This window comes from Achroia grisella, unplaced genomic scaffold (genome assembly GCF_030625045.1).
Source record: "Achroia grisella isolate CSIRO2021 unplaced genomic scaffold, CSIRO_AGI_Agris_v1 utg1186, whole genome shotgun sequence".
NCBI classification, from domain to species: domain Eukaryota; kingdom Metazoa; phylum Arthropoda; class Insecta; order Lepidoptera; family Pyralidae; genus Achroia; species Achroia grisella.
The window spans coordinates 1,933,049-2,070,968 of NW_026712592.1; the positions used below are offsets into that span (position 1 = coordinate 1,933,049).

Sequence of the window (137,920 nt, forward strand, 5' to 3'; positions counted from 1 at the left end):
ACTAAAATTGATCAAAAATCTGAAGTTGGACGAACTTTATTGTTAATGCTTCATTACATAGTATAAATAAAGTCGCTGTCGCTGGCTGTTAATAATTACGCAACGGATTTTGATACAGTTTTTTTAATAGATAGAGTGATTCAAGAGGAAGGTTTATATATTTAACACTCATGCGAAGTCGGGGCGGGTAACTAGTATATATATATAAATCTGTAAATGTTTATACATATAAGACTTTTGTAATGGATCTAAAGTATTGTAATTGTACAATGTAAATGTAAAATTTGTAAATTTTGGGTTCCTTCGTTATTGTATTATACCCTGAGAACGCACATGTAACTCCAATAAATTACGCTCAAATATAATTACCCTTTAAAATTTAAAATAAATAGAATTTGTTTCACTTAATAGCTGCTTTGGCTGCCAATATTAGCCTATAAAGTGTACCTACCTGAAAGACTACTACCTATCTCGCTTCCACATATACATAGGTATATATTCTATCTTTAGCGTCGCCGATACTTAGTTACGTAAGGTTGATCCCGTGTTAACATTAAATATTCAAAGATGAACAGAAATCAACTGAAGAAACTTTGTTCGTCGTAATTCGTTAGGATTACAGTCTCGTTGTTTCATGGTTTCGGAACTATGCCGGGTACGTATACGGTGTTTCGAAACCATTTCGACATAGGGATGTCAGATCACAATAGATGAATATTATTGGGGTTTCTGTATACTTAATTTCCAAATTTTCTAAATCAGTTATTTTTGATTTAGAAATCAACATACCTCAATTTATATAATACACGTACTTTAAAGACAGTAGTTGTCATTTAATATGATTATGTATACAGTTAATTAACTTTGAATAAAAAGGAAATAAATAAATAAATAACCTTGGACAATTATCACAGCGCTATCTAGTCTCACGGTAAGCTGAGCTTAAGTTATTGGTATTAGATAACTGATAAAAATACTTAGATTTTTTTGTAAATACATATATATAATACATAGAAAACATCCAGACAGACACAAACAATCATACTTATGAATACAAATGTTTGCATCGTGCGAGGAATCGATCCCGCGACCATCTGAAGTCTTTACTTCAATCGTCAGTGTGCTGAACGGCTAGACCACGGAAGCCGTCATCATATTAATAAAAAAAAGTATAATAGAAAATCGTTTTCAACAAAATTTTCAACGAAATTGTTTACTATATCACCATAGAGATAGTAATGTCCTTTAGAAATGAATATTTTTTAAATTTGGTTCATTTTTAAATTTACTTGTTTATCCTACATTTGCTTTTGTACTATCGAAAGTTTTGAATTCCATAGGAAGTATACTGTTATATAATATGTAATGTACATAATATAAGTATATCTGTAGCATTTCAATATCTAATTACTCAATATGTATAATGTGCGAATAATTACTAAGGGATTACTAAAAGGTACATGAAACTTACGACGTATGGCCAATTTCTCCATAATGGATGGGTTTACTACGTAATAACATAAAATGAAATATTCACAGACTCTATCCTCCGATTCCCTAATTAATTATTTAATAATGTCCGCGAGTGACCCTTCTCGGTGGAAATGGATTCGATATCCTTAATAGTTACTGGGAAACGTGATATTAACCGCTTAGTAGGACTTTTCATTAGTATATTTAGAATTGTATATGTGAATTCTGAACAAAGTTGTGTCCAATTTAAGAAGGTTAGTCAAATATATAATGTTTAAAATTTTTTTTGGAAACTTCTTTTTAACGCTGTGAGGATCTTCTACACACTATCCACTCTCCAGAGAGAAGGCGAAGTGTGTAGTTTTACCTACTAAATACCATAAAGTGTACCTCCTAACAACCGTTATCAGACGTGGTCGCATTAGCATTCTAGCGCAACTCATCTCGCTTATGGCGATTATTTCGCCCTACTAAACATAAATTAACTCCAATAAATAATTAACTTCTTTGTTCTTTACTCATAATTACGTATGCTTACAATAACTATAATTGACAGTTTGTGAGCATCGTGTTCATAGGAATAGTAAGTATAATAAATAGTATAACAATTCCTCGTCGAATCTAGCCGGTTATGATTTTGTAATGAAAACAGCGATAACCAACTAAAGCGGCTGCAAACTTGACTATGCCACTTTGGGTTCCGCAATTACTACTCAATCTGGGGTAACAGATTTGTTTATTTTTAATAAAATGAAAAGTGAATGAATTACACAACAATGATTTACATTAACATTGTTTGTTCTTAATGTTGCGCAAACACTATATTACATTTATATGTTATCCTATAAAAAAAGGTAAATATAATATATGCACCAACTTTATCATCATGTCTTTTTGGTTAGTCCGATTAATGTACAATTTGATTATTTGAAACTGCTTATATCATAAGTTTATTTGAATAAAGAACATTTTCTTTTTAAATATTTTCATGATTGTAAGTGTTTAGTTGTAAGTTTTAGTGTTTATACTTACGATAATCTAAAAGAAAAGTAGCGTGCTAAACCACAGGGCCTATCATTTTAATGAATAAATACCATACCATATTACATTAGTCTCTATGTAGTGAAATTCACTTCCTTCTTGGAAAATTGAATTTGTTATTCGGATGGAAATTTAGCCTATTATAAGCGTAGTTTCTTGTCAGAATATAGTCAGGCGTCTTACAAACTGGGCCTTTCAACGTTTGAATTACGTGTCTATTTTGAATCACGGACCAACCTGGACACTGTTATTATCAGGCTATAGATTTAGGACTATATGGGACTTAGAACTATAGCCCTAGCATGTGCCTCAATTCTGAATAGAGAATTGTACACACAAAATCATGTCTGGATGCAATCTCAGGGCTTTGTTATTGTAAAGCATTACATAATAATTCTATATTATAATTAATTCAAATACTATATAATATATGCAATTTGATAATACATAACAGTGATCCAATAGGCAAGAAATTAAATTATGGGGAATGAATGCACGACAACTTAATCCTCCAGAATTGTAACATGATGGGCACCACGAGCATCACATGATGACGTAATATGCAGGATATTCATGTATATGTTTAGGTGATGATTACATTTATTATTAAGTCCCTTCTAAGCACCTGTTAGGTTACAAAAAAGTACGAAACGTAGGAAAATATTTCATTCCGTGAGAAGCAAGGGTGGATGCTTAGTTTAAGAATTAATTATTCACTTTAATACTCATGTCTAGTCAAAGTTGTAGCGTAGATTCACTTTACAGTCTAGCCGACGATGCGAATTTTACTTGCTACATTACTATGTCGCATAGATCATATTCCCTATTATGAGGTAGGCCCATTTATTAGGAAAGATGCGAGCAAAATGACACTTTATGATGGATGTCGATTGCAAAGAGACTTATCTGCTCTATAATGGGAATAAATTTCGGAAATAATTGCTGTCAATGGCCAATAAATCCTTCCATTTAAGTCTACCGGCAGAGAAAGAGGGACGTTCGATGTTACGAAACGTTTATATTTTAACTTGAATTTGATTACATAGAACAAAACAGCAGTTAAATGAATTTCTAAAAACTTATTAGAAATTCTGTGTCAAAACATGATCGACTTTAACTTTAATAGTAGATAACTAATATCTATGGCCATATTACAACACCACCGTCTAATTATGAAAAAACGATGTAGATTATTTTAAATACTAAACAATCTATACACACAGTAGAAACAAACAATACAGTACAATTCAGAATATTTAATTTCAGAAAAATTATCTAATGTCATAAATTTATATTTTAGAATGTATAAAATGCCTCTTGATTTCTTACAACAAAATCTGTTAATAATTGATTAATTTAGGCTAACTGACCTGATAACATGTTCATACCTTAATTGATGCTCTGCCAGAGTACCTATATAGTTAGTGTGGATGTGTGCCTCGTTCAATGTCCATTTATCAGAAATATACAAAACAATTATATTTATAAATACATATATTAGTTTGGGACTACATGAAGCTGTTTATATTGTCCAAGATAATTTATTTATTTTTAATGCCTATAAGTAGATACCCACTAACACTTGACTTACCTACGAGAAAATACAAAGTGAAGTTTCTTTTGAAGTAAGGCTTAAATATGCGAAATTGCTTTTAATGGGTCTTGTAAGCGGTTTTTCGGATTACTTACCTAAGACGTAGAAACATAAATTTTTAGTTAAGTAAAAGTGTCAACACCCTTTATGTCCATTTGTACATCTGCCATAAATATAGATGGATTATAAAAAAAGTCGTTGGATTCGTTTTTTAAAAACGGATTCGTTTTTAAAGACTTTATCTTTAAAAACGAATTCATCACTGTAAATAATAAAATAATATTTTAAGGAAGGTGTTACACACTAATGTGGATGGTTATAAGGACAGAGGAAGGCCGAAAAAGAGATGAATGGACTGTGTGAAATATGATATTGTAAGAAAGAGAGTAAATAATGAGATGACTGCGAACAGGTATCAGAACGGAAGAGAAAAACATATTACGCCCACCTCAAGTACATGGAAGGAAGAAGCAGATGATATTGAATTCATCACTGTTATGATTATATTTTCAAATTAAAATAATTTTGCTAACACAGGTAATTAATGTCGTTACTCACAAATACATCTGATGGTAAGTGGTAACCGTCCCTTACATGAACAGCAACACGGGCATCATGTCATAATGAGACTCCCGTAGCACCACTCATATATACGTTGCTATTTCATAGGACTAAGACGTCATGTCGTTGTATCCTGTAATTTCATTGCCTTATGCCATCTTTCATCTGTAACAGATCATACAAAGTAAACTGCTCCAGGGCTAAAATAAAAGTATCCACGCTGTATATCAGTTAAAAGGTTATTAAAACGTCACCCACATTTATATAAATAATATTACGTGATTATCAAAGATTTAAAGAAATATTTCTTCTGAACTTTGAATGTAATGGTCAGATTTTTCCTTGTGATTACGAAAACAACTTTTCCGAATTAGCTAAGGATTCGTTGGTCTGCATTCTCCCAGATATTTCGTTGTCTACATCAGCGGTTCTTAACTTTTGAGGTCACTGTATATTTTATAAATTCTTTTACAACAAATAATAACAATGGAAGACATTTCATGTTATGTACACAGAACCAATATTATACATTTTAATTCAGAAAAGTCGGATATGATTATCATAGTATATATCAACTACAAAGAGGAGAAATCTAAAAAAAAAGATTGACATTTTTTTATTTTTAGAAATTTTGAACCGATTTTGTGATGATGAGGTTATTTCTCAATTTGATTGTATTTCATTTATTTTTATCTTCTACGGCTTATTCTCATGTTAATACCAATAATCACCAGTTTCATCAATGCTTTTGATATTTATTAAAATGTGAATGAAGTGAGAGTGGGTGCAGACAAAAGATAATATAATATTACTGAAATATAAAAATGTAGAATATATAAAACTTAATAGTCATTATCGATGATTTATAAAATAAAAACATAAATTATATTGATTTGGAACTTTTTTCAGTTATCTATAATCCTTTGCATTGAACGTCTAGAAATGTGAAGAAAATTAAATGCTAACGATATACAAAATCCCTCTGACTTTTGCAGCCTCAAATTACATGAAATTCACTTTACGAATCGCTGAACTAGATACTTACTTTGATAAAAAAAGTTGCAATGTAAACAACCGTGTAACAATGAGGATAAAAATTTGCATAGCACCGTTATTAAAACTTAAGGGGCTAATTAAATCTTCTTAATTAACAAAGTATCTCAGGGGAAGCGTCGCTACAAACTAACTCGTAACTACGTTTTAATGAGACATTAGAATTAGTGTGTGTACAATTAAAAAAGTAATTCAAAACATTGTATACATTTGAACCAACAATTTGAAACTAACCTTTTGCTTGTAGGTATATACGAGTAAAAGCAATTTCTAAACTATTATTTCGTACAAACATACCAATTTTTCTACTGACTACTAACACAATAAGGTTCTCAAATAGAAACGATGTTTTATTTGTTAGTGTAGTTATGCTACACAATTTTAAGATTTATATTACTTTTTTGCAAGTGGTAGAGTAACAATTAATTTATTGATTAAATAATTATTTCATGTTGTTTGGTGTATAATAGTTAATATGTTCCCATATTAACTATTATACACTAAACAACAAATACATTTTGTTCCAGATACAAATAAAACAACTAGCGATACGAACAAAATTTACGTTAACAACATTGGAATATCAATTACAAAAAAACATAAAAATCAATACATTTCTGTTTTTATGTAGCTATAGGTTAACACATACACACAAAATTCCAACAAAGTGACGACCTTCTTGTCTTAGTTAAGTGACTCAAAATATCGAGTGATTATTTATTAATTGTGTATTTAAAATTTAGTCTGACTATCAAGTCGTTGAAAATGGGAGTATAAGTGAAAAATATTGAATGAATTGCTTTATCATCTTTGGAATATAATTGGTTTGCATAAACAATTTAGGGACCATTTTTATTATATACTCATTAAATCATTAAATCAAATTTACAGCAACAAAAGGGCTATCTATATCACTATCAAAATTCAGCTCGGCGAAAAAAACACCTATCGAGGAAGTAGACTAAATGAAGTGGCTCCCGGAACAGGATAAGCGAAATGACTTCCCGGTCTCTGTGGGCTCGTAAAAGTCAACGCATGCATTTAATTTTGAGACTTATATCACTACGTGCTACGTACACGGGTTTTTATTTCACATTTTTTTCGGGTGAAATGTGTAAGGGCACTTTTGTTTTTACTTTTTATATTTGTACCCGTCCGGTTATAATGTGAGGAAGCCGTGTAGTGAATACCGGATTACTTACTGTGGTGTTTTCGGAACGAAATTAGGTTCATAAACATTTCGTGTACAAGGTCCGGTATCGGTTTTTCTTTACGGAACAGAAATTGTTCCTAATATAGGATGCTATACTTTCTGTAAGATGTAATGTAATATAAAGATATTATTGGTCTGTGTATCTGTATTATAATCCCTTAGCTAAAGATATCTTTTAGATTATGTGTTAAATCTTTATATAGCGTAGTGTTACACTTGACTACTATTCTAAGTCAATCAAACTAAGTACAGTAAACAAATTCGTCTAATTATTTTAACCATCGATTAAAGTCCCACTGCTGGGAATAAATATTTGTGTTTAATAAAATAAGGATATTTGTCTTCTATTATCAGTTTGGCCAGGTGATTTGCTATATCAATTTAATTATAGTTTTTTTCGCTATATTAATTTCAGCTTTTCCTAAAATGTTTTGTGTATTTTGTTTTCTTACTACAACTAATTAACTATTCATACAAACAAATTAGTAACAGTTTTGTGTAAGTTCCTGATTCATCGATCGGTCACGTGGTGACATCGTAGACGATTCGATCGCGATTTTTTTTATGATATAACCAGGTCTAGTATCAAAATAGACTTTGTGGTTTCATAATTTCAGGACAGACTCTGTAAAAAAATCGTCTGTCTGTACCACAGTCTCACATATTTCAGCCGCTGAGTAGTTTGCTTTGTAAGCTGAGTTTTGGTCAATGTGTGATATAAGGCAGTGAAATTACAGAAGGCGTTTTATTCTTCCAATCGTGAGTTCACCTGATGACCGTGGTGCTATTAATATGTGCAGGCGTTGATTACCACTTACCAACTGGTAATAAGCTTATTAGTCTTATATTGTCAGCATTTATATCCCTGGAAATCCCTTTTGATACCACCCAAAAGTATTGTTACTCTATTATGCTTTACACAACGTTTGTCTAAAAATGCGGAGTCTATTTAGTATAAATGACATTGCGTATTACAATTTGCATAGCGCATACAGATAAAATCTTATATTTGGTGGTTTAATAAGGGCATTTAACAAAAGAGTATTAACTTAAACACAACATTTCTATTCAAGAATAGGAGCTTCAAAGTTACATGAATTATTTTTATAACAACAAAGTTACACAGGGCCTTCAGCACCTGCAACCAGCGAACATTTTAAGTCGTGAACAAACACACACGTGGTTGAGACACGGATAACATAGTGTTTGCGTTAAGCAAATATGCATTCCCGCAAAGGTTTGTATATATTTGTCCTTCGTTGGTGTTTAAAAGAGAAATGTGAATTCGGCCTTTACACATATAAAGACAATATAGGTACCTGTACTTTATATTTATACATTTCGTTATATAAGAATTAACAGATTCGGTAACGTATAGTATAGAAAAATGCATATAAAAGTATTAAGGTTTACTAAAAGACCGTTCTAAACAGAACGGTAACCTATCTGTAATTATAGACGAAATATTTAAAAAATCTATATCATATGCAATATAAGACAACTTTACACAAGATATTATTATATATTTATTTTATAAGTTATGTATTTATATATTATGTAGAATGTATATGTTTATGATATGTATTATTTTATATATTAATATTATTAATGTTTCTACTTCATCATGCGCCATCCACCACCTTCTGTCTTTTCTCCTCTACCCAAAGGTTGTCTGGAAGAGATCGCTTAAGCGATAAGACCGCCTTTTGTACCCATAATCTAAATATTGTTTTCGTTTGTATATATGTTTTTTTTTGTTATTATGGTGCAATAAAGAGTAATAAAAAAAAAAGATTAATTAGGGTAGTGAATAATTAGCTAAATTATTAATGTTGAAAGCATAGATTAAATTAATTGTAAGTTACTCCCATTAATTTATGGAAACATTAGGTAATACTTTATTTTGCAAGCATATATTTTTTTAAATAAAATATATGAAACTTATATGTTTTTGTTAGACAATCTATATTCTGCTTCCTTTTGTTATTTAAAGACATGTAAGATATTCCCTTTAATCTTGGCTCAAACATGCCATGTCTATTCGACAAAAAATCGGTCCTTCATCTCAATTTACATGTGAATAGCGGGCACAGTTCTTTTGCTCAACACGAGACAAGAGTGCCTGGAACATTTTTTGTGGGCACTCACATAGTCGTGATTAGCATAAAACGTTTGTAAAAAACTCAATATGTCCGCTATATGACTTGAAAGAACTCTTTACATATGTTGAGGGTAAAGGGGATTATACCGTATGATGCGGCGTAGACATTAAAAGGAAAGTTTTTCTGTTGTCACGTTGCCTGCATGAATAGAATTTGTTCCTTTTTATATTGTGTTTCATATAGTATTTTATTTTGGGTTCTAATAGGCGTAATCATAGTTCTTAATGTTTTCTTGATATTAATATTATTTTTTCCAGTATAGTATATACATTTTACATATATAGTTAACTAGCTGCCGCGCGCAACTTCGTCTGTATCACGCTTACTTGTCATTCATTTTATTATTTATATCGCCCAATTAATATATATATTTTTATTTTAAACTACATATGTGTAATTTTGACGTATAAGCTATATTACAGTAAAGTTTCATAAAAATCTATTCAGTAGTTTTTGCGTGAAAGAGTAACACTCATCCATCAATATTCATAAACTGTCGCTATTATAATAGCAGTAAGATATCCAGTGTCAGAGAGGTATCTATTTATTGCAACATGCTCCTTTATGTCACAGAACTGTATACCGGAGAAAGACGTAGGTATCGCTAAGCTAAATTAAAGACTCGCTACGAACGGTTATGTGTCGACTTCGTGGAATTGATTATAATCTTCAATTTCCCATTGTTAATGATTTTGTTTGTCGCGGCCTTTCTAACTGATACAATCAATTAAACAATTTAATGTGAAAATCAAGGCAATACAGTTGGTATAAAATACTCAAGTTAGGTCGAAAAGGACTTCCGACTTGCCCCTTTTTACACAAAATAGGGAATCCTCGGGAGGCTCAATGACCCTTAACGGGTCTTTGAAGTGAGAGTTAATTAAATTTCTGCTGCTTACATTACAAAGGAAATTTACATTAGGTATGGACGTGCCTGAAAAATATAAATTGATAAACAGCCGAAAAAATGTTCAGCTATTTCGTGTTTTTTTTGCAATTTTCTCCTCTGTTGATCAGTATTCAGTAGTGTTAATCATTTGGTGACTTCTAAATTTATATGACTAGATGAAGATCTCTATCAAAGACACTGAATTAATACACACTGACTGGAAAGATTTGACGGTACGTACCTAGTATATGTAAATCGAAAGTACCCATTAATCTAATCACAAATCTCGTATTAATTTTCGATTTGATATAGGTGTTTCTTTCACCGTAGTGTCAGTCGAAGTATAAATTAACACAAAATCTTTTTATTGTGTCGGCCAGATTTAAATTCCTGGCCTCTTGAATATTATGTAAACATTAATCTGGATTTTATTTCAGAGTTTTTCATGTGATATTAGCATTCATTAATAATTAAGGTTTTTGGAAATACACTCAGGAAATAAAATTACTTAGTACAATTCGGGGAGTTGTATCGGATTGTGAATTGATAGAACCCTGTTTCCTAGAATAAAATAGAAAGTTCTTTGTTAGACAAGCGACATTGGTACATATAGGTACAGTCAGCTACATATATATTACAAGTACTTTTTTAAATACACTTTAAATAATTAAATTACTAACCTTTCAAACTTGTCAAAAATAATCACATTTTAAATAAATATTAATCTTTCACCTAATAAATACATATATTGCAATAACGAAATTGAGTCCGTGCGTGAAATACAATAAGTGAGGCAGAGGTACTAATCGCACAGATGACTTTGTACAGTTCACTTTGGTTAAAAACATAAGACATACTTAATACTTTGTTGCTAAAATATGTATTACTGATCACTTTGTCACATACATCTATGAAGCTAACTGTCCTATAGCAGTTTTAGTATTTGTAGTTTTAAAAGTCGTATTGTGAAATGGAAGTAGAGCATAAGCTTGAAACATGTTGCTTTGTGCACAATAAAGCTGGTACTGGCTTTTAGCAGAAGCAATGTCAATCAAGGATTACTGTTAGATGTGTCTGCAGCTGACTGATTGTACCCGGTACGAGTAGAATGAAAAATGTTTCTATCAGAACTAAAGTCCAGATGAATAATCTTTTTATAGTTGATATATTATATTATATTTGCAATTGGGGCATTGACAAAGCCTCAGTTAAATTTTCTACAAAGTTATCTATCTTATATTTCTATATATTTCGTTATATATGTATATATTTCAGGTATGCCAATCAATTTGATTTGTAAATGACTAGAGGGTGAAACACGATAGTAAAATTACGATGCTCTAAGGAGATTCGGAATGGCAGTGCATGAGGAATACCACGGGCCTTACATGATCACGCGATGTCCTTAGTACTGTTACAGCTTACCATCAGTTTCTTTCCCAATATAAAAACCTAATAAACAATTTAGTTTCTTATTTGTTTCTTAACAGATGGTTACGAATTCGGCCTTTGTATATATACATATATTCTTATCACTTGATCATTAAAATAGATTCATTATCCGTCATACTTGTGAAAGGGAGTTGCTTGTCTGTTGGTCTTTCGGGTTATGGACACTGATTAGATTATTTCCTTTTGACAAAAATGCCATAGCATATATTGGTGAACACGATATTTTCCCTAAAAACTGAATTTATATTTCTGTAATCATGTATAAGCTGATTTAAAAATAATAAGAACTGAGTTTTTTGTTAGTTTTCGAAAACACTCTGAACTGCCGGTAGCAAATCTACCGTCAGTTCAGTGTGGTTTCTAGATAGTGGTCCATATCACAAGAATCTCTGATAGACCTACATGAATAAAGATATTTTGATTTTATAGCTTATAATTGGTCTAGATGAAATTTACTCATATATAGAACGCTTGACTGAGCACCTCTTCTGTTTTAGTGACGGATAAAATTCTATGTACGAACTGCGGATAAAATGAAAAAGTTGTTTGAAAACCTTGTTGTGGTGTTTCGGCGAAATCAATAAAACCAAGCAATTAAATTAATTAAAGCAATTATAGCACTCGGACGTAACCGGAATCTGGACATTTTATGAGGAGGATTTAATTCATTTGAGTAATTTGAGATTTCGATGATGAATAATGGTCCCACTAGATCTTTTTATTTTTATTTGTCAAGATGTTTTGATAGTACGCTATAAGAAGTATTTCTTCTTGATTGCAATTGTAAGCCTTCTTTCTAAAGTTGGTTGAAACTATTGTCTAGGTATATTACAGAAGTCTTTTAGGTTATTTTCCCAGAATAAAAGACGTCTTTGTAGTAATCTCAACTGTCTAGTGCCTAATTGTGCGCAATCTAATATCATTAATTTTATTGCTCATATAGACGTAGTCGGTATAATAGGTATAATTTTTGGTAATACGAATTTATTCTGACGATAAACCAATGACGGCTTCTCACAATGGCGTTCAATGAACCGTCGAACACCACAATAAATTTCTCACTATCATTCGCATTGATAGAGCCTTCATTTGTATAATGCCTCATATTTATTGTACGTACCCCTATGCAACCATCTACATATCGCACCATTCGTGGAAAAAGGAAGTAAGTGATTTTCACCAACTTTTCAGGAGCTTAAAAAAACTGTCCTATATTTTTTGTATGAGTTCTAGAAATAAGTTTCAAAGAGAAAATCGTAGGTCACAGTTGCCTTCAACTACATGTGTCATTTAATTTAGGAACAGCTTCATGTACTTCCAGATAATCTAAAAAAACACGGTTACTTCTGTATTCCACGAAACACAAAGAACATTAGCAGGGGTAACTACAATTATTGCTTTATTGTTATTTATTTTTACATATATGAACAAATTTAACTCTACTTACGCCTTTATACTCTCCTATATTTCATTAAAATCTAGAATTGCAAGTATAATTACGTTGTTATTTAATGAAATATCATTTTTTGTACATCGAGTTACGTATTTCTAGGGAGCCATTTATTTTAGTTTAGTTAGTGTATTTATAAAAATAGCTTTTATAATGCGGAAAGTAGCTGAATATTTAATTTGTATCATGTAATACCTACTTCTTACAGTAAATAGTCTATTATGTGCGTGCATGTAAGTCAAAAGTATAAATATAGGGGCAAATTAATTTAGAGAATATGAAAACAAACAGGGTTATTATTAATTTATTATTATTAAAGAAATGTTTATTGCCTCCATAATCAACTTAATCAAAAAATGTTCAAAATAGTGATATTTTTATTAACGTTCATTATCCTCAACTTTTGAATCAGACTCTGTGGTTTAGTTTAGTTTAGTCTTAGATGTAGTACTTAAGTTCTTATAAAACGTCTGATAGTGTGGTGGTATGTTTTTATCTTTATATAGATTCATCAAGTCTTTGTATATATTTTAGGTATCGGTAACGGTGCATCATACTAATGCTTGATTTCAGAAGGCTCGCTGTGTGCAGCTCTTTTTTTCTCATAACTCTTCCCCTTCTATTTGTCTATTATTTGGTGTCTCATCAGCGAATGCGTATTTTATTTGGATTTTCCCCGGACATTGAAAATCTGCCGAAATCTCTTTAATTTTACTCCAACTCGTGTAGTAAATATATTAGGTCCTAACATATGAAATTTGTAAGGGAGTAACCTAATTACTCCCTTACAAAACGCCAATTTCAGTTGATTTTACAAAATATAATATATTTATTTAATCAAAATGTAAAAATGTAGTTTTATTGATCCCTTTACTAAAAAACCATTAGGACGGGTATCGATAAATCGGATTTGAATTTTTTCCCTTGCAAGAAGTTATCCAAATTTTGAAAGAAAACAAGATCCGGGAAGTACGGTGGAAATATTGGACATTTGAAGCTCTTCTAATTTCGTAACGTTGTCCTGAAGCAGCAGTGGCCTACGGTGATTGACCAGTCTCGGTTGTTTAGCAGCTAGCTTTTCCATCATGGTTTGCAATTGCTGACAATACACATCTGCCATCATATTCTGGTCAGATTTAAGAAAGCTGAAGTGAACAACACAGGCACTAGTCCACTAAGTGCTCACAAGTAACTTTTTTTGAGTTTGAATTTTCGCTTGGGGCAGGATTTGGTTAGTTTGCTAGGATTCAGCCATTGCGATGAGTGTTTCCGATTATCGTACAAGATCCACTTTTCATAACAGGTAATAATCCGATTTAAAATCCCTTCATTATTATGCCGGTTGGCTAATAACGCAGCAGTCTACGTGCGTTTGTCGATTTGCTCCATTCAATTCATGATCTTTTCAAGCTTTTTTCACCTTCCCAATTTGCTTCAAGTGGATTAAAACAGTTTTGTTACTAACACTGCAGCCTGCACTTAACTCGGACGTGGTTATCGATGGATCCGCTTCCACATTAGCCTTTAATTCTTCATTATCAACCTTGGACTCTGGCTGCTCACGGGGCTTGTTTTGCAGATCGAAATTTCCAGAACGAAAACATTGGAACCAAAACGCACCGTGTTTTCTTTTGCAAAACCATCGCCATATACATCATTAATTCTTCGAGTCGTTTCTGCACACTGGTGCCACGACGGAATTCGTACTCTTAAAAAACGCGATATTTTATGTTTTCCATTTTGTAAACTCAGTGACGTAAAGAAAAAACCAAAGATGGAAAAAACATATAGATTACGGTTTTAGAAAAACAAATGCATGAGTAAATAACTGTACAAATTTGAACTTTGAATTCCTGGCGAAAGAGGAGATATTTGAGATCAAAGTGGCCAGTACGACAAAATGCCAATTTCATGTGTAAGGACCTAATATTATAGTACCATCTCTGAGAGGTTGGAGTAACATTTTCATAATCTGGGTTTTTCTTAATGCACTATAAGTATAAACTATGCATTTTAGCGCAATTATGCTTTTCATCTAGAATTTATCATTGTTAGATTGCGGAGATAATGCGATTCTTTATGTGGAAACATATTAATTTGATCAATGACATTTTTGGTTTACTTCTTATTTTGATTGGTCTATTAGTATGTTATCAACAACCTTATCGATTTGGACTACATTCATCGTTAACTGAATCATAAAAAAATCATAATAATACATACATCGAACTCCTACATTTCCTCCTTCTACCATCAACTCTTACATTTTAATAGCGATATTAGTTCTAATATAAGTTAAGGAGTGTCCGGCGCCTTCCTGCAAAATGAACCGACGATATCACGAAGGTGACCGGGAGTCGATGGAAACAAAAGGCGGAAGATCGCACATGGTGTAAGAAATTGCGAAATAAATAAATAATACTCAACAATTAACAGCGCCTTCTAGTCACACGGTATGAAGAGCTTGTGTTATGGGACAACATCAGTTGGCTTTATATCAATAAATACTTAGATTTTATATACATACATGAAACATATACATAGAAAACTCCCAGACCCACACAAACAATCATACTCAGGAATACAAATATCTGCACCGTCCGAGGAATCGAACCCGCGACCACTGGAAGTAAATCGGTGTGCTTAAACGCTAGACCACCAAAGCCGAATTCGGACAAGCCTATATCCAACTGTGGGTAGACACAAGTTGAAATTATGATGATTAGTACTTTAATAGTTTTCAGAAATCTTAATCTTAATATAATATTCTAAACGTGAAAGTTTGTAAATATGGATCTTTGTTGCTCTTTCACGCAAAAACTACTGAATGGATTTTTACGAAACTTTACACTAATATAGTTTATGCATCTGAATAACACAGGATATATTTTTTATTGAAATTTAACGCAGGCACAGCTAGTAATTTATAACAAAGTAACGTTTGCGGGACCAGCTAGTATTGTATGTATACCTATTATGACCGGTGGGAATTAATATTGAATATTATTGCTAGCAATATAAGGTATGTACATTTAGTTCCAAGCGGTCCATCCTGGAAACCATCGTTAGTTAATTCCTGTTAGACCTACAATAAGATTCACTGGCAATTGTATATTCGTTTATCCATATTTAAAATAGCAGTATTCTTTTTATCTATTGTTTTTATATACACTTGTATCAATTCGCTCTTCTATGGTAAATGTCTAAAAGCAGATCGATTTTTCTATCATTTATTATTACTATTCCTGGCAAATTCATCTGATCTCCTGCTCCTCCTATCATCCATCATTGGTGCGCCGTCAGCTTATACAATTAGCTAAAAATAGTTTATTTTTTACTTAATTTTAATTACATGAACATATTCTTAATTTTTTTTTCTTGTAAATACATGCTGTATTTAAAATTACTCAACATCAGGTATGAAATGTTACGTGTAATAAAGAAGTAACTACAACTACACTTTACGCATTGTGAAGTTTTGCTGGGGGAAAAGTATGTAACAATAATCACACATAAACTATCAGCTAAAAGTTTCGTAGAAGAAGTAAGTAATTAGAATTACACAATAGTCCTAGATTGTAAGATATAGGAACAAGTATTTAAGTATATTTGCGTTAAACATTTTTTTGTAAATCTTCTTTTAAAATTTACGTAAATACAATTATGACTTTATGAGCGGGATAATTGTAAAGCGAATAAATGCAAATACGCATACCTCTATTTTATGCTGGAATTTTATGTTTTCTAAAGTCGCAAAATTTTAGTATTTTTGCATTTATTCCTTCATTTTTGTCGATAGCTTCATGAGATTTTGACAGAAGGTGTAAACCGCGAAGCTCGCTTTATTTATGTAATAAAACATTTTTGACGCAAGTGTAGTTGCGGCCTTTTTACACGGGATGTGCGATATAGCTATTAACTTCAATAATACTGAAAAATGATCTACTAAATTCGTTATTCTAGAAATACCCAAAGATAAATAACACACAAATTACCAAAAAAATAATGAACAATATTTTTTTATTGTATTTTGAAAACTAAATAATCAATTTCTTGAGACGAACATTTTAGCATTCCATGGATTCACTGTGCGGGAGCTGGGTACATCGTGTGGCAGACCTTTCTGACCTGAACCTTTCAGAACTTCAAGTAGTTTCCGGTACTTATGACCCGAGTGTAGGTAGTGTATGGTACTGATACTGGTATTCTTGCGTTTCTCTACCTGCCCGGCTAAATCTGTTAGAGCTTATTGTAGTCACTATTTGTCAGGAAATATTAAATTTTTTGGAGATTATTACTGATGTTTGGTAGTCATTTTCTTTCAGTGAATTGACAAAACTTTCATACGTACATTCCTCTGGAAATTATGGTATTCTTTTTAATGGATACGAATAGAATTGTGTACATATTTCACTTCACAACTTGTATCGCTTGTTTTGAATTTTCATTTTTTTTTCTCTGTCTCGTATCAAACTGACACGTGTCCTTTTTCATAGCCAGCAACTAAATTGTGTTACACACAGGGTTTAAAAAATTCGCATGAAATGTGACTGAAACTAAACGTACCTATGTCATTTTAATAGAATTATAAATTGTTGTTACCTCTATTCAATAAGACCAGCGATCTCAACGACATAAACCGTGGGGTAACTTCTATTTTAGTAAAGTATATGTGTCTGTCTGTTACCTTTCAATTACTAAACGTCTAAATGAATCTTAATTAAGTTAATAATAATCTATCTTCACATTAGAAGATAGATTATATTATTATACATCAGAGGATGTAAGTAATTTACCTTTAGTTTAAAAAAATGCAGTAGAAATCGCTGGCTGGCAAAATAATGGCTGGTAATAGACGTAGGCAATTGTAAATTATTTTGTTTTATATTATCACAGTTAAGATAGTACATAGTAGTACTAACTATTACATAGTAGTACTAACTATTTAGTTGTGTGCTAAAATATATGAGATAAATTCTATACATATATACAAATTGAATTATCTTTTAAACAAAAAATATTTATTATATTTTTTTAAATTCTTACAAGGAAAAAATATCCATTACTATTACATTATTCCATTTATGAATTAGACTGTACTTTCAAAGAAATTTCGGTTGGGATTTTAGTTTCCATATATTTACTTTCACTTTTTTTTGTAAATAATGTGGAAAGTTTCTATTATGTGATTATAAATTAAGAGGAAATTCCCTTTAGGTGGATAATTAGCAAGCTCCGGTAATTTGCACACGTTAAGGCGATCCTTTGTGCTGGCCATTAGGAGACCCATATCACGTTTCTTTGTCTGTATAACACGACCCACTGAACACACGCGACCCGCAAAACAAATTAATTTCAACTTCAAAACAAATGTTGACTCGTTAGTCCAAAAATTGTAGCGGTCAGTGTTTAGCACTTCAGACAAAGTTACTTACGACTACGCTACCGTAGGGTTTATGTTTAAAAATGACTGTGTAATTTAGTTGTAAATTGAAGAAACTAAAATTATCCAATGCATATTGTTTTTGCGAAATCAGCTTTTGAAATAAATGGCAGAATAAAAAAAATAAGACTATTGAAAAGTGCTTATATTAAGTTTATTTGAATAAAGATTATTTCTATAGCAATCTATGTGTTATATTATGGATGATAATCGAATTGTGCCTGCTCTAACGATATACGTTGGGGATACCAGTGGAGGATAATAAGACGAGGATGACGTTAGGTCGATTAGGTATATCGGGTAACAGGATTTACCTGTTGGTTTCCAGGCCTACATGGAGATTAATCTGACATAGTATATTGCTAGCTAGTATCTCAAATTACTAATGGGGACTCCTTTACTAATAATGTCCTTCGAAATGAATGTCCACAAATTGTAAATTCGTGGTTTCGTTAAGTTTGAACTTTAATCTACTTTAATTAGAATATTTACTTTGTAACTGATTTACTATTTCAAGTTATTCGTTAATTTTACTTTACATAATGACTTTATTTTTAACAATGTTTCAGTAAATCGATTTAGTTGCATCAACTAGTGCGTGGTGTTCCCTGTTAAATGTCCCGGGTGACGCTACCCCTAGGTAAACTTAATTAAGGTACCCACATCAAGTTGCTTCGTAATTACGTGTTTAATTTCACCAGTTTTGTGTTTGCTTCAACTAATCACGAATTAATTTAAAACGTACCTATGTAGTATGGAAATTAGAACGTAGGAAATGAGAGATAATGTAAGGACTCTTACAATATAGAGAGAACTAAGACTGTATCTTACATATCTTGCGAATCTTTTTTTGGAACAAATGTGTCATTACAATCGATATAATTTACATTTAGTTTAGGTAGTTAAGAACGAATTGTCTAAAGTAACGTTAAATTTCTTTACGAGTACACCTGCATTATTATTATAGTTTGTAACTCACAAGAGTTTTGAATATATTAAATAGCCCATCATTTTGGAATGGACCGGAATTTATTTTCCTCATTTCAAAATCCGCTTTCTTCCTTCATAATACTATTGTAATAATACATTTTATTTCACGTTGATCTGAAATATAATTGATTTACAGTGTAGTATTCCTATTCGCTACTCTATGGCATCGCGATTTTAGAGTTATTTAAAAAAAAAATAATGCAAATTTATCTCTGTGATGTGGCAACCCCATGGATCACTTTTCTTTTCGCGCTTGAAACGGCATCGCCGTCAATAAAACAATTTATATAAAACAATGAAGTTTTGGCTTTTAAAAATGGCAAGTTGCAATAAATTATTGAAGAAACTTACTGAGAAACAAAAATATCACTTCCGACTTGTGCGTCGAAATAAATATGAAAGTTTCGACGGAGAATCAAAAGTTGTACAAGTCAAAATACTAAACGAAGCAGAAGCCCTATAAAGTTTAACATAAATGACCCTCAGGGTAGAATATACAAGGTAACTAATATATTTTGTACAACAATTTTCAATGATTTCCAGATTTTGTACACGGAAATTATTTTTAATTTTTTTCCTAACCTCAATCCGGACGCCGGCAACACGTGGGGTTTGTTTTTCGTTCCCGTACGAATCCGTGTCGGTACGAGATACTTAGACACGAAGATCAACGCTAGTACGAGATACTAACGTTGATAATCTACTTTGTTCACGTTTGGTACGAGATACCTATATACGGAACAAATAATCGTAAGTATCTACCACGTATTTCGTGGTTTCTATTTATAGAATCCGTGTCGGTACGAGATACTTAGACACGAAGATCATCGTTAGTACGAGATACTAACGTTGATAATCTACTTTGTTCACGTTTGGTACGAGATACCTATATACGGAACAAAAAAATCGTAAGTATCTACCACGTATTTCGTGGTTTCTATTTATAGAATCCGTGTCGGTACGAGATACTTAGACACGAAGATCATCGTGAGTACGAGATACTAACGTTGATAATCTACTTTGTTTACGTTTGGTACGAGATACCTATATACGTAACAAAAAAATCGTAAGTATCTACCACGTATTTCGTGGTGTCTATTTATAGAATCCGTGTCGGTACGAGATACTTAGACACGAAGATCATCGTTAGTACGAGATACTAACGTGGATAATCTACTTTGTTCACGTTTGGTACGAGATACCTATATACGGAACAAAGAATCGTAAGTACCTACCATGTATTTCGTAGTTTCTATTTATACTATCCGTGCCAGTACGAGATACTTAGACACGAAGATCGACGTTAGTATGAGATACAAACGTTTATAGTCTACTTTATTAATTTTTTGGTACAAGATACCTATGTACAGAACAAAGAATTGTGAGAACCTATCACATATTTTGTTGTTTCTATTTATAGAATTCGTGTACTTAAAGTCACGAGACACATGATGCACCCTTTAGTTAGTTTGTTATGCTCATTTGGTACGAGATACCAATGACAAAACTGAATATTGTAGGAGATAGGTACATGCTACATAATGGGACAAAAACATTTATATTTTTATTTATACCTTGGCCTCTTGTATTTCAGACATTACAAATGTATTACAAACTGAGACTTCTGTTAGTGAAGACCTTGGTGACAGCTCACTTATGTGCCTAAAAGTTGCTACAAAGATATTAAAAAGGGACATTATGCCAGCGATGAACCAAGTTTGGAGGACCTAGAACCATATGGAGAAGCTTTTGGCAATGATTATGACAAAGAATGAATATTTTTGGATGGAAAATATGAAGATACAGCAGAAAGATACATATTCTCACATATATCAAATAATTTTTTCACAAATATAATACAAACAAACAAGTACTTATTGAAGAAAAACAAAAATCTCTTACAACTGTAAGTATTTTTAGGCCCAATACTAAATATGTATTGAGGTGAAAGCAATTTTAAATGAGAGCTCTAAACTGAGGGACAAAACTGTAGAAGCACAGCAGCACCAACTAGGTATAGCCACAGCTATAACTGGACAAGTTCTTTCAGATCTAATTAAAAATCAGGTGCTGAGAACATTCTATTATTTAAATCATTGAGTGATGCAAGCAAACTCTTAAATGAGAGGAACCATCATCTTATTAAACAAGAAGGGTGATTCTATCACCATTGTTAAATAATTTTTTATCACAGTGATGGGAAAAAACAAAAAGGATAAACATGTATATACAGAAAACCTAGGAGTAAGAATTAAAGCTAATTATTATTCCTCAATACACATAAAGAAACTACAATGACCCATAACAACAAAGTTTACAAGCAAATCTGTAAACATAGTGGGTCCAACTTGGCAAGCTGTTCCAAACTCACAGGAAACAACAAAAGTGGACCAAGGAATTACAAGTTCACTCAGCCGCAGAGACCACCATAGATCCAGCGGCGCCCCGAGAAACTGCAATAAGGTGCCTACACCAACAGGCACTAATGGTACATACAGCCATCAGGTACATGCTGACAATTTAATAAATATATATATATATTTCTTTCATATGGGCGGTCACTAACTAGTGATCCAGTCATACTAGCAGTGAGTGCAAGGATATTGTACCCACCTTTTTTTCATATGTCAACCAATACATTTGACAACTCTAATAAATAATATGTCAGTAAGTGGAAAGAAAACTCACACTGCTATAATTTTCTCAATCTAGAGGCTGTAACACAATGTAAACATAAAGACAATGAATTAAATTCCTCAATGGAAAATTTTGGTTCAACCTAAATTTCAAGCCTCTTAACAAATTTGTTAAAGTAAAATATTTCAAGAATATTCTACTTCAATTCACAGTATTTGTAGTTGCTTACCTTCAGAGGCATGGCCACCTGTCAACAATATATCTTGATGACTATATGTGTATAGGATGTACCTATAAGAAAGGTTTAGCCAATAGACATGTCACCCTCCTTATTTTCTTATGTTTGGGTCTCATTGTTAATTCTGAAAAAGTATGTTAACTTAGAGAGAGTTACATCCTGCCAGTTTCTTGGATTTATTATTTATTTCCACACTATGAGATTTAAATTACCATTATAAAAATGTATTGATATTAAAATGTTAACAACAAAATTAAAAAATCTGAGACTATTAAATAAGAGCTTTTGTAAAGTTACTTGGTCAGCCTGTCCAGCTATATCTCTTATGATAGGACACTTAAAGAGCAATGAAAAGGGCTACATGGCCCTATTACACCGCAATGATAAGTATAATGATGAAAGTGTTAGAGGACTATGATCTTATACCGAACAGCAGTTGTAATTTACCAATTAGAATTACTAGCTGCCTAGTTTGGGCTTCAATGGTTTGCAAAATTGTAATGTATTATCAAAAATTGATAACACTACTACTATCGCATGTGTTTAACTAAATGGGCAGTGTTCAATACTCAAACTTGAACGACATCACTATAGACATGTGGAGTTGGTGTGAAAACATAAATATAAATATTTATGCATCATACATTAAGTCAAAAGAAAATGTTGTTGCTGATGAATCCTGTTACACAAATATGGACACAGAATGGGAAATTAATGACAAGGCATTCCAATGAATAACAAGTCAATTTGAAACCTCACATATTGATTTATTGTGATGGGTATGTTTCATGGAAGGAAAATCCATCTACCTTGTAATATGGATGGTTCAACACAAAATTGGATAATTTACCTGCTGTGAGACTTAACTCTGATACCTCCTGGTAACTAAACCCATCATATGCAAACTAGTAATAACCTCTTGTTATTTCCCTTTAGGACAGCTCATCCACTATATTGTCCACTTACCCTGACAACAAACCTCTTCTGTGGACAACATTCAGACACCGAGGTTTGCCAGAGAGTTCATTAAACATGAAGCTAGCATCTGTATCAACAGGTATAATGAAACAGTATTATACTACTTACAAAAGCTGTTGCCAGTTTTGTTAACACAAACATAATCAAGGATCAATACTTGGCTCCATCCCTTTCAATAATAATAATATTATTTTATTTTTATTCTGTACTGAAAACTTTGAGAGTGGAATTGGTTATAACACATGGTAGGATCAGATGGCAGAATCAAATGGTTTCTTCTCAGACATGTATATAGATTGAAATCATAATATATAATAATACATAATACATAATCACTATAACGATACAGAGGAATGTGGAACCCATCTGTGGTATTACGGTATCTGGCTAGTTTACCAAACACTTCAACTCTAAATCTTGAAGAACTCGGCAAAAATTTAACAACTCTACTAGTTCTAACCACTGTTCAATGGGCTCAAACCCTGTACATAATAAAACTTGAGTATATATTAATATCTGAAAATAAGATCGCTATTTCCATCAATTCACTGAATTGATAGACATCAAAAAACAAACAGTTTTAGAACTTCCATGTTAACATCAAGAACCAAATATATGACCAGCTAACATGCTTCAGGAGTAAATCAAGCATACATTAGTAATTAGAAATAAGGAGCAATACCTCATAATCATATCAAAAGTTTTACCATCGGACATCATAGCATACCATTAGTAGATGCATCAAATGCACTCTGGAGGATAGTGGAATTGATATTGTAAGTACACATCCCGCCACCTCGTCGGTGAATAAAGCGGGCGTATCTCTTGACATGATAAGGAAAACAGCTGATTGGTCAGGACATTGACCTTCGGAAAATTCTATAATTTGCCAACTAAAAATAGTTGTAATACACAATTTTTGGAATTCGATTAGTATTGAATAATTAATTAATATTACAATTGAAAAAGTCTGATTAGAATTATATTAACATTAGAATTTTCTTTTTTTTTTTAGTTCTTATGAACAATTAATCAATGTGCTTAATTACATTATTTTGAAAAATAATTAAAAATGCTGATTATTATAAATACTTTTATTAATAATAAGTAATAATACCCATTATGAAGCGACTCTGAACAGCTACACTGTAAATCAATTATATTTCAGATCAACGTGAAATAAAATTGAAAATTGGACTAACTTACCTAAGTGACGTCCAATTGTAATTTTGTGAACGTTGATCTGAAATATAATCACCCGCCCGACCCAACATCAGCCTACTGTTGCTGATCCCGTTCATAATGGGTAATGTACATCTGAAGATTTCAGCTCTAAATCAGTGATCCATGGGGTTGCCACATCACAGAGATAAATTTGCATTATTTTTTTTTAAATAACTCTAAAATCGCGATGCCATAGAGTAGCGAATAGGAATACTACACTGTAAATCAATTATATTTCAGATCAACGTTCACAAAATTACAATTGGACGTCACTTAGGTAAGTTAGTCCAATTTTCAATTATTGCTAAACTATAATTATTTATTGAGTTCACAATATGTAACAAATTTCACAAATGTAATTTTTATAGCTGATGTCTTAATTCTTATTAGAAAATTTCATCTGAGCTACACCATATATATATATATATGTATCTCAGATGACTCTTTTCTCTAAAATATGGATTTTGTCGTGGCAATTGTACCTACTTGTTGTAACATTATACATTATGTTCTCGATTTAAGTAAATCTATATTTAACAATTATTATCAGTTATTATATTTACTGCAGGACGAATTAAAAGTCAAAAAGTATCACAACAGTCGACCAGTTAGCTGCATTTGTCCGTCGACCAGTTGAGAGAATAGAATGTCGGTGCATTTACATAAAACGCTGCTACACTCGCCAGATTACCATAAATGCTTAATTATTTTGTTTATCTAACCACTAAACTGTTCTGACTTCATCTCAGAGACGTGAATCGAGTTTATTGCACTATTTGTAGTTATGAAGTATTAGGATAAGATTAAAGTTAAAAGTGTGCCAATAGTGAATACCTATTTGAGGGAACATCACTTAGTCAATAATGCAAGCAATATGGAAAGGAATAGAGTGGTAAAAAATGGAAAGGTAAAGAGTGATAAAAATCTACATTTTTTACCTACACATTATTTTCAAAGCCTCTTAATTCTTCTATCATACAGTTTGCACAATAGTCGTTGTCATAAATTTATTAGTATTCATTTTATTAATTATCTTTAAGTTCATTATTCCATTCCGCTTGCATTCAACCGTATACCTAAAAAAGGGTGGCCATTAGCTGCGTTATGATGATACCGCTTTAAATATTACTACATTGTCTTGAATTAATTCGATATCAATAGATATTAGCTTTGAATTCGATTGTTAAAGAAAAAAGTATATAAGACAGTTGAAGAATTCGCGATTGGCGAGTGCCTGAATGCGTTCCATACGGAGTACAGTATGAAGTTTAGTATGATTTGTGATATGAGTTGTAATAAATTTCATTAATTAATGAGTCTAGTTCATATTGATTTTAATATAGAATATTTAACAGGATGTAATTAATACGTTGCTTATACCATTTTTTCTTATGCAGTTAAAGTTTATGTTGTGATGCTCTGCTCATTGATTAGATTTATAATACTTCTTACGTTGCTTAACACATGGTATTGTGAGTACTATGTTAGAAAATACAGTATTTATACATAATACCATGTGTTTGTGGTGTTGCAATTTGAATTTAGAAGGATAAGGATAACAAGATAGTAGAAATTCAAAATAATAACATAACAATGGTTTCCACTTTATAAAGACCTGAAGTGAGGGGCGGGACCAAGGCTTTTCCCTCCGACTCTAACATTATTCATCACAAAGTTACCTACATTATGTAAATTGCCGTCTTCTCGTATGTAAACAGTTATTGTTTCGTGAAACTGTTTTCTTTAAAAACATGACGGGAACGTTGTTTACGCGAACTCAAAAGCAGCAATGTCACCGAAGACTTATGTTAATTGGAAAATCAGGTTGTCTTTGCAATATGGTGTAATATAATTTCGGTATTTATTTACTTTGTAATAATAACTTGATATGTTATGTGTAATTTAAATATTGAGAAATTATAGTTCAAAATTCAGATATGATAAATGAATGCTAACGTTGTCCTATGTACCTACTTATATTGAACACCATCACTATGCATCGAAACTAGCTTAGGTTCTCCGTACGAAATATCGTCAAATTTTGTCTCGTTGTTTAGTTCTGAAAACTTTTACAACAAATAGAAGAGTATTTAAAATAATGACCTATAATATCATTAAGGATTATCTATTTCCCGCGAATTCGCCCACACAATACTGTTGTCCTATTCTCGTAGGAATTTCCGTAAATCCATTCTTAGTGAATACCCCTGTCATAAAAGGAGCTTATTATATTCAACATTTCAAGTTATTAACCTCAGTGGTTTAGGCTGTGTGTTGATAGGCCAGTCATAATTAGGACACTACAACATTTCTATGACAATTTTCGTTTGAAATAAATAATTACATAAATATTGGCCAATGTTTTCATATTTTTTATGCTTATTTGTTATGTCATGAATTATTTTTCCTTTGAAAAAGAAAGGAATTTTTAGAGATACTAAATAATATAATATTTAACTTAAAGCTTTACGGCGATCAACATATTGATATGTAAAACAACAGATCAATTCAATTCTAATTCATTTCTAAATGTCTACATTTAGAAATGATGAATGTTGTTTTGCCATAAATTATTGAATATATTGGAAAATGTATAATATTTAGTATATAAATAAAGTTTAAAAGGCAAACAAATTCTTTAATATATAAATCCATTTCCTTCCACAACATTTGTATTTTCTATTAGTGAAATCACTAATAAATTATACTTTGTGCTGTAAGTAATGCTCGGGGAAGTGACGAAGATCGGAAGAATGATGAAGGAGTAGGCTATTAGTTGCATAGATACTGCCTTTTAAGAATAAGAGGCAGCACAGAGGGTATACGTATATTGTTCATAACATTGATTGACTGATTCTTTATGCTAAGGGATAATAAATACCGAGAGGCGACAGTGAGTTATCCCTTGTCACGTTAAATTCTTGTGGTCCAGAGAACTGTTGAGAAGTCGAATTAATGTTACCAAAGTTGACTTACGTATTTCTTATATCCGACAATTCCATCTAAGAATATGATCATATTTTATAATAATTCCGTCGTTTGTATCGGTCTGGGTATTTTCTAAATATATTATGTATGTATTTATAATAAGAAACAAAATATCTATGTATTTGTATCAGTTGTCTAGTAAGCATAAGACAAGCTTTAGCTAGCTTAATTTGGGTCTAGAGGCGCTGTGTGAATTGTCCAGAAATTATTATTATTATGTGTATAAAAAAAATCAATAATCGAATGTAGCGCACCACTTATCAACGGGTTATTAAGTTAAAACCGGTATAAAATAATAAAAAACCAAATGAGTGCATCATTTGGTTTTTTATTATTTTATACCGGTTTTAACTTAATGCAGTCCGAAAAAAATTGTTAAAATTAATCTTTTGAAACGTAATCAAAGTTAAACAAAATAAATCAATAACAATACCAATTAGTTGTTTCATTGATCACGAAATATTTAATTAATATTTTTAGACTATATTTCAAGAATATAAAAGGGGTAAAACATTTAAAGTAGACCGGCAGTTTTTTATGAAAGAACATATTTATATGTACTTACGAATAAGTCGCAAATTTAAATTAAAAATCGTAATATATTTTTTTTATATAATGTTAGATTGTCGTTTTGCTCTGCAGTTGATATTATTAAATTATAATTTTATATAACTGTAGAGGAAAGTTTGGTCAAGATAGTAATTTGTTTCAAATAAACAATACTAAAATAATAAAATAGTACTCCTTGTGGGTATTCCACTAGGGGTATATTTGAATATAAGTGGGCACAGAGATATTTTTTTCGATTGATAACGGTGCGTCGGCCAGATTTGTACTCACGCCCGTAATCTAGGGAAATAAACCACTAGACCACGACGCTCTTATGTTTTGCGTTTAGCAGTTAATTGTAACATAATCTAACAGGATCAAGTGCGCACCTATGCACGTTCCAAATGGATTTTGTTACAAAAGCAAGCGCTGTTTCAAACTCTGTGACATAAATGCTAATGGGATACTAATTAAATTGTTCACTTTGTTTTAAGGCTCAACTTTGCAATGTTTTAAAGTGGAATTGACATATTTCAACCAACTTCGGAAGAATGATCTCGATAAATACATTTGAGCATTTGTCACTTTATCGATATCAATTTACATTTGAAACCGGTATAAAACATCATATTTTATCCATTCGATAAATCATCATTACATAAAATTAAGTCTCTGTCGCTGTCTGTCCCTATATATGCTTAAATCTATAAAACTACGCAACGGTTTTTGAAGCGATTTTTTTTAATAGATAGAGTGATTCAAGAGGAATTTTTTTATATATCATACATGTACACCTGTGCGAAGCCGGGGCGAGTAGCTAGTAATCTATAAGGTAAAAAATTACGGATTAGACAATAAAACGCATTATTATTTTTGATATATTGGTCAAAAGAAACTGTAATTAACTTGACAGTTCAAAACGTCAATTTTATGACTATGAATAATGTATCTAAGTAATAATCCTTACTAATATTATAAATGCGAAAGTAACTCTGTCTGTCTGTCTGTCTGTCTGTCTGTCTGTCTCGCTTTCACGCCAAAACTACGGAACTGATTTAAATGAAATTTGGTACCCATATAGTCTAGACGCCGAGGAAGGACATAGGCTACTTTTTAATGCGAAAAAAGGGTTGTAAGGGGTTGAAAATGGTAATGCAAGGTTATCTTTATGCGGTTGAATACACACTTATTATAATAATGGCTTAACTAAAAAATTTGATATTTTGGAAAGTCTACTTTATAATTGCGTTATTAAGTCTATTTTCAAAAATTTTTAATTTCTGAATTACACCAGTATTGTACTAGATATGCGACTTATTAACACTCATATGTCATAAATAAACATATATGTCATTTGTATAAGCGCGCGCACATATATGTTGCGCGCACAACTGATTATTGTCAATCCGTTGTCTCCTTATGAATTTAAATGAATAAACGTTTGCTCTGCAATTTTATTTTATAAATACATAAATATAATCCTGGTATAGCCTATAACTGATGACCCTGCTCTTGGACAAGAGCGTAAGAACATATTATTAATATTTTTGAAGAATAAAACAACATATAATATTAAAAATGTTGTCAATACATATGAACAACATTTCCTTGGAAGAAACAACATCTACCGTTCCATCCGAGCTATTCAGGTTCGGAATATGCGTTTCTCCATTCTGGCCAGTAGAGTCAGAGATATGGTTCGCGCAAGTAGAGGGATAGTTTGCAATTTAGAATATCACATCTATTATTTTGATTTAACAAAATTTTATTATGTTATTGGCCAACTGGACCACCAATTTTCAAAAGAATTTAAAGAAATGTTTAAACTGTTTATTAAATATAAATAAATATGACATTTAAATTTGTAAATATCACATTGTCACCATCCAAGGGGTAAAATAAAATAGCAGATAAAAGTTTTTATGGAAATTCGTCATATTTGTAGCTAGAACGATGAAGCTTTTTTCTTACGCTTTTTTGGGTCAGTTTATTTAATAAATACCTTACTAATATTATGAAAGTGAAAGTGACTCTGTCTGTCTGTCTTAAAAGCCAAAACTTCTGAACTGATTTAAATGAAATTTAAAGTCTAGATCTTGAGATAGGACATAGGTTACTTTTTAATGCTAAAAAGGGTTATAAGAGACTGAAAGAGGAATTTTTTAAAAGTTTAAGCTTCAATCTTATTTTTTGCGTATTGATTAAATATAATTAACGAAAATGGGTTGTAAGGGTCAAAAGGGGAGTTAAAATGTTGTATGCATGTATTGTCATTTTTTAAAGCTAGAAACTTGAAACCCATTTTTTAGGCTGTTGAGAAAATATCAGTACCTACCGCCACAGGACTCAGCCATAAATGGTTACAGTATAGCGACATCTTATCATTGGTACATGATGACACTAATATAAGTAGCATTAAAAAAAACAAGAAAAAGGGTTATAAGGGGTTGAAAGGGGAGATGTAATGTATGTATGGTATGTATGGAAGTATCTTCATTTTAAAGATAGTAGTTTGAAACTTAGTTTTTGGCTGTTGATTGAATTGTATGGAATTATGTATGGAAATTTCATTTTTGAAGCTAGAACCATGAAACTTTTTTATTGGGTTAGATTATTAATATATATTTTTTATTATTTGCTCAAGGTCACTATTTTACGCGGACGAAGTCGCGGGTACAGCTGGTAATATATATTTCACAATGTTATTTCCACCCTATAAAGTAATGAAGAAATTCAAAACCTTATATAATGGATATAAAAATTATAATCCTATAAATATTTATATATAAATACAGTTTTCCGTTACCAATATGTCTCATAATCCCAAAATGTATTGGATGATTTCTAAAAAATAGTAATATACTATTTCATACAGATTAGTTTCTAGTTACTCAATAAATGTTCATAAAAATTATAAAATATTTTTGAAAGTTTATTTTCATTTTCAATCGACTATCAAAATTTCCTAAATTCGAGGTATAACAATGTATCTGTTCCTGTAAATATTATATCATACGTGATATACTTATTTACTAAAACTGAACGGCTTTTCATGATTTTATTTTAAACCGATGGGATTTATTTTCATCCTATCAATTATCATTAACTTAATGTTATTCCATTTATTAGTTGGTTGTTTTTGTTTCACATAAAAAACATTTATGAATTTATTGAATTTTTACAAAACACAATGCTAAAACATATATACTTTTAAAGATTTAAATATATTTTCCATTTTGGTTCATACATAAAAAGGGTTTTATATTATTTATTGTAGCTAGTGGTTAATCTAAAGTATAATTTTGTTTCATTAAAACTCTCTGCCCAAAATTATGGGTGGTTTTTAAAGCGACCAAATAGGGCGGGCGACGTAGCGCAAAACCAAAATTTGTCTGTAAAGTGACTATTCCGCACAAAATAATTGAGCAGTTATGCTAATGAGTTACAAGCTGAACTGACGCCAAAACGCTGTCCGCGGAGCTTTATGCAAATCATCCCGGGCGCGATACGCCGCGACCCGCCGCGTCCCGCTGTGTCGACTCATCGTGGTAAACGCATAATCTGATATTGGACATGACACGTCTTTTGAACACGTCCTATTATTAGGAAGTAGCATTTGCTTTCGACTTCTTCCTTCTAGAATTTATACTTCATATTATTAGGAAGTAGCTTTGAAATGCCATTTTCTCCAACTAGAATTTGTACTTTTCAATAGTAATATGAGAAATATAAAATTTACTTATCTCTGCACCATCAATTGTTACCTTGTAGAAAATGCTAAAGAACGCACAAGTTGTTAAGTCCGCTATATGTATTTTTACATTAAACTTATATAAATAAATAATATCAGTATGTAAATAAACAAATTTATTTAAAATATGATTTAGATTATATATTATCTACATTGTACTCAGATTAATAAACGATTATTATTTTTATAAAAGAAGATATCGATGATTTTTTTATGATTTCTATATTACATGTTCAATTATTTAATGATTTTTAATAACTATTAATAGAACAAATACTACTAAAACATACTATATATTTCTAATACTAATATATAAATTTGGAGCTTTATCTCTATATGAATATACTGTGAGAAGCATATTTCTTTCATTGAATATATAATATGTACACAAATGGACTATAACCTTCAAGCTTCAATACGAATTTACTTTTCTATTCATAAAGCTTACACTAATCATTTTAACGAATAGATTACCAAAACATTTCATTATTCATTCATATTAGAAAATAAATAGATTTGCTCTGAATATTGGATGTTGGTTTACATTCCTAAAAATATAAAAAAAAATTCCATGACCTCGGTTAGGTAGCGGTTACCACACTGTTATTCATACCATGGTCGCGGGTTCGATTCCTCACACGGTAAAACGTTAGAAATCATGCATATGATTGTTCTGGGCGTTTTTTATGTGTGTATTTACGAAAGAAAAGTATTTAAGTATTTCAGTTAGTTGTTAGTATCCATGACAGAAGCTTTTCTTGCTCTCTTGGCTTAGCAATAGATGGCGCTGTGAATTGCCCAGGGTTATTAATATTAATAGTACGTGCTGTAGACATGATGGTATTTGTACATAATACACAAAATAGAGACACGGAAATATACTCTTACAGTATCGCCGCATAATTGCGATAACAAATGACCTGGAAATTGATATTGGCGATCGTGACAGGATATTACTAATACTATATAATAATTACTACATTATTATAATATATTATATTATATGGTATACTTATGGGATGGGGTCTACAATGAGGCCGATAATTGAAAATAGAAAATTAGAAGATTTATTTAAATAAACTTAATTTAAGCAAATTTGAATATTCATAACAAAGATTCTTTCTTTTATCTACTGCTTGTTCGTAAAGCTGTCTCATCACAAGAAGAACGAGCAAGCCTTTTAAGTTTACATTTACAAGTCGAAACGTGTGAATACAAACTATCAACCAGCATCAATTTATTTGGTTCAAATATAAATATATAATAAGACTAAATCAGTCGTAGTGATAAGAGCAGATCAGTCCCTACAAGCAGCACTCGTTCACTAGTATGGCGAATGAGCCAGCCATCGCTGCGCTACCATACCATATTTTAGAGAGTCCAATGAATAAGCAATAACAATAATAGAAACATTGTTAATTTAATAATACGTAATGTAAAGTTGGAAATAAAATACCCAAAAAATATATGTACATACCACAGATAACATAATATTGTACATATATTCAGATTAATTTATTTAAAGTTTACTGCAATTTGGTAAAATGGGCGGGCTTAATGCTATTACCATAAATATGTAGATCAGTAGTGAATATTTTATTATATTTTATAGTATTACATTCAACTTTTTTTTATTAATGCAACCTTTAAAAATTATAAAATAGGGTTGTTACTTTCGTCTGTGTGTTATTATGTCTACTTCTTGTATACCACGTATTGGATTTTCATACGGTTTTCACTATCATTTCTAAAATTTATGAGTATTCGAAAGGTCGTATGTGATTTTTTACATACATATTTTATAACGATGTCCGTCTTATATGCTGTATATCAGTGTGAACCTCGGTAATAAAAGATAAAGCGAAGAAAGATGAACAACATTATTGTAGTACTCGAATGTACTTTATAAATTGCGTATTTCAAACACGTTTGTAACGTAATAAGGAATACATATGCGCTAGTTTAATATGATTGTGTTTTATTTTTTTCGTATTATTTGACATAAAAGGTATGTCCATGTTATATGTAATATTTATATAAAAAAAATATTATAAAATTTTAATAAATTGAACTATCTATGTACATATTCGTTAAGTAAAAATGAATATATTGTGATACATTTCCATAAGGTACAAGTATTTATTAAGAATTAAATAATTGAGTTTCCTCGGTAATTAAATTTTACAGAGGATTCATATAATATTTACATTAACATTATCTTATATTTTATATAAAATGCTTTGACAAAAAAAGGAGAAAATTACCAATTCGATTTTAATAATTCTTTTTTCTTTGATTTAGTGTTTAAGAATGGGATTGAAGCTGGCTATTTCGTGCCCTAAACACGGTATTGTGGAGCAAATATTGTAAATATATCTAAAGTATTTCAGACGCTAAGATTTGTAAGTCTTAACCTATGACAGACAGAGAGAAGGATAATCTCTACTAATAATGTCTCTAACTTCACTACCCGTTTGTTTTCGTACAGGAAAATCCAACAATTTTATCTGTATGCCGGCTATGCCAAATCCACACCTGTGACTCTTTGTTTACAAATTTCGTATGACATCCCCTCCGAGATTACACTCTGTCACTGTTCAGATGGAGCCAACGTAATGACTGTGTGTACTCGTATTATTTGCTTCAATCACAATTTCGACTTTTAGCATAATATTTTTTTATTTTTTAGGTCTTTAGGTCAACAATCAGTAACATTATAAGAAATAACTTTCGTTGTGTTTAAAAGGGTAGTAAGGGTAATTGTGGGATATTAAATACATTGTCATATAGTTTCAGGCTATTTTGTTACATTTTTCAAATGTCTCATCGCTTTAAAATAAAAATATTGAATTTATAAACTTTAATCATTAATTCCAATAATAATAAAATATTTCGATACCGAACTCATTATTTTAAATTTATCTACATTAGACACGAAACTAAAAATTCGAAACAATAATAAGATTAAAAGGACGAGATTGGCATCGATTACATTTACTTATTTACTTAATTGGAAGATTATTTCTATTATAAACTCTCATTTTTAAACTAACTAGCGCTAGTTAATTTACAAATGTTAGTCGATATAGAATTGAGATGGAATATAAGAATCATTACCATTGTGCTCTATCTACTTGTTACTTACACATTGGTTGGTAACAAGTTTCGGGAATTTACCTTTAATCCTATAGTGACAGTGTAGACAGATTAGTTTCTGTCTAAGCTTTGACCATAATATGAGGTTAGCTTATGAGTATATGCTTGTAACATTCAAGATGGAGAACGATAATATAATAATCCCTATTTCTGGAAATATGCATTATAGAAATGATAATAGTGAAAACATTATTTTAATTTACTAGATACTTAAAAAATATCTGATTATTCCAATTAAATAATTATTAATAGCATAATAAAATAATAATAATCTTCGATTTGAACTGATTTAAAAAAAAGTTATATATAAAGATTTTCGTGCTATATATTTCGTAATATAAACAATATACGGTAATGCTATAAACAGATATTTTGTTTTATGACATTTCAATTGTTCGGTTCAGTAAACAATAATTTGTGTGGCAAATGTTTTATGTAAATTTTTAATCATCTACTCTCTGTTCAGTAGTTTGGAAGACATTGGATTAACATTAAACCTTTTGCGGTTTGCTACATGTTCAGTGTTGTTGTATATTTATTATTATTTGTTAATTTTAATTAAAAAAAAGTTAACAAATAAATGAGATGATTAATAAAATAACATTAATAACTCCAAAGGTTTTATTTCATATTTCTATGCAGAGTTTATTGACTGTGCTGACGTGACTGATCAAGTCTGAGAACTAATTACATTAGATGTAAGAACAATACTTAGTATTAGACATTCAGTTGACGCTACCATATTTGTGCTGGATTATATTTCTTCGAGAGCTGTATTTTAGATTCTATGTGAAATGAATAATTAATCAAGACAACAAAAAATCATTTACGTCTCAAAGTGAGAAGCCGTAAACAGAACTGAAAGATATAAATTACGTTTTATGAAGGAAATTAGGATTGCCAAATCTGCGCTGAATATGTTGAATTCAGAGAAAAATAATAAGTATTCATATTTTTGGGCACCCACTGTAGAATAAGAAGGGAACAAGGGAATTCTGTTTACTTAGGATTGGGATGTCATACGTTTTTGATTGCTTTTATGATATGACTAATGTTTTCTATTTTGATAGTAGTATATTATTTTAAAGGTATTTTAGGTAAAATTTTAGGTCAAACGTGAATGGAACCGATATATCTTATCTGAAGATTCCGTTTAGTAAATATATGTTAATTTGAAATCGGAACATTATTTAATATCAAGTGTGTTCACCTTTATCGTATTCAATTCAAAAACATCACTATTATGTAAATATTCTGTTGCCTTTAATATCATGATAAACCGTGAACAGTATTAACAAAACTGGTTATTCTTTAATTATTTCGATACTCTTCAACCTTTTAATCTATAATAGTAATATATATTAGTTTGAACTGTTCTACTAAAATTAAATAAATTAGGCCGAGATATCACTAAATTTAAAGTAAAATTAACAAATCATATACTTATACAGTATAGTCCAATGGAAAACTGCACGATATTAAATTGGTTTGAAATTGTAAAACAAGTTATGCTCCGTGCGTCATTTATGTATGTTTCAAAATTTTGTATTATAAATGAAATACTATTTGCGAACACCGGTCCTATGACGGATTGTGCACAGCGAATGCACCTGCTATCCGTCAATGGAAACGGGGGAAAATGAAAATGTCAAAGTGCGTCTCGTTTTCTCATGTGATGGATGCAATGAAGATTTGTTTTGAGAACAGCTGGTCGCGTTTACTTTACTGTCTTTGAAGTTCCTAGCATATGTATCAGACTAGTTATGCCTGAATATTTGTTGGTAGGTATATTTGTAGACACAGATTATAAATGTATATAAGGTACATAGGTAGAATAATTGTTCTCTGCAACAACATTGTATGTTCAGTTATATATAAATAAATAACTGAACATACAATCATAAAATAATTTAAAGACACTGTGAATAAACGTTTATTATAATAAATTATTATTTAAACAATATACATCAAATACCTGAAGAATCAAAAAAATTACAAATTAGTTTTTTGTGTAATTGGTCCGGCAAATAGGTTGACGTTCAAGCGAAGGTAGATGGTAACCATCGCTTATATACATGAACAGTACCCTGGATATTACGTCATCTCTGTTAGTAGTAACACTTATTGATAACTTTTTAAGACTAACATGTGTTGCCTTCCTACTTTGTAATTTCACTATCTTATCTCACCCTTCAAATTATGAAGAAGTTTATACGAATAAGTAGTTACAATCTATATAACTGTAAGGATACTAATATAATAATATCAATACATTAGTGCACTTTGTATTTATTTAGACTTCGCTGCATTTTATAATTTATGATGATCTTCTCTACACTTAAACTATTTTTCAGTAAACTATAGATATTTACATTCAATATTCATAGTAAGTATATAATTACACATAAAAAGTGCACGAATAACTTAAAAGCATCGTCATCAGAGCCAGAGTGGGATATTAAATCCCCCATCAACTAACCTAGATATCGCATTTAAACCGCAAAATATTCCGTTGGCGCTGCATACTAAACTAATTTGAGAGTTTCAACTTTATTCATGCGTCACTTAACTTAGCTTGCCAGTGGACTTAAATCGAATGAACGTCAAATGTGGCCAACACTGGACTGCGGAATTCCGCGATAGCAGGAAACAATGAATTCCGCACACAATTTGTTTCGCCACTTGTCCACCGCAAGCATTCAGATGCAATTTGCGAATGGTATCCATTTACAATGGGTTACATAAAATTAAGTTGGGTTTTGGTAACTAAAGCTTATAATATAGTAGTTGGGTGGTATCCAATGTAGGCTGTAATTGTTAAAACTAAACGAAATTGTTGGGAAACGGTAACGTGTTTAGGCATTGCAGGCGAATTCCAGTGGTTTTGACCATGTTTTGTTTTTCAATCGAGTGTAGAAAAGATGAATTTCTAAAAGTTACTGTATTTAAAATATATAGTCTATGTAATTTTATAGGTGTATGTATACTAAAAGTCTTTATATATTTCACCGTGCTTTCTTTTTAATGTAAGAAACACTGTGTGTGGTAGCTATATTTATACTCATTTTATTTCGATATTCGTAGTTTTTCTATAAAACAAATAATTTTGTTTTTTTTTATAATAGTAACTCTGGATAGTTGTACAGATAAGCAGAGCTTGTGTTATGGGTACTCAACAGCGGATATAAATACTTAGATACTTTTTTTGTAAATACATAAGTAATATAAATTGAAGACACCCATACCGATACAAACAATCATACTTATGAATATAAATGTATACCGTGCGAGGAATCGAACATGCGACCATTGGAAGTAAAGCGGTGTGCTAATGCTAATTAGGCCGTCAAATATATGTTATTCTTTATTCTAATTATATTATTCACACTATGCTTGAAAGAAGCCAGGATTAGGATTACCAGTGGTTCATAAAATTAATTAATAGTGAATGTACAAACAATAACATGAAAATTGTTGGTTGTGGGCCAATTTTAAGAATTCCATAATTGCCAATTTTCCCGTGTCAACTGCTGAAAATTAACAGGCCACTGAATTCGTATTAAATGCTAGTTAATACAAATTAAACGTCGCTTTCTGGTTAAGTGACAGTTGATTAGATCACATTTTAATTGCTATTATAATTTATTTCAAAATTATAGTACTGAATAGACATAAACAATATATATATATATGTATTGTTTATGTCTATTCAGTACTATAATTTTGATATATATTATGTAGAATGTATATGTTTATAATATGTATTATTTTATATATTAATATTATTAATGTTTCTTCTACTCCATCATGCGCCATCCACAACCTTCTGTCTTTTCTCCTCTACCCAAAGGTTGTCTGGAAGAAATCGCATAAGCGATAAAACAGCCTTTTGTATCCATATTCTAAATATTGTTTTCTTTTGTATATATGTTTTTTTGTTATTATGGTGGAATAAAGAATAATAAATAAATAAATATTAAGTTTCACTGTTATACAGTACACCAGTAGATTATATTTCTAATGTATAATGAATGATGATTAATCTACAACTAATATTATAAATGCGAAATTGTCTGTCCGTTTCTTACTTTTTAACGACTAAAGGTAGAACGATCTGAATGAAATTTGATGTAATGATAGATCATTTAATACCACGAATATGGACTTTGCTTTTGGTTGGCACATATAATAATAATAACCCTGAACAATTCACACAACGTCTTCTAGTCCCAACCTAAGCAGAGCTTGTGTTATGAGTACTGGACAACTACTTTATTTTTTTGCAAATACATGCTTTGTATGGGTATGTATTCTTTTGTATTTGGATGCAAATCGTTAAGGTACTTAAGTAGTATTATTATCATCAAAAGGTATGAAGGTATGAAGACTTTAAAAGGTTCCATGTTCAAGATACAAGGAAAACATAGTTATGGACATAATTCATCAAGTTTGAAATTCCAACCAACAACTATTAATTTTCCATAGCGCATTGCATAGTGCAACTTTTGACGCGCACTTCGGCCTCACTTTAAACTTTTGATCTATGGACTATAATTTATTCTCTTCCCGCTACCAGTACGTAGGTATAAACTTTTTAAAATAAAATATTACACTTTAAAAGGAGTATGTAACCGGAGTTCAAGTGTATTCAATTTTTTACCGTCTCCAAAAGGAGAATATGTCCAAATTATATTATATTTTTTAGAGGTTAGATTTAGACATAATACATAGGTACTCACACAAACGATCTTATACATGACTATTTCGTTAAAAGATCTTTCTTTTAATAAAGAAACTCGTTAGTGTGAGTATCTCAGGAGTATCTATTTCTGTGCAAAAGCGTCATAACTAGATATATTTAAGTAAAAATTGCGTTAGCGCTATGGCCATTAGGTTCAAAATTCAAAATTACTTATGCCAAATAAAGATTTTTCATGTATATAGAAGACCGTTGAGTTTACTATCAAATGGGCTGTGCGCTTGTTTGCCGTTCTAATGAAATAACAAAAATCCATCTGATGTTTACAGAAAACTTCACCATCAAATTTCCCAAGTAATGAACATACACTGGTAATAGCATTTGCAGATTTTTCGCAAAATTACTGTTGATTTTCCCTTTTTAATTAAACCAATTATGTATATTGTTGAGAATTAATAATTAATTAACGTACCATATACTAATCAGTTGTAATAAGTTTTGCTATGGTTTCTCTATGTAAGAATAGTACACGTACAGTAATTAACGCAGTAATTATGGATACTGTTTCTAAGTATTTATTGTTTTGTATTGTACCTATTACCTACTATGGTAGCTTTTCCATAGAATAATTATTTCCTATTAGTGACTGTAGGTATGAATAAGTAATGGTTTATTGATTATAGTATTTATATATTGATTAATTTAAAGATTATTTGGCTATTCTATCAATATTTTAATGAGTAAAATGACTTTATAGGAATTTTTGTCTAAGTATGGGCAGTAAGTAAATATATAAGTTGGTGGAATAACCCTGATGGAATAGTGTATTCCATCAGGTTCTTGGATTGTTTACCCCGTTCTTGAGTAATAAAACATGTTTTAAATATCGCCTGTAGAACGGACTACAGTACAAATCACGTTGTACATTGACCAACAAAATTTAGACGTTCGTTATACACCTATAGTATAAATCATGTCGAATAAGCCATTAGTGTAATTTATATAGCGGGAATAGGTCGTACACAGTAAACGGTAGCCTTCCACTTTCGCACAGGGAAATCTTAATGAAAAAATATATTCACACGAGCCTCATATGGGGAATTCTCTCTTTAAGCTGAAATTAATGTGACTGCTATAAAAAAACGTATTTCATCGAATGTAACGTGTGAACGGAACGTATATTATTACAGTAATATTTCATTCCGGTAATTTGTTTTGTGGTAACCTCACTGGTTTACCAGATTGGATAAAAAGAAGGAATCAGTTTTTATTGAATGAAACGAACTCTATATATATAAGTTATTTAATGTTGTTATAACTACTATAATGCACAAAATAGTACTTCTACTATTGTTTGTATTGACGAAGAAGAATTTTTGAATGAATGAAAAATGAATAGATGAAGTATTGTCTTACTATGTATACTTATACTTATTATAACTTCTATGACAAATTAATTATTCTCTTTAGATTATATATTATAAACTCGTACCCAAAAAGAATAAAAAACTCTCAAAAAATCAATATTAAGGTATACTAACTGTACCATACCTGTAATATGTACTTATGTTATGTATGTTGTAGATCTGTGTTGGCTATATTACATATACAATAATTTGACTACATATGTTTTTTTAAACAATTGGATGCTGTGATAGTATTTTTTACAAATGTTTAAGTATGTATATTGTGCGCGGGATCGAATCCACGGCTATTGGAAGATACCTTGTTCCAAACTACTATATCACCGTGGCTGTCGTATATATGTTATAGATACAAATATCGGAACAATAAAGATATTATTCCAATTATATTTGGGTAGATATTTTTTTATCTTGCGTATATTAGCTACAAAACTAATTTCTTTTCTGTAATGAGAAAAATACATATCAGAAAAGGAAAGTTAATGTTTTTCCTCTTATTTAGTTATTTCGCACGTGCCGTCTTTGTTAGGTATATTTGTATAAATATAATATAGTAATACAGGTTTAAACAACAAAGGAAAAAATAAAGTAACACGGCTATTAGCTAATTTTATATTAAAAGCAATATATAGTGTACCTGATTATAAAAGATTTTTATATTTTCTTTTTTATTCGGTTTCAATTGTACTGTTTTTGTGGTAGTAACACCGATTACCATATTTTCAATTTTAATGTTAGTTAAATTGTAAGTATAATAACTTAATATAACTATGTACTATTATGTTATTTGTGATATAACTAACATAAATTAAAAGTAAATTAATTCTTTGATTTACTTTTTAACTATATTATTGTAAAACATGCACTGCTGCAGTATATTGACGTGGCATTGGGACCCCACTACTATGTCTCTCATTAACTTTTCATTCGATATCTGTGTTTGGTCGGTGTGTTCCTACACCGGAGAGATCTCTGGTGAAGGAAACGTTTTTTTTTTGTGGCGGTCAGATTTGTACCTACTCACGACATCTTGGGTGTAACTCAATGTAGTAAACCACTTGACCACGTGCTCAATTTTTCGTTTTTCATTTATTTTATTTATTTTTTATTTATTTCTTTGATATATCAATTGGAATACTAAGGTTTGGATAATTGTATTATTGTAGGTACTTTTCGTTATGTTTATTGTGTGTAATCTTGATTATGCAAACAAGTAAATATTTTCTTTCTGCTTCAGATTTCGATATTACTATATTTTCATTATACACTAATAAATTGTCAAACTTATTTCAACTTAATACTCTTGTTCTTTTGTTAAAATAATCATGATTTTAATAATATAGCAAATCAACTTAAGTTGGATGTTGTTAGATTTCAAATAGTATCTAATATTAAATAACTTAATACGACGTATGATGGATGCAGATAGCTGAAGCCGTGTATTACAGCTATTCATCACATTTAGAGGGCGCGAGGGGCTGCGAGCGGAACGCAAACGCGCCTCCATCCCTTTGTTTGCCTTATAATTGGTACGAAACATCGAATTAAGTTTTTATCGTTCCTATGTGGACGCAGATGTGTCTTGCCTAACCTTTTTCTTACATCGCTCAGGCAATAACCAATGTTTTTGTGATAGTTATGCTATAATTTCCGCGTCAACGGTTTTGTGGGTCTTTTATATCAAATACTGCAACTTCTTACGAATATATCTAACTTCAACAGGAGAAGTTTGACTGTTTTCATAATTCCATACACGACCCAAATTTTTTAAAATGATTTTTTTCGTAATTGGAATGGCAAACAATCTGATGACCAGCCTGATGTTACCACTAACCATCGTCTATCTGATTAAACAGCACTACGTGGGCGCGTTCTCATGGTATGCTTGTGATACCAATATTGCGATGCCATTCGGAGGTCTAAGATGTCATGCCTCTTACAGACGAGTATATCATGTAAGTTCCCATCATAATTTAGCATTAAAAACAAGCTGCTAGGCGGCTAAAATAGTTGAAACTGAGGTGGTGACTACGTTTATAATAACATGTACTTTGTGAAATACCTACAGTTTTAAATTGTATTATTGTTTATCAATATTATGTCAACTAGATAATTACTTATACTATTTACTGTACATATATATGGCGTCATGATATACAAGACGATGCTCTGGATTTAAGTCTGCCTGTAGATACAGGTAGATTAATCGAGAATTGTCACAGGTATTGTTTGAAGTATTAGAGCATAATTTTCACATAAACATAGATTGCATAATAAATACATGTCATATTTATCATTTAAATTTTCTGTGAAATGTTATTAAGAGACTTCTATAATTAATATGAGTTTTAATTATAAACGTAAGATATTATTAGAACGAGTCCTTCAGATATTTAATGAAATTGTGATCTTTCATATTTAAATATAATCTGGGTGCTTTGAATACAATATATATTTTTCATATATTATGTTGATTGTTTGAGCGTATTAAGTAAGTATATTTATCAGAGTTTATTTCAACGAGGTAAATAAAGTGAAAGAGATAATGTATCTTCAAACATAGAGTTTGTTTTACCAGTTGGAAAAAATGTTTGTAACCCTTTTACATTAAGCTATTCAGATCCGCGGCTATTTCTCCGAAAGACTGCTTTGCTCGTTAAAAAACTTAATCACAAAGAAAAAGTTTCGCATTTACTGGACTTGAAATATCTGCTTCTTTGAGCAAAAAGCAAATCAGCCAAGTTCCAACAATGTCTGGGATAGATTTAACAAGTGCAATCTGAATGCAGTAGGTATTTTATTTATTTGCTTTACACTTTATTTAATTTGTGTCTTCAAGACGTGACTTGATTTAATCTTAAGGTAATTCAATTCTATTGATAGTCCTGATTTGATTTACTCGATTTTTTTTGATAAATTCTATTAAGACTATTTTTATTAAAATTGGATTTTGTCATGATATTTGTCTTCTGTTTCGATATTATGCCTGAAATTATCACAGATGGAAATAGATTGTGATTTTTATTTTCACTTTTTTACTAAAACTAGCATACTTACAATTACATATATTTTATTATACATATAAGCGTCTAGTTATAAGATTAATTACAGCGCTTACTTATGCAATACCCACGTAACTTATAAAATAGTAATTATGATTATATAGCAATCCGCGCTGGATTCGAACGGGTGTACATGTCTTATACGGCTTAGGTTCATATTTTTGTTTTATTATGTACTGTTTATAATCTTTTACTAGTAAAAATGTTTTCTCTGCTTTTTTTTATTTACAGCCTTGTAATGCAAAGCAAGCAACCATATATGGTAACCACAGCGAGTTATAATGAAACCACAATATTCATTGTTCCTAATTTGAAATATGTTCGTATTTTAGACGTGACTCGATTGTTAGAAGTGAAACGATGCGATTAATACTTTTCATTCGATTCTCCTATGTTGTGTTTCTTTGTTCAGAGATTTAATTAAAACGGAATTTTTATTCCCTGTATTACAATATACCCAAAAAACATTCTTTTAAGTGAAATTAGAAGAATAATACAATTATTTTATTAGACCAATTTGTGTTTTTAATAATTTGATGTAAAACAGAAAAAGCAGTAGGTAAATATTATTTCAATGAACCTTAGTCTGCTGTGCCCGCAGTTTCACCGGCTTGAAATTTATAGTCTATATTATATAAGGTATATTTATATAATTTTACATCAAAATCCGTTCAGTAGTTTTTGCATGAAAGAGTAACAAACACTCATACTAACAAACTTTCGCGTCTACAATATTATATTATTAAGATAATATTCCTATATTCTTTCACTATTTCAAATGATTTCTATAAGTTGTTAATAAGTTTTGTTATTCTAGACCTAGATTGAAGATTTTTCTATTTGTATTAGTATGAGCTTGCATCACTAGGGCCTCACAACTCTAAATAAATGGGTGCCTCGCTCCACGCCTTCAATATAAGGCGAATAAATGACCTAACGTCCCTGGGTAAAATGAGAAAAGAATTTATAGGTAAGAAAATGCATGTTAGCTAAGCTCCCTATCGAGAACGCTTACGTTTCATTGCATGTTAGACTTTGTAGATGGTATTTACGACTATAGCCCGATGATCATTGCTACAATAAAATTGGTCTTTAGTATCTCGACTCTGTCTGTGTAATAGGAAAACAATAGATGTTTTAGAGACTTAAATTACATTTAATTAAATTAGATGTAGTGTAAATAAAATCAGCAAATCAAACCAGCAAGCTGTGTTTGGATTTAAGTCTGAATGGCAGTGAAATTATGGCATAAAAAAATCTTTGTCACTCGGAATTACTGAGGCGGAATCTCATGATGGGTACTCATGTCGTCGTCTAACGACGAGAGTCGAAATCGCATCTATTAGAAGTTGTCAGTGAATTAAACCATTACCCTATTACGTATATAACAGCTAGTCATTATTAGTAATTATTGGAAATTACTGTATGTATTCTAAAAGTAATGCTCCATTCTAAAAGCAAACGTAAAAAAATTGGAGCAGTTCTTTTATCTTTATCGTTACATCCTAATTACGTCGCACCAGTGTCAAACATTTTCCTCCCTTGTTCCTCCCCCCAAGTCACTATTGGTCACATTTTTAGATTATAGGTAGGTAGGTCTTAGATTTCATACTTATTTTTACACGATAAATCTGTACTTTTAATGTAATTTACAGATAGTCCCTTAATAAGAATCGTAATGGCGCTGATTTATTTAAATAAATATATTGGATAGACTATACTTGTTTTGCATTATACAATGATAAAAAATTGTAGATACATTCAATTGTCAAATAGATACAACAAGATGACATTACTGCTGAAAGCAATTTTTACCAACCTTAAGATAACAGATACAATTATAGGAAATGCAAGGTGACAGTAGTAGTTTATATTATATAACAGGAACTTTTGCATGTTATTATTATCATTACCCAAGATATAATGCTCAATTTTACCATAACGGTCGGTATATAAAATATTGAAAATGCCGCTCGCTCATACCGTCATATCTCTCTATTAGGACGGACGGGCTGTCATGCCTGCATTGATATATGTATGTAATACACACTATAATGTGTATTTATTTAGGCAAACTAACAGTACACATAGGTACAATATTTTTAAGGACATTTGTATGACTGCTTTTTTATTTAACGTAATGTGATAAGTGTGTGGCAAGTGGCAACCGTTATCTGTATACATACATACCTACATAAATAGATTGCATCATAGTGTGTTTTCCTTGGTTCCCTCCGTACTATATGATTTCACTGCAATAACTCACCCTATAAACTGGTGAAATAATATCATGTTTATTTATATCGGTCTCTAACGAAACAGTTGTCATATTTTCACGCTTAACATTATGTAGAATTGTAATACAAACCTTTGATTCTTCGGATCCATATACTTAGCTATGTATGCCTATTCATATATATGATAGGTAACTTATATAGGCTTTTATTACTTTCTCTCTTGCATTTACTCACGCACATATCGCACATTATCTTACAATTACGAAAATCATTTAGATTTACGTTTTTAATGTAATTTTTAGAGAATATAAAACTTTCATTCTATTAAATTTAGGAACATAGCGTTCAATTCTTAAGGGTCCGCAACGCGCACGTGCACACGTAACACGGTGTTTCAGGCATCTATAGGCTATGGTAACCATTTATGCCTATTCATATATATGATAGGTAACTTATATAGGCTTTTATTACTTTCTCTCTTGCATTTACTCACGCACATATCGCACATTATCTTACAATTACGAAAATCATTTAGATTTACGTTTTTAATGTAATTTTTAGAGAATATAAAACTTTCATTCTATTAAATTTAGGAACATAGCGTTCAATTCTTAAGGGTCCGCAACGCGCACGTGCACACGTAACACGGTGTTTCAGGCATCTATAGGCTATGGTAACCATTTACCATCATGGGCCGTATGTATACGTATAAAAAAACATTGAACCTCTTAAAAGTGCCTGTAGCCACCTACAGGCAATCAATTGTGGAAAGAAATTAACGAGTGCAGATAAAATCGCTGGGGTCGTTTGAAAATTTTATTAGTTTAAAGATAGGAAATCGTTTGTGGTTGGCATCGCCTACTCTTCCTATATTTTCATTGAATGGCGTCGAGATCCAGTTAAACTTTCTGGATGGGCTATTGGATTAGCATTAACTAGCTATTACAAGGTTTTTCGAGTGTTCTGCTGATAATATATGCCCAGTCTAAGAGCACAAATTAATTTTTTTTCGTAATCGACCACTCCTGTTGGAAGCCGTTGTTGGAGCCATACTTTTTAGATAATAATAAATTAGCACTGAATGCAAAACATTGTAACTTTTTTGTAAGGTATATAATATTATCTTACTAATATAATAAACCTTACTACATAATAATATTATAAACCCGAAAGTTTGTGATTATGGATGGAATTATGACTATTTTATAAATGTGACATATGATGATGAAATCATATATAGACAAATGGTCAAGTTTTTGTTTAATTTAACCACGGATCCCTAAAAATGCAAAATGAATGCATGTTCATTGCCACTGATAAGCGAAATGAGTTGAATCCGCAGGGATTGGCGTAGTGTAGCCGCTGGAAATTTATTTAATTTAATACCATCGTATATTGTTGCTGCCATGTGTTGAAATCGGGTTTTTGTATTAAAAAATATTCATTGTACTGGTAGATCAATATCTTTGCAACTTTTTAAATTAACTTTTAACATTACTTTTATAGTACAATATTTTTTTTACAATAGATTATAGTATTAAGCAATGATATGTACTGCAAATAATTTAAGTTTGATTAATTACCTAACTAGTTATTACCCCCAACGTAATCTGGTTTTTTAGCGATATAAAAAGTTAAACACACATACATAATTTCGCATTTATCATGTAATTATGTATGATCAGAACTCTGATTTGAAAAGGTAAAATGGAACCCTTATAGACTATATCTGTCCATTCGCCTATCTGTCAACAGCTACGGAGAGTAAAAAAATTTGTTCAATATCACAGCGTTATATTTTAGCAACGCCTTCATTAGATTTTAAGTTGGAGTATTTATAGATACTATTATTTCTAAGAGTTACCTACATACCCAGTAACTTTATATGTTATACAATAAGTATGCTACTAAAATAATAACAAAAGCTTTTAAAACAAATAACTTATAATACAATATCTAACTGTAAATGAGGTACCTGTTTTTTCTTCAGTAGCTAGTTATACTTTTATCAGTTTAGTTATAACCCAAATACATTATCACGCCGAAAAATCTTATCTTTCCACTCACGAACAAGAACAAATTCGGCGAATCTGTAACGTACAAATAATCCAAAAGTCCGACTATGTAATAAAAGTCACATTTTTGTGAATAACGAGATAAGTTATAAAAAAGAAGTTTAGCCCCCACTTTTGTGCTCCGTTACATTTCACTAATAATATTTTATGATAATTTTATCTTACTTATGAGAGACTAGCTATTAGCCGCTACATTCTCAGTACAACTTTTATACTCTATTTCATACCTTTCAGATTATTTTTTAAAATAAAAGATAATTTATTCTCATGTTAAATTTCATTAATATGGTTTCTGTCATTTAGTCGTGAAAAGGTTAGAAATATACAAACAAACACACTATCGCATTTATAATGTTAGTATGGATAGCGTGAAAGTATAGGTATACATATATAAGTCTTTTGGGTAACATTACATTACGATACAATTTGTATTTGTATTATAACAGCAAGTACATATAGCATAATTTCAGTTGTCTATTGTACTCTGTCCACTGTCCGGATGTTGCTACGCTGTTATCGTAACATAAACATATCAACACGATCACAATAGCTCTAAATCAAGACTGGAGGAAAGCAAACATTCAATTGTTGAATGTACAGGTTACTACAGCTGCCTATAAACACCAACCCGGGTAAACAATACCCATATACGCTATACTTGAATAGGTCCATCCTAACCGCACATATAAGATACACATCTCGAAAGAAACTGACATTGCTCTAATAATTTTGCTGGACTACAAGACGTTTTGTACTCTATGTGTGCGTATTATATACTTAGTGTATGACAATAGATCACGTTTATGACTTAAATACAGTTCAACACTAATTTAAGGAGTCCTTGGAAACATTTAACTGGAGGTGCCAGAACAGCAACTGTGAGTTACACAGTGAGTATTTTGTAAAACTCCGAGGTGCAGTAACGAAGCTTGTTAGTGTACTTTTGTAAAGAAGATTGTCTACTTTGCAGCGAAGACACCTTGTGCGAGAGCGCGGGCAAATGGAACTAATGAGTTCCTTGTTGTTATGTGTGTTAGCGCTGTTACCGCAAACGTTAGGTGAGTTGTTTCTTTTGGATTTTGCTGTTTAAATTATGTATTATTAATTAAACATATTTGTCTTATTATCAATTCGGTCGCTGCCTTGCTTTTATCCCATTATTTGGAGTTGGCACAGTATGTCCTTTTCTTCAAATGATAAATGTCAGCCGTCATATTCAACCTTATTTTTCTTTTATACAATTTATCTTTCACACAGTCCATTCATTTTTATTTATTATCACGTTCAAGTAGGTTCACTAGCTGTAGTTATTCGTAATTAAAACCCCATTAACTATATCAATTATGTATACTAAACCAAAATTTTCAAAAAGTAATTTTTTATTTCATATTTAAAGGTAAATCTGGGCCAGGAATTCCTGTAAAGACTCAAGACGTCAATTTAAATACGGCTCTTACAATCAAACAAATGCCAACGTTGCGGAAACATTTGCACCCTAATAAAGATAGATCATATATAAGTAAAAATATTAGGGATATACAGTCCGTGTTTTCTGATATTACATGTAAAACGTGCCATATGTGTATGGAGAGAGCAATTAAGACACACATGGGTAAAACTCACATAGAAAGTCAACGTACTAAAGTAGAAGATTTGCAGTACGATATGTTGACTAATGAAATTAATGGAGTCCGTAGTAAACGATCTGTTAACAGTACTGAATATTCGAAAAAATATATTAAAAATGAAAACAAAGGGAAATATAAAAAGAATAGAACACATAAATATATAACTGTTACAAAGTATGATATCAATGACGAAGTTTATGCTCTAAAAGTAAAAGAGATAAATACTCAATTGATTACAGAACGACAAAGTGACACAATGATATCGGAGACTTGTCAAATATACAGTGTAAAAAAGTCTTTCCTTTGCGACTCTCGTGAAGGTGATACGTTTTTAACTGCAGCTAAAAGAAAAGCAAATAAAAAGAAACCTAGAAAAGTAGTGGACAAAAACAAGTCGAGTACTACAACGCAAAAAGCCAAACTGGCAACGCTTGTCTTTAAAAAACGAGAAGTAGACAATTCCCAAATACCAGAGAATTTTATGCCTTCCGTGGAAGATCTATATTAATCTTTAATTTTGTAATGAAAATGAATTTAAATTATAATGAAATATATATACACAACTGATTTTTTATATAATTTTTTTATACATTAAACATATTTCGTACTAATATTTTATTTTAAGAGACCTATGCTTAAATTAAACCTTATTAGCATATTTTTTACATAGCTATATTGTATATAGTGTTATTTATAATGTGTTGGTAATGTGATTAGTAGAAGTGGAAGCTAAACCCAACAATACTAATATCTGTTTTGCAACATAAATAAAGCACCAATTAGTAATTCAACAAGTTGGTGAATTAATTGCGAAGTAAAAGCTTCTAGCTTCAGTTGGTTTCCACGATCATTCTACCCTTGTAGAATACGACAGATAACTAGACTTTGCAAAGTATGTACGTATACATATATAGTAGACATAGTAGAATATAAGTTGTATTACATAACGATAGTTACAACTATTCCCGGTGGTGTTAACTTAGGAAATATATTTTCTAATATAGTGCGACTATATTTTATATATGTATTTATGTAATAAACATACATAAATATATTAAGGTTACCCTTATCGTAAAAAAATTATACAATATTTTTATACAGACGTTAGTTGATATACATACCTGGCATACCTGGCAGATCAAATAGATTTTTTTAGTGAAATTTAGAATTATCTTCGTAACTTTTAACTGAACTTTGTTTGAGCTTTGAACAAAATTCTCGAATACTATTTTTGGAAGTATACTCAATTACAATCAATTAGTTTAAAATAAAATGTACGTAATCAATTGATAACAAATACTCAGTCAATGCGTCATAAAGGCGCTTTGAGCACTACACATTGCTATCTATGTAATACCAGTTACATATTGATAAGTGGCTAAATTAATTAGCAGCACATCTGCTAATGATCTTGACTTGTGCTAATGTTATTTGCAATGTCATAAATTTGTAATATAGAACAATATATTACCAATACATTATTTAATTTGACATATATCTTGTTAATATTTTTTTTTGCTATCGATTTTTTTCTTGAGTTTGTTCCATATACCTACTTTCTGGATTTCGGTTTGTTCTCTTTTCCAATATTATAAAAGAATTACTTGGAAATAACAGTGACAGCGTAGATTAAAAAGATTGAAGATTACGCTATGATTACATAAAGATATATCAAATATGTATTATATGTAATTTCTAAGATCTTCAAAATACTACATGAATTATTCATTTACATAGTGTGCCGATTATACACTATTACAATGAAATTAATGAATTAAATCGTTTTCAGATAGTGGGGCAAGATGCAAGTTCTCTCAAAGGATCACGTACCATCCAACTTTTTCATTATCAGCCTTTTGCCCACATTCTGTTCACAGATACTTGCCCAAAACTTTGCTTTCGATAAAGACTCGCTAACGAGTTCTGACTTCTTCTAGCGGCTAGTGCTAGAGGCTTTCGAAGTATAGCTTGGATTAACGTTCATATAACATCTGTATTGCTTCGAAATTGGACCAAGTTTGGCAGGATTAGATAAAACTGAATTGTGATAATTATAGATTATTATAGACATGTCAAAATATTTCCGTAAAAAACATTCATATATTTGCGTTCATAAATCTGCGTAATGCTGTAGATCTTAGACAATTGATTAAAGACGTCATACATTTCTCATCAATCTCAATCTTGTAAAAAGAAAAAAAAATATTTATATGTGACTTTTTCAATGACAAAATAATGTCTCTTATTTCACTTAGCTTGTTTATTTCAATGATTGTTTAATAAAATTATTTTACTTAATATTATCCGTATATTCGCTTGCTGGTATTTGTTTAAGTTATAGTTGATAACTTTCGTGTAAAATCTTTTTTTATATTATACAAAAAATAAAATATTATATAGAGCAAATGTATTAGCTTCTTATAGAATAACTATATTTTTCACAGATTTTTTTGCAAGTATGATGATATATTTCTTCGTCAGACCTAGTTAATTCTTCTACCTTCACTGTATTAATATGTCACAATACGAGAATTTCTTCGTCATCAAATATCTATTTTTTCTACTAATTAATGGTTACTGGCTGATGAAAACCAATAATTAAAACTCGATAATAAAAAAATGTTACATAGTGCTTTTTAATAAGACGTTGTCATTTTAACAAAAATGGCGTGTAACAGCTATTTGTTCACTTATACTCGAGTGTACAAGAGATAATTAGCCTCGTTGAGTCATGTGGGAAGGGAAGAAACACTGGAGACGCATTTAGCCGTAGATAAAGTCAAGGAGACATAGTGATATTTTAGGCAACCGCCCTCTTTTTTTTTCTTTATAAATTTTTAATATAATAATACTTCTTATAACCATATTTATTTATATAATTCATTGGTTCATATTCGATCGCAGCTGTAGCATGTGCATTATAAAAATCTAGGTATTTCATCATTAAGATACCCATAAAGTCTAGTATATATCTCCTCCGGTATAAAAAATATATTCACTTAGTCATGTAGCATTTTTAAATATTATCCATGTAAATAGTAACTCCAAAACTATATTTTTAAAATAAACTTAGACATACTCATTTGATATAAAATAATGTTGAGTTATATTAGCCATTACTCTTATTATTGGTGTATGTTCTATCTCAACAAAACATTAGATGTTTTGTTGAGATAACATACACCAATCTGAAAATTACTAATATATTAAGAATCTATAATAAAATAAATATAAATTAATGTGTAGAAAATTGGTTACTTATTATAACTGTCTCCGGGTGTATTAAAATGAACGGGATGGTGTGTTGTAGCACACTGTTTGGGGTTCGTAAAACAACAAACAAGAACATTCTCCTGCACGTCATTACTATTCCAGCTTCCGGAACACACGGCACCGTCATCTTTTATTGCTGTCTTTGAATTCGCGATTTACAAATTACTATAATAACAATTTATTACCCGCATCAATAAAAGTTTGTTTCTGGAAACTTTTATTTAACTTACTGAACATATTGCTCTATATTTAGTCTATGTTCTTTTATAATAATTTGCTGCAATCAAATTATATATATACGTATGTAGGTGACAGAAATAGTACCATTACATAGTATAAAACAAAGTCGCTGTTGTTGTCTGTCCGTCCCTACATATATATGCTTAAATCTTTAAAACTATGCAACGGATTTTAAAGCTTCTTTTTTAATAGAAAGAGTGATTCAAGAAGAAGGTTTATATGTATAATACATATACACCCGGGTGAAGCCGGGGCGAGTAGCTGATAAGAGATAAAACCATGCTATCGATCACGATATCATTTATCTAGTTTCATCTATTTTTAGACTTGAGATATGATTTCTATATACAATACATATATAACAATTGTTAGAAATGCTAATAATAATTGTTATAATTATTTCGTACCGGAGAAGTATGTTGTAGATACATAATATTTATAAGGACAGTATTTGAATGCTGTAGAATTACTAGGTGAGTTAGATGAGAGACTTTGTAGTGTATTCTTTAAAAAAGTAAATTGTAACACTTGTAGAGTATAATAAATATAATATTATCTGTAGAATATACAGGTAAAAAGTGTTTTATATACGAGTACAATTATTTTTCCATTGAAAAATATTACTATTACATCTTAAAGTTCTGATTGTACGGCCGAAATTTTGAATGAATTAAAAGTTTAAAAGCCGAGTTAGTTCAGAGATTTCCTACTACTTTATTTTAATTAATAAAATGACGAAACACTTGTACTATTATAAACGCTAGCTACAGATTATAGTCCAAAGATAAATAAAAGGAACATTTAATTTCACATTGAGATCTTATTAATTGAAGTCGGTTGGCTTTTACGCTGAACTTTTCTAATAAAGAAGTTTACGAAGCCTCTGTAATACTTAAAGATGTTAAATAATTGATCAAGTGAGATACCAGTTAATAATTTGAGTGTTCCTATCCTATATTTTCAGCTTATGTTTCTGGTTTGCTTTTGCAACAACTCTAAAGAAACTTTTGAATTAAGAAATAAGTACGCATGTATGTTTTGGTATAACTTATTGTTTGAATTATATATTAATTTCTCCCGAAATACTTATCCAATTCTGCTGCTAATTTCTGTTCCAGTATGAAGGGTGAGGTGTAGTACTGATAATAGAATAGAATGCCTGGGAGTTACCATGGGTTACGTAATGTAATGTAAATTCTGTAATTATAGGAGTATGTGGATATGCGTATGTGTCTATATGCATATAGGGATTATGTTATCTGTGGTGATAATTACACGTGAGATGGTTTTATATTTCGTTTAGTATTTGTACAATATACTTTCTCACTTTACAATTATTAATAATTACTGTGATCAGAGTGACATAAAGGAACTAGAATGTATTCTATCTTAATCTTAGTGTAAGCTTTTGAATTTCATAGTATCTATTATTGTCTTAGTTCTGTAGTTCGTAACAATAGTGTGACAATAACAATTGACGTCTTTAGTACTTACATAAGGCTCACTGATTTGGAACTAAATGTAAACTATACCTATTATCTGTGACTGAAAATCGTTCGTATACTGTTGTAAACGTGCATTCCAAAACGGAGGACTGAAGTTCTGGATTGTGGCAACTAGATGTTCCCAGTCTAGTTTCTCAAATACCAAATATCTTAGTTTGAGCAGATAGCAGTAGATCTAATTGTGTGGGATTTATTAAAATTAACTTTGTTTTTACTAAACTGTTTACTGCATATTAAGTTAGTTCTTATTTCTTTTTTATTTTCCTATATTCCTTGACATTAGAGCTGGAATCCTAAACTTGTTACTGGGGACACAATATGCAGTTCTTATTAAAAAATAGATTTGTCGCTTCATTCATCAAATATAAGTTTTACTTGTGTAGTCTTCTTCCATGCAAGAGTCACCTTGCTTATCTTCAAACAAAGCGACTTAGTTTATAGAATAGAATAGAATAGAAAATCATTTATTCAAATAAACTTACATTGAAGCACTTTTGAATAGTCATAACATTTTTTTTTAATCTACCGCTCAGTTGGAATGCTGTCTCATCACAAGAAGAACAAGCAAGAAACTTGTGTGTTGCTCTTTTAAATAATTTATTCTTACTTACAATTTCAGTTTAAGTATATATAATCATACAAGTTTAAGTTTCATGTATTAAGATTCGGAATTTTGAAGTGTACCTGTGCCTTCATACGTATTTATCCTCTTTCGATATTGATGCCTGTAAGCAACTAAAGAATATATATAAAAAGATTTTTGGCAGATCCTTAACCTTACACGCTTCTACTTAATTTATTACAGGTATACTAAATATTAAAAATGATAATTAAAAGAAAATAGTTCAATCTCTTGCCATTTTAAATACAATATTAATGAAATAACATTTTAATAAGTACATCGTGATAGGCCGTAGGATGAAATTTTGACATACCCACATTTAAAAACACTTATTGTCTTGGTAAAAGCCGCTTTTGTAATTTTATTTCTTCCTAAGTAACTCACATCTGAATTTATTATTATAGTAGCTAAAGAATGTACAATTTTTTCCATATTTCTGAATAATATATAATAAATATTTTGTCACAGTGACAAAATTAACTCCTCAAAATATTTATATGTATTAGTAATCTTTTTTATTATGACAAAATACAATGTTTATGTATGTACTTGCGCCCATACCTGGTGAATATAAAGGAGTAAGAAATTTACCTCTCTGTGGGACTCATAAAATTCCTGCAACAAACAAATGCAGCAAGCGCGTGAATTTGGTCAAGTGTTCAGTTTTCGGGGTCGTTAGTGGCTTTGTTGAATGTCAGTTTTACTATATAAATGGTTCCACGAGAAATACGTTCTAAAACGACAAACAGGAAGAATTGCAACGCTATTATATTTTTTTTTGTTCCATTTAATATTTGATTGTAGAATATTTTTAGAGAAAACACTATGTAGACAAAGTATATCTATAGACATTAACTACTCTAATTTATTGTTAGTATACCGTTTCGATTGACCTACATAATTCAATAAAATTAGAAAAATATAGGTAGAAAACTGCATTGAACAAAATAGGTATAGGAATCGAGCACAAACTATATATTGGTGATACAATTTCCACCAACGATCATTTCAGTTGATGGCGAGACGTTTTATATGGAAGCGTGAGTGGTCACAGCTATAGTGAACGAGTTTCTACGAAGATTGAACGCGACCGAACAGTTTAGATTAGAAAAGTTCGCGGCTCGGCGAGCGGACACCGGACAAATTGCTTTACTAATACAACAGATTTCAGAGAGTGGGTCCACCACTAGAATCGAACAAAAACTTATTCAGAAAGAGATAGAATTAACATTAGGTAAAGACGAATTACTAAACGCAAATTCAATTTGAATTAATCTAATTCTTGAAATTAATGTTTAAGTAATATATGATTATGATAGAAAATTAAATATTGTAATGGGTGAAAACTGTGATTGGTACAGTTTATGCTGTAAATAATATAAATGACGTAGTGGCGTAACTTGAAACAGTCATGCTCGCTATAAAGTTCAAACTTGTGGCGGCATGGTGGGTCGGGTCGATGTGCTCCCTCTAATATGGTTGAATGCAATGATGGCTGGCTCATCCGTCATACCCGTAAACGGGTGCTGCTTGAGGGAACTTGTTAGATTTTTTGTTTTTTTTTCAATAGCATATCCTGGTGGTCATTCTATTCTCCCAAATTTGAATTTAAATGAATTTGTATTGTTGTAAATATGTACAACATTTAAAAAAAAAATACAAAATGAGTTTCTTGTCAGTTCTTCTCATCTCGAAACTTCTCATTCCGAACTGACTGTAGTTTTGACATATCATAAGAGTCTGTAATAAACCTACATGAATAAAGATACTTTGAATTTGAATTTGAATTTTGAATTGTTTTTCAGTTCATGTGACAATAATCTATCAAGTCATCTATAAGTTTAGAAAACATCATAAAAATTGGAGTAGTCTTCACAGGAAATTAGTTTTGTTAATGTGTTATAGTCGATTATTATTACAAAAAAATAGATAAATGTCATCACATTTCTAGTATTTTCACAGATTAGAATTGAAGAAAAGTATTCAGAATTCATTAATCAAGATGTTAATTAATTGAAAGTGTCTCGTAGTTTTATAAACTTTACAGGTCATGAGATTCAGTGGTGCCCACACAGAAAACTAAGTTCAAACAAGATACATAAATATTTTTTTAAGATATGTCTAGTCAATGTTGCAGACTGTAGATTATATTGATTCTATTTTATTGCGTATTTACACATTTCGGTTTACCGAAAATCGTAATAATGAAATATTGTGGATTTTAATTTAACGTTTTGAAATTATCTTTATTTTTGCTGTAATATCAAAATAGCCATAACTTATATTTATATGGGTTACAAATATTATTGTTGATACAGTATTTTATTGTAGCCATCTACGCTGAATATAATTTAAACGATTGTAATGGATTCTACCTACAGATTACGTCGCTCTCGATAAAGAATATTCAAACAATGACATTCAACAATGACAAAATAGAAACACAAACAACATAAATTTAAAGTTGTATTCATATATATAATTTCAATGCCGTAATTAATGACAAACTTTTTAAATATCTTATTAAGATCGAAATATTTATTTGTCATACATTTTTGCTTTTGGCATATAACTGTTGTTTCTTATATTTCTTATTATTCTATCGCTTTCTACACACCTAATTTTTATTTATACATCCCATTTCTTTTATACACTTGCATTCTACTATTGTACTATATTGTTCAAGCAATTTCAATCATGACATCAGTTTGGGTGCCAACAAAGATTTTTCGTCAAAGGACACAATCTCAATCAGTTTTTCCTTTATATGAAATTACATATGATATACTAGCTGAGCCCGCGACTTCATATCTCTGCGGCGTCATGGTGTTCGGAATAAAATAGTTCATACCTAAATTTTTGTTTGAGATTCAAACAATTAGTTCTAAGTGTAAAATAACATGACATTCACTCGAATCAGTTAAGCAATTTTAAAGAAGAGCGTGCACAGACAATAAATTTGTCAGTCATAGTTTTGGGCTCCACTACGTTTATAAAGCCTTTGAATCCTAATAATAATAAAAAGCGTAAAGACCAGCAAAAGCTGAGAAAGTGAGACAATAATAATAATAATAGCAGGACAATTTACATAGTCCCAACTAAACGCAAGTTAAGCAAGCTAATGCTTGTGTTGTAGGCAATAGATAACTAATACAAAAACATAGATATATTTTTATTTTCGTAAATACATGTGTGTGTGTGTGTGTGTGTGTGTGTGTGTGTGTGTGTGTGTGTGTGTGTGTGTGTGTGTGTGTGTGTGTGTGTGTGTGTGTGTGTGTGTGTATGTGTGTGTGTGTATGCATAGAAAACACCCAGACCGATACAAACAATCATAGTTATGAATACATATGTTTGTTCCGTGCAAGACATCGACCATTGGAAGCATGGTGGTGTGCTAAACCGCTATACCACGGAGGCCGTCGTAATATAAAAATAAAATATAATAATAGTTTTCATATCAAATATCTATCATGTACAAATATTTATCGTAATGTTGCGATGTAATCTTCGATTTTGCGATGATGAGCCTTCCAATTTTGAGGCGAAGTGTCAAGAAATGTGTATTCAACTAGGTTGTTGTTTATTTGCAACGATGTAATCATATATCTCGCTAAGATGCAAGTATAGTGTTCAAAAATATAATTAATTGCTTTAATGAAACAATGGGTTCAGTTACAATAAATAGAATAGTCTCAAAAATGTTATCTTCTCGATAATTATGTGTTAAAGTACCAGACCTAATACAATATAATATGTTTTTAAGATATTATGTCCATTATTGAAAATTAAAGAGATCGTAATGGTAAATAAAATAATTCTGTTACTGACTTTAGATAAAATTATAACTACTTACTTATAAACTGACGACCAAATCCACCTACAAGAGTTGTATCGAGTCGTGAAACGGTGTTGCCATATTCCAAAACTCTAGACCACGTACAATGCTGAATATGATTTTTGTAATTACTAGCGTTATCGAATGAAATAAACGAACACTTAATTATATTAATTGTATTGTGTATTTTGTTACACTGACACAATAGAGAGTTTTAGAATGTGGCAACACCGCTTCACAAGTCGATACAACTCTGCGGTCGGTAGCTACTGGTATTCGTATTACGATCTCGGCGTCTATATGCTTGTTAATTATAATTTGGAACCTTGTAACTTTATACGTGGTTATAATAAAATTATAACTTTATGATTAAAGTACATCGTATTGTAAGGCTCCCATTAGAAGATTATTCAAGATCATTTCCATTACTCATGTGTTGCCAGGTCTAATTTAATATGCCCGGAGAAATTAGATCGGGAAAAATCAGTGGACATTTTGTTTGAATAATGGATGGAAGAAGGAAGTTGACAAATACATATTATTTATTCTGTTTTTCTTTAAGTATATTTAGTAAACATTCCTAGTATGTCTTTTATCGAAATTATTTAAACCTTTCCATTATCCCTAGTTGTTTACTGTATGTCTTTTATCGAAATTATTTAAACCTTTCCATTATCCCTAGTTGTTTACTAATGTCGTAAGAATTGTATGCCGTAGGACAAAAATTGTCTTGGCAAATATTGATGTTTGTTTTATTTAAAATAATAATCCTGCAATATTACACATACATATATATTTACATATGTCTAATATATTCATAAATGTATACATACATTTATTAGTTTAGTTAGCCTATTGATTAGTTTTGCATATATTTTTTTATTATTATTAGGTATTTTCATTATTCTTTAGTATCTTTTATATTTTATACATGTATGTGTACATGTACATGTGTAAATATTTTAGTTATCAGACTATCCTATAACGTTTCGAGGTTTTCTGGAAGAAATCTCTTTTTTATTTAGAATATTTTGCAGATTTCCGCTTAATAAAAAAACTCTAGAAAATTGTATCAGAAACGTCGGTTTAAAAAAACGGCATCATAATGATCCCATGTGTATAGCATAACACCGGTCTTTTTATGTCGGGGGTTAATATAAATACAGTATATTATTAAAATATAAAATCAAAATAATGGTACGTTAAACTATGGGCAAGTACTCACATATACATATACTTACAATTGTAGCAACATAAATTAACTTTACTACTCTCAATATTATTTAGTTATTGAGAATTGTAAGTAATTGGGGTATTAAATTGTTAAAGATATATTATATAATTTGTACCCGATTATAACACTTGATATTTTATATAAATATTACTATAGGAACCCGAAATACGGTGTTTGTAGGTATGACCAACTATAATAGAATAGTAAATCCCTCCTGAATTTTTTAAAATTATAAAAAATTGTAGTCAGAAGGTTTGAATATTGAAATTTTTGGTTGTTTTTTTATGTATATGTAATTGAATAGTAAAAAAGATGACCTGATGGTAAGCGTAACTGTAACTGTAACCTAGGTAACGGTACCCATATACATCAGATCACTCGTTCTACCATTTATAAATTGCCTCTTATCCTTTAATTTCACATTATTAGCATTAAACCACCATAGCACTTTCTCATCAAAATTATGGTCTAATAATTTCGTGTATTTGAATAAAACAGTGTATTGTAATTGCATAGGTAACATGTGTGTGTTGGTTTTACTAAAAGAAACATCAAACCAAACTAATTCTACTTGCTAAAAATAACTACGTATAAAAATTTCCCTCGGCAGTAAACCACACACGTCCTTTGCAGGCGGAAAGGGTCCACGTCGTATAATTTAACAAATAAGTTCATAGGAGGGTTATAAGAGTTTTTGTCACAGTTCAAACGCTATTAATGTTTTACTTCGGAGCGTGTTGTTAACATTGTTATAAAGTTCCCGAATATTTTATACGACAGACGCAATTTTATGCTCGAAACCGTTCGTAACAGATAATAATTTTGGAAACTGTTAATTTAGCCGGCCCGATTTATTTTGCTTTGGAAATTAGAAATTCTATACTTTTATAGAATATTTCTGTTACTAAATTAACTAAGGGATAATTGGCATTCGAATAATCCCTACTAATATTACAAATCTGAAAGTGTACCTGTGTTTATTCCTTTCATGCTAAACGGTTGAATGGATTCTAATGAGATTTGGCATGAAGATAGAATGTATTATAAGAACGGCCATTATATATCATTTATCTCTGATAATCTGGATGGGGCTGAAATACGAATGAAAACTTGTACAGACAATGGTCTACGTGGTAACAAAATAAAAATGTAGTATTTGTAACTATTAGAAGCGAAAGAAAGGAATTTTCATAATAAAAGGAGATGATGATGCGAGTAGAATTGTTGAAATAGTTTATCTCTTAATATAATATAAACATGACTTCTATGCATTATTAAAAAAATATAAATAGTTCAAGAAACAAATAAACGTTTATAAATATAGACAATTTTGCAATATGCAGCTTTAGTTAAAATTTATTAACTAATTTGTGTCATTATGCATAATCTGCAACAAAGGCAGTAATCTCAATTCAGAGAACAAATTGATTTTCAGTTTCAATCAATTTGATAGACAGAATATACCTACTTCTATTTATCAAATTGATTGTACTTTGATATTGTGGTGTTTAGTTTTGATAGTTGTCCATTATTTTTAAATTTACTTAGGCATTGATATTCAGAAAACACTATTATACTACCTATTTATTTAATGTTATTAACTGAATAATATCTATATTTTTAGTTTGACAAAAAATCTTTACGCATTTCAGCCTATATATTTCAAGTATCGTAACACCGACATTTCTCTTTTAGTGCTGTTCGATTTTTATTACGTTTAGAAATTGGGAAGTGGCTAGGTAAATTTAATTAAGGGCGATGGAAATTGGGCGTTGGGTAAGCCTACCGTCACGTAACTGTGGGCAGCAGTTGGCTTTCAAGAGATCACGTCCCGTCCAAGTTATCGTGGACGTTTCATGTTGAAACCGTTCGCACTTTTCTCCACTTCTGTACAATCCATTAAGCAGAGGTAATTAACACGGCGATTGACTAAGAGACGAAGGTCAAATCGCAAACCCTACTTAATCAATTGGTAATGCAAACAAATGGTAGTGATAAAGGTAACAAACACACAGGTAACACAATTCGGTTATTTAATTCCTTAATTTGAGAGAATTTCTAGAATAATACCTACGTATAATTTCTAAATATTTTTTGTAAAAATGGAATGTAAACTATTCTAATGTAAAATTAGATCTTCTAACCTGTATTATATGTCAATCACGTCTCGTCACCGTACATAACTCTTTCGTTTCTATAATGAAGTAAAATGTATAAAATTTGCCCTATTGCTTTACGCATAATCCGTCTGTGTTCTGCTTAATCTTATTTATATATTACCGTGTTAAAACACCTTGTAATAAAAAAATCGCGACGAGGACATATTTGAATCTGTCCTGTGTTTAGATGTCGTTAATCTAATTGACACTACAATTTAATGAGACTCAGGTAGAGTTAAGATGAATAATAAAATGAGCTCAAAATTAGACTTTAATACTGAAAACTTAACCGGTTGCCAGACCGTAAAAAATCAATTCAGTAAACTATTCTCTGAAAATACCCTGTATAAGGCGAATATTTTGTTTTAATTTGGGTCTATTGTTTTAGTTTGTTTTATTTCTTAGTCTACCTAATATTATTATTTAAATAAATATAATATGTATATTTCCAATTATATATTGACTATCACTTCAGAGCAATTGAAACAAGATACTCGTAAAATAAGTTTGCATCGCACCAATATCTATATTAGTACAAACCAGAATTATACTAAGTTTAAAAAAAACGATGCCCGATACCCGGTGTGTGCATTGTTCTTTAATAGTACTCTGGATTGGATTGCAGGTCAGTATGTGCCGTTATTTTATGAGTCCCTGATAGTGAAACAAGTCAGGGACTATACACGTTTATGGAAAGACGCCATGTAAGCCACGGTTAAGATCCCGCGTGTAGTAACTATATCCACGCCGTCTATACTTAACATTATAAAGAGAAATGGTTCTGTTATGAGGTTAATAAATTCCGACACGACTGCGTGGTGGGACTACTTATATTAATATTTAAAAGGTACTGTATGACAGCGTTATTTATTAATATATATATTTAAAACTCTAATAAGTATGTTTGTAACCGGACTAATACTTCTAACTCGGATAAGAAAGTCACCAAAAGCGATAGTTGCAAAGACACTCGGATAACTCCTCACTTCTTATGCGGTTGCATATAATACTGTAGATCCAAACGGAACGATCCAATTCATGAATATTTACTACACCACTTCGATAGAATGCGAGCTTTAAAGAAAAATCATATTTCGCTGAGTTATGCCGAAACCTGAATAGCAATAGCTGTGCTTTTTCACAATGGAATTTTAAATTACAATAACGATTTAACCACTTTTGTTAAAGAATAATAAGCCCGTTTTTAAATTAATTTTTAATTACAGTCTGTATCCTCCAGATTGACAATACAATATGGATACTAAAGTTGCGTCATGATCATGATGTTGATGATTGCTGTTCATGAATATATGCTGCCTTGGTAGTTTAGTGATTTAGCACATCGCCTTAGTTTTGATGGTTACGAGATCGATTCCTCGCATTGTACAATAATTTGTATTTACGAGTATCATTGTTTGTATTGGTCTGGGTTATTTCTATGTATATTATCTATACATTTACAAAAATAATATCTAAGTATTTGAATCAGTTGTCTAGTATCCATAACATATGCTCTGCTTAGCTTGGGACTAAATGGCGCTATGTGAGTTGTCCTATATTATTATTATTCTAGACGACGGTTATCGTATGATGAGATCTTAGCTTGTTAGCTATTCCTGTATCTAAAGAAAAACATATGATGATTTTTGGTAATGGCTAAAATCCTTTTGGCCATAAAAAGATAACTTAATTATATGTGATGATCCTGTGACGATACAGATCGGAATGTATAAGATATAAATCGCGATATATAACATAATCATCAATCTGTATCGTTGTGTGATCAGTAGTTATGAGGCGACCAAATAAGAGAGTCCTAACAAAGTTGCGCGAAACATAAAATGTGTCCTCGATTTGATTAAGCTCCTCCTTTTGAGAGTCGGTTAAAATTGTGTTGTAACCTATATATACAATTATAAACTATGCATTACAGTACATAAAGTTGTTACACTCAGTATATACTCAATACTAAGTTTTTGTAGACATTACTCTTCTGCTTTTAATGATTTTTTTTCCATTAATGAAACAAGATTTTCATATTGTTTCACATTGTTTTGTTTTTTTATTAATCTTCTTTCTACGCTGCGCGAACTGAACAAGCTATAGCATCAGAGTGAAAATTAAATGAGTTTTCGTCGAGCCCCGGGACTTATTCATTGGATTTAAGCTGAAACGGAAAAGATTATATCAATGCTGACGTATCAAAGAGACTTACCTAATGTGTTTCCGCACAACAAAAGTCAAAACACAGAATTTTTATATAAATAAAACTCTTCCAAAAATAATTCATCAAATCTAAATGGTTAGTGTTTTAGCAAATTGCTAGCTTAAACGAAAAATGACTATCTCGGCACACGCAATCCAAACATCTCATATTATTTCTCAAATGTTATGAGAATATCAAACAATGATTTGACGGAGTTCAGTCCTGAGTACATGGTACGGGCGAACGGAATTCGTCCCTATTCTAATCGAATTAGCGAATGTAATCGCCTGGGTGTAATATCACGTTTCGTTTATGGAGTAAAGAGAGCGAGTAGTGAGAAGCTGCAAGCGAGTGTTTTTCACGGTCTCATTATGTGACGATTCGTATTCGAGGCCAAGCAGGAGTTACTAGTGTTAGGGCCTTACCCTTCGTGGCACCCTATTGCGAACACGTCCCACAAAACCGTGCTTACGAACTTCGTAAGCGATATTGATTTTCTCTTCGTATAATGTAAGAAATTATATTCTATTTATATTACTTATTTGTGCAATCATATTATAGTTATAATTATAAAAATAATATACATTATCCTCACATTATAGTGTAACTCTGGCTACTCTATCAGAGCATTGTCAACTGTCGATATAGTGGTTAAGTCCGTTTGAACTGTGGTTCTGGTAAATGCAACATTTGTCATGCCTACGTCGCAGGGTTTGTTTGAATTCAACATAGGGGGCGAGACTGGCATCGTCAATCGGATTAAATTGGTTTGTTATGTCGATAATATTGAAAACATCGGTTAACGGTATTCTATCACAGGGCAGTCAGCAATATAAATTGGCATTAATTATGTGGTCTCGGCAGACTTCAACTGACGGCCTTTGGAGTCTGAGTCGAGTAGTAAACCACCAGTCTATTACGCTCTCTTGTGTAATACAAGTGTAAATAATATTAATTCAATTCAATTAATAGTACCTAAGTGTTACTACGTATAATAGTTGCTAATGTGTTTGAGGATTAGCTACAATAATTATAATATACGGAAGAGTTAATGGAGGCCCAAATTTAATAGTACCTAGTAAATTTCGTGAACAGTGTAAACGTAGAAGTAAACAATAAAAATATGAAATAGAATATAAAATATACAGTAGGAATATTTTTTATTGAAACTAAAAGATTACATACTTAATTACCCTAAAAATAATCTAATTAATGGTGTTATGACAATATTGACATGGAATGTTATTATAAGTAATGATTCATTGTCTCATTGTCTCTCTCTAATATGGATAAATATATAATTATGGCTTCCTCATCCGTCATACTCGTGAACGATTGCTGCTTGTGTAGATAAGTCTGAGTCCGCGTAACCTCTGTAGATTAAAAAATTAAATTATTATTTATTATTAAATTATTTCCTCAGAAAATATATGTATATTAGTTATAGCAAAAACTATTACATTTTACTTTAATATTGCAAATTTTTTATTACTCTTTTGATATTAATATATTTAAAAGTTTTTTCTTTATTCTATAATCAAAAATATAAAAACAAATTATTATAGTCACTCTCTCTATCTACCATAACATTAAAATACAAATATATGTTTTATTACATATTTCTACAACATTCGTTATCAGCACGAAGAAAAATCTATTACATTTATAATACTGGGAATAATTTTTGTGGTAATAAAATATTGATAAAATGATAATATACGGCATAGAAATTCAAAATGAAGATGCTTTAGATGGTGAAAATAGCTATTTTTTGCTATAATAGAATAACTAGTATATTTTCTGTGACATAGATATTTAATCTTCCTGATATGAAAGAGATAACAGTTCTTGTCATTTGGGAGGTTTGACATCACGTTTTGTACCATTAGTAATGGCTAGTGACTTTGGAAATGGTGGAAAGCAAGTTGTTAACAGATGTCTTCGCAATTAAAAGAGAAAAAGTAGAGGCCTATTATATTTTTAAATGTTTGAATGAAAAGGGACAAGAAGGGAAATGTACAAAATAAAACAGGATATTAAAGATACAACGGATTACCTTTGTCCTGTAGTTGTAGATTGGAAAACAGAAATTGTGACAAATGGATAATTTATTTGATCAGTATATATGAGTCACACATGGTGAATTTTATTCATTTCTTGTTTTACCGGGAGGATATGTTGAGAAAACTCTTTTGATATTAATATATTTAAAAGTTTTTTCTTTATTCTATAATCAAAAATATAAAACAAAAATTATATTGTGTTACTCTCTCTATCTACCATAACATTAAAATACAATTTTCAGTCATTAATAGTACAAAATAGCAATATTTTTTGTAATAGACGTTAAAAGAATAACAGATGTCGGTATTTTTAAGTTTGGACGGGAGACAAAAACTTTCCCAGACGCTAGTAGCCACAAAGTCGTTGATTAAAGTCTAACTTTTTTCATTTCTTGTTTTACCAAGTGGTTCGTATTGTAATAGACGGACGCTAAAGGAGACGAAACTACGTAGCAGATTGCGTCGGTTAATGGGTCCTAAGACTTGCCCCAAGCTGTTCTTTATTTGTATTTGTATACTTTTCAAATAATGTGCGTATTGATACTGTACTTATAGTTTGCACTAGTGTCCTGATAGTCTATATTTTCATAGATATTCTTATATATTTATTTAGGGCACTGGAATTGTTCTAAGTTGAAAACTACAAAATAGGCATCTTAAATATCTCAAATAACAACATGTGAGTTGAAATGATAACGTATTTATTTATTAACAATAAATTCATCTCAGAACAATTTACACAGCGCCATCTAGTCCCAAGGTAAGCAGAGCTTATGTTATAGGTAGCCAATTAATACATAGCTAATATATATAGAAAACAACAGACTGATACAAAGAACCATATTCGTGAATACAAATGTTTGTATCGTGCGAAAAATCGAACACGTCCATCAGCAGTAACGCGATATGCTAAAATCTCTCGACCACAGAGGCCATATAATACATAAAACAAAATATAAAACAAAAAAAACACTGTACATATATGCCCCATATATGGATATATGACTTGTTTAATTACAACCACACACAAGGTCTCCATGAATTTAATATTTTATAAAAGTTATAAAAGTATAACTCTGGTGTATAATAATAAATAAATAATGCAAGTGGATGTAGAACAAACATTAAGAAGGATCGAATAAAATATCTAGTTTATTTGATCGCTTCAATATGTTGAAACTCAGAAGATAAATTTCTTTTCAAAATCAAATCTTTCAGCGACGGATGGCGCATGAGTTGAACTTTTGCCAATATTTTATTTAAATCACTTCAAGTTTTCATCGTATAAAAATTGTTACCAAATTCTATTTTGATTCAAAATAAAATTTGTGACTGTATAGAAATATGATAATATTTATATATGTGGTTATTAAGAAATCGTTATTCTGTAATATGTTGGGTGAATAAAGTTTAAATTAAACTAATTTCAAATATTTATAATAAATGATATTAAAATACATATATTTTTAAGTAACTAATGTAGATATACCGCTTGTAATGCGATTTTATTTTAAATTAAAAAAGAAATTACTATATATTAGGGATAATTCCTAAATAAGCTGTAAAAATTAAATTCTATACTAACTAGGAACAATTTGTAGTAATCAATAATTGAAACATTGATTGGGTATTACTAAATATTATATAAAGTATTGTAAGCCATAGACTATCACAAGTTACACTATTATTTAACCTACCCTTCAAAATGGTTGACTGGTAAATAACTGGTATTAAGTTCATCATATGTACCTTTTATGTATGTGCATTAAAGCTAAATAAATATATTTTAATTTAGCTATAGAAGGATTTATTTTACACCAATTGATTATATTTATAATTCGAGAGGCTTACTTGTCGGATTGCCTTCGTTAGCAGACGTTACCATTCATGCAGGATTATAAGGTAAATCTCAATATTTACCATCGCGAGTAATAGGATTGAGACCGACATAAGGGCCGTTTTGCCAACCATGAACAATCACCACTGTCGGCACATGTGCTTTAAAATGGGACACATGAATGGAGCTCGGATCGCCGTCTATTAAAATTTGCTTAACAAATGGATTATTTCTAATATTGCTAGATTAATATCCTTATAGAGCATTATCTAGTTTACTTAACCATTAATTATCGGTATTTCTATTATAGTTTCACTACTGGGCAAGAATTTGTTGCACAAATTGGAATTTTCTTTGTATTTCATATATTTTTGTTAATTATTTAAAAGGCAGACAAGCTTACAGTCCATCGAGTAAGTGACAACCCTCGCCTATATACCTATAAAAAAATAGTAGCACGAAACACAGGTCACCATGGGAATTCCGTGTTATCCTTTGCATTGCAATTCCGTAGAAGTAGGTTTGATGCCTCGTACTCAGTCTTCATATATTCTATTGAATGGTACTTCAAATGAAAAACAGCGTATAAAGCAAGTACTTGAAAGCTATAATAGGTGCGACAGAGATATACAACAAAGATTTTGAAACGACTCCGTACAAAATCTGCCCACTGTTTATAAATTATTTTTTCTGAATATGGAGGTTAGAAGGTACTTACCGTGTGTATAATAGAAAGCAAATATTAGGTCTATCTTGTGTGTCCTTTAATGCAGTCGAGATTTGGAGTCTCTTCCAAGTCTATGACCTGTAAATTACCGTAATCATGTACATAATTTAAGTAACTATAAATTTTCTCATAATATTTTTCTTGAGCCAGTGCAACAGTGTATTTTGAAGGCTTTTAAATAAATAAATAGAATATAATATAATACTATTAATTTGATACCACAATAAAATTTGATCCAATTTCTATTGCAAAACACAGTTATTTCTTTTCAGCTTATAAGCTAATTTTGTCATTAATTTATTACAGTTATGTATATCATCATGACCAATGGAAACAACCATTTGATAATCGAAAGCACACAATTCATTGCGACTATTCTAGTTTTTGTAAACATGACTGAATGGTATATATTTCATTCCATAATTTTATCCAAAATCCAAGCAACCAATCCAATCAGCAATCTCAAATCAAATAAAGAATACAAATTGAAAACAAAAAACGAAAATGTTGTTCTACGTTTAGGTTTAAAAACAAAATTAAAATCATTTTATTCTACATGACAAAAATATTGAAATAACAGTCTTTCAAATCAAACACAAACAGTAATCTACATATTTTTAACACAGACTGTGTTTGATATAAAAATATGGAGATTACTTGGAATGGAATATCCGACAAATTTTAAGATAAGTAATCAACAAATTATTACGAAATACTTACCAGAAATAATAAAATCATATGCCAATACATATCTACATCTTGTTCAACATATACAACTTTTTAAACAATGCATATATAGCACATTTAACTTAGTTTAAATGCAAAATAAAATTTTCACCATTTATTTGTACATTTATCGATTTATGGTCATGTTACTACATAAATTTTTATGTATTCATTTTAAGAAAAATCTAATAGAACACAAAAGAGTTTGCATTATTATTTCTATGAATAATATTAATAAATAAATACATACAAAAATAATCTACAAACACAAAAATACATATCTTAAAGTATGCTCACCAAAATATAAGCATCTCAAGTTGATTAATTTGACAGAAGGCTAATATACCGCCGTTACAAAATGGCAGTATACCTAGATATAATGTATCACGCATATTTATTTTTTATCTGTTAGGAATATGTAAAACATTGTATTTGACATATACTAATATGAAACGCGAACAAAGCGGTGGTAAAATATGTGATTAATAAGTAATAGTTACCAGTAATTTCTCCTGATATTTGCTTTATTTAACAAGCGGACTGACAGTCAGATACACTTTAGAGATATAGATACATATTTATAATATTATGTATATAGTATTTGTTTCTAGTAATGATAGTTAGAAAAACTCCTGTAAATTTATAGAAACCGTAACTGTAGATAGTTTTGTTTAATTTTAGATCTGGATTTTTATAAGCTATACTAACTAAGAAAAAAATAAATAATTTCAAATTTTGTTTATTATTTCATTTATTCAGTAATTTAATCATATCCAAGTGTTGTTTAGCCTACTTATATTTAGAAAGGATATCTTCTGCCTGTGTTCACACGATAGAAACCAGATCTGAAAAAGAAAGAGAACATAAGCGTGATTTTATGGTTCCTAATATATATATATATATATGTATAACAAAACTAAAGGTTCATACTTAACATTTCATAGAAGTTTTATATGAACATTTAAATTATTTTAGACTAATAGAAGACTCTAACGACATTGTTCTAAGTTTTAAAATCTGGTAGAGATAATTTGAAACAAAAATGTCGGTATATATCTGAATATATCAAAATTCAGTATATAGTTTTAGTATCACATATAGATATCACACATATATAGAAGTTAACCTATTATCTAATATTAAACTTCTTTATTTCATTGACATATGAAGTTCAAATTAACTGATAGTCATAATTACGGGCAGAAATATAGTAATCATAATTGAAAATGAAAATCTAACACTTAAACTAATTTCAATAAAGTTTACTGTAATAACAATAATAAAAAAAGGAAAATGACATACCCAGATTTTATTAAGTCATCATTGCCTAGAGGGAATGGTGGGCCACGGCATGAGTTGAATCTAACTTGCCAGCTGCTGTAACATTCAGCGCCAATCAGATGGTTGTATGTGACGCTAGCACCAAACAGTTCCCAGGAACGGTCATGGTCGCACAAGAAGGTCAGACAACCAGGCTGGGACCTGCCACCGTTGGGGAAGAAATCAACGTTGGCAACAATGTCGCCAATTCCAAGACCATCGACTCCACCGTTGGTATGGATAGCCTCAACGTAGACACCGTCGTTTTCAGTGATCTTGTTATCATTGTATATCCATAGAGGACCAGCAGGGTCCAAACCTGTATAATGAAGAATTAATTAATAAACGAGATTTATAGATATCTTAAAGAAGTAATATTATTTTACACCAGTTTCTGAGAATATGTATGAAGTAAGTAGACTCTACTAACCAGTAACGCGAGCCACTCTTCCTTCGAGTTCCCTTCCAGCGTTGCCCACAATGTGTGCACCCAAACTGAAACCGGCCAGATGGATGGACTCATAAGGGATACCAGTTACAGAGATGAGGAAACGGACGAACTGTCCCAAACCAACACCAACGTCTGGTACTCCAAGAACTGCTGTCACGTAGTTAGACAAAGCCAAGCGTCTCCAGTCCAAGACAATCACGTTGGCAGGGCCTTTGCCCAAATAAGCTGGAAAGAAATATCATTTTTATGGATTATTTAATTTTATGCAGTTATCATGTTATTAAATCTAAAATATATGCATAAACAGATTTTAAATAACTACTGTGATGTAATAGAAAGAAGCAAATACTTGAAGAACTATCTACATAAATATAATACAATTTACCATCTCTGACAGTTGGGTTGATACCAGCATCCTGACCGCCGAGCCATCCGTGCACAACCACGATGGTGTTGTCTTCAGGGTTGAAGTTTGAATTCCGAATAGATTCAGCATTGTTGATGATCAAAGTTTGTGCCTGGTTAGGATTGATTCTGTAAAAGTAATACGTTTAATTTTAGTAGTTATCGGGATTAAGAGTTTATAATAATTACAAAAATAATTGTACCGTTTAAAAAATAATGTTGCGAAATATAATAAGGAGTTGTGAAATAAACAGAATAATATTTTATGTCTTAGGTTTTATAACAGTTACAAGATTTTATCAGTTTGTAGTCAGCTTGTTTCAAATTCCAGTGCCTTAAAAAGAAAAGACAAGTTGGAGATACAACAATGACCATAAAAATAAATATATATATGAACAATGTATTCGTTTCACATCATTGTGCACACTACAAAATATTTTAAGGTTTTTTAATGACAGTTAATTTTTTCACCTTTGTAGCTTTAAGTGATTTCTGAATAACATGTTGGCACTCTATTATAAAGTTTAAGAACTTACTGAGTAAATAACAAGTAAAGGTTGTTTGCGGGATCCCTCTGGATTTCATCTAAGAGAGCATAATCAGGTTCGGCGTGCAAATCTGCGACATGGGGTAAACCTTCGGCATCGGGGAAGGTGACATACCGGGGGTACAGATCAAGTTCTTCCTTCTTAATCTGCACCGCAGATGCGACGTATGCTAAAAATATCATTTAGAATCCATAAAGAAGAGATAAAAGAACAAATACAACAGTGGATACTAACTAAATAATGAAAATCAATAGTACTGTATACAGTGAGATATACATAAATATAGATATGCACAGGGATATAGAAACAAATATCATTACTTTTTGTACATAAATTATACGAAGTACTTATTTATAACTAAATTAATACCAAGTTATTTGATAAATTACTGTATTTTCGTATATTTACGGGGTATAATTGTCTTTTTTTTGTGTTATTTTCTATATTTTCTTGTAACTTTTATATGTTCAAGTGCAATGCCAATTCAGTATCAGGAATTTTTGGGCAAATCGGGGCGGTATAACGTCCACAGATGGTTGTACTGTTTTTTAGAATAGAGCACTCGTGACTTGGATCTAAATTGTTAGGACGTAAAAATCTCCATCTAAGGTTTTAACTCTGGAGAGTCCAACGTAAACCTATTAAATATAGAGGAGGCTATGTAATAGTAAAGGACTGCCAAAACTAAGGCCTTATGATTTGCAATCACATAGTAATAGCATATGTTAAGCAAATACGGAATTGTTCTCTATCAACATATACATTATTTAATATCTGAAACTTCGTATTGACACGTTATAGTTGTAAAGACGATTATGTAACAAATTGACTGTTATCTATTGAATTCTCAAGAAAACAATTTGTTACCAATGAGTTCTCATTCTCGAATTAACTATACATTCCTACTTATAACTATACTAAAATTGTTATTAATTTTTGGTTTAAATATTTCTATACCATACGTATTTACTAAAATAATGTAATAATAATATAATCACAAATAGTATAATTTAAGAAAGCTATAAATTTAGTAGCATAAATCGCAACCTTATAGGTTAGATATCGAGAAACAAAACATTGAGACATGAGGGCGGCTGCCAATATCTCGGACAGGTTCGCGTCAACGTTTTATCGCAAGTTTTCCCACAAAATGAAGCGCGCTTTATATACCGAATTATTTTATTATTTAATAATTATTTATAAAAATAATGATTTTACACTATCGATGTACGCTAAATATTGAAACAATAATTAATACCAAATCTCAGTTAATAACATAATAAAGTAGTTATAAGTACGAGTATATTTTAGACAGAATCTAAATTATAGCAACTAGTGTTTACCGCTCAATGCAATATTTGAAGTTTGCTAGTTATCGACACTGATGTGAAGGGGTCAACGTAAATTGGTAATGATCGACGTTTTCATACAATATTACTTTCCGTCCAGTACAAGATGAGATTTTTCGCCAGGGATCAATGTCAATTGGTGGCTATCGACGTTTTCATAGAATTTTAGTATTCGTCCAGTATAAGTTGAAATAGAATCAATTAAAGTGAAAAATTGTAGTAAAATGATAACAATTTACCAGTTTCAGATTTTTTCCTTTATATTCACCTAATTATCTATCTGCATACCAAAATTGAACTTCCTAGGTCATCTGGAAGTGGGTTATAATTTTGATCTATAGTTGATCAGTGATAAAAATGACGATTTTTGGACATTAATATCTAAATAACGGTTTGAGATATGTTTATGAAATTTGGAACACATATTTATCTCGCAAGTCTCAAGATATGAACCAAATTTGACAGGTTTGTGTGAAAGAGTTTTTGAGTTATGAGGGGGTCAATAGTGGCTCCAAATGGTTCGTGTAAATATACACACGGTGCTGCAGGCCAGTTTACATGATTATGTATGTATCGGCTTGATACGCTGCCGCGTGTCTAGATATGTAGCAAATTTGTTAGTATAATATAAAAGGTATTTTATGATATGAATGTTTAAGAAAACAATAATAAGAGACAGAGAGATAGTCATACGGATTGTGGGTACGGATCTCTGTTCCTGGTACAGAGATATCTTACCAGATACTCAATGACCTCTAAACTTATCACTTTAGAGGCCTTTGTTGAGTAACTGACTAGAGTAACTAACTAATAAATATTATTAGTGTTAACTAATGTTATAAAATTTCAGTGGTCGGAAATAAAAAAAAAGAATAATAAAGATTCTGGAATAACGTAACGTCAGCTCAAATATTTAATTAATAGTAAAACAATTCTGTGTTGAGATATAGATATAATGTTAATTAGAGAGAGAGAGCGCACTAGAAACACTAGAATTGGTAACAAAGATAACTGAGGTAAGTAAAAATCCAAAATGTTGAGGTAATGTGTGCCTTGGATATAATGTATAATATTAATTAAGTAATAAAAAGGATACTTATCTAATATTATAAGATATTTCTAAAGGTCAAATATAGTACATACCCGTGGCAATCACACACAGGAGCAATGAGGTCTTCATTATGGTTTGGTAACAAATCATAGAATATTGTGAGATGCGTTGCTTTATATAATTGTTTAACTTTAAATCAATCTTATCAATGTTGTTGATTTGCAATTGATAAGCCCATGTATTATTTTTAAATGAAACTATAATCTGTAGATATATACTAAACTGACACTGACCTGTGGTCTGTATATAAAAATAATATATTACACGTACAAAAGGTACGATAACAGAACAAAAGTACAATAAACAGTGACATTGTAGTTAATCTTGTTCATGCAACCTTAAAAAGTAAGTGCTAAAGTACCTACAATTTAATATTAACCAAAGACTTAATATCTAATAATGTTTATGCTGAATATTTTTTTACTTGATTATTTTATTTTGTGTGGCATTTAGAAATAATAACCGGTATATTGTAGTATTTATAATTATTAACAATACTAAACTGTGTGTGTCTTTTTGTTTAGTAGTTAGTCTGAAAGGATCTCTACGATATGTGATATAAAAATATATGTATTTATTAAAAATGCAATGCTTCAAAGTTTTATTTCAAAAAAGCGGAAGTCGTGAGTAAATACTAGTTAATTTTATTATTGCTGTGGCAATAGTTTATCTGATAGTAGCGGGCTGTTTAGTTCACTTTACTGTTATATACTTGAAAACAACCATTGAAGACAAAAACCTCGATATATCAGTCAAACCTTATACAGGTATGACTTATCTGTCGAGGTTTTAATGCTGTGGGTTGCAAGATTGTACCAATTCTAGACCATGAAAATAGAGATAATGTTTTTTAAGGCTCGATATCTAATATATTTTGACTTTTAGAAATTGCATTCTCATATCAAATGGCTTAACCTAGTCAAATAGTTTATTAAACTAGACAATACCATGTAAAGTCATCATTTCGATCCCCATATCATTTCTCAAACGGAGATTGATGTCACGACGGCCTGGTAGATGACGGTCACATTGATTATATTTTAGTTAATTAAAAAAGTCAATTGTTTGAATTGGTATTCAAATTAATACAAAAATATAGATTTTATAAATTCTTAATATTATATTTTTTCTTTATTCATATGCATTGTATCGTGGTGTATGTTATTTTTGTTAATTATATTGGAAGTCTATTGTTATTGTGTACCTATCGTATTTCTAGGTAGTCGCTGAATAAATTCTATTTTTTTTTTATTTGACGACTTCGGTGGTCTCGGTGTTTAGCACGCCGCTTTACGTCCGATGTTCGTGTGTTCGATTCCTCGCACGGCACAAACATTTGTATTCATAAATGTGATTGTTTGTATCGGTCTGGGGTTTTCCATGAATATTATGTATGTATTTACGAAAAAAAGATGTATTTATATCATTTACCTAATACCCAAGCTTTAGCTAGCTTATCTTGGGTCTAGATAATAAAACTCTTTATTGTTTTATGCACAATAAAGAGTAACAGTAAAGAAACAAATAATTACAAAAAAGAAATAAAAAATAAAGATATGCAAACAAAAGGAGGCCTCATCGCTTAAAGCAATCTCTTACGGACAACCAGGGAGGTAGAAGCATTGGGCAAGGGAAAGGTAGGTAACGCATTATAAAAAGTTAGATATTATATGAATACTAAATACATATACATACAAATACTATACAAATAAATAAAATACACATACAATTTATATTTGTTTATTATTATTATTATTTGTTATGTTTAGTATTTTGTATGGAGAAGAATATGGAAATTGCAGACAAACTATGTTCGAATGAGAATGATTTTTTTTACAATATAACACTGCTTATTCGTTAGATACGTTGATGACCCATACAGGAAATTTTTGATTAGAATCCACATTACATGCAATGACTATCGATGTTCATTTATCATACATAAAAACAAAATGATTACCCCCAGTAGATACTCTGACTCTCTTTATTGTACAAATTAATTATTAATCGTTTTTAATATCTGATAAAACTCGTAAGTTGTTTACAGAGCTATGATAATATTTTTTTTAATTATAGTCAATCAATGCAATCATATTCAGCAAACAAAAATCAGTAATATTATGTGTATACCTAGAGTTCTTTTTAAATTTTGGTAATGGGTTTGTGTTGCCAATGCCACAATAAACGGAGAAAAGGACTAATAAATATGTATGAATAGGTATATGAACTACGGTTTTTGTTATTAAACGAAGTTAATAATTAAAGTTTTTTAAGGAGTTAGTTACCATATAAACTTTATCACAATGCTGAAAAAATATTTAATTTAAAAAATTTACTCATCATTTTTGCATATTTTCGCTTATAACTTCACTAATTTGTCAGCCTACATAAATCTGTATAATATTAGTTAAAAATCAATTACTGCTAGTTTAAAATATTTTTAGTAAATTGTGTAGTTTATATAAAACCGTCAAATTACAATACTACTCAAAACAAAATTTCAAGTTTTCTAGAAGACAATGTATGACTGGAAATAAAATTCCCTGTCTGTCCATTACTGTTTCATGGTTAAAAGACTGAGAGGATCTCAATTAAAACTGACATGACGTTTGCTTCAATCACGAGGTTATATATGCCGTAAAAGCAGAAATGAGCATACAAAATTGCTTGGAAAATCTCATATTATAACAGACTAGAAAGAACTTGATGAGCCTGGCCGTGGACTCCTTAAAATATTTGTTGGTTTACCTTGTAAACTAGTGCTGTAATTTGCTAAAAATGATTAATTACGATTGATTTAACTTCAATTGATAGATAAGATATCAAATGGTATTATGAATTGATAAAATAGAGCTATCGTGTCAAAACAAATTTGAAATCGGGTTTAAATATTTAAAGAGTTTTTAAGATACTTAATTCCTTGCAAATAACAATGAACAGAAGACAGAGTGGTAGGCAAATAAATAGTAAAAAGCGTATGTATTTAATTGCAATCAATTTTATATAATCCGCATATTTATTTTATTTTATTTATTTCTTAGTATATTTGATGGAATAATATCAATATGCATGAGATCTCCATTTTTTCTGAACAACCTGATAGTGGTACCACGGTCATAATATGATGACGTATGCTGTTCCTGTAAATTGATGACGGTTGATTAAATAGGATCAAAAGTTAAGGCCGGTAGCATAGGAATAACGAATAGTTACATTAAAACGTTATGTTACATCAATTTAAGGTATCTTTTTCTCTTTCTGTCTTCAAAACTAATTATATCGTCATCAAATTTAAATATACCTACTAGAGATTTCAATTTGAAAAACATTGAAATTTCAGATAACAGAACTATTTTAAATTGTTTACGTGGGACATTAGCGTAGTTAGTCTATGCCGGCGAAGTCACGGGCTCAAATAGTATATTTTAAAAATGATTTTTGGACTTTTAATACAAATGGTGCGGTGACTACATTGACAATTACGTCCTATTTATTTTTGTAAACATAAACAATTTTATCACAACATGTGATATGTAATTTCCTGATACTATCAAGGATATTTGGATTATAGATTATTAATATGTTTTGAAAGCAATGTAATTTACTCCCAATTGCTTGAAAAATGATTTTGCAATCTGATGAATATTAAAGAAAAACAATACGTCACTCAGTACCCTAGGTATTCTACGAAATGGAGTAACAGCATATTTTTTAAAACTAACACGACAGTAATATGAGTTTTTTACTAAAGAACAACTTAAGTATCTTGGGGTACTTACCAGTGGTATTTTTTTTATTAAAGTCTAATAAGTTATTGTTTGTGGCATAAATATTATATTGAATAAAAGATTTTTTCTAGAAAAATTTTGACTTTTTTATTAAAACCTTTGTCATATATACGCTCTACGGCGCTGCCTGCGATTAATATAGCTCCTGATACTCTCTGATCATATATATATACCAATAGGTGGAGAGAATTATAAAAATCGGTTTAATAGTTTTTTCTATAGTACTTATAATTACAAACAATATATCTTATAATATTAATGTACACTCTAATCAGATTAAAATTTGAATTGGAGATTTATTTAACTATGTCAGAAAAACTTCTTTCTCTATCAATGTATCTATACCAGGTTTATCATTTTTTCATACTCCACTATTATATAGATTCGTCTCAGGTTCTATAAGGTTTATTAGAAGGTGTTGATAAGAATTATTAATATAGATTAGTAGAAAGAGTAGTTGCTGCTTTTAAAAATATATGATTGCGTTAAGAGGCAATAAATAAAGAATAAACTTTACTACTATACATTTTTTATATTACGATGGTGACAAACAATCATAGGGCCCGTAGTTTATAGGCGCCGGAAATACCAGGGTTATCACGTGCGGATTGCCGACCTTTAAGAAACTTTAATATACACTTCATGAAAACCCCCATGCGGTAGGGTCGTGAGAAAACCTCGGCAGGTAGTTCATTTTGTAGGGGTAGAATGTACAGTGGCTGTAAATATAGCGAAATATAAAAGTAAAATATGTATATTTGGTAAAAGTAACATGGCTCACAACAACATGTCAATAGGAAAAATTCGCGAACAACAGAAGACATTTTTAAGTATAAAATTCAAGTTGTCTTCTATCAATCAAATCTATTTCAATAACGGCCAGATATAAATTTAATAAGTGTAGTTGTATATATTTTGCAAATCAAACAATAATACCGCATAATGCCAATGTCAAGCAACCGATAACAATATAATTATTACGTTGGCGGTCCTTCTAAAAATCGTAATTATTGTAATACATCGACCTTGTATTATCAATTTTAATTGTGGCTTTGTAACATATATTCAATGCTTTAAATCTTATTACAATTATAGGGTAATTAATGAGTTTTACAAACAAAAACTGTGCTATTTATTTAAATAAATAGAACATTTTCCCACAAAGATTTGAGACTATTAAATGTCAATGTTATAGAAACTTTTAAATATTTTATTCTGTTGTTGCTGTTGATCAAAGGATATTCTGTTGCTGTAAGCTTAGATAAATATTTCACATTTGTTTGTTACTATTTGTTACCATTTCACATAAAAACTATTAGACGGATTGGAATGATTGAGAATAATGAATTGGTACGCAGATAGATAAAATCCTAGATTGCTGATATTTTCTTCATAGCATTGAGGTCCAGACCCAGACCCTCCCTGACATAAATGCAATAGTCATAAGTTTAAAACTCTGTAGGGATATCATGTCACGTCAACATTTATGAGTATGATTGTTTGTACTAAGCGTTTTTATGTATATTATGTATGTATTTACAAAAAAATGTACCTACATTTCATCACTTTTTAGTGCATATATCATAAGCTCTATTTAGTTCGGGACTCAATGGCGCTGGAGATGGTTACAATACATACTTTATAGTAAGAAAAAATAAATAAACTAAGGGTAAAATAAATGCTAGTAATAATAGTTATTTGTAATAATAAAGTTATAATAAAATCGCCATCTATTATTTTAATAGTTAAAATACAAACCTACAATCAGAGACGGTTCGTCTCATCACGATTTTATTGTAAGTATATAAAGATATGTATATCTTTATTTGTATAAAATGAAGTTATTTCCGCTGTCTTTTCGCTTAGAACTTTTATACTATGCAACGGATTTTATTGGGGTTAATTGTTAATAGATATAGTGATTCAAGTAAAAAGTATATGATACAATTATATATAATTGGCAAATTATCGCATAAAGGTATGCAGTAGAATTAATATGAGCTAAAAATAAATTCAATGATTGATAATCACATTTCGGAATCGGCCCCCTATGTTTAGGTACTATAATCGGAACAGGTGTTTCGCTGTAGGTTAGTATGCTGATATGTACGATAATTAATTATCAGGTTGATATGCGCCTTGTTATTATCCTCACTGATATTTTATATGTCTAAATAAATGAGTTTGTTTTTTTGAGTGTCATTTGTTTTTTAATAATAATAAAGATGGTATGATCATTATCATCGTATGATACATTTGCCCGCGCTAAAGATATACGCAGATGTGGTCAGTAACATGTAAACATGGTGTTATCAGGCGATGATTAAGACAGGTCAATTAGCATATTCTGGTCAGTAGTAGTAGTCAGTGACCTTCTCTAGAATCCATCATGATGGTTTCCAGAGAAGTTCAGGAGGTTGACTTGATATTGCTACTAGTCTGCGTTTTCAAAAATTCCTTCTTTCACTTTTCACATTTGCTTATATGTCACAAAATTATAAATATTTATTCTTTGTTTCTATCTTTTATCTACTAATAATTTATTACTTAATTCGTAGTATTTTTATATTTTAAACTAAGATTTAATTCCCGTGCATATATCACGGGAATTAAATCAAATTATTATGTTTTACTTTTCGACAATTGTTTCGATTTTTTCAGAAAGTCTTCTTTAGTTGTAGTATGGTGTATTCAATATAAAATAACGTCTCGCATTATATTTAATATAAGTTTTAAAAATTATGTACTCCTCATGTAATTATAATTGAAAATATGCAAAACATACGTTGCCATTCTTGAGTACTAAGGTACTATATAAGGTTTAATGTTCCATTTACTTAGTACAGTTTGCCAAAGATAATGATGTATAAAAACAATGAGATAAGCTTTCTATTGATATTAAAAAGTAGTGGGATCCCCTAATGCATAGCCTAGCGTGAATTTTTAGAATTAAACAATCTTAAATATTAAACAACTAGGCTATGTATCTATTTAATATATTTATAGGATATTAGTCCATCCTGCTGTTAGATAGTGATTGAGTGAAAACATCCAAGTATTGAAAGTTTCGAAATTCTTTATAGATTTTCATATAATAGATGTGAGCAATATTACACGACTACATACATACATATTTCTTCAGTAATTGTACCTACATGAATAATAATATCCACATAATCAGCGAATCAATCATGTCAAAGGATTATGACGTATATGATTACATTGGTAATCATCTGAATTCAACTGATTAAAATGGATATTAAATTTATAAATAATTATTGTTTATTTAATATTATAAAGTAATAGTTTAATGCCCCCAGTTAGCCGGATAGCGTAGATAACTGTTATCACAGACCCCCTAATAGTTTTACATTGAGATATAGATACATTATTTGATTTAGAACTTAATTAAAGGTATACGTGGATACTGGATGACAAATAACTACCTTCTCATATATAGGTACTTTAACAGCATCACGTCAACCTGTGACGCTCGTGGTACTAAGGTATTATCAGAACCTTGTAATATCACTGCCATATTCCACGTTTCAACTGAAATACATTTGACAAATTAACTTGCTTTGCGGCTTAATAAGGGCAGAGGTACCGAACTAGACGTTTTTATAAATAAAAATAAATTGTTGGTAGACTTTGTACAAAACAAAATATACTAATAATCTATTTATTTATAAAATAATATAAGCTGAGTACCACATATCAGTATAATATCGACGCTGTCTGCATTGGTATTATGTGTGTACAGTTTAAGGCAAGGAATGAACTGTGCACATAATAACAGTAATATAGATTCTAATTTACGTTAATAGTTTTTATTTTTGGAACTAAAATTTTAGCAATAGTTTCACGTTTTAAACTTTGATCTACACAATGCAGCAAATTCAGAAAATAAAACAATTGCGTGTGTCTCTCGACAGTACAAAACTGTTTTAGTCCAGTGATGCTTTTATTTTAATAGTGTACATGTTAAACGCATAAGTGATATATTCATTTATTATGGAAAAGTTATTTTATACTACATGATTTTAATAGTCTTATATAAAAATACAGTAATATGAAGATACAATAATCCGACGTATAAATAGAACGCTAGAGGTCCCTTTACACTAACTGAAATTTAAATAATAAATAATTATAACAACTAACAACAGCATTCATCTATCTTGAATGCTGTTGTTAGTTGTTATAATTATTTATAATTATTTACACGTCCATATTCTCACAATAAAGAAGTTATTACTTTACGAATGAAGTATACAAACTTAGAACGAACGGTTGACGATTTTCTGTTAGAAGTTTAAGTAGATACTGAAGTTTTCAGTTCATACGGTCTGTTGAAACTTGGCTTGTAAATATGACATCTTATCTTATTCAAAAATGTTTATTTAGATCCTACAAAATGATCAAACTCAGAAAATATATCATGTTAAATATTTTACGTTAAGGATTATTGCAACACTAGAGGAATAGTAGGTGCATTACTGGACTTTTGGAGCGTATACCTTATACTTTTTTATATTAGGTATAATGTTCATATCTACTCTGAAATACTTCCGTTACGAGTTCATTTTATAAATATGAAACTATTATTCTTTATATGGCGTGGAGCTTTTTAAAGTCCGTAAAGTGTTTTCTTTTTCATAAACATTTAGAAAACTATATTCATGCTTTAATAGTGACTCGCCCTGTCTTCGAACGGGAAGTAAAGCATATTAGCTAGAGTGGACGATCGAGCGCAGGTCTACAATCATAAAAGCGCTAGAATTTATTTTCTACCGCGTCGTTTTAATTTACATCTACTCTTAAGATATTAATTTAAATTGATTAGTATAAAGAGTAAATAGTAAGTATGAAGTTATTAAGGTAACTAACATATTTAATTTATTTATAATTAATTAACTATCCGTTTAAAAATAATTTGAAGCTCACAACAGAGATAATAACAGTGAAATATTACTAATTAATGTGTATAAGTATCTGGTTCTAAATCATGTACCTGTTTTCTTATCCAAGAAATCTGATAAAGATATACTTAAACTTAAATTGTAAGTAAGAATAAAATTATTTGAAAGAGCAACACACAAGTTTCCTGCTTGTTCTTCTTGTGATGAGACAGTTTTCCGAATGAGCGGTAGATTAATAAAAAATGTGATGACTATTCAAAAGTGCTTCAATGTAAGTTTCTTTGAATAAATGATTTCCTATTCTATTATATTCATTAAATAAAAAGGTGAACCTTCTATTCATGCATTTATGAATTGTCAAATAATTTCAGATCTTTATTAACCTATTTTAAATATGATGAGAATTTTTTTGATTTACTAGTAGTAGGAACACAAAATAAAACTTATTTTTTTTTATTATTATTTCATTTATTCAGCACTTTAATCAACAAATTTTTTTCATTCGTTCTATATTTAGAAAGGATATCTTCTGCCTGTGTTAACACGATAGAAACCAGATCTGAAAAAGAAAAAGAACATATTCGTAAGGTCTGTGGTCGGGTCTAATACTCTTCATAATAATTTTTTAAAAAGAGATTAACAAAAATCATATCCCAATATATCGTAGAATTTATATCTAAACAAATTAATAACTTCTATAATATAGCTTCTTTTTATTAAAACATATAAATACATCCATGATTTTGATTTAAAATAATTATTTAATTTTATGCCGAAATTATGAGAAACTAAGTTTGTCATATATGAACATACTGATCGTTAAATTTAAAACATAAATTAAAATGAAAGTAATTAATAAAAATGAAATAATTTCAATAATTTTATGTACAAAAAGAAGAATAATGTAAAAAATGTTCTACATACCCAGTTTTAGTTAAATCATCATTGCCCAGATTGAATGGTGGACCTCGGCAAGAGTTGAGAGTGACTTGCATGCTGCTATAACATTCAGCGCCTATCAGGTGATTGTATGTGACGCTAGCACCAAACAGTTCCCAGGAACGGTCATGATCGCACAAGAAGGTCAGACAACCAGGCTGGGACCTGCCACCGTTGGGGAAGAAATCAACGTTGGCGACAATACTGCCAATACCAAGACCATCGATTCCACCATTGGTATGGATAGCCTCAACGTAGATACCGTCGTTTTCTGTGATCTTGTTATCGTTGTAGTGCCATAGAGGACCAGCAGGGTCCAAACCTGTATAATGAGAGAATTAATTAATAAACGACATTTGTAGATATCGTAAAGAAATATTATTATATTGATTTGTTTTAAGAATATTTATGAGATAAGTAGACATTACTAACCAGTAACGCGAGCTACTCTTCCTTCGAGTTCCCTTCCAGCGTTGCCCACAATGTGTGCACCCAAACTGAAGCCGGCCAGATGAATGGACTCATAAGGGATACCAGTTACAGAGATGAGGAATCGGACGAACTGTCCCAAACCAACACCAATGTCTGGAACTCCAATAACTGCTGTTACGTAGTTGGACAAAGCCAAGCGTCTCCAGTCCAAGACAATCACGTTGGCAGGGCCTTTACCCAAATAAGCTGGAAAGAAATGTCATTTTTTATGGATTATTTAATTTTATGCAGTTATCATGTTATTAAATCTAAAATATATGCATAAACAGATTTTAAATAACTACTGTAATGTAATAGAAAGAACCAAATACTTGAAGAACTATCTAAATATAATATGATTTACCGTCTCTGACAGTTGGGTTGATACCAGCATCCTGACCGCCAAGCCACCCGTGCACAATCACGATGGTGTTGTCTTCAGGGTTGAAGTTTGAAGTCACAATAGATTCAACATTGTTGATGATCAAAGTTTGTGCCTGAGTAGGATTGTTTCTGTAAAAGTATCACGTGTTGTATTAGTGGTGTAATTTTTAGTAGTTGGCGGGATTAAGAGTTTATATTTGTAAAAATACAGTACTTTTGATTATTTTAAAAGGACTGGTAAAAGAAATATGTAATTGTAGCATGTTGTGTTAATATTGTTTTCCATATCTTCAATAATTACAATAAATACAATAAATCTATAAATAAGGAGTTGACGTCACGACTTGGTGCATGCATGCTATTATAAATATTGATTGATTTTGAAAAAGGCAAACATATTTGACTATAAACGACGACGAAAGAGATGATCAACGTTTTCATTTTGTATCACATATTCACTTGGTACCAAGTTAGTCGTAGTAAGATAATTTTGTCTTTTGTCTCTTCATCCCTTACAAATATAGGACTAAGCATAAGAATTGGTTACAACTGACCTAGTAAACAATAAGTACAGGTTATTTGCGGGATCTCTTTGAATTTCTTCTAAGAGGGCGTGATCAGGTTCGGCTTGTAAGTCAGCAATTTGAGGTAGGCCATCGCCATCGGGGAAGGTGACAAATCGGGGGTATACTCCAAGCTCCTCCTCCTTAATGGGGACCGCAGTGGCGATGTAAGCTGAAAATTAAATTGAAATGAATATAAGATTAACGTCATAGATTTGCTAACATCCCATGTTTTAGTAGGTGCAGTATATTATCGATACCATTGATCCTTATACGACCATTATTTTTACTAACTAAATGCATACATAATATATGAAAAATTAATAAATCTCTAATATAATTAATAAATCACATAATATAATTTAAATAATTCATATTATAAAATGAATTATTTAAATTAATTTGTTGCATTAATGTTTTTTAATGAAAATCAAAATTATTATTAAAATCAAACAAAAAAGGATTAATTAATGAATATATATTTCTGGTATATGGAGTATTTATAATTTGATTACTTAATTTATATGAGTAAATAGAGATTTTGTAATAGAAATTAGAATTTAGATTTGTTTTTCATATAAATTAAAGCACATACCCGTAGTGATGACACACAGTAATAGAGATGCCTTCATCTTGCTTTTTTAACAAAAGTAATGCACTATTGTACATTCAGCAGCTTTATATAATATTGTTTTTGAACCTATAAGTCTCAATCTTATCTATAAAGATGATTTGCTATTGATATGTACATAATTCTTGATAATACATTAATATATAATAATATCTATGTATATGTAATTATAGACTGACTTAAACCGAGTCTTTACTCGCTTGATTGGTCGAATAATATGTTATATTGGGTATGTATGATATGTGGAATTCTAATTCACTATTCAAATTCAACATAATAATTCAAACATACGCGTGATGATGATTATTGTTCAATTAAAAGTAATTGATGATTTGGAAATCTAGAAACTACTATCGCTACTACTACAATAATATAGGTATTACATTCACGCGAGGTTATATTTTCTGGAAAGTTATTATTAGATGAAAGGAAGTTTAATATATTTACGGTAAAACATATTCAATGGACTATGATTCTCTTATGTAATATGTAGCTAGTATATTACTAAGTTATCAGTATATCTTTGTACTAAAATATACATAGTACTAAAATGTGTTAAAACAAAATATAGTGAATATTAAAAAAGTCAATGAGGCATGTTTTATTTTATCGGTCTCGAAATATCTCGGTATCGAGATATCAAACAGACCTATTTGTATGTACAAGATATCGCAATTGCATCTCAACACAAACAAATGAAAGCTTATACTCTTACTCCTTTTAGTGCAACAATTATTTTTTGATCAGGAGGTAGAATAACAATATCGGTTAAGGTACCTTAGTTCAGTCAATTTTCATTATTTGTTCAACTCTCGAATATTATACGGATACCATTATTTACTGATAAATTAATATGTTGAATACTATTAAGGATACAATTTATATATTTTATATATAATCAACAGTGATTTCAGAAGAACAGTTATTTATAAACTGTATGCTTAATAGTATTAAGTAAAAACATTGTTTTGTTGTGTCAATGTTTGAGTACGCAAGTCAAAGATGTATATAATATTATGTAAAAATTCACAAAAATCACAAATTATAATTAATCTTAGATAAATTATTTATTTATATATGGTATCAGAACTTTTTGTATATTTATAGGTAAATTATCAGATATTATGTATATTCTTTTAATAATTACGATTTAAAAACATAAGAAAACCTATTTTTGCTAATGTATTATAATACGCCACCAATTATTTATTATTAATTTAGGAATAATATAATAACTCGCGCTGTATACATATTTTCTATATATTTAGTTTAATTATCATTCATAGATAGTATCAGTAAATGTAGATAGATAAATAGATAAAACTTATTAGTAACTTATTTGCGTTACGGGTGCACACACAAGGTACTACGTATACTCGTATACAGAAAAAAAGTAAATACACAAATACATGGTTCAGTTAATAAAATACAGTATATATACCAAAAACGTGTGAGTAACGGAGTGTGTGTGTGCATTGCCCATACATAAAAAGACAGAACCTCAGTGTATTATTTACTCGTGCAACAAGCCTCGTGATTTGCAGATATTGCCCAGAGACCAAGGACGCATGGAAGAAGACCACGGCTAACCAGCCCTATTACTATAACACTATTATAAGTAGCAATAATAATAAAAATCAGTGTCAATAACAAAAATGGTATAGATATACTTATAATACAAACTAAATTAAATATATATATATATATATATATATATACATTTTTTTAAAAATTTTTGTTTATTTTCTATACTAATATTACAAAGAGGAAAGATTTATATTTTTGTTGGTATGTTTGTATTGAATAGGCTCCAAAATTACTGGACCGATTTGAAATTTTTTCACCATCAGGAAGCTACACTATTCCTGAGTAACATAGCTTATATTATATTTCCAAAAAAATTAGGGATCTGTACTAAAACTCTAATAATGTAACACAAGGTATACAAATATCACATAAAAAATACCTAACAGCGCGTGCGCTGTAAAAAGTATTGATGACAGAACAAAATGATGTACTACGACTTTGTAGAACACATCATTATCTATAAAAAGTATCGTGATGGCATGTGTCCAACTATTATAGTTATGTCACAATAAGTGTTCTTTTAATTTATAAATTTAATTAAAATGCCGCCGCTGGAACAAGCCCTTTATTTGTAACTTGCTATTAATCCTTATCAAAATAAATATTCATATTTCATATTCACGACTGGTTCAATACCTTTACATAACTTTTTGAACATATGTAGTGTAGCTATGTAGGGGCAATCAGGGAAGATAGCGATAGCAGTTACTTTGGCAGGAATTGCTGCACCTATATATACCTTGACCTCGAGAATTTGCTCGAAAAAGGCTTTCATTGGTTATATTCTAGAGTAATTGTTTCACCTAGTAATGATACTCTCAACGAAATAAACAAAAATTACAAATCAAGCCGACGGGTAGCGGGGCCCAGATGGGGAATTAACCCCAAAATTGCCCTATGGCTTTACACAGCAGTGGTGAGGCCGCTTACCACCTATGCCTGCGCAATCTGGTGGCAGAAAACCCTCCAATCCACAGCTGCCACCAAGCTAAACAGCCTACAGAGAATTGCTTGTCTGATTATTACAGGATATGAGCACCACGCCGGGAGCAGCTCTAGACGCATTATTGGACTTGACGCCCCTTCCTTTATTTATACAGGAAAAGGCGAAAGCCAATATGCTGAGAATAAGTTTATCTTGGCATTCCCTGGCCATAAAAACTATACAAGACTCGATAATGAGTGATCCTATTCTGGGAATGCCTGAAGACAACATGGCACCAGAGTGTAACTTTGTACAATATTACAAAATCGAAATATCTGGAAGAGACGAATGGCAAAATAACCATACACCGACTCACTCAGAGCATGACCTAGTCTGGTTTACAGACGGGACCAAAATAGGAGATGATGTAGGATGTGGAATATGCGGTGTAAAACCCAAAATCTGCAACTATATAGGCTTAGGAAAATACGCCTCAATCTTTCAGGCAGAGACTTACGTCTTAATTAGATGTCTGGAAGTAATCCTAAGCCTCAACTACATCAATCAGAACATATACATTTATTCGGACAGTCAAGCTGCTCTACTAGCACTTAACTCGTACGAAATCCGTTCTAAACTTATTAGAAACTGTATCCTGCTACTAAATGAAGTAGGAAGCAGAAATAATATTATACTGAGATGGGTCCCCGGGCATTCAAATATTGAAGGCAATGAGAATGCCGACCATCTGGCAAAGTTAGGGGCAAAAACCGTCCAACTGGGCCCCGAACCCTTCTGTGGCGTGCCTCGTTGCCTAAAACTGGGATATCTCAAATTAATAACCAAACGAGAAGCACTGAATCACTGGCAAGAAATGCCAGGATTAACACATTCAAAAGACCTAATATCGGGCTTCTCGACCAAATACTCCAATAGACTACTGCTATTGAGTAAAATCAACATATGCATGATGACTAGGGCCCTCACAGGACACTGCAAATTAAACAAGCATATGGCTAAACTAGGCCTATGCACGACAAGTATCTGCAGATTCTGCCAAACTGAAGAGGAAACGCCGCTTCACATCCTATGTGGTTATAGCCCACTCATGCATAAACGAAATATCTCCTTTGGAAAGTTTACACTCTTTCCCGAGGAGATAAAAACGATCGCTCCTAAGAATATCCTTCAATTCTTGTCCCTGACGGGTCTAGGTAGCGAACTCTGAAAAGGGCGAGCACAATAGATCTATGTAGGTCGCAGTGCTACAGGTGCTACTCATCTGACAATAGCCCAAACAATCCAATAAAAAAAAAAATAGTCCATATAATTAGCTAAGATCAGATAAAAATGTAAAATGCAGTAAAAATATCCACCCGTGCGAAGCCGGGACGGGCTGCTAGTATTATATAAAATACAGAGTACGTACATATTATTTTTAAGGAAGTTTGGGCTATTTTCAGTTATTTTTGTTCCTGTAGTACTGCGACGTACCTTACCTTACCTACGTAGTTTAGTCCCGTCAGGGAATAGATGTATCAACAATATTAGTTATATATATACAAGCCAGGTATTTTTGACGGCCTCGGTGGTCTAGCGGTTTAGCACACCGTCTTACTTTCGATAGTCGCGGGTTCGATTTCTGACACGACACAAACATTTGTATTCATGAGTATGATTGTTTGTATCGGTCTGGATGTTTTCTATGTATAATATATATATATATTTTTTCGAAAAAAAAATCTACGTATTATTATCAGTTATGTAGTACCCATAACACAAGCTTTAGCTAGCTTAACTTGCACTGTGTGAATTGTCCTGTGACTATTATTTTATAAATGTAATAATAAAATACATATATTTAATAGAGTTTGCTTATATTTAATTCTATAAAATATGTCGCTATTATTATGCCAAGAAATGTAAGTTGTAACATGACGTCGAGTGTAATTTGGTTCAGGCAATTCTAGTCACTAAAATGTCCAGACAGAGGTTTTAGCGTGATAGCCGGCTTATTGAAATAAAATTTCATGTCTCTTTAATGTAATTTAACTGAGTGTTAGTGAGTCTGAGCGTACCTACAACCGAAACACAGGATACAAAGCGCGCTGTTGTGTGATTGATATAGTAGTAGCACAGATAATATAGTATTACATAGTAGTAGTACATACACCGTCAGATATATGTATGCATCGGATATATATTACATCAGAGGTGTATGTGTAATATTACTGTTACTCAGGAATATTGGTCATTTAAAATGAGACATATTCAACGTTTAAATTTCAGCCGATATGCCTAATAGAGTCTAAGGTATGCAGATGACTTTTTACAATTTATCTCTGATGGCTAAAGTAATGATTTCTATTGTGGGAACTTGTCTGCTCTGTTGAATTATTTATTCATCAGATCAGACAAGTTACATATTGATATTTTAGTATAAGACGTTCGTACTGTGTTTACTAAGATGTAACTGACTAACTGACAATAAATTTTACTACCCCTAATCTAATATAACTGTCGTAAAGTATGTTATTATATTAAATAACGTCAATAATTTCTATATTTATACTAAGGAATAGAAGTTCTAGTAGTGAAAGAATATGTACCTGCAGTTTAATAGTTTCAGCGATTATTTACATCCTACTAGGAATGAATTGATACAAACTATCAAACGGAGTTGTTTACTATATTGCTAGTAAAAAATCACAAAGACGTACATAATAGTAAACGTGTCATTATATAAAGTATATAAGTTAAGTATTAAGTTTTAAATTGTATATTAATATTGTATAATAACAATAATGACAGAGAAAAAATATTAATTCATATAATGTTACGTTCATAAGCGGTTAACATGTTCTACATCATAAATAAATTTTGACTTGATTTGTATATCTGTACATTCGGTAATTACATATATTAAAAAGGTTTAAGGTTTGATTCAAACATCTGTGCGATGAAATGAATTCAGATTCAGTTCAGATCTTTATTAAAAAGTAAAAATGTTTGTTTTTTGATATAAGTCTTTCTTAGACAATGTCAAAAATTTGTATACTCGTAAATAGTAAGCTAAGTAAGGTTTAGAAAAATAAAATAAAATTCCATAAATTTTGTGTATTATTTCATTTATTCAGTAACTTAATTATATCCACTTATTGTTATCCTACTTATATTTAGAAAGGATATCTTCTGCCTGTGTTTACACGATAGAAGCCAGATCTGAAAAAGAAAGAAAACATGAGTGTGAGGTTTTATAGTTAAGATTCTAATATGAAAATATTTATAAAAATAAACAAATCACTATATTTTGCAAAAAATATATTAAAGATTTTTAATAATTCTGATTCGTAGAAGATTTTAAAGAAGTCATTGTGCAGCTATGTTATCCCAGATTCTATATTTGGTAGAGATAATTTGGGAACATAGAATATTATATGAATTGTAAAATGTTTGAATAGATCAACATTCATACAAAGATAGAAATAAGATGAATGTATTAAGTACAATTGTTAAAAATATTTATTTAACTCGATTTTCGAAATTTTGAATACTCTGTTTATTTGTGACATACCTACGAACATATATATAGCAAACTAAATTGATATTGGAAATCATAACGCTAAAATAATTACAATATTTTATCATGTAGTAAGAAGAATAATACAAAAAAAAATTTACGTACCCAGTTTTAGTTAAATTATCATTGCCCAGAGGGAAAGGAGGACCACGGCATGAGTTGAGAGTAACTTGTGTGCTGCTGTAACATTCAGCGCCAGTCAGATGGTTGTATGTGACGCTAGCACCAAACAGTTCCCAGGAACGGTCATGGTCGCACAAGAAGGTCAGACAGCCAGGTTGGGATCTGCCACCGTTGGGGAAGAAGTCAACGTTGGCGACAATACTGCCAATACCAAGACCATCAACTCCACCGTTTGTATGGATAGCCTCAACGTAGATACCGTCATTTTCAGTGATCTTGTTATCGTTGTAGTGCCATAGAGGACCAGCAGGGTCCAAACCTGTACAATGGAGAATTTTATTTAATAAACGACATTTGTAGATATTAATAATTTATTATTCCTATTGATTTGTTATTAAGAATGTATTTTAACTAAGAGACATTACTAACCAGTAACGCGAGCTACTCTTCCTTCGAGTTCCCTTCCAGCGTTGCCCACAATGTGTGCACCCAAACTGAAGCCAGCCAGATGGATGGACTCATAAGGGATACCAGTTACAGAGATGAGGAAACGGACGAACTGTCCCAAACCAACACCAACGTCTGGTACTCCAATAACAGCGGTTACGTAGTTAGACAAAGCCAATCGTCTCCAGTCCAAGACAATTACGTTGGCGGGGCCTTTTCCCAAATAAGCTGAAAAGGAATAACATTTTTATAGATTATTTAATTTTAGACAGTTATCATTATGGTAATTCTAAAATATATACGTAAACAGATTTTGAATAACTGCTGTGATGTATGTGATGTGTGATAATGTAAAAAAGGAAATACTTGAAGAATTATCCAAATATAATTTAACAATTTACCATCTCTGACAGTTGGGTTGATACCAGCATCCTGACCGCCGAGCCAACCGTGCACAATCACAATGGTGTTGTCTTCAGGGTTGAAGTTTGAATTCAGAATAGATTCAGCATTGTTGATGATCAAAGTTTGTGCCTGAGTAGGATTATTTCTGAAAAAAATAACATGTTTTCATTTTTAGTTCCTGGGGGTAAAAGTATATGTACCGTTGACAAATAAACCAATCAATAGCATGAATTGTAAAAAATCGCACTGATTAGAATTGATTGTGTTGTAATTTATATCTAATTAGTAAACAATGTGTGGTATTCATGACTGTTATCACTTTTCATCAGGTATGTCGTTAGCTTGTTTTCAATATAAGTTCCATAAAAAAGACAAACAAGTCCTAGGTTCAAATAACCATATAATAAATATAAATATATGTATGCCTAATATTTACCGCATACCTACGAATTTACAGAACAGTATATTGCAGGTTGGTTAATGTTCGCTAAATGTTTGTAGCTTTAAGTGATTTCTTTCATAATATATAAAAATAAGACATAATTTGATAAAAATAAAGCTGACAATATTCGGTTACTTACCTAGTAAACAATAGGTACAGATTGTTGGCGGGATCTCTTTGGATTTCTTCTAAGAGAGCGTGATCAGGTTCTGCTTGTAAATCAGCGATATGAGGTAAGCCCTCACCATCGGGGAAAGACACAAATCGGGGGTATACTTTGAGTTCCTCCTCCTTAATGGGCACCGCAGTTGCGATGTACGCTAAAATTAAAAATAAAATCACAATGGATAAAAAATATAAATGACGAAATAAAGGTAACATTAAAATGTTTAGTAACATCAAATAATAAAGGGATCATCAGTAAACATCTATGTAGTTACATTAATATGAGATTATATTTAAATTTTGAGAAAAATATATATATACCCGTAGCGATGACACACAGTAATAGAGACGTCTTCATCGTGCTTTGTTATCAGAAAATATGCGATGTTGCATATTGAGTTTGCTTTATATAATACTATTTTTGTATGTATACTTATCTTTAGAGATGATTTGCAATTGATATATTAATATAATTCTTGATAATACATGCATGTATAACAATAAATATAAAAGTACATATATGTAATTAGTAGCGTTAAGTTGTGACTTTACTTGTATTAATCACGGGTGGTATGAATTTACTATTATTTTTGTGTACTACATTCTGTCACCATATTTGGTCATTTAGTATTATGTTTCTTAGGTTCTCGTCATGGCACGTTCGGTATGTCACCCACATACTACTTCGCTTTAATTAATTTGATTAGGTCCTGAAGCAAATTATTAGTTTTAATTTGAGATTTACAGTAAGTATCCTTATCAATTGTAAGTAATTCACAGTTTGTGAAAACTGTTAGTAAGTTATTTGTATGTTATTACCATTACCTCTACATACAACGATGTAGATATTCGTATATATATATTCATGCTAGTGTATACTTTCTAAAATATTATTCGGAGATGAAGGAAGGTTAAAAAAATTACATTTTAGGTGTGATATGGTAGTATAAATAATTCGGAAACTACGACTTTTTTATGTAATTATGTATCTACAGAAATAAAAAATAAAAAATTTCTATCTACTATGCACTAGATATCAAATATAAAATTTAAAATTTAAAATAAAATTTAGTGATATAAATAGTAAATAATATATGTGTCGGTCTATCTGTATGTTTCCAGGCAACTTTATCTTGAAAGGAATAGTTTCAGTAATAAGGTCGCTAAAGTTTATATTAGCGATATACGACATACAAATAGACCGACATATATATTATTTATCAGTAATTACAATTAAATATTATAATCATGATAATCCAAAAACCACTTGTTATCTGTTTGCTTAAGCTTTCACGTAAAAATAGCTAAAGGAATTTTGATTTTTTTACAAATATGCTAACGAAAGCTGGAAAAATATCCCTGAAAATAATATTAATATTGTGAATAGTTTCAATTTGGCAACTAAAATAAAATTAGGGAATTTGTTAACTAATAGAATTAAAGATGGATGGATATGAACATTTTATTTATTGTTGTCGTTTATCATCAATGATTTCATTTGTTAATGAAGTAGGAATTATCACAGAAAAGATAAATGGCACATTCTATTAATTTCTATTCTCAAGTCCTAATTATTTTATAATTATTAACTATACATACGACACATAGATAAAAGTATGTTGAATAAGTAATATTTAAGATATAAGTGTGAGCTAGTACAAAATAGAAATACAAATAATTTAGGGACTACAATTCTCTTAATAATCTAATGTACATAAATTTATAAAAAACAAACGTATTCCTACTGCTTTACTACGTCATCTAGTATGACTTTGTAATGAATAAAACATACATACTACTACATAATATCAAAAACGATGTCGCTTGCAACAAAATATATTAAATAATAAAAAAAATCGAGGATATTTTTGTCAGTGGAGACCGAGAGAATAAAACACGAACATTTGTATGTACTGGATATCTCGGTTAGTTAAGCAGCATCGCCAAGTTGTATAGTTGCTTGTGAACTTATGTTTGCTGTTCTTTTCGTGTTAGGTTTACGAAAACAAAAATAGTTTTATAATATTTTTTTGTATATCTAATTCGTTATCAATAAAATATACTATATATTGATAATAATATTATACTAATATATTAATAATATAATTAATATACTAAAATAGCCAGATAATTTACAAATATAAATATTGAACATACTCGCCATAATAATAAAAACTCTTTTTATATAATTAATAATATTATCATTATTATTATTCTCATTGTTATAATAATGCATATAGAATAGAAAATCATTTATTCAAATAAACTTAATTTAAGCATTTTTGAATAGTCAACATTTTTTTAAATCTACCGCTTATTCGGAAAGCTGTCTCATCACAAGAAGAATAAGCAAGAAACTTGTGTGTTGCTCTTTTAAACAATCCTTGTAAGTTCACATTTTACAAGTCGAAACGTGTGAATACAAACTACCAACCACCACTAATTTATTTAGGCTCAAATATAAAAACACAATAAGATTAAATCAGTCGTAGTGATAAGAGCAGACCAGTCCCTACAAGCAGCACTCATTCACGAGTATGACGGATGAGCCAGCCATCACTGCGCTCGACCATATTTTAGGGAGCCCAATGACCCGGCCCACCACTCCGCCACATGTCTGGACATTTTAGTGAGCATGACTACTCATTCCACTCGACCACGTCGCAGCTACAAAAATTACTATATGGTAGTTACAGTATTCGCACTTTACAAGAGGATGCATGCGGCAATCAATACAAAAGCCGCTACGCTATCATATATCAAGAAAGCAGTATGAAAAATAAATTATAACGTTGTTCGCAAATAAACTTATCCTTGCTATATATTGCTATCATCTATAAATTCATCTATCCTATAATAGACTTTTTTAAATAACATTTGTTTAATATAAAGTTTGAATTGTCTCTCTGTCAGATTTAGCGTAGATTCTAGCAGTTTATTATAGAATCTTACGCAATTACCATAAAATGAATTACTAACTTTGTGTAGACGGCATTTAGGTAAAATTAACTTATTTTTATTGCGTAAGTTTCTACTTGTACAGTCTTTAAGTTTCTTGAAACTATCAAAGTTTTTCCTTGTATACATAATATTTTCATAAATGCACTGTGAGGCAACGGTGAGGGTATTTGATTGTTTAAAGCATTGACGTAATGACTCTCTAGAACCCATACCATAAATAGAACGTATGGCTCTCTTTTGTAAAATAAATATAGTATTTACATCGGCAGCTTTACCCCACAGCAGTATGCCATATGACATAATGCTATGGAAATAACTAAAATATACAAGTTTTGCCGTCGCCACGTCTGTTAATTGCCTTATCCTTCTAATTGCATAAGCAGCAGAACTAAGTCTACTGGCTAATTTTCAAATATGGGGCCCCCATTGTAACTTCGAGTCCATTGTTATTCCTAAAAAAACTGTATCATTAACAAAATTTACTATTTCATCATTAAGCAATAGCTGCGCATTTACTTGTCTTACATTAGGAAGCGTGAATTTAATACACTTAGTTTTGTTGGAGTTTAATAATAGATTATTACATGTGAACCAATTTAATATAGCAGAGATAGCATAATTTACATCGTCTAAATGATTACATTGGCGATCAATTTTAAACACTAACGAAGTATCATCCGCATATAACACTATGTCTGCAACTTTCTCTACCATGTAGGGAAGGTCATTTATATAAATTAAAAAGAGAAATGGCCCTAAGATTGAACCTTGAGGAACGCCCATTTTTATATTAGTTCCCTTAGACTTTACCCCATCAATATCTACAGTTTGCACCCTATCCTCTAGATAAGTTTTCATTAGACTTAGGTCATTATCTCTAATACCATAATGTTCGAGCTTATACAAAAGTGTTTTATGATCTACGCAATCAAACACCTTCGATAAGTCACAAAAAACGCCGAGAGCATCCTGTGAGTTCTCCTATGATTTGAATATATGTGTAATAAGCGCTACACCTGCATCAGTAGTAGACTTACCGGCGGTGAAACCATATTGGTGACAGTGAAGCAGTCCGTTATCCCTGAAGTATTTTAACATTTGGTTAAACATAATCTTTTCAAATACATTACTTAGAACTGGCAAAATAGAAATTGGTCTATAGTTGCCTAGCTCAAATCTATCTCCTGATTTAAACAGTGGAATTAATTTGGTAAATTTCATTAATTGAAGAAACACGCCATTATCAACAATATCTATGAATGAACTAACTACTTTAACTGACATGCCCCAGAGATCTTCCGTATTTTTTAAATTTAACTGTTTGAATATTTTTATTATTATTAGAAATTGTAATGGGTATACAAAACCGAAAGTCACTAAGTATAGTACCCTTATGATAGAGCTACTACTCGTATGCCTTAAAGATAGACTTAAAGAGCTACAATTTTTGCTAGTAGCATGGTGCTCGCAAAAATAGTACAACGAGTCGTAAGTGAATCTACCAGTCATTTTTTTTGTTATACCCGTAGCTATAGCACGGCGTAGAGGAGGGCTATATTTAACTGTTAGGTACTTAAGAGAAAAATGTAACTAAATATTACTGCTATATATTAATTTCAAATTATAGTTTAACGACGTATAGTTCTTCCATTATAAATTAGTAATCCATGATTGCACAATAAATTTGTTTTTGATAATAATATTTATAAATATGAAGATTAAAGTAATAAATTAATAAAGTTTAATATCAGTGATTGTACTCTGGTGATAAATCAAAGCGAATATAGTGAATTTATAGATTATAGAATGATATACACAATAAACAATTAGCAAATAAGTAATACATAGATTAACTGAGTTCAAAGAAGTTTCCTGTGAAATATTTTGAATAACAACTGTACTTTTGACTTTATTTTGTAAACATACATTGTCATAACTATATGTATATTTATCATTATAAACATACATATAGTTGATTTATTATGTCCGTACATATTTTAATACTACTTCTACATTAGAACCATCTAATAATATTTCAATCTATTTATGGAATATTTGGGTGAGGTGAAACCATGGTTGTACTGACGTAGCTGTTATATAAAGACATCTGCGCAATTCTCTTTTTTTATAGGAACTTGCAAGAGTTTTGGAGATAAGAGAGTCAAGCTACAAGATACATAGGCATGACGTTTAACTCTTAGGACTTTTGGAAGACACCCGTCTTTGGAATGCACCATTCCATTATCATCAATAAAAAAAACTTATTAATTTAGAATATAATGGAAATACAGTTATGTGTACCCAGTCTTTGAGTTTTTAATTGCATTTACAAATATAACAAAGTTCAATGCATTCACAAGCTGTATTCATTTTCATTATTTTCATTTATTGTATTAGGGTATTTATATGGGGATATAGTTGTCAAAACTTAAATAGAACAATGGCGAAATGTGTATTTAATGATTCACAAACTACTCGTAATCTTTGCGAATCAATATCATTAAAGTATTATTATCCGTGACGTTTATCACTACATTGTCATTATTTTTGGTGTTGATTGTTTATTAATCCTTATATTTATTATACATAATTATCTTATTATTACACTTCACAATTGTACAAATCAGAATTATAAATAATGTAAAAGGCCATAAAAAGACACATGACTACAACTATCCTAATTATAGATATTAGGACGGTATAGAATACAATTTTATGTTTGATACAAGAGATATTTCCAAATAAATAGCAGTATGTTGGTTATATGTTTTTAATTCTGAGATAGGTAAATATTTACTACAATATAATATTTACACTTTAGTTTATAATCTGTCTTAAGTCATAACTGAATATTGTAACTTAAAATTTAAATGAAATAGAAACGAATTTCGAATACTGGAAGACCATTGTACTAATGCACCATGGTAATAATGACTTTGTATTGTGCACAGAGAACAAATATCATCATCATCTGCTTCTTCTTTATCCCATTTATTTGGGGTCGGCGTAATATGTTCTTTGCTTCCATTCATCCCTGTTCGCAGTCATCGCGTTATTTACTTCCTTTCTTACCATATCATCTTTCACACAGTCCATCCATCTCTTTTTCGGCCTTCCTCTATCCTTATAACCATCCACATTCATATGTAACACCTTTCTTAAAATATTATCCTATTTCCTACGCATTACATGTCCATACCATGATAGACGATTACTCTTCAACCTCTCTAACACCGGTGCCACTTTCATACTTCCTCTAATGTATTCATTCTTTATCTTATCCATTCTTGTCACACCACACAGCCACCATATAATAAGAATATAAAGTCCACTCTGGTCCGTCTGAAGGTTAATGATTCCGCAGCATATACGACGCAGGCGTCCATATACGCCTGAATTACCAAAGATATGATTTGCGCGTTGCTAACCCTGATATTTAATTCCAAATTGTGAGTGTGCATGAGAGAAACGCTTCTGAATCTTCTTATATAGTTATTCATACAAAAAATATACAGTTGTTCAATTTAACTGTACCTATTCGTCAGTCTATTAAGAATACTATTGAATCATAAACCATTTTGACGTCGGTTGATTAATGGCCACCTGACAACAAATATTGGTGGTCTCATTAATGTGCTACGTAAGCTGATATGATTAGAGCGATTAATCACTGTAATCACTGTGATACTGATTAAATTGATTATTTGCGAAGGATGGAAATGTATGTTGCAAATCCATATTAATATTAATATTATAATTGTGAAAATGTGTCTATATGTATGTTTGTTCTTTATTCTACATTTCTACGACTAACAGTCTGTTTAGAAGTTAATAAAACTGATTAGAAGATAAATAGTGTTAATGAGGATTAGACAGCCTATCTTTTATCTTAATATATAATCTAGAAAGGGCAGAAATAGGGCTGAAAATATGTACAGAGGAAGCCACGGGAACAGCTAGTGTGCTACAGTCCAATTACACTACAAACAGTTCACTGGCCTTGGTTAATTTAAACCTGTTATTTTCCATTTAAAGTAGCTTGAAGACCTTAGCAAATAAATATTTGATAAGAAATGTAACTACTATGTATAAAAGAAAGATGAAGAAGTAAAACTTCGATATCTCTTTCTTATTAATATTTAAGGACCTTTGTTCTCCTTTTATATGTATTGTATCATTATTATTGTATGCCTAAGCATAGCTACGACATGTGCTTGATAGCTGAAATAGATAAGACAGATAAATCTTTACATGCCGTTGACAATTCTACCTCAGTTTTATTTAGAGAGGAGGGAGAGATCATAATCTATATATGGCAACAATGTATATATAATATAATGACTACCAAGTAACATACATAGCGACATACTATACGCCAGAAAAAAAAATACTATCACCAGGATGGTATTTTTTTTTCTGTTCGGTTCTCTACCGTACGTTTTTCTATAAACTTGTCGAACCACAACCACGTTGTGGAATAACCACCCAGCAATGGTATTTCCGAACTGATGTGATATTGAAACAAAAAGAGAAAATAAGTGAGCTTATTCTTTCTAAAAAGGCCGGCAACGCACTTGCAATTCCTCTGGGGTTGTGGGTGCTCGTAGGCGGCGTTTATCACTTACCATCAGGTGAGCTGCAAGCTCGTTTATCTCTTATGTTATAAATACTACTAATACTCCTTCGGTGGTCTCATTGAGATGTACGTATGAAAAGATTAAGTACAATTATATTCTAATCACTACGACACTGATTAAATTGATTGAGTGCAAATTATAGAAATACTCATACAAATATACGACTAGTTACAAAACGCGGTGTCGCTAGCGCAAAATTTAAAGTAACTAAAATCAAGACAAGAAATTTGAACCCTCGTTTGACATAGATGAAATTTAAAATAGTTTCTTATTCCTTGTTTGTTACACCAGTGAGAAAGACATTTTTCTTAGGTTTTTTGTACCCACAGTGGTCAAACAATCGACCTTACGGCCCATCTGATGTTATACGGTTACCATAGCCCATGGATCACTAGGTTTTGAGTGCTAAGCATTAGTGAGTCAGTGAATCAGATTTTATCTTTTTATAACTATATATATATATAATAACTAGGCAATTTACACTGGGCTATATAGTCTCAAACTGGGCTTGTATTATAAAAACTAGACAACTGATATAAATACTCAATTACATTTTACTTTGCAAATAAATATAATAATAAGTATAAATCGAAATCACCCAGACGAGTATAAACAATTATAATCATGAATACAATGTTTGCATTGGACAAAAAACGTATTGTAATATCAGAATTTTTATTATGCATAACTTGTTCAGACAGTCAGTCACTTTCTAATTTTATAGTTAGATTTCTCTGTCATTTATTAAAGTTTGAAGATATATAAAAATACTGAATGGCTCTGATTGACTTTGACGTATAGTCTAAAATCAAAGGTCTAGTTATAATCCGACAGTGGAATTTTATGTAATTGGAATAATAAAAAGGATGAATGAGTGTGTTTGCTATTTACTACAGTAAGTGATAACCGTTGCCTACATACATACATGTTTCACTTTGAAGTCTGATGTAATTGAAATTGAATTAATATAATAACATAATATTAGTAAAATCTAAAGTTTATTTTCTCTTAATCTGATATGTCACCTTTTTGCACATTCTATAAATTTATTCAGAACTATACAAACGCATTACACATATTGAAGCGGAGGTATCAAATGTGTCTTATGAATGAGACCTCAGAACCGGGTTTTAATGAGGAAAATACGGATATTAAATATAATGCGACTAGTATGACAGCGATATAGAATAGAAAGTAACAAAAATAATATGACAAAGAATATTATTATAAAATTTAAAAATAATATAAAATCTTATCAAGGTGTTCGCTACACTTATACTCGCATATGTGATCACCATGTTTTAATTTTTAGTAGTAATGATTGCGTTTGCGAATAATTTAGGGACTTTTTAGGTATGCTTATATAAACATAATATGCACATTTTGGCTTTCGCAAAATCCGCTCTATCTATTATTTTATATGCGTTTTATTTTTTTAGATGAAAAATAATAGAACAGAAATATATATTCATACAATACAATAAAATTTGTTTGTATAATTGGTCAAAATAATCCTGATGTTTGGATACACATACTTGGAAAGCAAATTCCTATCACACGATAAATGGCCAATATTGTGTACGATATATCAGTATCGTCAACAATATATTGTTTTCTGATTAAATAAAAGTTATTATTATTATAATAACAAATGAACTTATATACAGCACTTTATATAACGTATAATTATTATTACTAATATTTATTTATTATACCAAGTTAGAATCCTGAAAATGTAATGTTTTCGAAGCTATACTACATAGCTTGTTAATAAGATAGGGCACATTCATTCAATCATCATCATCAGCCCACTGCAGTCCACTGCTGGACATAAGCCTCTCCCAAGGCACGCCACTGGGCACGATCTTCAGCCCTTCTCATCCAGTTACAATAGTAATATATAATTATATTATTTATTAAGAAATTACCCGCAACCCTACTTAATTTTATTATAAAGTAAGTCGTCGCTCCACCTAGCTGCGGGGCGTCCTACACTACGTTTGCCAATTCGCGGTCTCCACTCTAGAACACGCCTACTCCAGCGAGCATCGGTTCTGCGACAGATATGACCAGCCCACTGCCACTTCAACTTACAGATGCGAAGAGCTATGTCGGTGACCTTAGTTCTCTGGCGAATCACTTCGTTTCGGATTTTATCCCTTAGAGAAACTCCAAGCATAGCTCTTTCCATAGCTCGTTGAGCGAGCTCATTCAATAATCTTTATATATTTTATATCAGGTTAGAAAATATATCAATTTAGGTATTATGTTCCAACATATTAATAAATGAATCTATTGTTTATAGATTAGATATTATCGCTTTGTAATTATATTTTATTTCCAATATTATTGTTCATGATTACATAAATCACAACGTCCATATAATTAATGTTATTTACTGATTGTAGTAATAAAGTCTCAATATTTACTGTAGCGATTATTGATACTTGGTGAAACTTTGCACACTGGGTATTGTTCCAAGTTTGTTTACCTATGTTGTATTTTGGATGTCTTAAAATATTTAGGTAGGTAATAAAAGAAAGAAAATATTGGTGAAAAGAGATTTATTGAAGGTTGTAAATATTTATTTATATGATACAATAATTTACTAGAACATAGAAAAGAAACAGAAATATACATAACGTTATAAGTAATACATTACGCTCTTTCATACCACACAAACATTTCGTAGAAACTTTAGATGATGGAAATTGAAACAATAGTAATATATAATCATATTATTTATTAAGAAATTAAAATCACAAACATATACTTTAAAATTAGAAGTAACAATAAACACCATTTTTGTATAACTTAATTTTATTATGTAGTTTAAATGGTAAACATAATGATAATATGGTAAAATTATTATACTCGTTAATGGATATTTTAATGAAGGAACCAGTCCTTATATGAAATATCTATTAACTGCAACTTATTATTTGTTAAGCAAAAATTTTGGTTTATCAAAGATTTACAAGAACTAATCTAAACAAAAATAATAGGTTTATTTCTAAAGAAGGATCTTTAGAAATAAATCTATTAGTTTTGTTTGTTTGTCATATAGTGTTAGGAAACACTATATGAAAATATGTACATTTCAATGAATTTCATCAGTAACAGATGACGTCACATCCGTCATATAAGTTGCTCTGTAAGTTTATTAAGGCGCTATGCCCGCTCAGAATAATATGAAATAACTAATAAAAAAAAACTAGAAACATCCAATCACAGACCTCACAACACTAGCTGAACACGACAAATTCCTTCACAAACTAACCTAATTATGATTGCTTGAATGAAAAGGCTAATATTAATATTTTGAGTACAAGTTTATGTTGTATTATCACTAAGTACAAAGGTAACGTTAACGCTTGTGACCTTGATCAACAAGTGGACTTCAATAATATATGAGTTCATGATGTAACATGTTTGTTAATAAACAATAAAATAATATAATTATGACTGACTAATATTATTTTCAAATTATTATACATACCTACCCCTATGCCAGTAAATTAATTTGATTAATGTTTGATAATACCGCATTTAGGTTTTCATGGCTGATAGCATACAGTTCTAATATGTTTAAAATATATTTAAGTTATTAGAATTGTAGAAATTAAAAAAATATATAAAAAATATATTATCTAGTTAATAAATTAATAACCTGCATTAATTATTTTGAATTTTACAATTGTGATTTTACATTTTTTTTATCCATTTTTTTGTACGGAATTAGAATAGGTACTTATGTTTAATGAGTACCTATGTGCGGAAAATTCCATTTATATTTTTTTTATTGTTTTCGGATTAAGTCTTATTTAATAAAGAACAAATCAACATGATATAAGTTCGTACTCTATATACCAGAAACAATGTATATATAATATATCTATAACTAGTATATAGTAATTTCTGTTTTTGTTTTATTTAAATATACTTACATAAGCAAAAAAAAAAATTAATAATCTGCAGGTAAAAAATAACTACTGATCATTATAGAAATAAATCGTTACTGTGGATTAAGTTAAATATAACTTGGCTATTTGTCAAAAGAGGGCGCTACGCTTTCATTCATACATTCTCTATAAAAAGTACAAATTTTCATTTCTCTATAAAAAATTGAAATGAGCCATGAATATTTGTATGAAACCTCATTACTTTTAAAATAAAATACTTAAAATTTGGTAATTTGTCCAATTATAAAACATATTTTACAGATTTATAACACATATTTTATAAAACATATTTTAAATTCTATCCATAGTCAGTAAAGTTATGACGGACATTTATTTTTTAATAGAGCATCTACGTAAATGTCTACATAAATTTTGAAAAGTTATTAATACAAAAAATATTATATATATGCCTTAAATAAAAACCAAGTAGGTAATTTAATACATATGTACTCATAATCTTACCAGCAATTAATTGTTGTTCAATAGTTGATTTTTGTTGCGGCATCAATACTTAGAAAAGAATCGTAGCGTATTTTAATTTCCTCGTATCAACATTTTAATGGGAATTATGTACGTGCTTCTATTCATGTATGTAGGCGAAGTGACGGCAAATACTTCCTTGCTTGCTTTACGTTTGTTTGTCATTCCAGTTACATAAACAAATGAGAATTTAGGCCAGTACTATAAGTACCACTGTAAGTTAGGCCCGGTACACGTTTTATTTCGTGTTTTATGCTCTGGTATCGATATTTTTGTTCTGATCCCTTAGTTGTTTAATAATGTCGTTGAAATATAAAGTAATAGTGACGTATGCTATGCAAGATTCATTGTGTGCTGTTAAAGGAAGTTATCATGTTGTTATTATAGACATCCCTGTATTTATACAACTTCCTTTCCTTAGAATTCCCAAAAGGGTATCATAAATTTTGGTATGCATATAATTATGGCTGGCTCATCCGTCATACTCGTGAACGGGTGCTGCTTGTAGGGACTGGTCTGCTCTAATCACTATGACTGATTTCCTCTTATTAATTGTTTAACCAGTTGATTATATATTCAATATTTTTCTATTTCAATATTTAATTGAATTAGTGCTAATTGGTGGTTTGTATTCACACTCTTAAACATAAAAATGTAAAGTAATAATAATTTTTTTTAAAAGAGCAACACGCAAGTTTCTTGCTCGTTCTTCTTGTGATGAGACAGCTTTCCGAATGAGCGGTAGATTAAAAAAATGTAATGACTATTCAAAAGTGCTTCAATGTAATTTTATTTGAATAAATTATTTTCTATTCTATTCTATTAAAATTTCACAGTAATCAATTCATTTGTTTATACTAAGTAGACAAAAAGAGGTAATTTTATATTTCTAATCCTAATTCTAACAGATAATTCAAATAGATAGTAATAACCTGACATATCAACAGGAAACCATTTCTAATGATAAGATTGATGCTTAATAGTTTAAACAAATAGTATATAAAGCAATGTTATTTGCACTAGGTATATTGTGATTTATTAGAGAAGCATAATGAAGGCATCTTTGCTCTTGTGTGTGATCGCTACGGGTATGTGCTCGATAGTTATATTAAAATTGAAATAATTTATTTGTGAATATACATAATTATAAATTATAATATTTCCTGTATATGAAAGGGAAATATATAAAAAAGAATTATAGTATGAATAAATTACAATCTTTTTTATATATTATATATTTCAAATATTATAATTTATAATTATGTATACAAATAAATTTATTTAAATTTTAAATATTAATTAAACATTAAAATTTAAATAAACTTCTTTGTGAATATACATAATTATATATATAGATTTCCTGTACATGAAAGGCTAACCAAATATCATATGTTACTATAAAACACAATTACAATTAACTATTATCTCTTTTCTCCAATCCATTAACTATTATATTATTGTATGACAGAATTAAAACAGTAATTGTAAATTGTTGTGCACATATGGGTAATAATGTATATTATGAAAGTGGGTGTAAATGCAATTGATCCTGAGTTTTAATGTGTTCCATATAGAATTTCTAATCACCCACGAATAGTCAAGGTATCTCCATTAACTTGGTAGACAGCTGTTCTACGTAAATATTTCTGAACCTCATCCTAAATTTATTATTACAACTTTGGATTTATCATTAACAATTATAATTTTAGTGTACCTCGCATCTGCGGTACCCATTAAGGAGGAGGAACTTGGAGTGTATCCTCGCTTTGTGACCTTCCCCGATGGCGAAGGATTACCGCATGTCGCTGATTTGCAAGCCGAGCCTGACCACGCCCTCTTAGAAGAAATCCATAGAGACCCCGCCAACAACCTTTACTTGTTGTTCACCAGGTGAGTAAATTACTAAATCAGGGAAGAAATAAATTAACTTTCAGATTGACTTAAATAATACACTATTTATATCATATAATATTAATAATGATTTTATGTACTAGTTTATACTATTTCGCATAAGAACGATATATTCCAAAGTCCCTTATAGACACTGAAAGGATCTCTATATAAAGTCATAAATTCAACGTGTGATTTATATTAATTACCTTATAAAAATCTAGTTCTTTTTTTACAGAAATAATCCCACCCAGGCACAAACTTTGATCATCAACAATTCTGAATCTATTCTGAACTCAAACTTCAACCCTGAAGACAACACCATCGTGGTTGTTCACGGATGGCTCGGCGGTCAGGATGCCGGTATCAATCCAACTATCAGAGATGGTAATTTCTATATTTTATTTTGATAAATAAGTGATTTATAATTTACGTTTGTTAAATTATACATAAAACTAAAAGTAAACAATTAGTCTTACCATCAGCATAATAATAAATGCTCATTATTGATCACGCGATAGAGATTTTATTAACCTAAACTGCAATTTGATTATTTATTTTCAGCGTATTTGGGCAAAGGCTCCGCCAACGTAATTTTCTTAGACTGGAGATGATTGGCTTTGTCTAACTTTATATCTTATTCGTATAAATAAATGCTTGATGTTTTACAATTGTTATATGTTACATAAAAATAAAAGAGTCTCTTACACTAAAGCTCACTTTAGATTTCTTGATTATGCGATAGATATATTATTAGCACAAACTGTAATTTGATAATTTCTTTTCAGCGTATTTGGGCAAAGGCTCCGCCAACGTAATTGTCTTGGACTGGAGACGATTGGCTTTGTCTAACTACGTAACCGCAGTTATTGGAGTACCAGATATTGGTGTTGGTTTGGGACAGTTCGTCCGTTTCCTCATCTCTGTAACTGGTATCCCTTATGAGTCCATCCATCTGGCTGGCTTCAGTTTGGGTGCACATATTGTGGGCAACGCTGGAAGGGAACTCGAAGGAAGAGTGGCTCGCGTTACTGGTTAGTAGTGTCTACTTACTTCTTACATATTCTCAGAAACTGGTGTAAAATAATATTACTTCTTTACGATATCTATAAATGTCGTTTATTAATTAATTCTTCGTTATACAGGTTTGGACCCTGCTGGTCCTCTATGGATATACAATGATAACAAGATCACTGAAAACGACGGTGTCTACGTTGAGGCTATCCATACCAACGGTGGAGTCGATGGTCTTGGAATTGGCGACATTGTTGCCAACGTTGATTTCTTCCCCAACGGTGGCAGGTCCCAGCCTGGTTGTCTGACCTTCTTGTGCGACCATGACCGTTCCTGGGAACTGTTTGGTGCTAGTGTCACATACAACCATCTGACAGGAACTGAATGTGAAAGCAGCTGGCAAGTTACATTCAACTCATGCAGTGGTGCTCCATTCCCTCTGGGCAATGATGATTTAAATAAAACTGGGTATGTCAAACTTTTTTTTTATTTTTATGATTTTAATTTTCAATTCATTTTGCATAGTTTCAGCGAACTCTATTGCTTGGTCAATGATATACATAACATTTATTTAAATAAAATAGTAAAATTATAAGACACGATAGAAAATTATTGAAATTTCTTGACAAAATGTCCTAGAATCACAATGCTGTAAAGCATCTTTAGAAATGTTATCTTTATTATTACTATGTTACTATGTTAGGGAGACAAGCACAAATCTAATGCTTGTGTTTTATTTCTTTTTCAGATCTGGCTTCTATCGTGTTAACACCGGCAGAAGATATCCGTTCTAAATGCAGATCAAATAACAACATCTGAATGTAATTAAATAAATGTCTGAATAAATGAAATTATAAACAAAATCTGTTAAGTTTTATTTTGTACTTCTGAACCAGTTGGTATTTGTCTAAGAATATTTCAATAACGCTAGAAATCAGAACGTTTTTAAATCAGTTAATGAATATTTAAATTAAAATGACGATGTGTAAATAGAAACTCAGATATTTTTTTAAATATACATTATTGTCAACATTTACAAATAAGTAAGTTCACTACACTTTGAAGTAAATACAATTATTGGAATTACAGGTTTACAAAGTAAGCTAGCCAGTTCGCCGTTTTATAATAATTATTATATTTTTTTGGGAGCTCCCAATACTTTGTTATTGTTACAATCAACATAGTCAAGTGAACTTGAGTCATTCCATATGTAGTTCTCTAGTATCTCATCTCACACCTTAGTACAAAACATGACGTCATAATAATATTTTATTAATTCATCCCCAGTAGTATTTTAATTATAACCATTCTTAAAGCTACCATAATCTGATATTACATTTTGAATTATGACTAGCTACTCTTTTTTTAATTTTATTGAATTACCACTTACCTACCTAATAGTAAGTGGTAACTATCGTAACTATATACGAGTATATGAATAACACTGCGGACATCATTTTAACAAATGACGCCTGGTATAGTCCTTCGGAATGGCAATGATATCACTGGTATTGTATATTATAATATAATGTCCTAGGGCTGTACAAATTTACGTATTTTGCTATTGTCGTGTGTTTGACATGATGGCATTATATTAGTGATGCTGGTCATGGATATCCGTGCCTAAAATAGGCTACCTTAGCCTAGGGTTTTTTTATTTCTGATAATGTAATGTTAAATCTGTACAGATTAACGGTACTTACACGCCGGTGGAGCATCATTGGAGGATAATAGGATGAGTAGGAACTGTCAGGTCAGTTAGCCCATAACATTACAACAGGAATCATTCATAATGTCATCTTGAATGGAATATTTTCGTATGATAGCAATAGGATCTAGTCCTCTTTAATAACAATCCCCTTCTCCCTTATAAATAGCGACATTTTACATTAGGTAGGTCGTCATCTTGTTTGCCACTCCAGTTAAATACAAATAACTATCAGGACTGTCGTTCTAAACGGGGTTGCCAGAGGACATGTGTAGATTCAACATTATATTAAACACAACACTGACACAATAAATAAATCGACTAAAAATTTTATCTTTAAAAAAAAATAGAACAATAATGTAAAAAAAATTATTGAGATTTATATAGCACTTTTGAAGAAAAAATCTTTTTCTACTGGTTATTTGGAATCAGTCAAGGAGGAGAGAAAGAATCATGTGTTGCTCTTAAAACGAATATTGTACTCGTTGAACTGTTTATTAGTTTATAGGAATATAATCAACCAGGTAGTATGAATTCATTTCATTCATCATTCAACTATAGATATGTTTAATATTAAGTAAAATATTAAACTTGTCTGTAGTTACTTGAGTGACCAATACAAACCAGTCCCTAAAAGGCGTACTTGTCAATGAATGAACTTTTTTCTGTACATATGCGATGATTGTTATTTACCATCACATGAACCATTAGCAAAAATAAACTGACGGTCCATATGATAGTAAATATATGTTGGCGACCTACCGCCTCGAGCTCCTTTGATTTATTATCATTTTTATATTTATATTTTTAGAACTATAATATGGTATTTTTATATATCATATTATTTGATATATTTCACATTATTGTTTCATTGTCTTTACCATAGTAGGCAGCTGTTGTTGCAACTTATCTAAAAAAGAGACTATTGACATGTGTACATGTATATGTGTTTTGTGTATATGTGTATATGTATAAATACTAAAAAATATTCTCAATATTATGCTAGAATCGAACACGCTACTGTCAGAAGTAAGCGGCTGTGTAGACCACAGAAACTATCAATTTGTATAGCCTTATTGGCTAGTTGATTAACACATAAATCACACCGTCACTATTTAAAGATGCATAATTTGAGATGGACATAGACAGCAATTTCAGCTTCAACCCGACCGAATTTGTCTCTGGCTGCAGTACTATGTAATAATTTCATTTCAATGACAGCACCTAATACGTATATTAACTTATCTGCGAATCTATTGGCAGATTATTTATTGCTAACAGAAATACCCCGGTAGTTGTCTTCTTTGTTTTATATTTACATTATAGTACCTACAATGTTAGGCTATTTACCAATGCAAAAACCACGTGAATTAATCAATTAGTAAAAAATAGTTTTAATTTTTTCGTACTAAACAAATCGCTGACCACAGAGTTTGCTTTATACTACTGGTGGAGTTGCTATTGCCACGTGAAGCGGGCTGTCAAGTAATTTACCATTCCAGTTAAAAGAAATATTCCTTAACATCAATGCTTCAGATTGGCTGAAAGTAAGAATATCAGCTTTTCAAGACTAATCATATAAATAATTTCCCTATGCTTTGAATTTTTGAAGAGTAATTATTTACTTAATATCTGTGAATTTTTATGATTAGGTTTTCAGAGAATTTGGGACTGTTTTGGTCTGTACTATATACATTACATGTTACAGGTGATACAATAATGCATTAAAAAGAAACAACCTCTCTGAAATTAGGTCGCCAATGCAATTGAAATTTTTACAACAATGTTTGGCTTAGTGTTATTGTCCGTGTTTTAGCTGATATCTTCTCAATATTTAAATAAATAATATACTATAATACAATAACATAATAATTCAATTATTTATAATTTTGGTGTGCCTAATTAAAGTATTAATTTCAAATTAAAAACAAACAATTATATATATATATATATTTTTTTTTATTATTAATATACTTCAAATTAATAATAAAAAAAATATAATAAGTGCAGTAACGTTAAAAAGTAGATATTAGCAAAATATTGTGTTATTAAATAAAGAAATTTGAAAATCAAGTTAAAGTAACAAAACATTTTCAGTGAAACAAAAACGAAGCGGAAGACCTAGACATAGTTATATCATAGATAACATAATATTACATAGTATCAAGCAATATAAGGAAGAAGTTGAAGTCGAGTCGTATCTACGTTTAAAGAGAATAACGGAAGATCGTGGGAAGTGGCTAGAGCTCCACCAACAAAGCGCACTAAAACTAAACTAAACTAAGCGCAGCCTTAAATTAAGAATAAATAAAGCTTCGATTGCTTAGACTCATTCTTTTTAGTCTTACAATAAAATTTTGAGTTTCACCGAGTTACAAGAAAATGAATGTGTTAATCAACCATTTTCTTAGAACTCTAATATAATAATTGTAAATTTTATAATATTCGAATTAGTTGCCAATATCAAACAAACAGACAGAAATTATTTTATCTTTATATTTCCAATACTACCACTAATGGATGATTTATATCAATTACAATAACCTGACGTATCAATAGCATACCATCTCTTAAGATAAGATTGATGTTTAATACTTTAAGCAAATGATATATAAAGCGAAGTAATTTGCACTAAGTACATTGTGATTTGTTAGAGAAGCATAATGAAGGCATCTTTGCTGTTGTGTGTGATCGCTACGGGTATGTGCTCAATAGTTTTCACTATAATAAACATTTCCATTTTAATTTAATTTAAATTCAATGTATGTTTTATATATATATAACAAAACTATCTAAATATCATACGTTTAGGCATAAACTACATTTGAATAAAATATAATCATTTTATCTTGTCCTCCAAGCCTCCAACTGTTATAATATTAGATCGTAGTATTAAGAATAATTTTAGCAGCTTTAACTCGGTAGATATTTGTCTAGAATATTTTTTATACTCAATTATATTAATAATTTTAGTGTACCTGGCGTCTGCCGTACCTACCCAAGAGGACTTTAAGAAGTACCCACGTTTTGTGACCTTCCCCGATGGAGATGGTATACCACATGACGCTGATCTGCAAGCTGAACCCGATCTAGCCCTCTTAGAAGAAATCCAAAGAGATCCCGCAAATAACCTTTACTTATTGTTTACCAGGTGAGTAACAATATTTAAGAAAATCACTTTACCATATCATCATATTTTAAACAAAAAGGTAGACCATAGTCATTATGTTTATTCATAATTCTATAAATAAAGACAGACCACAGTAGCAGGTATAGTAGAAGTCATGAAAACAATGTGCGAATTATTATTTTTGTATTAATAAAGCTATTTGTTTTTGTAGAAACAATCCTACCCAGGCACAAACTTTGATCATCAACAATGTTGAATCTATTGTGACTTCAAACTTCAACCCTGAAGACAACACCGTCGTGATTGTGCACGGATGGCTCGGCGGTCAGGATGCTGGTATCAACCCAACTGTCAGAGATGGTAAATTTTATATTAGCTACATATATAAATATTTCTTCAAATGTTTGTTTCTTTACTTTCATATATCATTTAAAAATTTATATACATTTTAAGACATTAATAAAATATTATATATTATAATATACATATTTATGCATCACGTATGTTTTTTATTTACTACAGTATTGTTATTATAATTTGCAATTTTTTTACAGCTTATTTGGGCAAAGGCCCCGCCAACGTGATTGTCTTGGACTGGAGACGATTGGCTTTGTCCAACTACGTGACAGCAGTTATTGGAGTTCCAGACATTGGTGTTGGTTTGGGACAGTTCGTCCGTTTCCTCGTCTCTGTAACTGGTATTCCCTATGAGTCCATCCATCTGGCCGGCTTCAGTTTGGGTGCACACATTGTGGGCAACGCTGGAAGGGAACTCGAAGGAAGAGTAGCTCGCGTTACTGGTTAGTAGAGTCTACTTACTTAAATTCTCTAAATGATATCTAAAATGTAGTTTATTAATCAATTATTTGTTATAATATATAGGTTTGGACCCTGCTGGTCCCCTATGGCACTACAATGATAACAAGATCACTGAAAACGACGGTATCTACGTTGAGGCTATCCATACCAACGGTGGAGTCGATGGTCTTGGTATTGGCAGTATTGTCGCCAACGTTGACTTCTTCCCCAATGGTGGCAGGTCTCAGCCTGGTTGTCTGACCTTCTTGTGCGACCATGACCGTTCCTGGGAACTGTTTGGTGCCAGCGTCACATACAACCATCTGACTGGCGCTGAATGTTACAGCAGCACACAAGTTACTCTCAACTCATGCCGTGGTCCTCCTTTCCCTCTGGGCAATGACGATTTATCTAAAACTGGGTATGTTAAACATTTTTTTTGCATTATTCTGTTGCACTATGAATTATTTTATTTTATAATTTTCAAAAATCGTTAAAATATTTACATTATTAAATATTGTGATACAATAATTTTATGAATATTACTAGTATTAGGGACCACAAACTTTATACTTATTTTTGATTTCTTTTTCAGATCTGGCTTCTACCGTGTGAATACCGGCAGAAGATATCCTTTCTAAATGTAGACAGAAAAACTTAAAACATAATTACTGAATAAATGAATTAATAAAAATATATTAAGTTTTATTTCGTATTTCTAAAACAACAGTTACAATACTAACTGAGAAAAATAAGTTAGAATTTAAGTCTAAGAATATTTCACTAATACTCTATTTGAGAACTTCTTGTTTTTGTTTGAAAACAATCAATAAAGATCTCTATGAAATTTAGAGTTCATGTATTTGTCAATATAACCTTATATACCTACATATATTTGTACATAAACATATTTGCAATAAATATAATTAACAAAAATTATTGGTTTACAAACTTAAATTTTAGTTACTTACATATTATATAAAAGGAGTTATACAAATAATATATTTTTTGTGCGTTCCTTATCGATATTGTTAAAAGCAATGTGGTCAAGAAAACTAACCAATTCCGTATGTAATTTTTAATCTCACTATGCCAACTCGATATTATGAAATCTATAGCCTATGTGTTATTCTCACATACGAGCTAAATTTCATTAAAATCAATTAAGTAGTCTGTGCGTGAAAGAGATGTAACAAACATCCATCTATCCATCCATCCACACAAACTTTCATTAGTAATAATTATTATTATAAACTGAAAGTAAATATTGTATCATTAGTCACTCTCACTTAAATTTAATTAAACTTATGTAAATAGATAACTTTGAATAAAGTCATCTGGGTATACTACCCTCCCACCCACTTCAGCCCTCGTGTAACTTGCTTTGTAACTTTGTTTTGATTAAAAGGTAAGATAAAAATAAATAAATAATATCAAGAAAATTCACACAACGCTATCTAAACCCAACTTTAAGCTTGCTAAAGTCTGTGTTATGGGCACTAGATAACTAATACAAATACAACTACATTTTTTTCAGTAACTACATTCATATACATATATTATACATAGAAAACACCCAGACCGATACTCATGAATAAAAATGTTTGTGCCTTGCGAGGAATCGAACGCGCGACCATCAAAATTAATGCATAGTGCTACACTACTAGACCGCCGAGGCCGTCAGTTAGTACAATTACAGGACAGTTAGGTATATGATATCAATGTGCTACGGAATGGCAACTCGTAACGTGATATCCATGTTGCTGATCAAGTACCATCAGGCCATCAGGCCGTTAACTGGTTTGCCCATACCATTTACATAACTTTTCGTTATGTAAATGGTATGGGCAAACCAGTTTCAGAAACTCATTTTTTAATTTATACTGTTATAGTTATAATTTAAAATAAAGTGTATCAGAAGTAGTGCAATTTAAATGATTACGAGATGTTCATATTGTTTACGGGTATAAGCGAGGTTACGCAAACAGTATTTCTACGCCGGCGGAGCATCATTGCAGGATGGTCATACATATACGCTTGTAGGCAAGGTTTGCACTAACAGGACTTATACGTATCATTGGAGGATTATAGGATGGGAATAAAATCAGGTAAGTTAGGCTAGCGCATCTCACAACTCGACTTATCGACTGTATAATTTTGTGACTACAGTGACTATCAGATAACATGAAGTTGTAATTTTTAATTGATATGACGATGTCCTTGTGACGTACTCTGACATATTATGCAAGTCATGCATACTGTAATATTTAAGTCAATGATAGGATGAGAATAAAATCAGGACAATTAGATGTCACATCACACCAGGAATTAGCCATGGTAGTTTTATATGATTAACAAACAATTAACAAATATATATAAAAGAACAAGTAGGTATGACGAATAATGTAAAAAATGTACAAGCTGATTATTTTTTCAATATTGGTTACTTTGTTAAAATATATTTATAAGCTTTAGAAATAATGAATGAATAAAACTCTAAATTACCCAAATCTTTAATTCATCTGATTGATATATTAAGGCGATAGAATGTATAATCGGGTATTAACTATTTTTTTACCAAAATCATTTAACGAGACCTCTAAATGACAGTTATATAAATTAAATTAAAAGTAGCGCTTAATAATTGTTCACTACTTAGTTAATTATAATAATAATCTAAGAAAATATACAGTACGTCTAATTCAAATTAGGGAGCTACTATAACTAATCATAATTATGAACACATTTATTTATTACTTTAATTTTTATTATACACAGGAAAAATACAAAATCAAAACAATAGTTATATACACAAACTGTACAAGAGCGAACTTATTTCTGAAAAGAATTTCTTCTTGCGTTATTGCGTTTCTCTAAACGTTATTGCAACTGCCTAGTAAACAGTATAAGTATAGTGCGAGAATCGAACCCGCAACAGCCAAAAGGTCACTATGTTGTAAGGGTACACCACTGAAAAGGTAAAATTGTTATATATTGCTTAATTTAACACACAGTTCACAAAGTCACTATTTAAAAGTTCCATAATTCCAGATGGACAGAGGCAACAACCTCAACTTCAATTTAACCGAAGTCGTCACTGGCTGCGGTACTATAATAGAATAAATTAATTTCAAATACAGTACCTAAAACGTATATTAACTTATCTGTAAATCTATTCACAGATTATTTATTACTAAGAGAAAGACGAAGATAACTTTGATGCGCAACTTTGGTTGTGTAGATTTGTTCTAGTTATTTATTATTATTAGTCGCCTAGTGATCAAAATTCGATCATAATTAATTTAAATCACAAGTTGAATTAATGCGTATGTCAAATACATGGTAGTGTACATAATGTATTTTTTATGTAGAAATTTATATCAAATAGTAGACACTAGTCTTTCTCTATATAAACTATAAGTGTGCGAAATTTCTTAATCCCAGGTCCCCGCAGTTTTCGTGTATAGATTATTTATAATCATTGTTACAAAAAAAATTGAATGGTTTTCTCAAGGTACTACTACTACTAATGTAATATAAGTATAAATAATAGTAAATTTTATAAAATTGCTAATATCAAACAGACAGACAGGATTACTATTATTATTATAGTTCTAATACTAATACTAATTAATAATTTATATCGATTACAATACCCTGACGTATCAACAGGAAACCATCTCGTAAGATAAGATTGACGCTTAATAGTTTAAGCAAATGATATATAAATCAACGTAATTTACACTAGGTATATTGTGTATTGTTAGAAAAGCATAATGAAGGCATCATTGCTGTTGTGTGTGATCGCTACGGGTATGTACTTAACAGTTTTCGTTATAAAAAAGATTGCCACTTTTAATTTCATTTAAATTCTATGTACGAATAATTAAAGTTATAATTTTTAACTCATACATAAAACGTGACAGTATTACGTTTACGTTACGTTACGTTAAACATCGCACGTTATGGAAACTAAATTTGAATTAACTATGATCATTTTATCTTATCTTCCAAACGTCTAACTTTTGTAGTGTTAAAAATAATAAAAGAATTAACTGTGAATTAAAAGTAGATTTTACTGTGTATATATCCCTGTTCCACTAGAATGTTAGTTATAAATATTTTTTAAACATAATGCGCTGACGTGTTGTTTCTAAATTTGTTTTTTTTTATACTCAATTACATTAATACTTTTAGCGTACCTGGCGTCTGCCGTACCTACCCAAGAGGACTTTAAACAGTACCCTCGTTTTGTGACCTTCCCCGATGGCGAAGGTTTACCGCATATCGCTGATTTGCAAGCCGAGCCTGATCACGCTCTCTTAGAAGAAATCCAAAGAGACCCAGCCAACAACCTTTACTTGTTGTTCACCAGGTGAGTAAATTATCACATTCGTGAAAAAATATATAATCAAAATCATTTCATCTGTTACTAGTTTTATACTATTTCGTATAAAAACGATATATTCATGAATTCAACGTGTGATTTATTAATTATTAGTTAATTATAATTATTCTAAAATTTGTAATTTTTTACAGGAATAATCCTACCCAGGCACAAACTTTGATCATCAACAATTCTGAATCTATTCTGAACTCAAACTTCAACCCTGAAGACAACACCATCGTGGTTGTTCACGGATGGCTCGGCGGTCAGGATGCCGGTATCAACCCAGCTATCAGAGATGGTAAACTTTATATCTTATCCGTATAAATAAATGCTTGATATTTTACAATTGTTATATGTTACATGAAAATAAAAGAGTCGTTAACACTAAAGCTCACTTTAGATTTCTTGATTATGCGATAGAGTATTATTAGCACAAACTGTAATTTGATAATTTCTTTTCAGCGTATTTGGGCAAAGGCCCCGCCAACGTAATTGTCTTGGACTGGAGACGATTGGCTTTGTCTAACTACGTAACCGCTGTTATTGGAGTACCAGATATTGGTGTTGGTTTGGGACAATTCGTCCGTTTCCTCATCTCTGTAACTGGTATCCCTTATGAGTCCATCCATCTGGCCGGTTTCAGTTTGGGTGCACATATTGTGGGCAACGCTGGAAGGGAACTCGAAGGAAGAGTGGCTCGCGTTACTGGTTAGTAGTGTCTACTTACTTCTTACATATTCTCAGAAACTGGTGTAAAATAATATTACTTCTTTACGATATCTATAAGTGTCGTTTATTAATTAATTCTTCGTTATACAGGTTTGGACCCTGCTGGTCCTCTATGGATATACAATGATAACAAGATCACTGAAAACGACGGTGTCTACGTTGAGGCTATCCATACCAACGGTGGAGTCGATGGTCTTGGAATTGGCGACATTGTTGCCAACGTTGATTTCTTCCCCAACGGTGGCAGGTCCCAGCCTGGTTGTCTGACCTTCTTGTGCGACCATGACCGTTCCTGGGAACTGTTTGGTGCTAGTGTCACATACAACCATCTGACTGGAACTGAGTGTGAGAGCAGCTTGCAAGTTACTCTCAACTCATGCCGTGGTCCTCCTTTCCCTCTGGGCAATGATGACTTAAACAAAACTGGGTAAGCCATACAGTTATTTTTTCTTTTCTTATTATTATTTTCCTTATACAAAATACTATATAATATATGAAAGTTATGATCATACACCATAAGTTTCAATTGAAATGACATCATTTTCTCGAAGTTCAATATCTATTATTATAATTAAGTTTAATAATAGATCATATTATGTCTAAAACTATTCTACTGAATATCTTTGCATGTATATACCAATTTATATTTTATGTTCTCAATTTATCTCTGTATGTAAATACTAATTCTAAAACAAAGTCGTCCTAGATTTAGTGTCTTAGTTTCTATTAATAATGTTGAGAAATGTATCTAGTATTAAGTACGCTACCACAGACGGCTTATGTTTTTTACTTTTTCAGATCTGGCTTCTACCGTGTGAACACAGGCCGAAGATATCCTTTCTAAATGAAGTTTAATTATAATTACTTCAATGTAATTAAAATAAAAAATAAATGATTTTATACAGTATTAATTTTTTTTATTTACATCTATAATAATTGACATTTTGTCTAAAAATATTAAATATAGATCAATAACGAAATCAGATGATAAATAAATCACATCAACATACTATTATGGAATCCAATAAAGTTGGTTTATACGGTAAAGCAATTTTATTTAATATTTAACTTTATTGTAATGTTTACAAGAATTGTAACTAGATTTGCATTTTACAATCCGGCTAATTTAGTATGTTCTCACAATAGTACACAGGAAAAAAGAATTGAGGGCGTAATATGAGCTGATTGTAGTACATTTATATCGGTGCAAAAATCTAATCAATCTGACATGTTGAATATATAATATAATAGATAAAGAGTTTCTAAACTTAACTAGAATATGGACAATTTCGTTAATTGAACGGCAGTTAAAACTTCAAACTGCAGCGCACTTTAATCGTTAACTTTTTTTAAATAGTGACCTTCATAATTTTTTATTATTTTTAAATGGATATACCAGAATAAATATTTTAATCCATTGAGACTTGAGAAGAATGTAATGTCTTATATTTATATATATAGTGCAAATCTTTTTGTGTATGTACCTTCACAATGATTGTACTAAATGAGGTAGTCAGTATTATTAACTGATGTCGTTAACATAATACTATATATGCCTACATTTTGCTGGATATATTTAAATCGCGCATAACAGGGGGCAAGAATTTTACTATCATTACAGAGTTTATTTTATCTCTCACTGTTTTACATGAGTAGCTCCTTATTATACACATCTACCTGATTATTATCAGGTATTATAGGCGACGTGGCATTTTTTAAACTGTTTCATTTCCAGGAATATCTGCTATATATTTACTAGAATAAGCTTCAACATAACACGTTGATAGTACAAATTATAATCCGAACATTGCTCATTTTATAATAGTTTATTAGATTAATACCTATACAAACGAATACCTACTCAATATTATCATTAAATTCATACACGTATTTCATTCAATTTGATTTGATCTGATATTATCAGTATTTTTTACTAAAATTTTGTGATTACAGTAATTATTAGATAACAGGAATTTATAATTTTAAATTGATATGACGATACCCTCGTGACGTACTCTGACATATAGTGCAAGTCATGCGTAATGTAATATTCGAGTCGATGATTTCGTGGTCACGGTGGTCACTTCCGATGGTCGCAGGTTCGATTCCTCGCAAAACACTAACATTTGTATTCATGATTTTGATTATTTGTATCGTTCTAGGTATTTTCTATGTATAATATGTATGTATTTAAAAAAAAACAATATTTCTGTGAATTTGTATCAGTTATCTAGTATTTTAGCTGGATTAACTTGGGTCTAGATGGAACTGTCTGAATTGTCCAGAGGTTATTATTATTATTATTATAATATGGTGAGAATAAAATAATGTTATTTGCGAATTTCACCAGGAATTTCCCATGACAGTTTTGGATGATGAAGGTCGACATAACTTTAGCTAGCAAAGGGATTTAGTTATGCTTTTAATAACAATTCGTTCACTCCTATATATGCAACGATTACATTTACCATCAAGTGGAAAGTCTGCTTGTTTATCACTTCAATTATATTAAATAACTATCAGGACTTAGTTCTAGATGGAGAACTGATGGATGTAGAGTCAAAGTGGTTGTAAATAAACAAATATTAAAAATGTCCATTATAATTTTATTTTTAAACAGAAATCTATATATATATATATATATATATATATATATATATATATATATATATATATATATATATATATAAAACTCAAAGGTGACTGACATAGTGATCTATCAACGCATAGCCCAAACCACTGGACGGATCGGGCTGAAATTTGGCATGCAGGTAGATGTTATGATGTAGGCATCCGCTAAAAAAGGATTTTGTTTAATTCTACCCCCAAGGGGACAAAATAGGGCATGAAACTTTGTATGAAACTTTGTCAATTTTAAACGGATCGGGCTGAGACTTTGCATGCATAAAGCTACTATAACGTAGGCATCCCCTAAGAAAGAATTTTGATAAATTCCACCTCTAAGGGGATAAATTAATGCGAGCGAAGCCGCGGGCAAAAGCTAGTAGAAATATAACGATCTTTTATTCAAATAAATAAAACATAAGCTTTTTTGAATACTCATCTCATCTCATTCTACTGCTTTCCTGGAGTCAGTGAAGTAAAATGTAGAAAAATGTTGCTATTTATATTTTCAATTTAATACTTACCTATATAATTTTAAAACCATAATGATTTACTATGTTTATAGCAATATAAATTGGATTGATTGGAATAGAATGGAATAGAACAGAAAATCCGTCATTCAAATAAACTTAATTCACACATTTTTAAATAGTCATAGTTATCCTTCTTTTAAAATACCGCTCACGCATAAAGCTGTATCATCAGAAAAACAATGAGCAAGAAACTTGCGTGTTGCTCTTGTTAGATTTACAAACTTTACAGTTAAGATTATATGTCAACGCAACCAAATACTAATAATTTATTAAGAGTAAAATATGAAACATATGGTTAGGTACTTGAACAGAACACACCAGTGCATACATAATATTATATAGTGCCCGTTTGTTTGTGGATCTTGACTATTAGTGGACTTGTTCATTTATATAGACAATTATCTTGGGTCTCACTGAAGAGCAATTAAATAAACTTGAGCGACTTCAAAATTTATGTATTCGCTTCATATTTGGTCTGCGCAAATATGATCACATCTCCCAGTATCGTACTCAACTCAAGTGACTCCCTATCCGTCTTCGTCGCAACTTACACATCCTATCACTCCTTTACAGCATTCTTTTTAACCCACATACTCCTTATTACCTAAAAGACTGTTTCACATTTCTCAGTGAGAACAACAGCCACTCCTCGCGTAATGTTAACTATCTCCGTCTAAGATTTCCCTCTCATTCCACTTCCTTCTATTCTAAATCCTTTTCTGTCCAGGCCGTTAGGTTGTGGAACTCACTGCCCTCTAGCATTCGGAGCATTCAATCGCTTGCCAGCTTTAAATCCTCTGTCAAATCCCATTTTATATCTCTTTAATTAATTTCTTATTATTCTCCTTATCTCTTCTCTCCAAATGTATGTGTGTCTCTTATATATCTCTTCTTTCCGAATGTATGTGCACTATTAAGTATATGTATGTGTATGTATATATGTATTAATGTGTGTGTATGTTTATATTTATGTATATTTGAGTCATATATATTTATTTTTGTTTATTACGTGCGCCACCTACCCTGTTCTTATTTTTATTTCTCTATCCACCCAAAGGTAGTCTGGAAGAGATTGCTTAGCGATAATGCGATGTTTTTTTTTTTTTTTTTTGTTTTTGTTCTGTAATTGGTGCAATAAAGAGTATAAATAAAAAAAAATAAAATATCAGGTGGGCTGTAAACAATTTGCTATTCTATTTTCATAAAAAAAAGTGTGACAAATAATGTCAAAGATCTAAATATCTACAAGCTGATTATTACTGGCATATTGATTATTTTGTTTTTATAATATCTATAAGCTATTGATTATTTTGTTATTAAAATATTTACAAACTTTATAAATAATAAATGAACTCCAAATCTAATAAATCTGTTTTGTAACTTAAGGCGAGAACGGATTTCAACTATTTTTTTACGAAACTTATTTAACAAGATGTTTAGATCTCGGTTGTATAAAGTTAATTAAATGCATCGGTTAGTAATTGTTTACTATTTATTGAATTATAACAATAATCTAGGATAATTTACACAGTATCATCTAGTTCAAACTAGGCACAGTTGTAATGTAATGTAATGTAAGTTGGACTCCAGTTTCCGCAATTGGCCTCGCATCTGGGCCGTTGTGCATGAGGCTACTAAAGTAGCCAGTCAAGCTCTTCCCAGAAGCGCAGAAGTCTCCTGGTGTCTTTGCAGACTTCATGGAGCGACCTCACCGTTCCGAGGATTTGATTACGTTGTGTGGCGACTGCTACGCACTTCAGGATTACGTGAGCAGCCGTTTCCTCGGATACAAAGCAGCACCAACACAAGGGACTGTCAGTAGCACCTATTATGTACAGATGTTTGTTTAAGGGACAGTGGCCCGTTATTATCCCTATCATTATTTTTAGGTTATCCCTGTTCAGATTTAGTAGCCGTTTTGTCAATCGCTGGTTCGTTTTAGGAATTGCCACTTTTGATTGTTTGCAATCGGTGGTTTGTTTCCATCTTTGCTTATGTATCTATGATCTTTGGCGAATCCAGGATCGAAATTGTGAGAAGGGTAATGGCAAAAGCGGGAGGGGCCCTACTTTCACTATGCCCGATCCTCTTCTCGCCAGCTCATCCGCGACATCATTCCCATATGATACACTGTGCCCTTTTATCCACTGGATAGTTACAGCATTGTGCATTGCCACTTTATCCATGACATTGTGACATTCGATTATTAATTGGTTGTTGAATTTCCTGTTCTGTAGTGCTTTTAACACGGCTGCACAGTCCGATATGAATTTTATATTGTATACGGCTCTTGCTGCCTCAGTCAGTGCAACACATTCACATTAGAAAAACGAACTGTGTTTACCGAGAGGTATGTATATGTTCATGTTGAGGTCAAGGGAGTGTGTTCCAGCTCTTGAACTGTTTTTTGTTTTGGAGCCATCGGTGTATATTCGTAGTTTATTTACTGCAGATTGATCTTGTTCCTCCTGTTTCATTTGTATTTGGTATTTTCTGTTGAATGAGTGATATGTTTGAGTTCTGTCACACGGAGCGCAATCAAGGGTTCGTGTTCGATTGCTTGGTTCAGGATGGTAGTGTGACTATTTGAAGATACATAATTTCAGATGGATATAGGCAACAACTTCAACTTCAACTCGACCGAAGTTGGCACAGGCTGCTTTATTACAATGGATTAATTTCATTTCAATTATAGTATCTAAAACGTATATACGTATACGTAACTTATCTAAGAATCTATTAACGGAATATTTATTGCTAACAGGAAGACGAAGAAAACTTTAATTCGCAACTTTGTTTACCTACTTATTCTACATAATTATAATTTACAGTTATTATTACATACATACAAAAATAAAATGTTTTCCTCAAGTTGTAAGAAAATTAATTTAATACATTAACAATAGTAAATTTCATAAAAATCATATCACTTGCGAATATCAAACAGACAGACAGAATTACATTTATCACTATACTTCTAATTCTAATAATGAATAATTTATATCGATCACAAGACGTATCAACAGGAAACTATCTCTTCTGATAAGATAGATGCTTAATAGTTTAAGCAAATGATATATAAGGCAATGTAATTTGCACTAGTTATACTGTGATTTGTTACTAAAGTATAATGAAGGCATCGTTGCTGTTGTGTGTGATCGCTTCGGGTATGTAATGAAATTAAAATATCCCATAATGTCTGACTTTTAGTCAGACTGTCTAAAATTTGTACATTATGGCAGAAACTACATTTGAATTAACTATGATCATTTTATAATTAATTAACTATTATCACTTTATGGTTTTCACTATAAAAAATATTGCTACTTTTAGTTTAGTTTAAATTCAATATATTAAATTATAATTTTTAACTTATACATAAAACGTCTATATGTCGTATTTTATAATAGAAACAAAATTTGAATTACCTATGATTATTTTATAACCTCTAACTATTGTAGTGTTAAAACTAATAAAATAATTTTAGTAGCTTTAACTCGGTAAATGTTCCTGTTCTACTAGAATATTGTTAAAACATTTTTGAAATGATAATTAATGCATAAAAGATTTCGTTTTTTCTAAATTTGTTTGTTTTTAATTATACTCAATTACATTAACACTTTTAGCGTACCTGGCGTCTGCCGTACCTACCCAAGAGGACTTTAAACAGTACCCTCGTTTTGTGACCTTCCCCGATGGCGAAGGTTTACCGCATATCGCTGATTTGCAAGCCGAGCCTGATCACGCTCTCTTAGAAGAAATCCAAAGAGACCCCGCCAACAATCTTTACTTGTTGTTCACCAGGTGAGTAAATTATCACATTCGTGAAAAACATATAATCAAATTAATTTCATCTGTTACTAGTTTTATACTATTTCGTATAAAGACGATATATACCAACGCCCCTTGTAGAAACTGAAAGGACCTTCATGCGTATTAACGAAATCAATGTGTGATTTATTAATTAACTTATAATTATTATAAATATTGTTATTTTTTACAGGAATAATCCTACCCAGGCACAAACTTTGATCATCAACAATTCTGAATCTATTCTGAACTCAAACTTCAACCCTGAAGACAACACCATCGTGGTTGTTCACGGATGGCTCGGCGGTCAGGATGCCGGTATCAACCCAGCTATCAGAGATGGTAAACTTTATATCTTATCCGTATAAATAAATGCTTGATATTTTACAATTGTTATATGTTACATGAAAATAAAAGAGTCGTTAACACTAAAGCTCACTTTAGATTTCTTGATTATGCGATAGAGTATTATTAGCACAAACTGTAATTTGATAATTTCTTTTCAGCGTATTTGGGCAAAGGCCCCGCCAACGTAATTGTCTTGGACTGGAGACGATTGGCTTTGTCTAACTACGTAACCGCTGTTATTGGAGTACCAGATATTGGTGTTGGTTTGGGACAATTCGTCCGTTTCCTCATCTCTGTAACTGGTATCCCTTATGAGTCCATCCATCTGGCCGGTTTCAGTTTGGGTGCACATATTGTGGGCAACGCTGGAAGGGAACTCGAAGGAAGAGTGGCTCGCGTTACTGGTTAGTAGTGTCTACTTACTTCTTACATATTCTCAGAAACTGGTGTAAAATAATATTACTTCTTTACGATATCTATAAGTGTCGTTTATTAATTAATTCTTCGTTATACAGGTTTGGACCCTGCTGGTCCTCTATGGATATACAATGATAACAAGATCACTGAAAACGACGGTGTCTACGTTGAGGCTATCCATACCAACGGTGGAGTCGATGGTCTTGGAATTGGCGACATTGTTGCCAACGTTGATTTCTTCCCCAACGGTGGCAGGTCCCAGCCTGGTTGTCTGACCTTCTTGTGCGACCATGATCGTTCCTGGGAACTGTTTGGTGCTAGTGTCACATACAACCATCTTACAGGAACTGAATGTGAAAGCAGCTTGCAAGTTACTCTCAACTCATGCCGTGGTCCTCCTTTCCCTCTGGGCAATGACGACTTAAACAAAACTGGGTAAGCCATACAGTTATTTTTTCTTTTCTTATTAGTTACACAAAATATTAGTATGATTTTAAATTAAAATTGCAATATTACAGACCGTAACTTCATTAATGACATCGTTTTCTCGAATTACAATATCAGATAAACTGATTAAGTTTAATGATAGATCACAGATTGTCGGAAAATGCAGATACATGCCAATTTATATTTTTTTGGCTCAATTTGTCTTTACTAATAAACTAATAAAATAATTGTACAATATCGTCCTGGTTTCAGACCTGGGATAACATTGTTCCACAATTAGTATTTTTTAAACATTGTTGTCATCACATTTGACTTATGTTCTATTATTTTTTTCAGATCTGGCTTCTACCGTGTGAACACTGGCAGAAGATATCCTTTTTAAATGAAGTTGAATTATAATTACTTCAATGTGATTGAATTAAAAAATAAATAAATGAATAAACATATTTCAATTTTTATTTTTGTTTCTACAACTAGTTGTAAACTTAATGAAATCAACACGATATCAACAAATAAATTCACATATTGTTCTGTGGATCAAAGAAAGTTGTTTTATAGGAATCAAAATTAGATTTGCATTTTAAAATCCGCTGAGTTTAATGTGTTTTCTTGCATTGAGGGTGTAGTATGAACTATTTGTTAATGCGTGATGAGTCTCCTGCGTATTTAATCCTACAGAGAAATAACTTTACTTTTTTATAAATTGTTTAATTTATAAAAAAATATCATTATTTAATATCCGGTTTATATACAGTCTTCAGTATCGTAAAGTAGGACCACGATGTGCTTATAATCTGAAACAAAACGGTGATGACATAAAAAATATCTCAATATAAATTGGTATTACCCGAATGACACTTTTAATACATCGAGATTCACATCTTCATTATTATTACAAATATACTTGAAAAATGTTTTCTTGAATTGGACGGCGGATTGATCGGACGGGACTTGAAGAGATGGTAGTACAAGTTAACCAAATGTTACTCGTTTATAGTATTATTGTTCGATTATTTAGTTTAGTTTCGGTATTGTTCATCATCATCATCATCGCAGCCTGGAAGACGTCCACTGCTGGACATAGGCCTCCCCCAAAGATCTCCACGACGATCGGTCCTGCGCTGCTCGCATCCAATGCCTTCCCGCGATCTTGACCAGATCGTCGGTCCACCTTGCTGGAGGCCTTCCCACGCTGCGTCTTCCGGTCCGTGGTCGCCACTCGAGGACTTTACTGCCCCAACGGCCATCTGTCCTACGAGCTATGTGCCCTGCCCATTGCCACTTCAAAGTCGCAATTCTTCGGGCTATGTCGGTCACTCTGGTTCTTCTGCGGATCTCCTCATTTCTGATTCGATCACGCAGAGAAACTCCGAGCATAGCCCTCTCCATTGCCCTCTGAGTGACTCTGAGCTTGTTGATGGGGCCCATAGTTAGCGACCACGTCTCTGTTCCGTAAGTCATCACTGGCAACACACATTGGTCGTAAACCTTCGTCTTGAGACACTGCGGAAATTTGGACGAAAAGATATATCGGAGCTTCCCGAACGCTGCCCATCCGAGTTGGATTCGACGATTGACCTCTTTCTCGAAATTGGATCTACCTAGCTGGATAGTTTGCCCTAAGTATACGTAGTGATCGACAATTTCGAGTGTAGAATCTCCGATTTTTACGGGAGCAGGTACGACATGGACGTTTGACATAATTTTCGTCTTGTCCATGTTCATTTTAAGACCTACTCCTTGTGAGACTCTACTGAGGTCTTCGAGCATTTTGCTAAGGTCTTCCAGGGTCTCAGCCATGACCACGATATCGTCGGCAAATCGAAGGTGATTGATGTACTCGCCGTTAATGTTGATGCCCAGCCCGCTCCAGTCCAGAAGCTTGAAGACATCTTCCAACGCAGCGGTAAACAGCTTTGGCGATATGACATCGCCTTGTCTGACACCTCGCTGCAGTTGGATAGGCTTCGAATTCTGGTCGTGGAGGCGAACTGACATAGTGGCGTTTTCATACAAACATTTCAACGCTTCGATATATCGATAGTCAATTTGGCACCGCTGGAGAGACTGTAGCACAGCCCACGTCTCGATCGAATCAAAGGCTTTTTCATAGTCCACAAACGCCAAGCAAAGTGGCAGGTTGTATTCTTCGGTCTTCTGAATTACCTGCCGCAGCGTATGAATGTGGTCTATGGTACTGAAGCCTTTTCGGAACCCGGCTTGTTCGGGAGGCTGGAAGTCGTCAAACCTGCGCGCGAGACGATTCGTGATGACTCTCGAAAACAACTTATAAACATGGCTCAGCAGTGTTACGGGTCTGAAATTCTTCAGAAGCGATTTGTCTCCCTTCTTGAAGAACAGAACCACCACACCCCTTTGCCATGCTTGAGGCGTTTTGCCCTCGAGGATGACGGAGTTGAATAGCTTCTGGAGGATTCGTAGAACAGGTCTACCTCCAGCCCTCAGAAGCTCAGCAGTAACTCCATCATCGCCCGGCGCCTTGTTGTTTTTAAGTTGTTTAAGAGCCATACCAATCTCGTACAGGCTGACGTCCGGGATATCTTCGGTATAGTGTCGGGTTAATTTGGCTCTAGGGTCTTTCGCCATGTTGTTAACAGGTGCCCGTGTTGTCGTGTATAACTGTCCATAGAACTTCTCAATTTCCCTCAAAAGCTCGGGTTTAGACGAAACGATCCTGCCGTCATCCGTCTTAAGTCGCGTCAGCTGGCTCTGTCCGGCAGCCAGATCCCTGTTAAAGACTTTTGAGCCCTTGTTTCTCTCAATAGCCTCCTTTACACAATTTGTGTTAAAGTGGCGTAAGTCACGAGTCAAGGACTTAGAGATCTGCCTGCTAAGTTGCCGATACTGAGAAGCGTCAGTCGGAGACTGCAGGACCATACTTCGCCTTTCATCCATCAATTTGAGGGTAGAGATAGATATTTTTCCGGTTCTTTCTGCGCGGCGGGTTTTGAAGTGCTTAGACCCAGCCGCACGGACAGTTTCCACGAACCTGTTGTTGTAATCGTCCACGTCAACGCAGTCACCAAGGCTTTCGAAACGGTTTTGCAATTCTAGCTGAAAGCTTTCGGGGTTTTGGATCTGTATAGGTGTAGGGCGGAGCGTAGATTTCATCAGTCGGGATCGTTCGAGTTTCAGATTCAGATTCAATGTGCCTCTTACAATCCGGTGATCACTTCCAATTTTGACGGCATTGATCACAGAGACATCATTGAAAATCTGTCTTCTCGTTGACAAGATGAAATCTATCTCGTTTTTTGTGGCACCATCGGGACTAATCCACGTCCATTTCCGGTGTTCCGGCTTCCTGAAGAAGGAGTTCATCATAAAGAGGTTCTCCTTCTCCATGAAGTCGGCCAGCATTTGACCTCGGAAGTTCCGATCACCGATACCAAATTGCCCCACTCTCAGCTCATCACCGCTTCGTTTGCCCAATTTTGCGTTAAAGTCCCCCATGATAACGCTATAATGAGTCTTTGTACTATGTATGGCTCTGGAGATATCCTCATACATAGCCTCAACCTCATCGTCGGAGTGCGTCGAAGTTGGAGCGTACACTTGGATGACCTTCAATGAATACCGTTTGGTAATTCTGAGTATCAGGTACGCTACCCTAGTCGACACGCTCTCGACCTTGATAACATTATTCACAAGGGACTTGTGGACGAGGAACCCGACACCGCCTTGGGACAGTTGATCGCCCTCCCGGAAGTAAAGCAGATTGCCGGATTTCAGGACTATCGAGTCCTCCCCCTTTCTTCGGACTTCAGATAATCCCACGACATGCCAGTGCAATCTGCTCAACTCTTCCTCCAGTTCAATTAACTTTTCGTCGGTCCGCAGTGTTTGAACGTTGTATGTTGCCAGGGCCAGTGGTCGTCGTTTGTGGTAGCCTGGTCTTACCCGGAGATTCTTCGCACCCCCTGCCCCGCCGTTTCCATGACCGCTACCATGGTCAAGACTAGCGGGGCCGCCGGGGACTGGGGGCCGGGGCCTTGGGTGTAAATTCATTTGGGGGGATATTGCCATAATCGCCACGCTTGGCATGCGGGTTGGCGATCGCAGTATGATGGTAGGTACTCAGTAGGACGCTGCTGCCCGTCCACTGGTCGATGAATCCCTTAGTCGCCTTTTACGACACCCACGGGAAGAGAGGGGGTGGTGCTATTCTTACAGCGACACCACACGCTACACGGTATTGTTCGGTTACTCATAATTGTATATTATATAAACAGATACCTACTTAATATTATCATTAAATTAGTACACGTATTTCATTCAATTTGATATGCAGTATCAGATCAGATAAAAAGTAGTGTTTTTCGACTATATTATTTTGTGATTACGGTAATTATCAGATAATATGAAGTTGTAATTTTTAATTGATATGACGATGTCCTCGTTACGTACTTTGACATCTAGTGCAAGTCATGCGTTATGTTGAGTTCATGGTGATAGTGTACCTCTTTTGTAGACAATGATTAGAATGGTGGTCCCGTCAAATGGTATATACAGAAGTGGCTCGAACGAAATAATGACTAGACCATTATGTGGTCCAGTATACTAAAGTTACATATATTAAAATGTGTCAGCCTGTTTTCCTGTTACATTTTCATGACTAAACCACTGATTAGAGCTTAATAAAAAATCATATTCGATACTCACTTTCATGAAACTTGCATATGAAATAATAGAAAATTTGTAAGCAGTTAACTGGGCGGGCTTGTGAGATCTGTAAAAATATATTATACCAGCTGTTTATCAAGGCATTCACTTGAATCTGTGTTTCTAAGACAATTTGGGAGTAAAACACTGGGACACTACCAAAATCGCCTTTGCTTGAAAGCTTATGTCAATCATTTAGACTTTGATAATTTAGATTAGATTCCAAATGTACGATATATGAACATGAACTATGGGCTCAACAAACACATATATTTTCAATCCCATATCAGATTGAATAACGAAAAAATTCGACGGATTAAATACATTATTAGTATAACGTAACGATATACTTACCAAAGATAATAAAGGAAATTACCTTGTCATTATAATTAATATGTTTTGTTTTTCAATTTTATTCATGTCGTACCATTTACAAAGGAAAGTCGCTTCGCCTACTCCATTGCTCTGAAATTATATATAATAAGAGAAAGAAGTTATAGTGTCCTCATAAAGAGATGTCCCTCCAAATACTCATAATTTAACCTAAGATCACCATTTTTGTGTATTGCATGGCAATGGCAAACGAGCTGAAAGCCCATCTGTTGCTAAGCGGTAACCGTAACTTATATACATGAATAGCATTACGGATATCAAGTTAAGCTCGCGATACCATTTATTCTTGTTGCCATTCAAGGAGATCTAAGACGTTATGTCTCATATCATGTAATTTCAATAGTTACTATACACCCTACAACCAAAACACAGCTTCTAAACCAACCTTCTTGGCAGCTAATCTGAGACAAGTTCTAATACTAAAAAGTCAATAAAAAGTCGTCTACTACTCAGACTGAGTCGCACATATTGTACCGACGACTTTTTACTTTTAGAACTTGTCTTAGGTTTTTCCGTTAAGCTTTACCTACTTACGACGTGTACTTGTGATGATGATATGTTGTAAAATTATTTACTTGCCTCTCTTGTAATATTTTCACCGAAATAACTCATCATTAGTATTTGTAAGAGAACTGATACGAGAAATAAAACACAACCCGGCAATTGACTCCAGGTACCCATCTGAAATATTTGATTTTTTTTAATATACCGAATTAGTCGCCTCGTGGGAAAATGTGGTATAGTACCAATACGCAGATTTCGAAACTCCTGGTACCCTTTTATGTATTGTAAATCAATCCATTTATAGTATTTTGGTAGGATTGGAAGAATTTTAAAATATTTGTTTTATTAATTGTTGTATTGTATTTATTAGGAGGAATCTATTTCTTTATTTAAAAATAATTTACATTTGATTTTTGTTAAAAAAATCTTAATTATAGTATATAATAGTTTTTTTTATAATCTTTGCTAAGTATAAAACAAAGTCGTTCCCACTGTCTGTTTGCTTAGATCTTTTAAACTACGCAACGTATTTTAACGTAGTTTTCAGAAATAGATACAGTGATTCAAGAGCAAGGTATATATGTAATAATATTTGCGATATCAAACACATTTATGTAGTGCGACGTACATAACGAGTAGGATGGGAACTTTTTTTGTGTTCAGAAAAAAAAACCAATGATATAATATTGATGGTAATTCTAGTTTGATTATGTACATACAATACTGTTTATAAAGTATTGATATATCTTAATGGTAATAACCTAATTAATACCGAACTAATTTTTTTTCTAAAAAACCTAATAATAATTGGGTATTTCTATCAGATACTATTCTATTAGCTAAGGACATGTGCATGTTTGTGCAACAATATGTTGTACATAGATGAGAAATTTTCAGTGATTTATTTATCTAATATCAGTTACCTAAATATTATCTACAAATATTTCCATGGAATTCACATGTGCAATACTAAATATAAAAATAATGTGAAAACAGTTAATGAATACTTGGAATACCCACCGTCAAATTGAAACCTAGCGCACAGATTTCAATTGATCCCAGTAAGACAGTAAATAAATTAGGTAAATTGAAAATATCCTCCAAATCTTCAGATAATCTGTAAAATATTAATTACATACAAATTTAATTAATCTTGGTTTTATTGTCTATTCTCTAGAAGCATTTATCGCATATAACTATAATTTGTGATAAAAACACGCATCATCATAATATTATGACGAATAATTATATCATTAGATATTACGCACTATTTTTTAAAGTAATATGTATTTAATTTTAATAACAAATATCTATAAAACGACTAATTATTTTAAATTTATGTTAATAAGAAATTCAAATTTCACGATATTAAAAAGATCTCATTTTACATATATAAAAACTTACTTTAATATATATTGATGATTATTAACAAGCTCTCTTAATTTGTCACCATTATTAGTATCCAAACATTTAATTTCTTCACTTATTAGTGTAAAATGATGACAGATGTGGGAGGTAAAGATGCAATATAAGGCGTCAACAGTTGTATAGAAAACAACACATATATACCCTATAAATGTAATATTGCAATAAAAATTTAAATGCATTTAATAAAAAACAATTAAATTTATAATTGTAAATTTAAGTTATTTCAATACATTTTAAACATATACCTTATAAACAAATAATGTAAAACAACATGAAATTCTATTAGTATACACCCAAATAACAACAACACACATTTTATTTTTTTAATGTAATTTATCTGTCGTATCTGTATACGTCAAATTCTAATAACATTTACTATCTATTCGGTGAAAAAAGATAATGTTATTTCATTTGCATGGCTGGATTAGATATTACATACATCTTACCATTCATACACGAGAAAACGAAAACGAAGAACCAAGTACCAAATATTTCTATATTGAATGGTACAATTACTGCATAAGATAAATGATATTTCACTTCTTTATTTGTAATATATTCATAAAACATTAAAGCTAGATTTGAAAAATTATACACAGCAATGAGAACGCCATTCAAAACGAAAAAATAGGTGATTATTTTTTTTAAACCGACTATTTTGGATCCTACGATTTCTACATTGCGTGTATTATTTAATATATCACGATATAAATTGTCTAAGCAGTCTGCTAATTTGAATATTTTCTTCCTTTTTATTGCAATGGGCATTATTTTCAGCAGTGACAATAAACCAATACAACTACAAGGAACTAACAGAGTTATTTCTAATAAGTCTGCAGTAGAAACCATGCATACTATAAAGGACAATTCTGCTATAAGCATTATTATGAGCGAAATTAAGAAAAGGTAGTATCTAATTTTTATATTTGAATCTTTAAACGGTATGCCTATTAACCAGAAATTAATTTTCACTTGTTTCAGTATTTCCTCAAAATTAGGTACTTCCATTTTAAATCCAAATTACACGATTCTATTTTGTATGAAATAGATGCTTGCTTTGAAACCCTATTCGAATGAACTGTATGATTTTCAGTCCATTGTTTCTCTATAAGGCTAGATGTTGTTGTTATTATAGGGTTGTGATAACATGTTATTTACGTAGATTTTACAATTATTTGTCATCCATTATTGATGATATATCTTTAATTATACGACGTAGTCATTGTTTGACAATAATACGTTGGGTGTTGTTAATTATTAGTCAGTATTAGTGACATATAATACTAGTGATATATTATTAGTGAAAGATAATAGTTAGGTAACTCTTTACTAATAACATCAATATGAAAGTGAGTGTGTTTGTCAATTTTGATACCATAATTGCTAAACAAAGGTTCTTTACCTATAGAACAATAACATTGCATTCAGCGCTCCATATTACAATTTAATAAGATTTAGTGTTTTTTTTGTGATGGCTTGGAATAAAAAAAATCATTATGTACTGAACGCGATGTAGATGTGTTATAATTTTTTTGTCAAAATTATATAAAATAAAAAAGTGTATGAAGGTTCAATATAATTACATCTACTTTTAAATTATATCCGGTCTTCAATATTACTAGAGAAACAAATTTTATATAATTATATAAAAATAAAACAACATAACATAACATATATAAAAATAACATAACACACATCAAATTAAAATGCTGTCAAAACGATGTCTTTAAATCGGTTGATATTTTAAATTAATTAATAAGTTCAGTCATAAGTTAATATGGTAAAGCTGCTATTATAATAGGTTGTTACAATTGTGGTTTAGAATTAAAAATAAGTGATAACCCTCTACAACACAACTATGAATATGTAATTAATTCTTTAACACATCATCATGACATTTGTAAATTATAGGTCTCAAATAGTAGTAATAGTAACATTTAGAAATAGTGGATTCATTTATTCTCTTTGTCGCGCTCTGTGAATGTTTCACACCTCAAATTACAAGTTATTCCTGTAAAATGATTTGTTAAATATACATTAGTATCGGAAAATCGTTAACAGTCATAATAAGTATAAATGTACC

At 31.2% G+C, this 137,920-nt stretch overlaps 9 protein-coding genes across 9 annotated transcripts; 5 read left to right on the plus strand and 4 right to left on the minus strand.

Annotated features, from left to right (window-relative positions):
* Nucleotides 1-49,129: 49,129 nt before the first annotated feature.
* LOC131854436 (uncharacterized) lies at nt 49,130-50,517 on the plus strand. The gene is made up of 3 exons (XM_059205551.1): nt 49,130-49,217; nt 49,310-49,397; nt 49,736-50,517. The coding sequence occupies exons 2-3, from the start codon at nt 49,340-49,342 to the stop codon at nt 50,473-50,475; spliced, it is 798 nt and encodes a 265-aa protein (XP_059061534.1). The 5' UTR covers nt 49,130-49,217; nt 49,310-49,339; the 3' UTR covers nt 50,476-50,517.
* Nucleotides 50,518-71,193: 20,676 nt separating this feature from the next.
* On the minus strand, nt 71,194-75,647 carry LOC131854442 (pancreatic lipase-related protein 2-like). The gene is made up of 6 exons (XM_059205555.1): nt 75,611-75,647; nt 73,107-73,287; nt 72,551-72,699; nt 72,145-72,390; nt 71,697-72,033; nt 71,194-71,239 (listed from the first exon to the last, which is right to left on the minus strand). Exons 1-6 carry the CDS (start codon nt 75,645-75,647, stop codon nt 71,194-71,196), a joined length of 996 nt encoding a protein of 331 aa, XP_059061538.1.
* Nucleotides 75,648-84,801: 9,154 nt separating this feature from the next.
* Nucleotides 84,802-87,277, minus strand: LOC131854443 (pancreatic lipase-related protein 2-like). The gene is made up of 6 exons (XM_059205557.1): nt 87,241-87,277; nt 86,637-86,817; nt 86,063-86,211; nt 85,660-85,905; nt 85,213-85,549; nt 84,802-84,847 (listed from the first exon to the last, which is right to left on the minus strand). Exons 1-6 carry the CDS (start codon nt 87,275-87,277, stop codon nt 84,802-84,804), a joined length of 996 nt encoding a protein of 331 aa, XP_059061540.1.
* Nucleotides 87,278-92,964: 5,687 nt separating this feature from the next.
* Nucleotides 92,965-95,308, minus strand: LOC131854490 (pancreatic lipase-related protein 2-like). Its single transcript, XM_059205620.1, has 6 exons — nt 95,272-95,308; nt 94,925-95,105; nt 94,340-94,488; nt 93,921-94,166; nt 93,474-93,810; nt 92,965-93,010 (listed from the first exon to the last, which is right to left on the minus strand). Exons 1-6 carry the CDS (start codon nt 95,306-95,308, stop codon nt 92,965-92,967), a joined length of 996 nt encoding a protein of 331 aa, XP_059061603.1.
* Nucleotides 95,309-108,041: 12,733 nt separating this feature from the next.
* Nucleotides 108,042-110,688, plus strand: LOC131854491 (phospholipase A1 member A-like). Its single transcript, XM_059205621.1, has 6 exons — nt 108,042-108,078; nt 108,700-108,880; nt 109,119-109,267; nt 109,669-109,914; nt 110,026-110,362; nt 110,643-110,688. The coding sequence occupies exons 1-6, from the start codon at nt 108,042-108,044 to the stop codon at nt 110,686-110,688; spliced, it is 996 nt and encodes a 331-aa protein (XP_059061604.1).
* Nucleotides 110,689-114,265: 3,577 nt separating this feature from the next.
* On the plus strand, nt 114,266-116,171 carry LOC131854286 (pancreatic lipase-related protein 2-like). Its single transcript, XM_059205389.1, has 6 exons — nt 114,266-114,302; nt 114,576-114,753; nt 114,944-115,092; nt 115,287-115,532; nt 115,615-115,951; nt 116,126-116,171. Exons 1-6 carry the CDS (start codon nt 114,266-114,268, stop codon nt 116,169-116,171), a joined length of 993 nt encoding a protein of 330 aa, XP_059061372.1.
* A 3,135-nt stretch (nt 116,172-119,306) lies between these two features.
* On the plus strand, nt 119,307-121,493 carry LOC131854390 (phospholipase A1 member A-like). Its single transcript, XM_059205509.1, has 6 exons — nt 119,307-119,343; nt 119,728-119,905; nt 120,070-120,218; nt 120,383-120,628; nt 120,740-121,076; nt 121,448-121,493. The coding sequence occupies exons 1-6, from the start codon at nt 119,307-119,309 to the stop codon at nt 121,491-121,493; spliced, it is 993 nt and encodes a 330-aa protein (XP_059061492.1).
* Nucleotides 121,494-126,937: 5,444 nt separating this feature from the next.
* On the plus strand, nt 126,938-129,211 carry LOC131854399 (phospholipase A1 member A-like). Its single transcript, XM_059205516.1, has 6 exons — nt 126,938-126,974; nt 127,434-127,611; nt 127,811-127,959; nt 128,124-128,369; nt 128,481-128,817; nt 129,166-129,211. Exons 1-6 carry the CDS (start codon nt 126,938-126,940, stop codon nt 129,209-129,211), a joined length of 993 nt encoding a protein of 330 aa, XP_059061499.1.
* Nucleotides 129,212-129,557: 346 nt separating this feature from the next.
* Nucleotides 129,558-136,845, minus strand: LOC131853508 (putative odorant receptor 92a). The gene is made up of 7 exons (XM_059204419.1): nt 136,284-136,845; nt 135,814-135,979; nt 135,430-135,526; nt 134,485-134,586; nt 133,889-133,977; nt 133,513-133,579; nt 129,558-129,623 (listed from the first exon to the last, which is right to left on the minus strand). The coding sequence occupies exons 1-7, from the start codon at nt 136,843-136,845 to the stop codon at nt 129,558-129,560; spliced, it is 1,149 nt and encodes a 382-aa protein (XP_059060402.1).
* Nucleotides 136,846-137,920: the final 1,075 nt, after the last annotated feature.

Excerpts from the sequence above, each read along its gene's own strand:
- LOC131854443 (XM_059205557.1), bottom strand. The coding sequence starts at position 87,277 with ATGAAGGCATCTCTATTACTGTGTGTCATCACTACGG. Across the intron at positions 86,818-87,240 it reads ACTGTGTGTCATCACTACGG|CTTACATCGCCACTGCGGTC; the intron begins GTATGTGCTTTA and ends TTTAATTTTCAG. Across the intron at positions 85,550-85,659 it reads AAGAGTAGCTCGCGTTACTG|GTTTGGACCCTGCTGGTCCT; the intron begins GTTAGTAATGTC and ends CTCATTATACAG.
- LOC131854442 (XM_059205555.1), bottom strand. The coding sequence starts at position 75,647 with ATGAAGACCTCATTGCTCCTGTGTGTGATTGCCACGG. Across the intron at positions 73,288-75,610 it reads CCTGTGTGTGATTGCCACGG|CATACGTCGCATCTGCGGTG; the intron begins GTATGTACTATA and ends TGATATTTTTAG. Across the intron at positions 71,240-71,696 it reads GATGACTTAATAAAATCTGG|ATCTGGTTTCTATCGTGTGA; the intron begins GTATGTCATTTT and ends TTTCTTTTTCAG.
- LOC131854490 (XM_059205620.1), bottom strand. The coding sequence starts at position 95,308 with ATGAAGACGTCTCTATTACTGTGTGTCATCGCTACGG. Across the intron at positions 95,106-95,271 it reads ACTGTGTGTCATCGCTACGG|CGTACATCGCAACTGCGGTG; the intron begins GTATATATATAT and ends TTTTAATTTTAG. Across the intron at positions 93,011-93,473 it reads GATAATTTAACTAAAACTGG|ATCTGGCTTCTATCGTGTAA; the intron begins GTACGTAAATTT and ends TTTCTTTTTCAG.
- LOC131854286 (XM_059205389.1), top strand. The coding sequence starts at position 114,266 with ATGAAGGCATCTTTGCTGTTGTGTGTGATCGCTACGG. Across the intron at positions 115,093-115,286 it reads CAACCCAACTGTCAGAGATG|CTTATTTGGGCAAAGGCCCC; the intron begins GTAAATTTTATA and ends ATTTTTTTACAG. Across the intron at positions 115,952-116,125 it reads GACGATTTATCTAAAACTGG|ATCTGGCTTCTACCGTGTGA; the intron begins GTATGTTAAACA and ends TTTCTTTTTCAG.
- LOC131854491 (XM_059205621.1), top strand. The coding sequence starts at position 108,042 with ATGAAGGCATCTTTGCTCTTGTGTGTGATCGCTACGG. Across the intron at positions 108,079-108,699 it reads CTTGTGTGTGATCGCTACGG|TGTACCTCGCATCTGCGGTA; the intron begins GTATGTGCTCGA and ends TTATAATTTTAG. Across the intron at positions 110,363-110,642 it reads GATGATTTAAATAAAACTGG|ATCTGGCTTCTATCGTGTTA; the intron begins GTATGTCAAACT and ends TTTCTTTTTCAG.
- LOC131854436 (XM_059205551.1), top strand. The coding sequence starts at position 49,340 with ATGGAACTAATGAGTTCCTTGTTGTTATGTGTGTTAGCGCTGTTACCG. Across the intron at positions 49,398-49,735 it reads GCTGTTACCGCAAACGTTAG|GTAAATCTGGGCCAGGAATT; the intron begins GTGAGTTGTTTC and ends TCATATTTAAAG.
- LOC131854399 (XM_059205516.1), top strand. The coding sequence starts at position 126,938 with ATGAAGGCATCGTTGCTGTTGTGTGTGATCGCTTCGG. Across the intron at positions 127,612-127,810 it reads CTTTACTTGTTGTTCACCAG|GAATAATCCTACCCAGGCAC; the intron begins GTGAGTAAATTA and ends TATTTTTTACAG. Across the intron at positions 127,960-128,123 it reads CAACCCAGCTATCAGAGATG|CGTATTTGGGCAAAGGCCCC; the intron begins GTAAACTTTATA and ends ATTTCTTTTCAG.
- LOC131854390 (XM_059205509.1), top strand. The coding sequence starts at position 119,307 with ATGAAGGCATCATTGCTGTTGTGTGTGATCGCTACGG. Across the intron at positions 119,344-119,727 it reads GTTGTGTGTGATCGCTACGG|CGTACCTGGCGTCTGCCGTA; the intron begins GTATGTACTTAA and ends TAATACTTTTAG. Across the intron at positions 120,219-120,382 it reads CAACCCAGCTATCAGAGATG|CGTATTTGGGCAAAGGCCCC; the intron begins GTAAACTTTATA and ends ATTTCTTTTCAG.
- LOC131853508 (XM_059204419.1), bottom strand. The coding sequence starts at position 136,845 with ATGGAAGTACCTAATTTTGAGGAAATACTGAAACAAGTGAAAATTAAT. Across the intron at positions 134,587-135,429 it reads CGCTAGGTTTCAATTTGACG|ATGGGTACCTGGAGTCAATT; the intron begins GTGGGTATTCCA and ends CAAATATTTCAG. Across the intron at positions 133,978-134,484 it reads GTGAAAATATTACAAGAGAG|AGCAATGGAGTAGGCGAAGC; the intron begins GCAAGTAAATAA and ends ATATAATTTCAG.